At 50.1% G+C, this 142,127-nt stretch overlaps 2 protein-coding genes and 1 non-coding gene across 13 annotated transcripts; all 3 read right to left on the bottom strand.

Moving 5' to 3' along the window:
• Positions 1 to 46,555: 46,555 nt before the first annotated feature.
• Positions 46,556 to 82,772, bottom strand: ARHGAP27 (Rho GTPase activating protein 27). 8 transcript variants are annotated; one of them, XM_025279925.2, is made up of 18 exons: positions 82,345 to 82,758; positions 81,271 to 81,403; positions 79,325 to 79,999; positions 57,081 to 57,488; positions 56,632 to 56,814; positions 56,341 to 56,421; positions 56,179 to 56,268; positions 55,757 to 55,824; positions 55,371 to 55,461; positions 54,775 to 54,879; positions 50,736 to 50,834; positions 49,617 to 49,722; positions 49,348 to 49,470; positions 49,176 to 49,274; positions 48,907 to 48,984; positions 48,666 to 48,800; positions 48,408 to 48,513; positions 46,556 to 48,302 (listed from the first exon to the last, which is right to left on the bottom strand). In XM_025279925.2, the coding sequence occupies exons 3-18, from the start codon at positions 79,979 to 79,981 to the stop codon at positions 48,125 to 48,127; spliced, it is 2,607 nt and encodes an 868-aa protein (XP_025135710.2). In that variant the 5' UTR covers positions 79,982 to 79,999; positions 81,271 to 81,403; positions 82,345 to 82,758; the 3' UTR covers positions 46,556 to 48,124. The 8 variants fall into 8 exon arrangements, with proteins under 8 accessions (XP_025135710.2, XP_025135711.2, XP_044794806.1 ...); XM_025279926.2 differs by having other exon boundaries at positions 57,081 to 57,485; positions 82,345 to 82,751; XM_044938871.1 differs by lacking the exon at positions 82,345 to 82,758 and adding an exon at positions 82,167 to 82,305.
• On the bottom strand, positions 75,128 to 75,234 carry LOC112584057. The gene has a single exon (XR_003108413.1). It is a non-coding gene; the product is annotated as a U6 spliceosomal RNA (small nuclear RNA).
• Positions 82,773 to 84,038: 1,266 nt separating the features above from the next.
• PLEKHM1 (pleckstrin homology and RUN domain containing M1) lies at positions 84,039 to 141,838 on the bottom strand. 4 transcript variants are annotated; one of them, XM_006062241.3, is made up of 13 exons: positions 141,685 to 141,838; positions 138,643 to 138,805; positions 135,044 to 135,132; positions 130,906 to 131,153; positions 128,518 to 129,144; positions 119,703 to 120,108; positions 103,929 to 104,190; positions 99,741 to 100,661; positions 97,152 to 97,297; positions 93,618 to 93,811; positions 87,877 to 87,940; positions 86,980 to 87,137; positions 84,039 to 86,245 (listed from the first exon to the last, which is right to left on the bottom strand). In XM_006062241.3, exons 3-13 carry the CDS (start codon positions 135,089 to 135,091, stop codon positions 86,134 to 86,136), a joined length of 3,186 nt encoding a protein of 1,061 aa, XP_006062303.2. In that variant the 5' UTR covers positions 135,092 to 135,132; positions 138,643 to 138,805; positions 141,685 to 141,838; the 3' UTR covers positions 84,039 to 86,133. The 4 variants fall into 4 exon arrangements, 3 of the variants coding, with proteins under 3 accessions (XP_006062303.2, XP_006062304.2, XP_044794805.1); XM_006062242.3 differs by lacking the exon at positions 138,643 to 138,805 and having other exon boundaries at positions 141,685 to 141,828; XM_044938870.1 differs by lacking the exons at positions 138,643 to 138,805; positions 141,685 to 141,838 and adding an exon at positions 138,859 to 139,031.
• Positions 141,839 to 142,127: the final 289 nt, after the last annotated feature.

The following is a 142,127-nucleotide window of genomic DNA, read 5'->3' as shown; positions in this document are numbered from 1 at the left end:
TTTAGGACTTCTAGAATTTCTTTCAGCGATATGTTTTTTTTTTTTTTTTCCTCAGCCATATTTCATAGACTTCAGTGCTGAGGTCTTACACATAATTTGTGAAATTTTTCCCAAAGTAGTTAATGTTGTTTTAAAAAATTCTATTGCAAGGATTTCCCTGGTTGTCCAGTGATTGGGACTCTGTGCTTCCACTGTAGCGAGCCAGGGTTTGATCCCTGGTTGGGGAACTAAGATCAAAAGGTTAAGGTCGTATGAGGTTAGTCATCCTAAGGAGATACAGCAGCTTGCTGAAGAAGGCATGGTGGAGAAGTAGAAAGAACCAGGTTCCTGATAGATAATATTGTTAAGCTGCTGAATTTACTAACCTAGAACTGTCCTAACTCTGAATTTGTCTTTATGTAAGATAATATATTGCCTGTATTTTAGGGGAAAAAAAAAAGGTTATGATCACAGCCAAAAAAAAAAAAAAAAGCTACTGCAAATGGAAAATTTTCAAATTTCATTTTCCATTGTTGGCAGCAGAGCTGAGTGCCAGAACAGTGACAGAAAAGACAACCCACAGGAGATCCTAGGTGTGGGAAATGGGGGTAGGGCGGTGCTCTTTATTTACAGGGAATTGCAGAGGGTCTGAGAGGGTCAAGAATGCCGTGGCCATGTAATGGGAGGAAAAGAGGCACAACATAGCTTGGAAGACTGATTTCCTTTCTCGGTCCTGTTCCTGAGAAGGGACGTCCTTCCTTATTACCCTCCTGGGAAGGGAAGGCAGGGCAGTGCCAAGCATCCTTGGGAAACTGCTCTTGTGTTCTCCTCCCCAACATCATTCAACTAGCCCTCTAGTGGGGCTGCTGCCTCTATGGCCCGGGCTGAGTGTGGACAGGTAAGTTGGCCTTGGTGGTACAAGTGGCATATTCTGCCCTCTCTATGAGAAAACGGGTCCTTCGCTGGCCCAGCCGGCAGGGAGGAGAGAGAGGCCGAAATACTTGGGATTTAATCTGCTCAAAACTGCCAACCTTCTGGGCTGGCTTTCCCAGGGCAGCCCCCACCCTAATGGCTTCTCTCGCCCCATTTCTTAATGTTGCCCCACCCAATTATAGAGTCAGCTGCCCACACTTCTCACAAGAGCCAAACCTTCCAACTTGTGCCCTGAGGAAAGATCTCAAAGATTTTTTTTTTTCCAAGGAAAAAACTGGACAAGCCCAAGCTCCACCCATCCTGGGTCTTGTCCTTGTTTCATGGGGAAGGGTGTGGGAAGGGCAGGAGGCACGGGAGCTGCCCAGTTGCTGGGCAAAATGGCTGTGGGTGGGGGACAGCGGCAGTGCCAAGGAGGGGAGCCATCACCCCTCTGTACTCCCCACAGTGCTCCCAACTCCCCTTCAAAGGAAGGTATACTTCTTTTAAGGGCTTCCCTGATAGCTCTGTTGGTAAAGAATCCGCCTGCAATGCAGGAGACCCCGGTTTGATTCCTGGGTCAGGAAGATCCGCTGGAGAAGGATTAGGCTACCCACTCCAGAATTCTTGGGCTTCCCTTGGGGCTCAGCTGGTAGAGAATCTGCCTGCAATGTGGAGACCTGGCTTCGATCCTGGATTGGGAAGATCCCCTGGAGAAGAGAAAGGCTACCCACTCCAGTATTCTGGTCTAGAGAATTCCATGGACTTTATAGTCCATAGGGTCCCAAAGAATTGGACACAACTGAGCGACTTTCACTTTCAAGACAGTGCTAGGGGTTCACTGGTGGCTCAGTGGTAAAGAATCTGCCTGCCAATGTAGGAGAGTCAGGTTTGATCCCTGGGTCAGGAAGATCCCCTGGAGAAAGAAGTGACAACCATTCCAGTGTTCTTGCTGGGAAATCCCACGGACGGAGGAGCCTGACTGGCTATAGTCCACGGGGTTGAAAACAACTGGACACTACTTATTGACTAAACAACAGCAAATTGCTGTAACAAGTAACCCCTGCCCCATCCCCACAAATGCAGCGTGTTTCCATCTCACTTGTGTATAGTTTATAGCATTTGGTTTGTAGGTTCTTCCACACAGGAGTTTAGCTACCAGGATTTTTGCATTTTGAGGCTCTACCATCCCCTGGCCTGTCATCCTTGGCACCCCTCTGGTGGGAGGGGAAGAAACCCCACAAAATGCGTAACCATATCTCAAAAGCCTCGGCACATGTGGTACACATACTTCTGCTCACAGTCTATTGGCAGAAATCTGTCTGGAGCCGCACTGAGATGCAAGGGAGCCTGGGAAATGTGGTCCCTGGCTCTGCAACTGTTTCCCAGTGACAGCATGACACTGGAAAGAAGAGCCTGGGTTTTGCTGGCCCTGCCACTGAGTCCTACTACATTTAGAAAATCTATTTATTCAGGGCTGTGCCAGGTCTTAGATGCGGCTTGCAGGATCTTTGATCTTAATTGGGCACTCATGTTCTTTAGTTGGGATCTTGAGTCTCAGCAAGTGAATTCTTATTTGCAGCTTGTGGGCTCTAGTTCTCTGACCAAGGATCAAATCAGGGCCCCCTGCATTGGGAGTGCAGAGTCTTAGCCACTGGACCATCAGAGAAACCCCTGAGTCCCATTACCTTGTCCCACCAGTCTTTCTTTTTAAACTGTAGAGGGCTGTTTGTATGTGAAGGATTATTCCCCACCCCATCCCCAACTCAGGATCCTCATGCCTTCCTCTGTCCCCAACGTCACTTTCCACCTCACTCAGCCACCCCAAGTTCCTCTCCTTCTAAGACACTTGCCTAAATCTGACCTCCTCCACGAAGCTTTTTAGGGACTTTAATACCCATGCTGAAGTCTTCCAATCTCTGAGGATCTCATTTGCTGTAAACTTGAGCAAGAATAATTGGGGGGACATCTCCCCCTTTCTTACCTGGTCTTAATGTTTGGAATTCCTTTAAATAAAGACCAAGACTTTCTGCCCACAACCAACACTGAGGCTTCGGATATGTGTACCCTTGGGAGAGGGGGCAGAAGTATCACACCCTCCGGTCCTTATAGGTTCTTCAAGAGGGTAAGAAAGAGAGCAAGGGGCTCCGCTCAGCCCTCCTAGGCTGAGTGGAGAAGGGGACCAGCTAGAGAAAGGGAGACACCAGGCCTGATGCAAGCTTTGATGGTGTCTCAGCTATATTTTTCTTTTTGAAGATATATTTTTTTGATGTGGACCATTTTATAAGTCTTAATTGAATTTGTTACATATTGTTTCTGTTTTATGTTTTAATTTTTTGGCCACTAGGCATGCAGTGTTTTAGCTCCTCGACAAGGGATTGAACCTGCACTCCTGGTGTTGGAAAGCGAAGTTGTAACCACTGGACTGCCAAGGAAGTCTCCTCAGCTATGTTTTTCAATCATCATATATTGAGGATCTTCCAATTTATAAACAAAATGAGACTAATTAAATAGTCATTTATTTATTTATTTAGGCTGCACTCTGTGGCTTGCAGGATCTCAGTTCCCTGACTGGTGGTGGAATGAGGGCCCATGACCTTGAAAGCGCTGAGTTGTAACCACTGGACCACCAGGGGATTCCCCCAAGTACTGCCATTTATTAGTGCTTACCATGTGCCAGGCATAGCAAAGCACTATGCGTCATCAGTTGATCTTCCCAACAATCTAATGAGCTAAGGACTCTTATTTTGTCCCCATTTTGCAGGCAAGGAAAGCAAAATTCAGAGAAATGAACTTTTCCCAGGTCACATGTTGCTGTTCAGTCATTGAGTTGTGTCTGACTCTTTGCGACCCCATAGACTGCAGCACGCCAGGCTTCTAACCTGTATCTCCCAGGGTTTGCTTTAAACTCATGTCAGTTTATGACATCTCAGTGATGCCATCTCATCCTCTGCCACCCACTTCTCCTCCTGCCCTCAATCTTTCCCAGCGTCAGGATCTTTTTCCAATGAGTTGGCTTTTCACATCAAGTGGCCAAAGTGCTAGAGCTTCAGCTTCAGCATCAGTCCTCCCAATGAATATTCAGGGTTGATTTCCTTTAGGATTGAGTGGTTTGATCTCCTTGTATCCAAGGGACTCTCAAGAGTCTTCTCCAGCATCACAGTTCGAAAGCATCAACTTTTTGGTGCTCAGCCTTCTTTATGGTCCAACTCTCAACATCCATACATGACTACTAGAAAAACCATAGCTTTGACTATATGGACCTTTGTCAGCAAAGTGATATCTTTGCTTTTTAATATTCTGTCTAGGTTTGTCATAGCCAGGTCACATAGCTAGTGAATAGAAGAGTAGGGCTGAAGCCTAGGTAAACAACTTCACAGTCTGTGAATTCCCTTATGCCTCTGTCTCCTGGGACACCTGTGTGGCAGAGGTGCTTCAGGCAAACCAAATAGCCATGTGCTCTCCCTTACTTCCCAGCCTTCCTAGCAGCAGGCTGGGGCCATGTGACTAACTCTGATCAGTGGGTTATGATTGGAAGTGAGGTGTGTCATATCTGGACCAAGGCATTTAGGGTTGGTGTCTGACCCTCCTATTCTCTCTTTTCCTTTAGTGATGACTACAGCAGCCATGCCTTGAAGTGGAGGAGCCACTAGGAGGAAAAAGACTGGGTCTCTGGTCATTATACTAAAGACAGCTGGCCTGGAGAGCTGTCCCACCTGCAGCACCTCTGTGTGAATGGGAAATCCGCCTCTATTGGGTTAAGCCACTGAGATTTGGATATTAATTTGTTACCACAGCATGCCATAGCCTTTCCTCTCTAATACACAAGACAGGACACCAAATATATCACTGTTCACCCCATTGGCTATTGACAACATAGTATTTTATTTATTTATTTATGGCTGCACTCAGATGACCATTATATCTACTACTGCAGGCAGGAATCCCTTAGAAGAAATAGAGTAGCCATCACGGTCAACAAAAGAGTCCGAAATGCAGTTCTTGGATGCAATCTCAAAAACGACAGAATGATCTCTGTTTGTTTCCAAGGCAAACCATTTAATATCACAGTAATCCAAGTCTATGCCCCAACCAGTAACGCTGAAGAAGCTGAAGTTGAACGGTTCTATGAAGACCTACAAGACCTTTTAGAACTAACACCCAAAAAAGATGTCCCTTTCATTATAGGGGACTGGAATGCAAAAGTAGGAAGTCAAGAAACACCTGGAGTAACGGTCAAATTTGGCCTTGGAATACGGAATGAAGCAGGGCAAAGGCTAATAGAGTTTTGCCAAGAGAACGCACTGGTCATAGCAAACACCCTCATCCAACAACACAAGAGAAGACTCTACACATGGATATCACCAGATGGTCAACACCGAAATCAGATTGATTATATTCTTTGCAGCCAAAGATGGAGAAGCTCTATACAGTCACAAAAACAAGACCAGGAGCTGACTGTGGCTCAGACCATGAACTCCTTATTGCCAAATTCAGACTTAAATTGAAGAAAGTAGGGAAAACCACTAGACCATCCAGGTATGACCTAAATCAAATCCCTTATGATTATACAGTGGAAGTGAGAAATAGATTTAAGGGACTAGATCTGATAGATAGAGTGCCTGATGAACTATGGACGGAGGTTCATGACATTGTATAGGAGACAGGGATCAAGACCATCCCCATGGAAAAGAAATGCAAAAAAGCAAAATGGCTGTCTGAGGAGGCCTTACAAATAAATAGCTGTGAAAAGAAGAGAAGTGAAAAGCAAAGGAGAAAAGGAAAGATATAAGCATTCAGATGCTTATCAAAGAATAGCAAGAAGAGATAAGAAAGCCTTCCTCAGTGATCAATGCAAAGAAATAGAGGAAAACAACAGAATGGGAAAGACTAGAGATCTCTTCAAGAAAATTAGAGCTACCAAGGGAACATTTCATGCAAAGATGGACTCAATAAAGGACAGAAATGGTATGGACCTAACAGAAGCAGAAGATGTTAAGAAGAGGTGGCAAGAATACACAGAAGAACTGTACAAAAAAGATCTTCAAGACCAAGATAATCACAATGGTGTGATCACTCACCTAGAGCCAGACATCCTGGAATGTGAAGTCAAGTGGGCCTTAGAAAGCTTCACTATGAACAAAGCTAGTGGAGGTGATGGAATTCCAGTTGAGCTATTTCAAATCCTGAAAGATGATGCTGTGAAAGTGCTGCACTCAATATGCCAGCAAATTTGGAAAACTCAGCAGTGGCTGCAGGACTGGAAAAAGTCAGTTTTCATTCCAATCCCAAAGAAACGCAATGCCAAAGAATGCTCAAACTACTGCACAATTGCACTCATTTCACACGCTAGTATGGAGAAGGAAATGGCAACCCACTCCAATATTCTTGCCTGGAGAATCCCATGGACTGAGGAGCCTGGCGGGCTACAGTCCACAGGGTCACAAAGAGTCGGACACGACTGAGCGACTTCACTTTCACACACTAGTAAAGTAATGTTCAAAATTCTCCAAGCCAGGCTTCAGCAATACGTGAACTGTGAACTTCCAGATGATCAAGCTGGTTTTAGAAAAGGCAGAGGAACCAGAGATCAAATTGCCAACATCTGCTGGATCATCGAAAAAGCAAAAGAGTTCCAGAAAAACATCTATTTCTGCTTTATTGACTATGCCAAAGCCTTTGACTGTGTGGATCACAATAAACTGTGGAAAATTCTGAAAGAGATGGGAATACCAGAGCACCTGACCTGCCTCTTGAGAAACCTATATGCAGGTCAGGAAGCAGCAGTTAGAACTGGACATGGAACAACAGACTGGTTCCAAATAGGAAAAGGAGTACGTCAAGGGTGTATATTGTCACCCTGCTTATTTAACTTATATGCAGAGTACATCATGAGAAATGCTGGGCTGGAAGAAGCACAAGCTGGAATCAAGATTGCCAGGAGAAATATCAATAACCTCAGATATGCAGATGACACTACCCTTATGGCAGAAAGTGGAGAGGAACTAAAAAGCCTCTTGATGAAAGTGAAAGAGGAGAGTGAAAATGTTGGCTTAAAGCTCAACATTCAGAAAACGAAGCTCATGGCATTGGCTCCCATCACTTCATGGCAAATAGATGTGGAAACAGTGGGAACAATGTCAGACTTTATTTTCTGGGGCTCCAAAATCACTGCAGATGGTGACTGCAGCCATGAAATTAAAAGACGCTTACTCCTTGGAAGGAAAGTTATGACCAACCTAGATAGCATATTCAAAAGCAGAGACATTACTTTGCCAACAAAGGTCTGTCTAGTCAAGGCTATGGTTTTTCCAGTGGTCATGTATGGATGTGAGAGTTGGACTGTGAAGAAGGCTGAGTGTTGAAGAATTGATGCTTTTGAGCTGTGGTGTTGGAGAAGACTCTTGAGAGTCCCTTGGACTGCAAGGAGATCCAACCAGTCCATTCTAAAGGACATCAGCCCTGGGTGTTCTTTGGAAGGAATGATGCTAAAGCTGAAACTCCAGTACTTTGGTCACCTCATGCGAAGAGTTGACTCATTGGAAAAGACTCTGATGCTGGGAGGGATTGGGGGCAGGAGGAGAAGGGGACGACAGTGAATGAGTTGGCTGCATGGCATCACTGACTCGATGGACTTGAGTCTGAGTGAACTCCGGGAGTTGGTGATGGACAGGGAGGCCTGGCGTGCTGTGATTCATGGGGTCGCAAAGAGTCGGACACGACTGAGCGACTGAACTGAACTGATGGCTGCTGGGTCTCTGTTGCTGTACATGGGCTTTCGCTAATTGTGGCAAGTGGGGGCTACTCCTCCTTGCAGTGCTAGGGCTTCTCATTTTGGTGGCCTCTCTTGTTGCAGAACACTGGCTCTAGGCAGGCAGGCCTCAGTAGTTGCAACACGTGGGCTCAGTAGCTGTGGCTCCTGGGCTCTAGAACGTGGGCTCAGTAGTTGTGGCTCATGGGTTTAGTTGCCCCACAGCACGTGGAATCTTCCCAGACCAGGGATCGAATGTTGTCCACTGCATCGGCAGGTAGATTCTCAACTAGTGGACCACCAGGGAAGTCCCAGATGTTTTGTTTTGTGAATGGTATTGTGCCCAGAGTAAGAAGTTCTGCCCAAAGACAAGCTCTTGGAAGCAGATGGGAGAATCTAAGGGTCTTCCTGAGCCCCCTGAGCAGCAGGGGCCCCCGGGCATGGCCTCTTGCTCTGGTTTCCTCCTCTGCCCAGCATCAGGCTTCTCTCCCTGTTGCTGGTTTCCAAAGCTGCCTTTGGCACAGCCCCTCGGTCTCCACCCCCAGCAGACGGCTTCCAGAAGCAAAGGCCCAGACACCACTGGCTCCTCTCCAGATGCTGGCCAAAGTGCCTGGAAGTTTCTCTGAGCCTCACATTGTCTTTCAGATGTATCCCTGGGGAGGCAGAGCTCTCGCAATCAGGGCAATCACCGCTTTCTGGCCCCTGCTGACCGGGAACCATGGGCTGGGTGTGGCAGGCAGGAAGCTCAGGGCAGGGCTGCCCACTTTTAGTTCAGACCTGGGGGAGAAGTGGGGGTTTCAGGGCACTGGGCTGGCTCCTGGCTGCAGTGGGAACAGCCAGGACAGTGAGAGAGAGCGTTTACTCCTCATCCAGTTCTCAAACACTCATCTCTGAGCATCTCTGTGGGTCTGGCCCTGTGCTTAATGCTGTGGGAACACAAAGGCCAGAGGTCCTGGCCCCTGGCTTTCAGGAACTTTCATCCTGTAGGCTGAAGTAGGACATTAGCTACTAGAAAACCAGAGCATCAGGGAGTAAATCAGCCTGGGAGTTTTCAGTTGCGAGTAACCTGACCTCTGGAGAGAAAACGTTGCGTGCTTCTCACTTCTGAAAGCAATTCAGTTTCAAATATTATTTTCTGAAATGTTACTTTTTGAAATATATGTGTGGTGTGTGTGTATGCCAAAATTAACACTGACTGTAGATTTTCTGATTGCAAAATTCTAAAGTTTATCAAAGCTGAGATCTTTTCCTTTCGTTCTCTGTTGGTCCCCTGAGTTAGCTAGTGCCTTAAGTCCATGTTTTAAGTTACCCAAACTGAATCAGTATCAAAAAGGAAATATTTTGTCCCCATGTCCAAAGAGATTCCAGCTTCAGGTTTGGTTGGATCCAGGTCCTTATCACATGTCATGTGAACTCTGCATGGTTTTGCTTCCTCTGTTTTGGCTTTATTCTTAGGGATGCTCATACTCCTAGGACCATATTCTGTGATTGTCAGCCCCACTTGAAAGAATGGGCCCATTTCCTGGCCACACCAGAAAAGCCCTTATTTAACTGACTGACTGGGTCTCAGGCCCATCCCTGAACCAGTGTCTGTACTGGTCAGTGGTGGGGATGGGAGTGGTTTGAGAGAAGATGTGACGCTCTGACTCCTCTCTGGATCCTGGGGTGGTTAGCCTCTTCTGAATCACATGATTGAAGCTCAGGGATATGAGATTTCCCATGGAAGACTAGGGTGTTATGATCAGAAGGAAGATAGATGCTGAGCAGGATAACAATACTTACTGCTGGTGGGGTGATGGAATATGCCCTCAGAGATGTATGAACCAAGGGCTGTGAGAATTCAGAGAGTGAGATGTCATCTGCAGTTAAAGACATCAAGGAAGGATGCATGTAGACTGAGGCTTGAAGGATGACCAGAGTTTGAGTGTTGGGTCTGGGGGAATGAGGAAGAAAGGGCATTCTGAACACAGGGAACAATGTGAGCAGAAACCTGGAGGCAAGCACAGAGAGGAACAGGAAGTGAAGCTGGAGGAGGGAAAGGCATTTTGAATGCCAAGCAAAGGAGTGTGGATTGAATTTGGGAGATACTCATGGATGTTCAGGAGCTGAGGCTGGGTCATCAGATCTGAGCTGCTGGGAGTTGATACTAGAAGCCCCAGGGGCCCTGACCCTCTGCTCCACTTCCTGCCCCTTCCCCCTGGGCTGTCTTGGTGTCCACAGATCCCTCTTCCTTTAGTTCAGCTCAGACAGGGCTGGAGTTTTCCAGTAGAAATGCTTCCTCAGGAGGAAAGTGAAAGTGCGAAGTGTGATTACGGAGTAACCCTGCAGATTTTCATGCCCTCCAGCATCCAGTCAAAAGTGGGGTTTGTAATTCTCATCAAACCTGTGTTTGAATTCCTCCTCTCTCCCTGTGGATAAGTCACATAACCTCCCTGAGCCTCCATTTCTTTTTCTGCAAAATGGAATGAGCAGGGACTTCCCTGGTGGTCCAGTGGTTGAGAATACACCTGCCAGTGCAGGGGACATGGGCTCGATCCCTGATCTGAGAATATTCCACATGCTGTGGAGTAACTGAGCCCGCATGTCACAGCTATAGAGCCTGTATTTCAGAGCCCTTGCTCTGCAGCAAGAGACACCACCACAATGAGAAGCCCACACACCGCAACTAGAGAAAGCTGCGCACAGCAACAAAGACCCAAAGCAGCCACAAACTAATTATTAATTAATTAAAAAATAAAGGCAATAAGCTTTAAAAATATATGAAACAAATAAGTTCCATCTCACAAGATTGGTAGGAGGATTAAATGGGATGCTGTATGTCACATATGGGGTACACAGAGTCTGCAATGATGATGATGAAGATGATGAAGGAGATGAAAAGACCAACCAGGGAGGAAGGAAATGACCAGCAGAGTCCAGTCCTTTGGAGAGCTCTTAGCTTGGCGTGTGAGTGAGGCAACATCATCAGGCTGGGCAGATGCAGGTGAAGGGTGGCCAGGACAGCGTGCAGGAGTGAAAAGCAGCCTCAGCCTCAGCCCTTACTCTTGAACTTTGCCCTCTCTTTGTCCTGCTGGGGTCAGGGAACCCCAGTGAGAACACATCATTGGGTCATCCTTCTTGTGTATCCCCAAGTTAAGGAAAGGGCTCTGGTCATGGCAGAGGGCCCTGGAAAGTCAGGTTGTGCTGATACTGCCCCACGTGGGCCTCCTCTGGGCCTCAGTTTACCCCACTGGTTAGGGGATACTGGTCAGTCTCTTTGGGGTCCCAGGGCAGCCAGAGGAGCACGCTTTCAACAGGATTTCTACAAATCTCAGGATGGCTGGAATAGGCCTGAAGGATGAGATCAGGCTAGTGAGGAAGGGCAGGAGGGCTCAAGCCAGGAGTCACCAAGCTTTACTGATTCCCCTCTCAGCAAAATAATTTGAAGATGTATCCCCCAAATATATTTGATTACTTATTTATATCAGTGACATACATTACTATACTAATATATTCTGCCCACTATAAAATATACATAAAATGAAGAACTTAAAGCAATATCAATAGGAAAAAAACAAACTATGACCATTCATACAACAGACTACTACAAGAATGAGGTCTTACAACTCAATACTAAGAAGATAGCTAAGCTGAAAAATGAACACAAGATGTGAATGGACATATTGTCAAAAAAGAGATATGAATGGCTAATGAGCATATGAAAATGTTCAATTTTATTTACCATTAGGGAAGTGCAATTTTGTGGGATCTTAGTTCCCTGACAAGGCATTGAACCCGAGTCCTTGCAGCGAAAGCATGGGGTCCTAACCACTGGACCTCCAGGGAATTCCCAGTGAAATGCAATTGAAAATCACATGAGATAACCTGCACATCTTCTGCCATGAAGAGGTGAAGTGAAAGTTGCTCAGTCACATCCGACTCTTAGCAACCCCATGGACTACACAGTCCATGGAATCCTCCAGGTCAGAATACTGGAGTGGGTAGCTGTTCCCTTCTGCAGTGGATCTTCCCAACCCAGGGATTGAATCCAGGTCTCCCTCATTGCAGGCGGATTCTTTATTAGCTGAGCCACCTGGGAAGCCCCATGGTCTTCTTCAAAAAGACAATGACAGCAAGTGTTGAGGATGTGGAGAAATTGGAATCTTCACCCATCACTGGTGGGAGTGTAAAATGGTGCAGCACTTTGTAAAAACAGCTTAGCAGTTTCTTAAAAAGTTAAACATAAAATTACCACACAACACAGCAATCCTCCTAGGTTATCAAATGAAGAGGAATAAAAATGTATGCCCACACAAAGACTTGTATGTATTTGCAGCAGAATTATTCATAATAGAAAAACCTGGAAACATCCTATTATCCATCAGCTGGTGAATGGATAAACGAAATGTAAAATATCCATACAATGGATATTATTCAGGAACAAACTAATTAAATATAATTCAACATGGATGAACCTCAAGGACATTACATTTAGTGAAAGAAGCTAGACCCAAAAGACTGTGTACCCTATGAGTCCTTTCATATGAAATGTCCAGGGATGACAAATGCATAAAGACAGGAAGCAGATCAGCATTTGGCTGAACTACGGGTGAGAGTAAGGGTTAAACTGTAAAAGACCCAAAGGAACTTCTGGGATGATGGAAATATTCTAAAACTGGATTGTGGTCAAAGTTGCACAACTCCATATAAGCTTACTGGAAATCATTGGGCTTTCCAGGTGGCACAGTGGTAAAAGAATCTGCCTGCCAATGCAAGAGACACAGGAGATGCAGGAGATGCAAGAGACTTGGATTCAGTCCCTGGGATGGGAAGATTCCCTGGAGAAGGAAATGGCAACCCACTCCAGTATTCTTGCCTGGAGACTCCCACGTACAGAGGACCCTGGCGGGCTACAGTCCATGGGGCCGCAAAAAGTCAAACACATGACTAAGCGACTGAGTACACACTCATGCATACAAAACTCACTGAACAGTATACATATAATGGATAGATTTTCATATAAATTATGTCTCAATATAGCTGCTTAAAAAAGAGAGGACGTTCTTTAGGCTTTGGTATATATAGGTCTCCAAGATGTAATTAAAAGAAAAATTTTAATTGAAATATAATTTGTTAATGATGTTGTGTTAATTTCTGTTGTACAGCAAAGTGATTCAGTTATACATACAAATACATACATTCTTTTTTAAATAATCTTCTCCATTATGGTTTATCACAGAATACTAAATATAGTTCCTTGTGCTATACAGTAGGACCTTGTTTTTTATCCATTCTAAATATAACAGTTTGCAAGCAAGCTGTATTTTAAATGGAAAAATCAAGGTACAGAGTATGCTGCTGTTTGCATTTCTTTCTTTTTTTTTTATTTTAAAAAAAGAAAAGGTGTACCACTGTGTAAAACAGTATGGAATCTTCTCAAAAAAACTAAAAATAGAGCTACCATTCAGTTCAGTCACTCAGTCGTGTCCTACTCTTTGCGACCCCATGAATCGCAGCACACCAGGCCTCCCTGTCCATCACCAACTCCTGGAGTTCACTCAAACTCATGTCTATCGAGTTGGTGATGCCATCCAGCCATCTCATCTTCTGTCGTCCCCTTCTCCTCCTGCCCCCAATCCCTCCCAGCATCAGAGTCTTTTCCAAGGAGTCAACTCTTCACATGAGGTGGCCCAAGTATTGGAGTTTCAGCTGCAGCATCATTCCTTCTAATGAACACCCAGGACTGATCTCCTTTAGGATGGACTGGTTAGATCTCCTTGCAGTTCAAGGGACTCTCAAGAGTCTTCTCCAACACCTCAGTTCAGAAGCATCAATTCTTCAGCGCTCAGCTTTCTTCACCGTTCAACTCTCACATCCATACATGACCACTGGAAAAACCATAGCCTTGACTAGACGGACCTTTGTTGGCAAAGTAATATCTCTGCTTTACAATATGCTATCTAGGTTGGTCATAACTTTCCTTCCAAGGAGTAAGCGTCTTTTAATTTCATGGCTGCAGTCACCATCTGCAGTGATTTTGGAGCCCCCAAAAATAAAGTCTGACACTGTTTCCACTGTTTCCCCATCTATTTGCCATGAAGTGATGGGACCAGAGGCCATGATCTTCGTTTTCTGAATGTTGAGCTTTAAGCCCACTTTTTCATGATCCTCTTTGCTACCATATGACCCAGCAATTTCACTCCTGGGTGTACGTGTGCATGCTCAGGCACGTCCAACTCTTTGCAACCCTGTGGACAGTAGCTCACCAGGCTCCTCTGTCCATGGAATTCTTCAGACAAGAATACTGGAGTCTGTTGCCATTTCTTACTCCAGGGGATCTTCCCAACCCAGGGATCAAATCCACATCTCCTGCTTCAGCAGGCAGATTCTTTACCACTGTGTCACCTGGTAAGCCACATTCCAAAAAACTAATTCAAAAAGATACATGCACCCCAATGTTCATAGCAGCACTATTTACAGTTGCCAAGATATGGAAGCAAACTAAGTGTCATCAACAAATGAACGGATAAAGAAGATGTGCTATATATATATACGCAGTGGAATATTATCCATAAAAAAGAATGAAATTCTGCCATTCGCAACAACATCGGTGGACTGGGAGGGTATTATGCTAAGTGATACATCAGACAGAGAAAGACAAACACTGTATGATACCGTTGATATGTGGAATCCAAAAAATAAAAGAAACTAGTGAATATAACAAAAAGAAACAGACTCACGGATATAGAGAACAAACTAGTGGTTACCAGTGGGGAGATGGAAGTGGGGAAGGGCAAGACAGTGGCAGAGGACTAGAGATGCAAACTGTTTTGTATAAAATAAGTAAGCTACAAGAATCTACCATTCGACAAATGGAATATAGCCCATATTTTATAATAACAATAAGTGTAGTATAACCTTCACAAATTATGAAACACTGTGTTATACATCTGTAACCTATATAATGTTGTACATCAGCTATATCTCAATAAAAAAGTTCTTAAAAGAGTGAATATAGATACATATAGTGCATACATATAGTACATCATGAGAAATGCTGGGCTGGATGAAGCACAAACTGGAACCAAGATTGCGGGAGAAATAACTTCAGATATGCAGATGACACCACCCTTATGGCAGAAAACGAAGAACTAAGAGCCTCTTGACGAAAGTGAAAGAGGAGCGTGAAAAAGTTAGCTTAAAACTCAACATTCAGAAAACTAAGATCATGGCATCTGGTCCCATCACTTCATGGCAAATAGATGGGGAAACAGTGGAAACAGTGACAGACTTTATTTTGGGGGGCTCCAAAATCACTGAAGATGGTGACTGCAGCCATGAAATTAAGACACTAATCCTTGGAAGAAAAGTTATGACCAACCTAGACAGCATAATAAAAAGCAGAGACATTACTTTGCCAACAAATGTCCGTGTAGTCAAAGTTATGGTTTTTCCAGTAGTCATGTATGGATGTGAGAGTTGGACCATAAAGAAAGCTGAGCACTGAAGAATTGATGCTTTTGAACTGTGGTGTTGGAGAAGACTCTTGAGAGTCCCTTGGACTACAAGGAGATCCAACCATTCCATCCTAAAGGAAATCAGTCCTGAATATTCATTGGAAGGACTGATGCTGCAGCTGAAACTCCAGTATTTGGCCACCTGATACAAAGAACTGACTCATTTGAAAAGACTCTGATGCTGGGAAAGATTGGAGGCAAGAAAAGGGGGCAACAGAGGATGGGATGGTTGGATGGTATCACTGACTCAATGGACATGATTTTGAGTAAACTCCAGGAGTTCTCGATGGACAGGGAGGCCTGGCATGCTGCAGTCCATGGGGTCACAAAGAGTTGGACACGACTGAGCAACTGAACTGAACCGATATATACTTTTGTACATGTTTTTATTTACCAGTCCATCCTAAAGGAGATCAGTCCTGGGTGTTCGTTGGAAGGACTGATGCTGAGGCTGAAACTCCAATACTTCGGCCACCTCATGTGAAGAGTTGACTCTATGGAAAAGACCCTGACACTGGGAGGGATTGGGGGCAGGACGAGAAGGGGACGACAGAGGATGAAATGGCTGGATGGCATCGCCAACTCGACGGACATGAGTTTGGGTGAACTCCGGGAGTTGGTGATGGACAGGGAGGCCTGGCGTGCTGCGATTCATGGGGTCGCAAAGAGTCAGACATGACTGAGTGACTGAACAGAACTGAACTGATACATATTTTATTTACACATAGACACGTATAAACGGATTAGCTTGTATATGCACAGACTCTCTCTGGAAGAACACCCAAACACTGGGGACCTATAGGTGTTTTGGGTGAAGGAATTGGAGGGCTGCTGGACCAGGAGTGACTTATGTACCTTTACATTTTTCTTCTTTTTTTCTTCATTGTGGCAAAATACACATAACATAAAATTTATCACAACCATTTTTTTTTTTGGCCACACCACACAGTGTGTGGAATCTTAGTTCCCTGACCAGGAATCAAACTCTCACCCCTTGCAATGGAAGTGCAGATTCTTAACTGCTGAACCGCCAGGAAGTACCCATCTTAACCAATTTTTTTTAGATTAAAAAATATGTATTTGCTTGTTTCTGGCTATGCTAGGTCTTCATTGCTGCACAGGCTTTTCTCTGCTTGCAGCAAGTGGGGGGTACTCTCCAGTTGCTGTGCATGAGTTTTTCATTGTGATGGCTTCTCTTGTTGCCATGCACAGGTTGTAGGGTGCACGGGCTTCAGTAGTTGCCGCTCCAGGGCTCCAGAGCTCAGGCCCAGTAGTTGTGGCTTGTGGACTTGGTTGCCCTGAGGCATGTGGGACTTTCCCGGATCAAGGATCGAACCTGTGTCTCCTGCACTGGCAGGTGGATTCTTTCCACTGAGTCATCAAGGAAGCCCCATCTTAGCCATTTTTAAGTGTACAGTTCCATGGCATTAAGTATATTCACATCGTTGTCAAGCCATCACCACCATCCATCTCCAGAAATCTTTTTATCTTGCAATACTGAAGCTCTGTACCCACTAATCAGTAACTCCTCCAGCCCCTGGCAACCAGCCTTCCTCTTTCTGTCTCTGTGAATTTGGCCACTCTTGGTGTTTGTTGTTCAGTCGCTCAGTCGTGTCTGACTCTCTGTAACCCCGTGGATTGCAGCACGCCAGGCTTCCCTGTCCTCCACCATCTCTTGGAGCTTGCGCAAACTCATGTCCATTGAGTCGGTGATGCCATCCAACCATCTCATCCTGTGTCGTCCCCTTCTCCTCCTGGCTTCAATCTTTCCCGGCATCAGGGTCTTTTCCTATGAGTCCACTTTCTAGGCCCCTTATATAAGTGGAATCTTACATCTTTGCCTGTATGTCCTTGGCTTCTATCCATTCCCATAATGCCCTCAAGATTCATCCATGTGGTAGCATGTGTCAGAATCTCCATCCTTTTTAAGACTGAATTCTATTCCATTGTCCGTGTATCCCACATTTTATTTGTCCATTCATTCCTCTTTGGGTGCCTTGGCTTCCATCATTTGACTCTTGTGAATGCTGTTGCTATCAAAGTGAAAGTCGCTCAGACTGTTTGCAACCCCATGGACTAATAGAGTCCATGAAATTCTCTGGGCTAGAATACTGCAGTAGGTAGCCAATCCCTTTTCCAGGGGATCTTCCCAACTCAGGATTGAACCCAGGTCTCCTGCATTGCAGGCAGATTCTTTATCAGCTGAGCCACAGGAAAGCCCGAGAATACTGGAGTGGGTAACCTATCCCTTCTCCAGCCATCTTCCCGGCCCAGGAATTGAACTGGGATCTCCTGCATTGCAGACAGACTCTTTACCAACTGAGCTATCAGGGAAGCCCATTGCTATGAAAACAGGTGTACAAATCTCTCTTGGAGATACTTGTATCTCTACATTTCCAAAGCATATGACTCATACAACTTATTTGAAGAAAAAAAGTAAATTAAAATTAGAAAGGATGCATGCATGTGTTCGTGCTCAGTGAATGCAGTCGTGTGGGGCTCTTTGCGACCCCACGGACTGTAGCTTGCCAGGCTTCTCTGTCCATGGGATTCTCTAGGCAAGAATACTGGAGTGGGTTGCCATGCCCTCCTCTAGGGTATTTTCCCCACCTTCCTCTCCTGCATCTTCTGGACTGTTTTGTTGGACTGTTTTCCCCTCTATCCCCTTCGGAGGCCCCTGCACAACCCTCGACTTCAGCGGACACGTTTGCCTGGAGGGAGGGGTGGAGGGGGCCCGAGCAGCGTCCAAGGGGGCGTGTCCTCCCTTCCCTTGCAGGGGAGCAGCCAGACGCTGGGGGTCCAGCAGGGACCCGCAGGGAGGGTCTTGCTTAGTCACCGGCAGCCTCTCAAGACCGCCGTGCCCTCGCCTGCCCGCCGCCCACCCGCTGCCAGGCGATTGGCTGGGCCGCATTCCTATGAGCCGCCTGCTGCGGGCCCGGTGACTCACGGCGCAGGCAGCCCGGGAACGCCCGGCCTCGTCCTGGGGCCCGGCAGCCGCTGGTTTTCCTATTTGGAAACTGCTCAGCCGCCTCCGCTCGCACCAGCCTGCTCTCCTCCCCGGGCCCCAGCGGAAGGGGTAAGGAGGGCAGGGAAGCTTGGGGACAAGAGCCCTCTCTGTGCAGCGACCCACCGATCCACCGAGAAGAGAACGGATCCACGCTCTCTTATCCCCAATTCCAGACCCAAACTATTGTCCTTCTCGGCAAATGACCTTTCTCCGTTGGGTCCCAATGCCCACCCTTTATGAGCAGTTGTTGAAAATCAGCTGAGTACAGAGACTAAGCAGGCTGACCCGGGGCTCCAGCTCCTCAGGACCTCCCTCTGGTTTGGCCACTTTTCCGCTGTGTGACCTCAGGCAGGTTACTCATCCCTTCTGGGCCTCAGTTCCCTTGGTAAAGGAACATAATAACAATATCCATCCCTTAGGTTTGGTCTGAGGACAGGAGACTGGCCTGGCATAGGGCTGCCTGGTAAAAGGCAGGACACCTGTATTTTGTGGGACATACATATGCTTAAAAAAATAATCATCCACTGGGACTTCCCTGGCAGTCCAGTGGTTAAGATTCTCCACTTCCAGTGCAAGGGGTGTGAGTTCTGTCCCTGGTCAGGGAACCAAGATGCCAGATGCCGCGTGGTGTGGCAAAAAAACCACCAAAAACCATATTAAGAGAATAAAGGTACTCAAATTCAAACAAACAAAAAAATCATTGGCTGTTTACCTGAAATTCAAATGTAACTGGGTGTCCTATATTTGTTTTTGCTAAATCTGGCAACTTTAGCCTGTATGTTAGCTGGTATATTGATAATAAGTGTTGGATAACATGGAAGGCTTTTTAAAAAATTTATTGAAGTATAGTTGATTTACAATGTTAATTACAGCAAAGTGATTCAGTTACATGTATATATACTATGAAAGCCTTTTCATCATAGTATTCGTATGTCCCTAATCTTCCTTACTAGACTAAAAGCTCTTCAAAAGTACTCAATCACTGTATCACTCAGTTATTAAGGGCACCTTGTTGTTCAGTCGCTCAGTTGTGTCCAACTCTTTGCAACCCCATGGACTGCAGTATGCCAGGCTTTCCTGTCCATCACCATCTCCCGGAGCTTGCTCAAACTGTGTCCATTGAGTTCATGATGCCATCCAACCATCTGGTCCTCTGTGGTTCCCTTCTCCTCCTGACTTCCATCTTTCTTAGCATCAAGGTCTTTTCTAAGGAGTCAGTTCTTCGCATCAGGTGGCCAAAGTATTGGAGCTTCACCTTCAGCATCAGTCCCTCCATTGAATATTCAGGATTGATTTCCTAATCACAGTTCCAAGTTTTGGGGATAAAGCATGGAACCAGACCTCATCCTTGCCCTCACGGAGCTTCTAGTCTGGCAAGGAAGAGGACTATTAAACACCAATTATCCAAAATGATTAATAACCATTGTGACAACCTTAGAAGTCCTGGCCTCAGGGACAGTCTGTGTTGGGGGCCTGAACTGGTCAGGGATGGGTGCCCAAGCCTTGCACTTATCCACTTCTTCCTTCAGTGTCCTGCCTGGTGGGCGGCTGGACAGTGGTGCTGATGGAGAAGGACTGGGGGAGGATGCTTCTGATCCCTGGGGAAGGAGGGCTGATGTGTCCATCCATGTCCCTGCAGTGGACCCATGGATGGACACACCCAAAACCATCCACATTCTCCCCATCCTCCCTGTGAATGGAACAGGTTGGGAGGTGGCAGGTTTAGCTAAGGACTCAGTCTGAGATCAAGGTGGATCTGGGCCAAATCCAGGTCCTCATCTTTAGGAAAGTCTCCTTCCTGTGTGTTTGTTCAGTCATCAGGCTCTGGGTTGGAGCTAAAAAAACAGGCTTCGAGTGAATGAGGTCTCTCCAGGCAGGACATCATCTTGAGATGTTCATCAGAGGAGAGTGTCTTAAAGATCAAGTGACCTGACATTTGATGGATGAGGAAACTGGGTGCTTGAGAGTGAAGTGACTTCTGAAGGTCACACAGATCTTCCTGGTGGAACTGCCACCAAAACCCACGCTGATTCTCAGCCAGGCCAGAACCCATGTCCTGCCCCCTGGCTCCCGGCCCCCACCCTCTGCTGTGGTGTCAGAGAAGGGCCCTGTGAGCTTACTGCCCTGCCTCCCCCTGGGAATCCCCGCAGGGGTCACCTGGGTGCCCATGGCTCCCCTTCTCCCACATCCCCCAGGCAAGTTTCGGTGTGTTTCAGGCCTCAGGCCTGCAGCTCCAAGCAGGGGAGCCACAGAAAGCTAACCTCAAACAACAAACGAGAAAGTTGACCTTGAAACAGTTTCACTTCCCAAATTTCATGGTGGTGGCTATAATCTGGGCAGTGGGATCTGATATCCCTAATGTTCCCTCAATAGCTCCTTGCAAAAACCTGGAAGAATTAGGCCCATGACACTTCCAGGTTCACTGGATGCAGGAACCCTCTCTCCTTTCTCCCCAGTGCTGGGTACTGATTCAGGCTCCCTGCCCTGGAGAAGGGGCTCTCCAAGCCCCCAGAACCATCCAGCCAGCACAGGAGTCCTCAGTCCTCTGGGCTGAGATGTCCACAGGTGAACAGAACAGAGCTTTCACCTTCTTAGCATCTCTCTGCTCTGTCTCCTCTCCCAGCCCACATCTACTGCCCTCCGGAAGACCCTTCTCTTTCTTTTTTTTTTTAATATTTATTTGTTTTTGACTGTGTTGGGTCTTAGTTGCAGTGCAAGGGTTTCTCTCTAGTTGTGGCATTATAGACTTAGCTTCCCCATGGCATGTGGGATCTTAGCTCCCCTACCAGGGATTGAACATGTGTCCCCTGTATTGGAAGGCAGATTCTTAACCACCGGACCACCAGGGAAGTCCCAAGATCCTTCTCTTTCTTTCTTGGCAGTTTGATGTCATGTGAGGTCCTATGGCCTCTTGTGCAGAGTCTGCTCTCAGGCATCCCAAATTCACCTTCTGATGTTACCATTGCTAGCTGTGCAGGGCAGTTCTAAAACATGTCCATCTATTCTTTGACCCTCGGCCCATCAAGAAGTGGAGTCTATGTCTCCTCCTCTTGGAGTTGAGACAAACTTAGAGAGCGTGGTGACAATAGAGAATGGCAGAAGTGATATGATGTGACTGCCAAGGCTGGGTCTAAAGGACAATTCCGTTTCCACCAAGTTCTCCAGGGATACTCAGGTTTGGAGCCCAGAGGTGCCATATAAACAGTGCAAGGGCACTGTGTTGTGAGGAAGCCCAGACCACGTACAGGTGTCTGGCCTCCAGTCACAGCCAAGGAAAGTCTGTGCTGACCAGCATCAACTGCACACAGTAATGGGAGCTGCACTTAGAGAAAAATGGATGAGCCAGAGGTGCCTGCCAGGGATGCTGGGAGCTTCTCAATCAGGACCAACTAATTGGCAGAACATTGGCCACGAACCTGGCTTAAGCTCAGGGACTCAATGTCCAGGATCTCCAGAGATGGATGGGCTCAAGGGGCCAGACCTCTGTCCCACTCTGTTGGACTCACAATGAGAGATACTGTCTCTGGGTACTGCTCCTAGCTCTTAAGCCAGCACCCTCCTCCCCATAGGCTCCAGCCCAGGCAAAATGCTCTCCTGGTGAGCAAGTTGGGAGGGATCAGTGATCTGGGTGTCTAAACCACATCAGCTCTCTAACTTATGTTTCCTTCGTTTCTTTGTTTCTTACTTAGCTCTCTTTCCATGAAGGCAGGAGCTCACAAGAGTTTGTCTGTATTGTAATCTCCATCCCTTACAACAATGCCTGGCATATAGTAGGTACTCCATCAACATTCTCTGAGTAAGTAAATGAGTGGACGGATTGATGGTGTGCCTGTCACTGTGAGGCCAGATCAGTGGCAGACTAGGTCCTGCTTGCTTGTCTGTGAAATGGGCACCATGACCTACCCATCCGGGGGTGTTGGGTGACTTGAGAGGATGGACTAGTGCGCTTGCCTGATGTGTCACTAATGCTCGAGGGATGATTGCTGGGTCTGTTACCATTATCAGTTGTCCCCAGGATACTGGTGGGGTTCCCTCTGACCAAAAAGGCAAATTCAGATTTTCTGATGCCATTGGCCTAGACTCCATGAAGCCACCCAACCTCTGAGCGTACTTGGGCTTCTGACACTCCAGTCAGATGAGGCACCTTCTTGGGGCTCCCCAAGCCCCACTTGTATCTCAGTCTTGGTTCTGGAAATCTGCTGGTCTGTGAAATCCCAGGGTTTGGGGACCGGGCACCACCCCTAAAGCCCAGGTCTAGCAGCACTGCTGCCCAAGGCTGGCGAATGGATAATGAGGGGATTGAGCTGGCCACCTCTTCTTAACATCTCCTGCTTCTGTTAGGTCCACACCATTTCTGTCCTTTATTGTGCTCATCTTTGTATGAAATATTCCCTTGGTATCTCTAATTTTCTTGAAGAGATCTCTAATCTTTCCCATTCTATTGTTTTCCTCTATTTCTTTGCATTGATCACTGAGGAAGGCTTTCTTATCTCTCCTTGCTATTCTTTGGAATTCTGCATTCAAATGGGTATATCTTTCCTTTTCTCCTTTGCCTTTCGCTTCTCTTCTTTTCTCAGCTATTTGTAAGGCTTTCTCAGACAACCATTTTGCCTTTTTGCATTTCTTTTTCTTGGGGATGGTCTTGATCACTGCTTCCTGTACAATGTCATGAACCTCCATCCATAGTTCTTCAGGCACTCTGTCAGATCTAATCCCTTTAATCTATTTGTCACTTCCACTGTATAATCATAAGGGATTTGATTTAGGTCATACCTGAATGGTCTAGTGGTTTTCCCTACTTTCTTCAATTTAAGTCTGAATTTGGCAATAAGGAGTTCATGATCTGAGTCACAGGCAGCTCCCAGTCTTGTTTTTGCTGACTGTATAGAGCTTCTCCATCTTTAGCTTCAAAGAATATAATCAATCTGATTTCAGTATTGACCATCTGGTGATGTCCATGTGTAGAATCGTCTCTTGTGTTGTTGGAAGAGGGTATTTGCTATGATCAGTGATTTCTCTTGGCAAAATCCTATTAGCCTTGGATGAAGCACAAGCTGGAATCAAGATTGCCAGGAGAAATATCAATAACCTCAGATATGCAGATGACACCACCCTTATGGCAGAAAGTGAAGAACTAAAGAGCCTCTTGATGAGAGTGAAAGAGAAGAGTGAAAAAGTTGGCTTAAAACTCAACATTCAGAAACTAAGATCATGGCATCTGGTCCCAACACTTCATGGCAAATAGATGGGGAAACAGTGGAAACAGTGACAGACTTTATTTTGAGGGGCTCCAAAATCACTGCAGAAGGTGACTGCAGCCATGAAATTAAAAGACACTTGTTCCTTGGAAGGAAAGTTATGACAAACCTAGACAGCATATTAAAAAGCAGAGACATTACTTTGTCAACAAAGGTCCGCCTAGTCAAGGCTATGGTTTTTCCAGTGGTCATGTATGGATGTGAGAGTTGAACTATAAAGAAAGCTGAGCACCGAAGAATTGATGCTTTTGAACTGTGGTGTTGGAGAAGACTCTTGAGAGTCCCTTGGACTGCAAGGAGATCCAACCATTCCATCCTAAAGGAAAACAGTCCTGAATATTCACTGGAAGGACTGATGTGGAAGCTGAAACTCCAATACTTTGGCCACCTGATGCGAAGAACTGACTCATTGGAAAAGACCCTGATGCTTGGAAAGACTGAAGGCAGGAGGAGAAGGGGACGACAGAGGATGAGATGGCTGGATGGTATCACCAACTCAATGGACATGAGTTTAAGTAAACTCCGGGAGTTGGTGATGGACAGGGAGGCCTGGTGTGCTGCAGTCCATGGGGTTGCAAAGAGTCAGACATGACTGAGCGACCGAACTGAACTGAACTGAACTGAGTTGGTCAGAGTTTTTTTTCTGAGATTGCTTGATACCCTCCCATTCCTCAAATTTGACCTGAAACACTTTAGCCTCACTCCATCAACACAGTAAGGATTACTGTCTTGTAGCAGCCAAGATGGTGGCCCACAGGTCTAGTTTCTTCTCATTTCCCTCCTAGAGCATGAGTTCCATGTGGGCTTGTCAAGATAAAGTGTGAAAGAGTCGCTCAGTCATATCCAACTCTTTCTGGCTCCATGGACCATAGCCCACCAGGCCCCTCTGTCCATGGGCTCTCCAGGCAAGAATACTGCAGTGCATAGCCATTCCCTTCTCCAGGGGATCTTCCCGACCCAGGGACTGAATCCAGGGCTCCTGCATTGCAGACAGGTTCTTTACCATCTGAGCCACCAGATAAGACAAAGGCAGTGGTAGTGTCAGAGAAGTCGCACCTACATGGATGAGGAGGCCGTGACCTCTGAGAGCCACCTGCTTTCTTTACAGCAAACACAGCAGGGAGACCTGGTGGTTGAAGAGAGTGTCTGTGCTGTGAAGCAGTGCTTCTCAGGGAGACGATCTGCCAAGGAGCAGGGGTGAGGGGAGGGGCCTGCCCTCCCTACGTCCCTCGGCTACCTCAGGGCCCCAGGTGGGAGGGCCCCTCCCCCAGAATGAGGGCAGGAGGAAGGGGGCTGGGGAAGACCAGTGCTGCCCGCCTGGAAGACCAGGGGTAGAAGCCACAGTACTGGCAGTTTGGGGGGCGGGGTTCAAGGCAATTCTAGAAAAGAATGGATCATGGACTTCCTTGGTGATCCAGTGCTAAGAATCCACTTGCCAAGGCAGGGGACAGAGGTTCGATCCCTGCTCCGGGAAAAATCCATGTGCCGCATGGCATGTAAGCTGAGCCCTTGTGCCCTAGGGCCTGTGCTCTGCAACAAGAGAAGCCACTGCAATGAGGACCCTGTACATGGCATCTGGAGAAAGCCCAAGCAAGGCAATGAAGATCCAGCACAGCCAAAAACAGACAAGTAAAAATTAAGACTGCATTGTTAACCTACGTTGTGTGTATATGCTCAGTAGCTCGGTCGTGTCTGACTCTTTTTGACCCCATGGACTGTAGCCCACCAGTCTCCTCTGTCCATGGGATTTTCCAGGCAAGGATACTGGAGTGGGTTGTCATTTCCTTCTGTAGAGGATCTTCCTGACCCAGGGATTGAACCCGTGTTTCCTTTGTCTCCTGCATTGGCAGGTGGGTTCTTTACCACTGAGCACCTGAGTTATGAGCTAATTAACTTCTCACCATCTTGGGGACCTTATTCCTCCACAGCTCCCTCTTCTGCCTTCACCCATGGCCACCACCTTCTCTTGCCCCATGAGGCCTGCTGGGTTGGCCCATTTGTTCTTCCACTTCAGCTACTTGGGAAATTGGCCAAGTGTGGCCTCAGCTTGGCCCACCTCCCTGTCCAGGCCCCTCTCTCAACTCCTTTGCAGCCCTTCCTGGGGGCCTTGGGCTTCTCAGTGTGTCCCCCAACCTTCTGAAGGGGATGGGGACCCACAGCAGCCCTTTCAAAAGGAGGAATCTCAGGGCAGGGGGGAGGGGGATGGTGGGGGGCGGTGGTGGCAGGGGCGACCTTCTCATTCCCTGTACAGTTTCCAGATCATTCCTCCTTCAACCCCCTGACCCTTCTGAACACATGTCAACCAGCTGTAGCAGCCACGCCTCTGTTAGTGCTGGTGTCCATCACCTCTCTGCCACCCCCAACACTCTGGGGGCCTGCTGCCTATCATCCACCCTGGCCTGGCTCTCCATGACTCCCACATCCACACAGATGCTCCGCAGCACCCAGACCTCCTGACATTGCTTTCTCCACTCCGCCAGCCGCCCACTCCCAGCGTCACTCCCTGTGTCTCCACCCTGATCACTGTTCTCATCCTCCCAGCTCACATTTTCTTCCATGAGTGCTTTGTCTAAAACCCCCACTCAGGGACTCCCCCATTGGCCATCACCCCTCCCATTTTCCCTTCTGCCTCTCCCACCTTGGAGTTCATGGTCTACCATTTGGATCTGATTATTGTCTTTCCCTTGTAGCTCAGTTGGTAAAGAATATGCCTGCAATATAGGAGACCCGGATTCGATTCCTAGATCAGGAAGATCTGCTGGAGAAGGAAATGGCAACCCATTCCAGTATTCTTGCCTGGAGAATCCCATGGACGGAGGAGCCTGGCAGGCCACAGTCCATGGGGCTGCAAGAATCGGACATGACTTAGCGACTAAACCACCACCACCACCACCACCGTCTTGCAACACCCCCACCTCTTGCTCCCTGCTCCCTTCATCGTCCTCGCCTGTTGGCGGAGCCTCCCTGTGGCTGAAACCTACTCTCCACTTTCTCCCCAGAGAAGCAGGAAGTTGCTGAGACAGTCCCACAGCCCGGCTGCCAGGGTGCACCCCCTGAGCTGGGCGCTGGCCTGGCCTGGAGATGGTCCCCTTTTCCGGATGTGAACATGGACAGAACTGAAGGGGTGTGGAGGGTGAAAGGGAGGAAGGATGTGCCAGAAGGACTTGGGAGTTTTTGGCTGAAGGGAGCAGTCAGGTGTGTTGTGGGGCCATTTTCTGAGATGGGACAGATGGGGAGAAGCAGGTTTGGAAGAGAAACCCAGGCTTCCTGCAGTGGATTCTGCCCGGTTTACCTCCCACACCCACCGTCTGCCACTGCTGGTCTCCTGCTTCATTCCAGCTTAGCCCCATGGTCTTATTAAAGCATCACGCAGAATACATCAGCTAGCTCCCTTAAAACCTTTCAATGGACTCATATCTCACTGCAGAATTAACCCAGTGTCTGCAAACCTCCCCCCTCCCCTTTTTTTTAAAGAAATCTCCAACATCCGTAACAGCAAGAGGTTTTATTTATTTATGGCTATGCTGGGCTTTCATTGCTTTGTGTGGGCTTTCTCTGGTTGCAGCAGCCAGGGGCTACTGTTCATTGCAGTGCTTGGGCTTCTCATCTCATTGCAGTGGCTTCTCTTGTGGAGCACGGGCTCTAGGCTTGTGGACTTTAGTAGCTGTGGGTTGCAAGCTCTAGAGCATGGATTCAATGTGGTTGTGGCGCATGGGTTTAGTTGCTCCGCAGCATGTGGAATTTTCCTGAAGCGGGGATCAAACCAATGTCCCCTGCATTGCAAAGCAGATTCTCATCCACTGTGCCACCAGGGAAGCCCCTACAAACTTTTCTTAATCTGGCTGCTGGCTTCCTCTTCTGTCTCATCCCTTCCACTCTCCACTTCACCCACATCGAATATTCCAGTTCTCCAGCTAGGCAGAACTCCTTCCTTTTGCTCCTCCGATGCCCTGGGGACTGTCCCACCCCAATACCTTTGCATGTGCTGTGCACTGAGTCTGCTGCGCTCCTCCCATGGCTGGTGACTTAGATGTCATCTTCTCAGGGAGCATTCTGTACCATGCGTCCAGCGCATCCCACCAGTCACTCCTGGTCACATCACCCTGTTTGCCATGTCTTTCACAGAACTTATCATCACCTAAGATTACCTTGCTGATTTGTTTGAGTTTACTCTCCCCCACACCGCAATGAGGGGTCTTGCCTGTGATACGTTCCTGGTCTGTGACACATACTAAGCTGTCAATATATGTTTGTTAAATATATGAATGGATGGAAGGGAGGAGGGAGGGAGGGGTCTCTTTCTCCGGCATTGCTGTGAGGATGAGCTGTGATACTGGGTGGGCAATCACTCTGGAGACTGGCTTATGCCACACGTGGTGGGTGTTTTGCTCCAGCCCCACACCTGGCACATAGGTGCTTAGTAAGTGCTGATGAATGAACTCATGCAACACAAGGCAGGATTTAGGGTGTAAAGAAAGTGCAGATAAAGTGCCAGGGGGCAGAGGCACCTCATCAGAGGAAGAAGGTGGGGGAGGTGGGGGGCTCTGGCTGGCCCTCCTGCCCTGCCTGTCTCTCCAGCCTCGTCCCTCGCCAATCTCTGCCCCGCCCCACCGCCACGATGGCATCTCCTTCCACTCTTGCCCTTTCCCACCTCCAGCCCTTTGTTCACAATGTACCTCCCTGCTAAAAAGCCTGCAGAGAGGCTGACTTCCACTCATCCGCCACATCTTAGCTCAGCCCTTCCCCGATTCCTTCACTGATGCTCCTTAAACCCTGCACTATGCCTACCACTGTACCTGACTTTCAGGCATTGCAAAGACAGCTGAGGACAAGGCGTGAGGTCTCTTGCCCTCACGGAGCTTACATTCTAGAGGGTGAGACAGAGAGCAAACTGATCAGCAACCAAAACATCAGCCTCCTCCAGGAAGCCTTCCCTCTCCTCAGCCTCCCCTCCTCACACCTGGGGCTTCTTCTCTGACCCTGGTGCCCCTCCCCCACCTGCACTTGATTTCTGTCTGTCTCTGTTTCCACTTAGGAGATAGGACGGCTGAAATTCCCGCCTTTTCCATCTCTTATCCCGACAGACCTGGCACTGGTGATAACTGTAGCTTTGAGTTGAATTTCAGAGGCTGAAAAGTTGAGGCGTGATGTTCTGGGCAGAGGGGCAGGGCCAGGGCACTGTGCCAGTGCCTGAATGTTTGGGGCAAGGATGGGGTGCAGGTGAGGGGCGGGGTGAAGGCGGCATGACCATTGTCATGGAGAGCTGCTCAGGTTTCAGATGGGGTTCTCTAGCCCTTGCTTTGCAAAGGGAATATTTTTTTACATATTTTACTAAAACATGTTTTAGTAAACTATGTTTTACTAAAGCGCTGAGATGGGCTTAGTCACCTGTGAGGTCACATCTGAATAAGTTGCCCTACTCTCTTCCCTGTCTCTTCCCTGACTTGTAGAAGTGGAAAACTCAGCATCACAGTCTCAGTCAGTGAGTGCCTGGCTTAGGGAACCTGTTAGGTGACCAAGAGGTTAAGTAGAAGTTGGAGTCACTCTCATGAGTGACCTATCCATATAGGGTGGTAAAGGGAACTGGGATGACTTGGGGACATCCCTAACCTTTGAGGCTGACGTCATGGTGATAACCACTCACCCACAACACATCTCGTGGTGCCCATGCTCCACCGAGGTGAATGAGGTCCCTCACACGGGGCTGTGTGTCCGTTGCTCTTACGGGCACGCAAAGGGAACCAGCCTCCGCCCCACCCCACCAGGAAATGGCAGAGACGCTAGAATCATTTGAAAAGCTCTTCATTCTTTAATTCGGCAAGTATTTTCCAGAGTCTTCTCCTATAAGGTGACCACCACTAAAGGAGTAATAAACCATACATAGGTACCTTGGAGATATTACAGATTCAGCTCCAGACCAGCACAATAAAGCAAATATCTCAATAGAAGGGGTCACACAAAATTTTTGGTTTCCCAGTGCCTATAAAAATTATGTTTACACTATACTGTAGTCTATTAAGTGTGCAGTAGCATTATGTCTAAAAAAACAATGTACATCAATTTGTGCTCAATCATATCCAGCTCTCTGTGACCCCATGGACTGCAGCCCACCAGGCTTCACTGTCCATGGGATTCTCCAGGAAAGAATACTGGAATGGGTTGCTATGCCCTCCTCCAGGGGATCTTCCCGACCCTGGAGTCTCCTGCCTTGCAAGTGAATTTCACACCCACTGAGTCACCTGGGAAGCCCCAATTTAAATTTACCTTAATTTAAAAATACCTTATTTTAAAAACGCTAACTCATCTGAGCCTTCAGAGTCCTAATCTTTTTGTAAGCCTCCTGGAGAGTGTGGCATCACACAGGAGGAGGTGCTTGAGATGGGCATTGAAGGATGGGCTGTATGACCACCAGGTAGAAGGGTGTTCCAGAAGAACAGACACTTAGGGATGCAAAGAGGGTGTGAAACAACAGGTCTTATGCAGTGAGCACCAGGCAGCTCTGGGTGTGGTTCCATTTATCATGGCCATCCTGTGTGCCCAGCGCTGGACCACACTGTCTCACTAATCAAGCCCAACTCAAAGGTGGTTTATAGATGAATAAGCTGGTGCCCAGAGAGGCTTGGTAATTTGTCTGAAGTCCTATATAGCCAGTGGCAAAGCTCAGGTTCAAATTCAGGCTCGTCAGGTTCCCAAATCTGTGCTCCTAACCACCACACTGAACTGCCCCATGACTTGATACAGGACCTGAGAAGCCAGGGAGAACCATTCAGACTTGAGGACCAAGGGCAGAATTCCCTGAACACCGGACATTTGAGCTCCATCTTCAGGAGACCTGTCATATCTTCACATTTTCATCGTCTAAATGCTTGTCTTTATTTAAAAATTTTTTTCTTTAGACTTATGGACATGGGGAGAGGGGAGGAGAGGGTGAGATGTATGAAAAGAGTAACTTGGAAACTTACATTACCATATGTAAAATAGATAGCCAATGAGAATTTGCTGTATGGCTCAGAAAACTCAAACAGGGGCTCTGTATCAACCTAAAGGAGTGGGATGGGGACGCAGGTGGGAGGGAGGTTCAAAAGGGAGGGGATAAATGTATACCTATGGCGGATTCATGTTGAGGTTTGACAGAAAACAACAAAATTCTGTAAAGCTATTATCTTTCAATAAAAAATAAATTAAAAAGAAAAAAATTTTTTTCTTTACGTTTTTAAATTGGAGTAAAGGTGACTTATGATGTTGTGTGAGTTTCAGGTATACAGCAAAGTGATTCACAAAGTGATTCACAAACCTGTTCAGTAGGTTCTTGTTGGTTATCTAGTTTATATATAGTAGTGTGTGTATGTTAATCCCAAACTCCTCATTTATCCCTCCTGAAATGCTTGTCTTTGTATGTTTCACTTTTAAAAACTCAAATTTAAGTCATTTCTTCTTGACATACAACACATATGAAGAAGTACACAAATCAACTAACTTTCACTCAAGTAAGAAAAAGCAATTTTTTGCCCAGGTCAATAACATTATGAGCCCTCAGCCGCTGGCCTGGTACCGCCTGCTAGACACAGACTCTCAGGTTACCACTCTCTGAGTTGTAACAGCCCAGATTAGTTTTGTTTGCATTTGAACTTCTCATAAATGGAACTGTAAAGACTGTTCTTTTTCATACGTCTGGCTCAACATTTGTGTAGTTTAATTTATTCATTCTCACTTTTATACAGTATTCCATTATGCGAATATAACAGGATGTATTTCTCCATTCTACTGCTGACATGTAACTTGTTTTCAGTTTTTGGCTATTATGAGTAGAGCTACCATGAGCATTCTTATGCATGATTCTTGGTGAACACACATACTCATTTCTGCTGGGTTTATACCAGGAGTTGAATTCCTAGGTCAGAGAGCAGTATGGAAATGCCCAGGTTCAGTGGATATGGCCAGTTTCCCAAAGTAGTTTTTATAAATTACATCCTCACTACCAATGAGTCAGAGCTCCAATTACTCCACAGTCCTATCAACATTGATATTGAAAGTCTTTTTTTCTTTTTAGTCCTGGTGGGTGTACAGGGATATCAAATTGTAGTTTTAATTCACATTTCTCTGATGACTAATGTGGTTGAGCATTTTTCATCTGTTCATTGGTCCCTTATATATCATCTTTCTTTGAAATGTTTAAGCCTTTTGCTCATTTTTCTATTTGATTTTTCACCTCTATTCATTTTCCTTATTGACAAGAGTTCTTTATTTAATTCTGGATGTTATTCCTTTGATGGATATATGATTTATGTATCTTTTCCCAAATAAATTAATTTTATCGACCATGATTACTATGAATAAAAAATCAATATCAGATCTCATGGGTAGTAGGTAATTGCAAAATACAGAAAATAAAAAGAAGACAATGTTACTATATTCTAGCTAAATATCACACAGCTGGCAGCATGGCTAGAATCCTGTTAAGAGATTAGCAAGTGAAAAAGAGGTGTTAATGACATTCTAGCAGCACGTGGAGACTTTCCCCTTGATATCTTCAGAAGGCTGGAAAGAATTAGAGGTCTTCCCTGGTGGCTTCCTAGGTGGCGCAGCAGTAAAGAATCCACCTGCCAATGCAGGAGATGCAAGAGACTCGGGTTCCATCCCTCCAGGGGGTTTAATCACTGAGTCAGGAAGATCCTTGGGGTAGGAAATGGCAACCCATTCCAGTATTCTTGTTTGGTTCCCCATTTAGGGACGATCCTACACGTTGCATGGTGCACACTACCCCAAAAAAGAGAAGGTTGGAAAGAATTAGAAAAGAAATAACTTTCTCATTTGGCAGCTCCATGTTAATTATCACTTCAGTCTACCCTTTGTCCTGAGTCTCCTATAGTTATACCACCCACTGTGTGAGGTGGGCACAACTGTTAGGAGAGGTGGATGCAATGAGGATTTTAAAAAATTGTAATTAAATTAATACTTTTTTTGGCTGTGCTGGGTCTTTATTGTTGTGCAGGCTTTTGTCTAGTTGCAGTGAACAGGGGTACTCTCTAGTTGCGGTGTGCAGGCTTCTCATTGATGTGGCTTCTCTTGTTGCAGAGCACCAGCTCTAGGGCACTTGGGCTTTGGTTGTGGCTTGCTGACTCAAGACACAGGCTCAGTAATGGTGGTGCATGGGCTTAGTTGCTCCGCAGCATGTGGGAGCTTCCCAGATCAGGGACCGAACCCATATCACCTGCATTGGCAGGTGGGTTCTTTACCACTGAACTGCCCGGAAAGCCCCAATGAGGTGTTTTTTTTTTTTAAACTAAGGGGTTGACATATTGAAGTTGATGTTTTAGAAAAATTGTTTAGATGAAAATGTGAATAAAAAGCAGAAATAGAAGTGAGGGACCCCAGTTAGGAGGAGGTGAAGAAGTCCAGGTGGTAAGTGTCAAGGGTCTAAAGCAGGGGTGAGCCAGGGGCTGGGGTGAATGTGGGGACTGGAAAGAGGTAGAATCGGGACAATGCAGTGGCTGTTGATGTGTTGAGAGAGTAAAAGGAGATGTCTAGGGTGACTGTGGGGTTTTTAAGTTGGAGGACTGGGAGGAGGGAGGTAGCAGAGACTGGAGAAGCAAATAATGTGAGGGAGGAGATGGTGGAATCAATCTGTGATGTGTGGAATCTGAACTGTTTGCAGGACCTCACAGGGAGAGTCTCCCATTTCTTTATTCATTCATTCATTTCACAAATATTCACTGAGCACATATGGGTGCCAGAGGTGCAGCAGTGAATCCAATGAATAAGATTTCTGCTCTGATGGACCTTAACATTCATGAGAAAGATGGGTGGTGGGAAAGATAGATAAGAACAAGCAAAGGATGCACAGGGATCAGGACCATGGGGTGAATTGGGGCCCTGATGGAGTAAGCGCAGCAGTTAAAGCTGTTGGTGTGAGTGAGCTTGCCTAGGGAGAGGGGTAGAGCAAACCAGAGGGGAGGGTGGAATGCCAGTGTTCAGGGGCAGCAGGGGAAGGAACACCCTTTAAGTAAACCACAGAGGAATAATCGGAAGGGGAGGAGGGCAGAAGTGGATCATAGGAAGAGGGTCTCAAAGATCTTTCAACGGATGCATTCATTCATTTATTCGATCAGACTTTACTTAGTGCCTCTGAGTACCAGGCTCTGGGGAACCAGAGATGGATGTGAAGTCTCTGGGGGAGGCAGTCGTGTAAACTACCAATGATTAGGCTACAAGAGAAAATTTCTATTATGGAATACACACAATGTACGGCCTGGGAGCGCAGAGGCTGGGAACTCCCACTTTTTGAACCTACTAAGTGCTGGGCTTCCTAGAGGAGTGGGCACGGAGTTAAGAGAATGGGGGGAGGGGAGGCAAGGGCATTGACAGAGAAGGACCAGCTCGAGCAAGGGCGGGAGGTGGAAAGCTGCTTGGTGAGTTCTGGCAGCCGGGCATCCACAGGCACCAGAAGGGTGGAGCAAGCCAGAGGACCATAAGGCTGGGACAGCCTTAAGATCATGCCAGAAGAGCGGGCTGAATTCAGAAGATGGTGGAGCCGTTGCAGGTTTAGAAGAGAGTGCCTGCCACTCGGCACCATTCCACCAAGCCCACAGGAGCCGGAGCCCCTGGAGACACCCTTCTCTTCCCACCTCCCCACCCCTCTCCACCCCAGCAGTTAGGAGGCGCCGCACAGAGTGAAGCCAGGGCGCACTCTGCAAGCCCCACAGAGCCCAGAGCACCCTGGATGAGCCCCGGGAGAGGGGGTGGGCTCGTGCTAAAAGGCATCTTTCAGAGAGGCATGTGAGAGCCGGGTAGAGTATGGGGCACTCCAGCGTCTTGGGAGCATTCTTGGAAGAGTGGGCTGAGAACTGAGGGCACCTGTCAGGGATGGAGAAGAGTGGATGGGGCGGAAGGTGTCAGGGTCCAGCCTGGTGGCCTGAGCTCTGAGCCACCCCCTGAGCGGGAGCCCTGGGCTGATGAAGAGTCAGAGCCTGCTCCCTCTGCATCTCCTCTCGGTCCACGTCTCACCTTACATCCTCCCCCAGGGCTTCCCTGGGCGCTCAGACAGTAGAGAATCTGCCTGCAATGCAGGAGACCCGGGTTCGATCCCTGGGTTGGGAAGATCCCCTGGAGAAGAGAATGGCTACCCACTCCGGTATTCTTGGCTAGAGAATTCTATGGACAGAAGGGCGACTAACATACACACATGCCTCCTCCCCTTCTACGCATCATCAGCCTCATCTCCCAGCCTTGCAATTTGGGCCTGCGCTGAAACTTGGGGGTTGGGGGCTGTAGGGGACAAGACTCTAGGTTCTCTTGGCCAACGCCCACAGAGGCCTAAAGCTCTGGGCAAACCCTCCCGGGTATTCAGGGTTGGGACTCACCCTTTGGGGAAAAGACCTCTGGCGCCCCCTACTGTCATCTCAGCTTCAGCAATCCCAATCCTATCTCTCCCAGCCCGCCCTAACCCCTGAGGCCAGAACACACTGAGGGCCAGTTTCAGTGGCAGGAAGTAATGTGGAACCTCACAGGGACCCAGGTCTGGCTTGTGATGTTTACCTGGACTCTGGCAGCCTAATTGATCTCCCTCCCTCCTTCCTCCACTCACAGATTAAAGAGAATCTCTTTAAAAGCATAACTGTGGAATCAGTTCAGTTCAGTCGCTCAGTCATGTTCGACTCCTTTCGACACCACGGACTGCAGCACTCCAGGCCTCCCTGTCCATCACCAACTCCCAGAGCTTCCTCAAACTCATGTCCATTGAGTCGGTGATGCCATCCAACCATCTCATCCTCTGTCGTCCCCTTCTCCTGCCTTCAATCTTTCCCAGCATCAGAGTCTTTTCAAATGAGTCAGTTCTTTGTATCAGGTGGCCAAATACTGGAGTTTCAGCTTCAGCATCAGTCCTTCCAATGAATATTCAGGACTGATTTCCTTTAGGATGGAATGGTTGGATCTCCTTGTAGTCCAAGGGACTCTCAAGAGTCTTCTCCAACATCACAGTTCAAAAGCATCAATTCTTCGGTGCTCAGCTTTCTTTATAGTCCAACTCTCACATCCATACATGACTACTGGAAAAACCATAACTTTGACTAAAGGACCTTTGTTGGCAAAGTAATATCTCTGCTTTTTAATGTTGGTCATAACTTTTCTTCCAAGGAACAAGCGTCTTTTAATTTCATGGCTTCAGTCACCATCTGCAGTGATTTTGGAGCCCCCCAAAATAAAGTCTGTCACTGTTTCCACTGTTTCCCCATCTATTTGCCATGAAGTGATGGGATCAGATGCCATGATCTTAGTTTTCAGTGTGCTGAGTTTTAAGGCAACTTTTTCACTCTCCTCTTTCACTCTCATAAAGAGGCTCTTGAGTTCTTCATTTTCTGCCATAAGTGTGGTGTCATCTGCGTATCTGAGGTTATTGATATTTCTCCTGGCGATCTTGATTCCAGCTTGTGCTTCATCTAGTCCAGCATTTCTCATGATGTACTCTGCATATAAGTTAAATAAGCAGAGTGACAATATACAGCCTTGACATACTCCTTTCCTGATTTGGAACCAGTCTCTTGTTCCAAGTCCAGTTCTAACTGTTGCTTCTTGATAACAAGTAGTGAACTACCCAATAGGCAACAACTTAAATGGCTCTTAAGGACATTAAGCTAAGTCACCTCAGTCGTGTCCGACTCTGTGTGACCCTATAGATGGCAGCCCACCAGGCTGCCTTGTCCCTGGGATTCTCCAGGCAAGAACATTGGAGTGGGTTGCCATTTCCTTCTCCAATGCATGAAAGTGAAAAGTGAAAGTGAAGTCGCTCAGTCGTATCAGACTCTTAGCAACCCCATGGACTGCAGCCTACCAGGCTCCTCCGTCCATGGGATTTTCCAGGCAAGAGTACTGGAGTGGGGTGCCATTGCCTTCTCCAATTAAGCTGAGAGCAAAAAGCCAACCTCAAAAGGCTACATACTTTATGATTCCATTATATAACATACTCGAAATGACACAATTATTGCCAGGTTGCCAGTCATCCAGGAAAGGGAGGGAAGGCAAGCCTGTAAAAGGGCATCAGAAGCCATTTCTTTTAAGGTGATAGAACAATTCTGTATCTTGTTTGTGGCGGTGGTTAGATGAATCTAGACATGTAACAAAATGCTATGGAATTATACAGAAAGAAACACAAAAAATAAGCACATGCCCAAAATGGTGAAATTGAGAGAGGTCTGTAGTCTAGTTGTGTCTAATGTCAATCACTTCTCTGGCTTTTGTAACAAGCTGCTGCTGCTGCTGCTAAGTCGCTTCAGTCGTGTCCGACTCTGTGCAACCCCAGAGACAGCAGCCCGCCAGGCTCCCCGTCCCTGGGATTCTCCAGGCAAGAACACTGGAGTGGTTGCCATTTCCTTCTCCAATGCGTGAAAGTGAAAAGTGAAAGTGAAGTCGCTCAGTCGTGTCCGACTCCTAGTGACCCCATGGACTGCAGCCTACCAGGCTTCTCTGTCCATGGGATTTTCCAGGCAAGAGTACTGGGTAGGGTGGCATTGTAACAAGCGACAATTATGTAAATTGTCATTGCTGGGGGAAGCTGGGTGATGTGTACATGTGACTTCTTTGTACTATTCATGTGACTTCTTTTGAGTCAATAATTCTTTCAAAATAAATAGCTTATGCAAAGGGGAAAAAAAGCACAGCTGGCCATATCAGCTACCTGTTTATCTCTACCTTGTGTCACTGGTGGGCTACAGAGGATGAAGTCCGTTGAATGAAAAGTGCTACCTCCTTCAATAAACCAAGCTCTCCTCTGAGGCTGGCAATAGAAGAATACTCCCTCTTGGTGGCCACAGGGGGCTGGGCCCACAACCTGGGGGACTGTTGTTGTTCAGTTGCTTAGTCGTGTTCAACTATTTGTGACCCCATGGACGCCAGCACACCAGTCTTCCCTGTCCTTCACTATCTCCTGGTGTTTGCTCAAACTCATGTCCATCCAATCATCCCATCCTCTGTTGCCTCCTTCTCCTCCTGCCCTCAGTGTTTCCCAGCATCAGGGTCTATTTCAGTGAGTCAGCTCTTTGAATCAGATGGCCAAATTATTGGAGCTTCAGCTTTAGCATCAGTCCTCCCAATGAATATTCAGTGTTGATTTCCTTTACATCCTAAAGATGCCGGATGCCATGATCTTTGTTTTTTGAATGTTGAGTTTTAAGCTAGCTTTTTCACTCTCCTCTTTTGTCTTCATCAAGAGGCTCTTTAGTTCCTTTTCGCTTTCTGCCTGGGGAGACTTGCTTGTTAATTCCAGTGGGTCCTGTCCTGTACTGGCTTGAGGGAGCACTCTCTCATCTCTGATGCTCTGGTCCTCAAGTGGACAAAATGCCCTTCTCTTAACACTGGGGGCTCAGTATTTTTTTTAAAAAAAGTTTTTTTCTCAAAATTTTTAAACGATGACATAAATTTTGTAGTCGGGAAACAAATTTTTTTTAAGTTAAAAAATTTGGAGACACCTCAAGCTTCATATCTAGATACAGTCATGTATGAAAATCATATCTGAGCACTTTTTAAAAAGTTAATTGATTTGCTTTTATTTATTTTTGGCTATGCTGGGCCTTTGTTGCTGTGCTTGGGCTTTCTCTGGTTGCAGCGAGCAGGAGCCACTCTCCAGTTGGAGTGTGCGGGTTTCTCTGGTTGCAGAGCACAGCCTGTAAGTGCACAGGCTCAGGAGTTGCGGCACACGGACTCGAGTGCAGGCTAGTAGGTGGGGCTCATGGGCTTGGTTGCTCCTCGGCATGTGGAATCTTCCAGTACCAGGGACTGAAACCATGTGCCCTGCATTCACAGGTAGATTCTCAACCGCTGGACCACCGGGGAAGTCCTTAGCACTTTTCTGCTAAGTCACTTCAGTCGTGTCCAACTCTGTGCGACCCCATAAACGGCAGCCCACCAGGCTCCCCCATCCCTGGGATTCTCCAGGCACGAACACTGGAGTGGGTTGCCATTTCCTTCTCCAATGCAAGAAAGCGAAAAGTGAAAGTGAAGTCGCTCAGTCGTGTCCGACTCTTAGCGACCCCATGGACTGCAGCCTACCAGGCTCCTCTGCCCATGGGATTTTCCAGGCAAGAGTACTGGAGTGGGTTGCCATTGCCTTCTCCAAGCACTTTTCTATATCACGCTAAATCATTTCAATGGCTGTGTTCCTCTATATGATGTTAGAAGGCTAATTAAGCATCGAAAGGCAAACATTTCACCAGCTAAATATTTAGTCCTATTTCAGTAAGACATTTTATTTAAACATGTCAATAAAATTTCACAAGAATACAGCCTGGGAGTGGTAGAACTATCCACTGACAGAAGCTGCTTACATGTGTAACCCAATAATAAGCCTCTATGAAAATGTTGCAGCCATGAAATTAAAAGACGCTTACTACTTGGAAGGAAAGTCAAGACCAACCTAGACAGCATATTAAGAAGCAGAGACATTACTTTGCCAACAAAGGTCCGTCTAGTCAAGGCTATGGTTTTTCCAGTGGTCATGTATGGATGTGAGAGTTGGACCATGAAGAAAGCTGAGTGCCGAAGAATTAATGCTTTTGAACTGTGGTGTTGGAGAAGACTCCTGAGAGTTCCTTGGACTGCAAGGAGATCCAACCAGTCCATTCTAAAGGAGATCAGTCCTGGGTGTTCTTTGGAAGGACTGATGCTGATGCTGAAACTCCAATACTTTGGCCACCTCATGCAAAGAGTTGACTTATTGGAAAAGACTCTGATGCTGGGAGGAATTGTGGGCAGGAGAAGGGGACGACAGAGGATGAGATGGCTGGATGGCATTACCAACTCGATGGACATGAGTTTGGGTGAACTCCAGGAGTTGGTGATGGACACAGAGGCCTGGCGTGCTGCAATTCATGGGGTTGCAAAGAGTCAGACACTACTGAGTGACTGAACTGAACTGATGAAAATGTTTCTGCAGAATGCTGGTGTCCTCCTGGGTATCATGAATACATTCCTGGGGCTCAGTCTTAGAGAAAAGGCTGCTCTGGACTGCTGGGAAACAAAAAAGCCATAGCCCAGTGTGCTGTCCTGCCCCGTGGCTGCACCCTGGGAGCTCCTCCAGGATGCTTCTACGGGTCCCATCATAGAGACTGTCTTGCCCCAGGACCCAGGACTCTCTTTGGGTCCGAGGAAGGAAGATTAGCAGGACTTCACAATGTTTCTGCATCAGTTTCTGGGCCATGCATGTTGCACGTGTCTCATTTTATAATCATAAGAACTCTCCAAGGTCAGTGTGAATGTCCTGACCATCCATATGAGCACATGGAGCTGTACAACCTGGCCAAGATCCCTTGATGGGAAAAGGCAGAGCTGGGTCTTGAACTCTGACTCTCTACCTTTTCATGTGTTGGTTCATTAATGAGTATCTACTGAATACCTATCACGTGCCAGGCACTGTGCTAGGTGCCAGGCATACTCGGGTGAGCAATAACAGAGTTCTCACCCTCCTGGGGCTTACAGTATCATGGCGGGGGGTGCGTGTAAAGTCACTAAGTCATGTCCAACTCTTTTGTGACCCTATGGACTGTAGCCCTGCAAGGCTCCTCTGTCCAAGGGATTCTCCAGGCAAGAGTACTGGAGTGGGTTGCCATGCCCCCGTCCAGGGGATCATCCCAACCCAGGGATCGGAGCTGCCTCTCTTTTTATCTCCTGTACTGGCAGGCAGGTTCTTTACCACTAGTGCTACCGGGCGTAGATAACAATAAATAATCATGATATGTGATTGTAAAATGCCGAGCTGAGATAAGAGAGGCACATGGGTCTCCAGTGGTATATAACCAAGAAAACTGACTGAGCTGGGCATGGAGAGGGGCTGCCTGAGGAAGGGTTGCCTAAGCGGAATACGAAAAGATGACTGAGGAAGGGGAGAACAGAACTGCACTCAGACGACTCCGACTCCTCATGACCCCATGGACTCTAGCCCTCCAGGCTCCTCTGTCCATGGGATTCTCCAGGCAAGAATACTGGAGTGGATTACCATTCCCTTCTCCAGGGGATCTTCCTTGACCCAGGGATCGAACCCGGGTCTCTGGCCTTGCAGGCAGATTCTTTACCTTCTGAGCTGCCAGGGAAGCCTGGAAGAGTGAGCAAGGGCTGCAAATGGTCAGAGGAAGGAGCCACCTGGATGTTGTGGTGGTCACCCTGGGTACCACCCAGTTACCCATCCAGGACTGAAGCACTAATTGCCCCAGCTTCGGGAAGGTTGGCAGCTGAGAGCTCTCATCTGAGCCTCTCTCCTGGATGAGCCCTGGGCTATAGAGAGTCTCTTTGCTCAAATTCATGCACCCCACCACCAGCCCCACCTCCCCCAATTGTCCAAAGCAGCCTTGATTCAATGACTGGTAGATAAGGCCTTTTACAGTCCTGGCCTCATTGCCGCAATGTGGGGCCATACTGAGCGTGTCCCAGCCTCAGAGTTTCCTGCGGGGCTGGCTGAGGCCTGAGATGGGCCTGCATCACAGGTCAGCTTTTCCCTTGGTCCAGCCCTGCCACTGCCTTTATGCCACACAATCCTTGAACACCCCCCAGTTAACTGCCTACAGGCTTCTCTCCATATCCTGCAGAACTCAACCCAAGACAGCAATTAAAAGCAGAAGACAGGAAATGGCCTGTGATCGGGGATACTTTCTGAAACAAAGGCAAGAGATGAGCTGTGCCCTGGAGAAAGGTCTGCTCTGAGGTATCAGGGACAAGGAGGTGAGGGGGGCTGTGGTGAGGGAGCTCCGAGCTTGATGGTGGGATGTACAAGGGTTCCCATATTTTCTGTGACGTAGTGAGGTCACCTGTTGAGAGAGAGAGAGAGAGTGGGGGAGGGGCCTGGGGAGAACGAAGGCCTCAAACAGATGTCAGAGCAGGCAATAGAGAACAGAAACCTCACACGTTGCAGGCTGGGAATGTACAATGATGCAATCAGTGGAGAAAACCAGAGTTTGACCAAAACTGTAGTTTGACAGTTCCTCAAAAAGCTAAACATAGTTACTGTATGAACTAGCAATTCCACTCCTAAGTATATATGGAAGAGAGTGAGACATATTCCTATGAACTGACTGTGTCCCTCCCTAAGTCATGTGTTGAAGTTCAAACTCCTAATGTGATGGTGTTTGGAGGCGGGGCCTTTGAGAGGTAATTAGGTTAGATGGATCATGAGGGTGGGGCCTCAGGGTGGGATTAGTGTCTTTATAAGAAGAGGAAGAGATGAGCACACTTGAAACTAACCCAAGAGCATAAATCAACTAGAATCCAATATAAAATAATTAAAAAAAGAAAGCCATTAGAGAATCATTTTTAAAATAAACAAACTGGTAAATTTGGCCCTGTGCTGTGCTCAGCTGTGTCCCACTCTCTGTGACCCTATGGACTGTAGCCCACCGGGCTCCTCTGTCCATGGGGAGTCTCCAGGCAAGAACAGTGGAGTGGGTTGCCATGCCCTCCTCCAGGGGATCTTCCTAACCTATGGATTGAATCCAGGTCTCCCACATTGCAGGTGGATTTTTTACCATCTGAGTCACCAGGGAAGCCCAAGAATACTGGAGTGGGTAGCCTATCCCTTCTCCAGTGGAACTTCCTAACTTAGGAATAGAACCAGGGTCTCCTGCATTGCAGGCAGATTCTTTAACAACTGAGCTACCTGGGAAGCCAAATTTGGCCCTAAAATGCATTAATTTTCTTTACTATGAACTATGCCACAAAAAGCTTGATTATAACTTTTAGATTGAATCACATGTACTACAATTAATCGGTTGATTCCTATTATAGATAGATTCATAAAACTGAAGCTGAATAAATTATGTTTTCAGACAATGCAATGTAAGTTTTTAAGGATATTGAGTGAGGCATTATAGTGAGTTGGCTGGTTCCCATTTTACAGTGCAGCAGAAGATAACCAGAATGAATTCTCAAGACTTCGTATTTACTTTCCCTTGAAAATGAAACTGGCCAATGGTAGTCAGTGCTTGGCTGTTGTTAAGTTTACCCCTCAAAATATTTGATAAATGAATGAATATTTTTTACTTTTGATTTTTAAATGTTTTGACTCAAGAAAAAGCAAAGAGGAAGAGATGGACTTTCTCTCTCCCTGCCTCCCTCTCCCTCTCTCTGCTGTATAAGAACACAGCAAGAAGGCAGCCATCTGCAAGCCAGAAAGAGAGCCCTCACCACAACCCCACTGTGCTCGCACCCTGATCTCAGAATTCTGGTCTCCAAAACTGAGAGAAATGATTTCTGTTTTCGAAGCTACCCAGTCTATGTTATTTTGTTATAGAAGCCCAAGCTGACTAAGACAGTATTTCCACATTAGAAACTCATGCCTGAATGTTCCCAGCAGTATTATTCATAACAGCCCCCAAATGGAAACAATCCAAATGTCCATCAGTTAGTGAATGGATGAAAAAAAATGTTACATATATGTTTTTTTCAGTAGTCATGTACGGATGTGAGAGTTGGACCATAAAGAAGGCTGAGCACCAAAGAATTGATGCTTTCGAACTGTGATATTGGAGGACTCTTGAGAGTCCTTTGGACTGCAAAGAGATCAAACCAGTCAATCCTAAGGGAAATAAACCCTGAATATTCATTGGAAGGACTGTTGCTGAAACTCCAACACTTTGGCCACCTGATGTGAAAAGCCAATTCATTGGAAAAGACCCTGACGGTGGGAAGGACAACAGAGGATGAGATGGTTGGATAGCATCATCAATTCAATGGATGTGAGTTTGAGCAAACTCCAGGAGATGGTGAAGGACAGGGGAGCCTGGAGTGCTGCAGTCCATAGGGTCCCAAAGAGTTGGACGTGACCTAGCAACTGAACAACTACAAAATCTGTACAGTGGAATGTTATTTGGCCATAAGAGTGAATGAGGTACATGGATGAAACTTGAAGACAGGTAGCCCATAGCCTGGTGGTGACAACATGGATGTGGAGGCACAGTTACATCACAGGGAGGCAAGTGTGACGGCAGAGAAAGGCCTGTCTGCTATGAGAGGAGACCTGAGGTCTGGGGGCAGGTGTGAGCTGAGGCTGAGAAGAAGAGGAGGCCAGGGGAAGGGGAGGAAGACGGGAGACTGTGGGCCCAAAGGCAGGGAGGCAAGGAACATTGTGGAGTGGGCTGGGAGCCACACCCATGGGCACAGAGGTGTGCAGAGATGGGAGGTGTGGCTGGGAAGGGCCTCAGGGGTCTTGGTCAAATGGCTGCTAAGGGGAGGATGGAACAGGGAGGGAAGGAGCCCGTCCAGATGACAGGCTGAGTGGAGGTGGGAGAGGCCGAGCTGGGAAGTATTTAGGAGGAAGAAGATAGGGACTTGGTGGCTGACTGGTTGCGGAGGGAGAGGCGCCTCGGGTGCTTGGAGGTGCTGTGCCCTGAAAAGGGGGAGGGGCTGGTTTCAGTTTTGTTGCAGGCAGGCTGCACTTGGGGTGCTTGGCGGCCCCCCGTGTGGGTGGACATTTGCACTTGGAACTCCAAAAAGAGCCGTTTGGCCTGCTGACAGAGATCTGGGTGACGCACATGCTGGCTTGGTGACTGAGTCCCCAGAATGGATTGGATTAGGATTGTCAGGGAGGGTGGAGGGAGAGAACAGTGGGCCGGGGACATTTACAGGCTGGGCAAAGACTCTTGTTGCTGTGAGCGAAGGATGGTGTGTCTCTAGGATGACAGGCAGTTCAGAAGTCCACTCACATGAGGGCTGGGCGTGACCACCGGACTTAGCATCCAGACAGGCACCAGAGGCTTGTTTCTAGGGCAGTATCCGGACAGACGCCCAGATGTCAGAGGACCTGGGGCTTCTGCTGAGAGGGAGAGAGACGGGGAGAGGGCCCCCTGTGACAGCCCTTATCAGCTGTGCTACCCCCACTTATTTTTGTCTGCCCCCCAACCAGATGGCACTTCAAGACAGCAGATACTATTTCTATGTATCTTTGTGTCTTCAGACAAAATCCAACTCATCTCAAATGTATTCACTGTACACCTTCTGGCTTGCAGTGGAGGGTTTATGACTGAGCAAGGGCTTCCCTTGTGGCTCAGACAGTAAAGCAGCTGCCTACAATGTGAGAGACCCGGGTTCGATCCCTGGGTCGGGAAGTTCCCCTGGAGAAGGAAATGGCAAACCACTCCAGTATTTTTGCCTGGAAAATCCCATAGGCGGAGGAGCCTGGTAGGCTACAGTCCATGGGGTCGCAAAGAGTCGGACACGACTGAGCGACTTCACTTCTTCAGATTTCTGGTGGGCTCACAGTAGATGCTCAGACCGCATAGAATAAGCTCTGCCACCAACCTGCCCTGTGACTTCAGGTGAGTTATGACATCTCTCCAGGAGCTTGCTCATTGGTAGTAGGTCATTTCTTTCCTGGTTTCTCTTTTAAAAAATACTAATTTATTTGGCACCGAGTCTTAGTTGCAGCATGTGGGATCTTTTAGTTGAAGTACACAGGATCTAGTTCCCTGACTAAAGATGGAACCCGGGCCTCCTGCATTGGGAGCTTGAAGTCTTAACCACTGGACCACCAGGGAAGTCCCACAGTAGGTGCTTTCTGAAGCCCCGCCTGGTGATAGAATGTGATGATTTCGGGACTTCCGTGTCTGTGACTACATTACTGAACATCCGCCAAACTCTTGGCAGGGTCAAAAACCTGGGGTGCGCTGGGGTGGGGAGCTGACACTTCCCAAGACCTTCCTGCCCCAGGATCCTCCTGCCACTGTCCTGCCACAGGCCCCCCTTCATTGTGGTCTCAAGGCCCTGAGCACTCTGCCTTCTGCCAGCCTCTCCAGCCTCACCTCCCACCCATGCCCACTGGCTTTGTGGGCTTCGGTCACCACGGTCTTTGCTCAGATTTGTTCTCCCCACAAGCCTCCCTGCTTCAGAGCCTTTGCTCATGCTGTTCCCTCTGATTAGACACCCCTTCCCTTACTTCTTCATCCTGTTGATTCCTCTTCGTTCTCTAGTGCTTGGCTCAAATGTGACTTCCGCAGAGGCATCTCAGGCCCCTGGGGGACAGTTACACCCCAGTGACACACCTTCAGAGCACCCTGCACTTTTCCCAGCTTCCATACAAACATGGTTAGTCAAGTAGTTGGCTGTTTAATATCCATCTAGTTCTGCCCTTAGACCTGTGAGAGGGGTCCCTGACGTGTCATGGGTCTCACTTTAGAAGGTTCTACTGTGGTATTGGAAAAGACTCCTGAGAGTCCCTTGGACAGCAAGATCAACCAGTCAATCTTAAAGGAAATCAACCCTGAATACTCATTGGAAGGACTAATGCTGAAGCTGACGTTCCAATACTTTGGTTACCTGATGCAAACAGGCAACTCGCTGGAAAAGATACGGATGCTGGGAAGGACAAAGGGTAGGAGGAGAAAGGGGTAAGAAAAGTTGAGATGGTGGGATGGCATCGCAGATTCAATGGACATGAACTTGGGCAAACTCTGGGAGATGGTGAGGGACAGGGAAGACTGGCATGCTGTAGTCCATGGGGTTGCAGAGTTGGACACGACTTGGCGAATGAACAACTCTGGACATTCTCTGCACCTCTCCCCCCAGAATGAGGACTCTGTGGGGTCCCCTTAGAGCCCAGGCCCATCCCTTTAGACCATGCTCCTGACATGTGGGACCCCATGTCCCTTCCCTCAGAGGGTGGGCTGTGCGGGGCGACCAGGGACAGCAGTTGGCACTAATGGCTGGAATGTTCACATGTGTCCCTCTCCTTGGGCCAGGATGCTCTGAAGGTGGGAAGATTAGGGGTGGGGCTGGGTTGAGAGCAGAGACAAAGAAGTTAATGTTAGAACCTGGCTTTCCAGGTCATTGTAAAAGCATATTTGTCAGAGGAGGAGAATTACAACATCCCTGGTGGTCCAGTGGTTAAGAGACTGCCTGCCAATGCAGGGACATGGGTTCAATCCCAGGTCTGGGAAGATGCCATCGGGCAACTAAGCCTGAGGGCCACAACTACTGAGTCTGCGTGCTGTAGAGCCTGTGCTCGGCCGCAAGAGCAGACACTGCAATGAGAAGCCTGTGCACCGCAACTAGAGAGTAGGCCCCGCTCTCCGCAACCAGAGAAAGCCCGAGCACAGCAATGAAGATCCAGAACGGCCAAAATAAATAATTAAATAATAACAGTAACAAACAGGAGAATATTTTTTTAAAAAGTCAGACAACAAAGTAGGAGAATAGAACACATTTTATCAATTCAGCTTGATTGATAACTTTACAACATGTTGACGTATGTATGGTATGAAGCCTTCATTTGTACTCTTGCCCCAGGCCTGCTGGCATCAGGGGTGGGCTTGGGTCAGTCCCACCCACCAGGCCAGAAGCTCCACCAGGGAGGCAGTGTGCGGTACCCCTGCCCCAGAGCACGGTGCCGGGCACAGAAAAGCAGATAATAAATATTGGCTGCGAGAAATGAGTGAGATAATCCAAGTAAGATGCTTGGCGTGGTGCAAATGTCAATAAATATTAGCTTCTGTTGTTTGAACGCATGAACGGGTGGGTGGGGGAAGGAGGCTGAGGCCCATAAACTGAGGTGGTTTGTGTCTGAGAAGGGAAGGGGGGCCGATGACGCCGGGGTTGGGCTCGCACTTCCTTTCCTGAGGTCAAGCCTGCCTTCCCCCTACCCTGCAGTCTCTTTTCCAGTTCTTCACAGCAAGGTGGGCACTAGGGAGGTACACGTGACAGCAAGGGCACTGAGAGGGGCCAGGATAACTCCTGCCAGTGCTATTAGTCCTCCCCCCAGAGAAGAACAGCTGCAGCAGACTCCCTCTTTGCCCTCAGGGACGTCCTCAGACAGAACCCACCAGCTTAGCTTCACTGCTTTACCCATAAGGCCGTGCTGTTGAGCGGGGTAGCTGAAAGGACTGATGGCACCTTCACAGGAAGCTGTGCTCTGGTGTGACAGAAGGCTGAGCTGGGGAGTCCAATCACCCACCAGACCCTGAAGTCACTTTGCCTCTGTAAGCCTCAGTTTCCTCATCTGTCAAATGGGATTGTGAGTAGAAATGGTGTGTGTCAAGTAGCAGGTGCAGGGTACACATTTAGTGACCAGGAAGAACCCTCGCACAGAGCACAAAATGGATCAAGGGAGGGCAGAGACCCAGAACTCCAACTGGGAAAGTGGATGGAAATGGTGCACAGCCAGCCAGTGGCTGAGCCTGGCAGGAGCTTCAGCCCAGAGGCCTGGGGAAAAGCAAGTTCAGCCGCCCACTGGATCAGTCCTATTTCCGCAGCAGGGAAGCTGTCACTTGCTGCTTCATGATGGCACAGTGCCACGCACAGGGCCGGGGACCCGCAGGGTCTCCGTGAAGGCCTCCACCAGGTGCAGGCCTGACGAAACCAGGAATGCCCTCGGCCACGTCCCCGTCCCCGGGACATCAGCGGCTGTCCCAGAAAACTCGCCCCCACCCTGCATCCTCGCACGTGCCCAGTAGGTGGCGCTGTGGTAAAGAACAGACCCCAATTAACCTCCGAACAGGCCAACTCGCGCGCGGGGTGAGGGGTTGGAGGGGGGGAACCCCCACAGTTTGAGAACTGCCCACAAGGGGTCACCATACCCTCAGAACCGAGGGGGTGCAGAACTCGCAGCCGCCTACTGTCTGAAGGGAGGGGAGGTCTCAGAGATAGTCTAGCCAGAGATAAACAGTCTAGCCGCGTGGCCTCCAGCTGCCCATGCAGGACCACTGTCGCCGCCCCCACTCCCAGGTCCAGCAGCTGGGGTGGGGCTGGGGGCCCGCGGTCAGTGCGGCGGGAAGATGTCCGAGCACTGCTGTAGGATGAGCTCCACCACCTGATTCTGGAACACCATGGTCATGGGCATGCTGGCTTCCTCCGTCTCGGGCCGCAGCAGCGTGGGCCCGAAGACTATGGCCACGTTCTGCACTGACATGCGGTTCCGTTCTCCGTGCTCAATCACCCTGCAGCGAGGGTGGGGGGTTGGAATCAATGCCCAGAGCTGGGGGGAAAGGGGTGGGGTCCCCTCAGGCCCGCCTCCCCATTCCCGCGCAGCTCCCCGTGCTCACCGGCACAGATGCTGGAAGAGCACCCGCAGCGTGTCGTGGTTAGGGGCGGGCAGCGAGCGCACCAGGTCCCGCACACAGCGGAAACGCGTGGCCGGATCCTGTAGCTCTGGGTAAGGGTCGGGTCAGAGCGAGGAGAGAGGGGAAACAGAGAGAGGGGGCTGACTTCGATATCTGGGGGGCCTGGTCATCGCAGGAGCGTGCGTGAGGCAGCCCAGCCCCACCCGTACCCTATCCGCACCACCTCCCCCAGGAGCTCACTGATGGCCGCGAGGAACTGGCGGAAGTGTGAGAAGGGGAAGAGGGGCTCGGGCAGCTCTCGAAAGAAGAGCTTCAGGGCGCCGGTGATCACATGAACGTCCTCCCAGTGCCCGTCTTCCAGGTCCAGACGTTCATCTGCGGCGGGAGGTCGAGGGAGGGAGTAGGGGGGGGAGGAAGAAGAGGTCAGCTCGTTCCTTCAAGCGCCTTCAGGCGTGGGGCAGGGCCAGGGGGCGGGCCTCACCGTGGTCCACCTTATAGCGCAGCTTCTGGATGGTGGCCAGGTTTCCACTGATGCGGTACAGACCGTCGATGTCCAGCCCTGGAGCGGAGGGAGGCGCTGACCCCGGGTTCAGTGGGCTGGCGCTAAAGCCCTTGCTCTGATTCCTGCTCGGAAGCTCTCCTTCTTTCCCCCTCGACCCTGCGCCCCACCCCCTCCCTGGAGGTCTCCGTCTGGGGTCCTGGAAGGAGGCCTTCAGGCTCCGGGAATGCAGGCCCGGCGCGGTTACATACCCCGGGCCTCGACGGCGCGGATACTCTGCTGCACGAAGCGCGGCACTGAGCTCTTCTCGCGCTCACACAGCTCGGCCAGCGGACAGCCGAACACCTGGTCTGGGGGAGAGGCTCGTCAGCGCCGCCTGGGCCCTGGGCCACTGGCGCCCCGCTCTTCGGGCCCCTCGGGTACCTTTGATGTAGCCCTTCTCCCGCAGCGACTGCAGCGTGGGCCGCCTCAGCAGGAACCTGAGGAGCTTCTGCCGGACCTTGCTGACGTCACCCTCCAGGCCTCCGGGCCCCGGGGTGGGCGGTGCTGCCCAATGCCAATGGGAACACGAGGGCTGGGTCAGTCGTTGCCACCATGGTTGGGCGGCCCGGCGGCCCTAGCCCGGTGGTCACCACTCCCCTTAAGGATGTCTGCCATCCACCTCCACCCGCCTCACCCCGACCCAAGCACACCTGCACCAGGCCGTGGCTCATCCTCCTGCCAGCTTCCTAGGCGCTCACTGGACCTAAAGTCCACGCCGCTGTTCTCACTTTCCTCCTCGGGAGGCAGGTCTGCGGACTAGAATCACACCATCTCAGAGAGGAAGAGCTTGGGGCCAACTGGCGGGGGTGGGGCGTGGGGGATCTTCTGGGATGGGGTGAGGGACTGAAATGCCCTCCCAGCAGGCCTGGACTGAAGACCCCTTGGCAGAGAATTCTCTGTTCCCTTACCCAGGTCAACTCAGCTTTACTTCCATCAGGGAACCCCATTCACGCCCCCTCTTAGCTACATGGAGCCCTCCAGGTGTTGGACAGGCATCCTGTTCTCCCCGACCTTTTCTCATCCTGACTACCCTACCCACCTCCTGGTTCCTGGTCCCCTTTCACCACCATTTTCCTTAGCTCTTCTGTACACACTCCACTAGGTCAGCATTTCGCAATACGTGGCTCCCAGTTCAATTTTGCAGTGTGAGCTGGGACCAGAGCACTGCCAACCACCTCACCAGTATCACCTTTCTGGATCTGGATTCCTACCATTATTAATACAGCCAAGCAGGGCATCCAGTGTTGCCTATTTCCTTAATAGGGAATTAAGGATCAAAAAGCCCCAAGCTATTTCCAGGTGAAGAACTGTCAGAGGGGGCCTGCCCCATCTCTACTTATGCAATTGATATATTGAACTTAAAAAAATGGTAGACCCATCAATTCAGTTCTTTTAAATGATGTCTTCTGGTTTCAGCCTTTCTCTCCAGCCTGAGGTTGTTTACCAGAGTATTTACTTTTCTCCTGTCTCAGTGTGGAATGGGTCACTACTCTAGGATATGTTCACCTGGACAGGCGTCCCGTAGGGCCAACCCTAGGGGCCCTTACTTACTTAAGAAAAGCTTCACTTCTTTTTTTTACTTCACTTACTTAAGAAAAGCTGTTTCTTCAGCAGCCCATCTGCATCTGCAGAGAGGACTACTTACCTACCAGTGTCATGGAGCTCCCAGTACCCAAGTGGAGGGTCCCCCTCACAGTGGGCACAGCTTCCTTGCATAATGGCTGGCCAACCCCTCCCCACCAGCCCTGGCAGCCCCTAGCTCTGCCTACCATCTCCTGGATGCCCTGGGTGATGGCACTGTGCCAGGTGCTGATGATGGCCTCCGAGTCATGCTGGATCAGGTATTCTGAGCCATCTCGGCTCCGAAGCTGGTGGGACACAAGTCACTCAGTCATCTCTGGTTCCCTGGGTCTGCCCCAGGGCTAAGCCCCAAGGGGGATACAGGGGTAGAGGTGATCTATTGCTGTCTCCAGGAACTCAAAGACTAATAGAGCCAGGGCCTCTCCCCAAGCCAAGGTATTCCACCTCTTTAAAGAAGTAGGTAGCAGCATCTCTGTGTTACAGATGGGCAAACTGAGGCTCAGTGAGTTTAAGCAAATTCCTTGAGGACACACAGCTAGTGACTGATGGAGCGAGGATCTGCGTGGAGCAGAACTGCATGGCTTAGCCATCTGGTGTGCCTTCCCTTACCCCATCCTGCCTCCCCATGTGAGGCCTACCCAGAGCACCAGCCAGCAAAAAATCAATGAAAGGAACTCCATGTGGGAGGCCCCAAAGCCACTACTCTATACTATTGAGTTGCAAGCAGATATTAACAGCCTGGGTTCTTTATCAGTTGACTGCTGTTTCTGTAACGAGGTCTACAAAAAACAAGGCTAACTTGGATGGATCTCTCCTCGGCCTCTGGCTCTGAGAACCAAGCCTTCAAGGTGGATGGGAATGGTTGGTGGCTGCAGCTCATACCAGCTCTGCCTTTGGGTCCTGTGAGAGAGTCAGAGTCAGCAAAAACTGTCTGAGGGTCTTCCCTGGTGGTCCAGTTAAGAATCTGCCTTGCAATGCAGCAGACACTAGTTGGATCCCTGGTCTGGGTACTAAGATCCCCCATGCAGCAGAGCAACTAAGCCCATGCACCCCAAGTAGAGAGTCCATGCTCCTCAATGAAAGATCTGATATGACACAACGAAGAACCTGTGTGCTGTAACTAAGAGTCGACACAGCTGAATAAATAAATAAGTAGATAAAACTGTCTCAGACAGGTTATAGCTTCCGGACTCAGTGCAGTGCTTTGGCTGTCTAATTATTTAACTTAGACTTGAATGGGGAGAAGGCAATGGCAACCCACTCCAGTGTTCTTGCCTGGAGAATCCCAGGGACAGGGGAGCCTAGTGGGCTGCCGTCTATGGGGTCTTGCACAGAGTCGGATACGACTGAAGTGACTTAGCAGCAGCAGCAGCAGACTTGAATGGAATTTAAAATGCTTTCAAAGGCAAAACAAAACAAACCTGCATGTTCTACTCCATCCTCCTCCCTGCAAAGACCAGAGAACCTTCAGTGGGCAGAGAGCACAACCTCATTCTAATCTAAACTGAGAGGGGCCCTATCTGTTATTCCAAAGAACAAATGGCCTAACAATGCTTCTAAAACAATTGCCATTCTTTTCGGCAGCTGTCTCAAAAGTGGTAATCAGTTCACATTCGAGTTTCATATGGAAGGCAAATCTGTCTAGTTATGTATCAATATATTGTACAAGACATCCATTCTGCTGAATGCATAGGCAGGCAGAACTCAAGCCAGCTATTGTCAGGGGCCACCAGGACAACTAGGAAGACTGGCCATCCTCGATGATACAGTATTTAGGGCAGTCTCCTATAAAAGGGCTTCCCAGGAGCCACTAGTGGTAAAGAACCTGCCTGTTAATGCAAGTGAGATGAAAGAGTTCTATATCTGGGTCGGGAAGATCCCGTGGAAGAAGGCATGGGAACCCAGCCCAGTATTCTTGCCTGAAGAATCCCATGGACAGAGAAGCCTGATAGGCTACAGTCCATAGGATCGAAAAGAGTTGGACATGACTGAAGTGACTTAGCACGCGTGCATGCTTGAGAAAAATCTGAAGTTGCCTACAGGTGGCAGGCTTCCCTGATAGCTCAGTTGGTAAAGAATCTGCCTGCAATGCAGGAGACCCCGGTTCAATTCCTGGATTGGGAAGATTCCCCAGGAGAAGGGTTAGGCTACCCACTCCAGTATTCTTGGGCTTCTCTTGTGGCTCAGCTGGTAAAGAATCCACCTGCAATGAGGGAGACCTGGGTTCGATCCCTGGGTTGGGAAGATCCCGTGGGGAAGGGAAAGGCTACCCACTCCAGTATTCTGGCCTAGAGAATTCCATGGACTGTATACCCATGGGGTCACAAAGAGTTAGACATGACTGAATGACTTTCACTTTCACTTTTTTCCCACCCCAGTGGAGGGAAGATGACTGCCAGCCAGTGGGAAGCGGGGGACTCCAGGATTTCCATTCCAGACTGTCAGCCTTCCTGTCAGCTTGAGGCGCTTCCAAGAGCACCATCTGCCTTCTGGTCTTTGCCAGAAAAGACAACTCAGAAGCATTCTACTCTGAAACTTTCATCAAAAACCCAGTCAGAGAGGTGACATTCAGAGAGCACTGTTTGAAGACTTTCCCTCCAGTTCAAATATGATGTCCCTCCTCAATCTGATGTTCACAACAGACATAGCTAGTCGATCATAGAGCTCTACTCGGTGGAGTCTGGGGAAGGCTTCAGACCTACTGATCAGAGCTCAGGAGATACAACTGGTTTCCAGCTCTGCTCTGTGGATTGTTGTTGTTTACTTCCTAAGTCATGTCACACCCCATGGACTGTGTCTGCCAGGTCTGCCAGGATCCTCTGTCCATGGAATTCTCCAGGCAAGAATACTGGAGCGGGTAGCCATGCCCTCCTCCAGGGGATCTTCCTGACTCAGGGATTGAACCCGCGCCTCCCGCATTGGCAGGCAGATTCTTTGCCACTGAGCCATCAGGGAAGCCCCTGCTCTGTGGATACTCTGGTTCTAAAACTGAGTGAAGGTGGGTGAACCATCATTAAACAACACACTCAAGCTCCTTGCAGAATTGCTTTTTCTGAGCTGAAATGGAAGGTCATGCATTTTTTGGCTTTCAGCAAATGTTACCTGAAGCAACCCCAAGAGTCCCTTACTAAACTAGAAGAGCTGCACACTAAAAATTTCTTCTAGAGCCAAGGGTTAGGAAAAAGCTTTGATTTCCCTCAAAATCTAGAATGGTTTTCCCCTCACTCCCCTGACTCAATAATGAGAGCCATGTTTCACTTTGGCTGCCAGGAAACCAGGAGCTGACTTTTTCCCCCGCAACAATAACCTTAGTATCTGTACATCCCCTGTTTCCTAATCCCACTCCACACTGCCCTCTTCCTCTAACTTGTCTTTTCTGCTCCTGGCTTTTCAGTAGCTTTTACCACCTCACCTATATGCATTTTCATTGTGAGCTGCCTCAAAACACTTGGAGAGTGAGGTGAGGGTGCTTGCCTGTTTAATTTCTCAGTCACATCTGACTCTTTGCGACCCCATGGACTGTGTAGCCCACCAGGCTCCTCTGTCCCTGGAATTTTCCAGGCAAGAATACTGGAGTGGGTTGACACTTCCTGTTCTAGGGGATCTTCCCAATCCAGGGATCGAAACCACATTTCTTACGTCTCCTGCATTGGCAGGCAGATTCTTTACCACTGTGCCACCTGGAGAAGCCCAGGTGAGGATAAGAGTAGTTTAAAAACAAGACAACACATGGACAGTGACGGGTGTGGCCTGAGAGGGAATTGCCTGGGCCCCATCTGGCCTCTCTTCCTGAGGGGGAGCCTGAGAAATGTGTCCACTGCCCTGACCTGGTTTATTCACTTCCGATTGGAAGCTGGGCTCTAACAAGCCAGAGGAGGTGTCCCAGCCTATCAGTCTGAGTAGGGGGGACCCAGCATCTCCTGTCTGTCTCAGGCCAAAGCAGTGGGATGAGGACTGCCCTTCCAGATGTGACAGTGTTATTCCCCAGGGACCTCTACTCGGGGACAAAGGGCTCCAGGGAGCTCCGCTCCTGGAGAAGGAGCTGCAGAATCCTGATGCCAGAAAACACTGTGGACAGATCCCCAAGGTGGGGACAGCTTTGGTTTTGAGCCCTGAGAATTCCAGCCTTAGCTCTGCCAGGGTCCCCCTGCTCAGGGGGGACCTGCTTAGTGAGGGCCCTAAGCCATCAGTAGGCTCCCTCTCCTTCTCCTCACTCCCACCACTCACCTCCAGCACATTCTTCTTGCTGGATTTGTCTTTGGGGGCCCAGGTGAGAGAGGCCCCCTTCAGGTCCACTGTGAACTCAGGGGTGGAGAGCTTGGAAGGCTGCCTCTGCGAAGGGAAAAAGGGTTGGGTTTCAGGATGCCTGCAGCTCAGCTCTGGCCTGTCACAGCATCCTGGCTCCAATCCACCAGGCTCCCTTGGCTCTAGGCACAGTGAGGGTCATGGCTCTGGAGGCAAGAGACCCAAGAGTTCCTAGAACCATGGAGCCTGAGGGCTGGCTGCTTGTTTGCTATCTGCCACCTAGGAGAAGAAAGAAAAAAGGAGTGCAGTCCCATCTCTGTGAGCAGGTGTATCTGGTTTCCAGTCTCCCTGCCCACCAGGCTGGAGCTGTCCATCCTCAAGGACTGGTTCCCACACCCGACGTGACTGGACGTGCTTGTCCTGGGGTGATCTGCTCTCATTGCCCCTGCCAAGGCCCAGCTTCCTGGACCCTCACATTCCATGGTCTCAGACCTAGCCTTCGGGAAACTTGATTAAGCAAAGCCCCTCGGGAGTCAGAACAGATGGGGTGGCCCCTGCCCTGGAGGTCCAGGCCTTACCAAGCCACCGGCAGCTGAGTTTTTCGAGTCTTTGAAGAAAGTCAGGATTCCACCCTCCAGCACTGTCCAGGAGGCACTCCAATGCTTCTTCCTGGGTAGGGGCAGTGGTGGCAAGGCTTGGGTTGGTCCTGGGTTGAGGTGCCCCCCTTCCACCCCCAGGATCAGGGCACAGAGTTTAAGAACACAGCTTGGGGCACCCAATCATGAGAGGTGGACTCCCAGGGCTAACACCTGGCAGTCAAGGGGCCTTGGGCAATCATCTCTCTGTGCCTCAGGGTCCTCGCAGGACCTCATAAAGGGTTAATAAGAGTTTGACAGATAGGAGGTGCTCAGTGAACATCATCATTAAGGCCCACCGCGGGGTCTGGAGGCAGCTGAACTCTCACCGGAGCCGCTTTCCTTTGTCCACTATCTTGGTGCGATGGAGCACGCCTGCCTTGTCCAGGGTCTTGATCTTAGAGAAAGAGGGCGAAGGAGGAGGTAGTTAAGGGGAGGAGCCACTCTCCCTCTCAGCCAGCAGCTCCCCACAGGTTGGGCCTGAGTCTCCACTGAACCCTCTTTGCTGGCACCTGGCCAGTGGTGGGGGGTGCCTGCTCCCACAGCAGCCGCAGCAGCAGGAGAGACATCCTACCAGCCCCCAGCCTGTCCAGCTCTGAGTCTGGGATAACCCAGCACCCAGGTTCCTTTAGCCCAGGCTGGTGCTTGGGCCTATGGTGGAGATGTGCCTCCAGACCTAATCGCAGAACCTCCAGAAACACCCCAGTTTTTCTGTGGGGTCCTGCCAGGTCCTACATGCCCCCTCCCTTACCTTCTCCTCCGGGGGGGTGGCCTGGGCTGGGGTCTCACTGTTCTGGTTGGATTTGTGGCTGTTTCGAGGGGCAGGGACAGGGACTGGGACCTGGAAAGAAAGACACTGTCATATTGAGCCCCCTCCTCTCTCCCAGGCACTCTCCTTTCCCCAGTTGGTTACCTGGGGCAGGGCCCACTGAACAGAGGCGTCATCTGGATTGTAGAAGTACGTCTTCCCGTGTTGGTTCTCCAGCCTCACCCACTGTGGGGAAAGGGATGGTCAGGCCGCTTAGTTCACAGGATAGGGGAACAAAAGTTTCCCTCCAGAGCCCAACACCGCCCCAAGGAGTTTAGGGGCGGGCGTGGGAGATACAGTCTTGGGCTGGCATGGAGCCCGTGCGGGAACTTCAGTATAGAGTGGTAAGAGAAGCGACCTCACGACAGTCTGCGCCCATCTGCCCGCTGCCCCTACCTGTTCTTCGGTGATGTTGTTGGTGTATACCGTCTGCCCATCTGGGCTCACATGGCAAGACCAGCCTGGGGGTGTGACAAAGGGAGAGGAGGGGCCAGGCTCACTGAAGGAGCCCACGGGGGAATAGTCTTCCTCTGGGTAACTGGTCAGCAAATCAGGGTAGTCCGTCTCAGGGGTAGGGGGCTGCAGGGAGCAGAAGAGCCAGAAATTCTCAGAGCCAGAATTTCTGGCGCCCCGCCCTTTCGGCCACGCCCCCACCCTAGTTCCCCCGAGCTGAGAGGGGCGGGGTCAAAGGCCCTCAGTGATAGCCTCACCCACCCACGACCAAGACCCCTCCCTCTCAGTCCCCAGGGCTGTGCGGGGCAGGAGGCGGGGTCAGAGGCCCTGAAAGTCAGCCCCGCCCATCCTGACAAGGTCCCGCCCACTTCGAACGAGGCCCCGCCCCTCACCCTCTGGTTGCTGGGGCCCAGGCCCGGCTGCATCTCCTGCTCGTCCTCCAGCTGGTCCTCGAATTCGTCCTCCCAAGCCGTCTCTCCCGTCAGCGGGTTGTAGAAGAACACCCTGCGGCTCTCCTCATCCCAGTACTGGCCCCACTCGGTCTCGAGGCTCTCGTGGCTGCCCACCGAGGCCGGGGACGTGGCCGGGCTGGCGGGGCCCTCAGCAGCCTCGAAGGGCGACTCCCAGGTGGTCACGCCCGTGTCCGGGTTGTAGTAGTAGGGGCGTCCCGTGCCCGCGTCCGTGTGTGTCTCCCACACCGAGTCTCCCACACTGCGAGGGGCCGCGGAAGCGCGGGGCGATGTGGCCGGAGGCTGCCTCTCTACGTTCGCGTACACGGGCTCCGGGGGCTCGTCCACCTGCTCGAGGAGGAAGGAGACGTGACCTTCGGGGCTGCTCAGCGGTCACATTGTCCCCACTGGCACACTCGCCACTCGGGCGACTTTCAGCAAGTCTCAGCACCTCTCGGCCTCAGTTCCCCCAAATGCAAAATGTGTGCCTTGCCCTCGCTCCGGAAATCGTAGTGAAGAGAGAAAGAGGACTTGTTCTGGAAAGTGCTTTGTAAAATATGAAGTGCCCCAGAAGCGTGGGGCAGCTACATTAATTATTAACAATAGTAAAATACTAACAGCTAAATTCTCCCAGCTGCACACTCACAGGTGTGAGTTAAAGACTGCGCAGGAACAGAGAAATGGCCTCAGGATACTTGAGGGCGGGGCCCTGCTGCCTTCTACAACCCCCACCAAGAACACCCAGTCCTCCCTCCTCCTTCTCCAAAAAAGCTCCGGAACTGGAACCCACACTGCCTCTGGTTTTGGATTTGGAGCTGACACTTCCCCAGTACAGGAATTGCAGACCTCAGAATCTATTCCAGACAAGAGAAAGAGAAGGAAGGGCCAAAAAAAAGGGTATGCGTCTCTCTCCCCACCCCACCAAAGCAAAGTGAAGTGGGAGAGAGAGGCGGGGTCAAGAGCCAGATCCTCCCACTCTGGCTAGGCACGCTCCCCCGCCGCCCCCCCCCCCCCCCGCCCCCACCTCGCCCCGCAACCCTTACCCTCTGCAGGGTCCAGTTACACAGAGTATAAACCTGGTCATGCTTGACGGCCTCAGGGCGCCCTGCTGCCTGCTGGGCAAAGTCTAGGCCCTTACCAGGGCACCAGAGGCTGTCCATCACCGGACTGTCTTCCCCTCTGTATTTCCTGCCACTCCTGGCCCTTACCTTGAACTTTAAGCTCCAGCAGCACCCAGTTGCTAGAGGCCCCCACCCTCTCTGCTGTGTCTGCTACAGACCTCAGCTCATTCACACCCTGAACCTCTCCCTACCCCCTTTCTCACCTGGCTAACTCCTATTCCTCCTTTAGGACTCAGCTCAGGTGTCAGGTTTAAGATCTTTCCTGAGATTTCTCCTGTGTGACCACCACACCCAGCCTAGTACCCATTAGAAAGAAAAATAATGACACTATCAAACTCCAGACAGCAGAATAGCATGAGATTAATACTGTGTTCTAAGAATGCAAAATGTTACAAGGGAAAAGCATATTTCAAAATGGTAAACTCGGGGACTTCCCTGGTGGTCTAGTGATTAAGAATCTACCTTCTCACGCAGGGAACAAAGATTTGAACCCTGTTCAGGGAACTAAGATCCCGCATGCCAAGGGGCAACTAAGCCCATGTGCCACAACTGCTGTGCTCAGGAGCTTTAAAGCCCATGAGCCCCAACTAGAGAGAAGCCTGTGCACCCACATGCCATAATGGAGATTCTGTGTCCTTGCTGCAACTAAGACCTGATGCAAACAAATTAAAAAAAAAAATTTTTTTTAATAGTAAACTTAGCACAATTTCCATTTTGCATTTTTAAAGTAACTCTCCAAAATGTTAACAGAGGTTATCTCTGGGTTGCGTAATTATAGGAATTGGGTTTGGTTTTGTTTCATTTTTTCTTTTTTGCAACAACAATTTTTTTTTTTTTTTGGACAATAAATCTCTTTAAAACAACAAATCGTAGAAGTTCCTCCATTTCTGTAACACCTTCATTCAGCTATAAACTACTCAAGAGGGGAAATGCATCCTGCTCAATGCAACCTCACTGGGCCTGCAAAAGTATCCATTTGGCCAGCAAAGATCTGCCTGCTCTGTGCCAGGCACAGGTCTGGGCACTGGGAATGCAGCTGTGGACAATCAGACACAAATCTGCCCTGGTGGGGCTGCTACACTAGGGCACACGCGTGTGAATGGTGTGTGGGGTGGGGAGGGAACCCAGCAGAGTGGTAAGGAAATGCACTGCACCTCGGTGATGACTGCTGCTGACAAGAAAGCAAAAATAGAAGGGGGTGTTACCAGTTTACATAGTGTGATGGGTCCCAGGCCTGGAGGTGGCAAGAAGACTTGAGCATTCCTCCCAGTCCACTCTGCTCCCTTGCCCCACGAACTCCTGTCTGGCTGAAATGGGACCTTCCACACCACTTCTTTTTTCTCTGTCCACAACAGCTCTCCTGTGGCATCCTGTATTCCAACCACACCAGCCTGCTGACCCTCCCCCAGACACAAAAGGCATCTTCTTAACCAGTGTTCCCCCCGTCACCCCTGACCTGTGCCTTTGCTCCAGATGTTCCCACACTCTGGAACCTGCCCCCCCACCCTGCCCTCCATCTCAATTCCCTGTCTGTCCAAGTCCTGATGCTCTGCTGGTGCTCAGCTCACAAATCTCACCTGGGGGAAGTGTGTTCCCTCCAGTGAGAAGTCTAACCAGCTGGCACTCTGGTTAGTCATTCTGTTGGGCCCAATGGCATTCTGCCTTGGTGGTCCGTTCATTGTCCACCCATCTGCCTACCTTCTCTGTCCCCTCAAAGGCAGGAGATTCTTGAGATCTAGACCCAGGATGATGTAACTGACCACAGCTGACCACCCAGCAGACAGTCCAATGTCCCGAGGCACACAGCCAATCCACCAGAAACTCCATGGACTGTAGCCCACCAGGCTCCTCTGACTATGCGATTCCTCAGGCAAGCATACTGGAGTGGGTTGCCATTCCCTTCTCCAGGGGATCTTCCCGACCCAAAGATTGAACCTAGGTCTCCTGCATTACAGGCAGATTCTTTACAGTCTAAGCCACCAGGGAATGCAAGTCAATTCCATGCCAAACTTAGCAACAAACAAAAACCAAGCATACCTAGAACTTACATGCCAAAACTAGAGAGTCTGTGAGCTGCAAAGAAAGATTCTGCATGCTGCAACTAAGACCTGACACAGCTAAATAAATATTAAAAAAAAAAAAAAAGAAACCCAAACACACCTGACACTACAGGAGAGACTAGGTTTAGCTCTGAGCAAGAACTTCCTGAAAATGAGCATTCAGGCACAGAAACCAGGAAAATCCTTGGGAGGACAGGATGGAGGCAGTAGGTGGAGGCAGGTGGATAATCAGACATACCTCCTACCCACCCCAGCTGGACCCACTGAGGCAGTGACCTTGCTTGTCCCTGGGACAGGAGCTGGAAGGGAACCAATGAAGGAGACAGGCTTCTGGACACGGGGATTTCCACATGACCAGGCTGCTGGCCTTGGCTGAGTCCACGGGGAGTCCCAGGCTGGTTGGGCTGATGGGAATCTTGTACAAGGAACATCCCCAGCTAGTATAGAGGAGATTTGGGAGGTAGACACTTAGCCCCCGCCTCCCCCCACCACCACCCATGTTACAGGGCTGTCAGCAGGAAGAGAAGACACAGAATTACTCCGTGGGGCTCCAGACTGCAATCAGAGGCCAAACGGGGGCCAGGCAATGCCCCTTAGAGGGAAGTGCAGTCTAAGGATTGGCACTGCCCCAGAGACACAGGCTGCCTGGGCAGGTTGTGAGGGGCCTTCTTGTGAGGTAGGGGAGTGGAGTTCAACCCCTGCTAGGGTTGCCGCAGCCCTGCAGAAAGAGCTGGACTGAAGTAGCCCTGAGGCCCCTTCAAACTCTAGAACTCTCTGTACAGCCCCCACAGTGCTACTAATAAAACAGAGGTGGCTTCCTCTCCTGGCACAGTCTCAGCCAGGTGCAGACTGGCTCTTGGAAGCCAGGCAGAACCAAGCTCTCCAGGCCCTCAGGCCTTCCAGGGGGGAGCTCGGCCAGATTGGAGCGGGGCTGCCTCCCCGCCCCCAACTCCTGGAGGCCCAGGCCAGATACAGACACAGCCCATCCACAGGGCCTGCCTGGGGCACCAGGGGCTCTGGGGGTCCACACCCCAGGCAGGTGAGAGACACAGGGGACACTGAATGGAAAAGAAGAAGTGGTCTCCCACCTCAGAACCAAGAACAGAGCCAAGAGGGGCCCGGCTGTCACCACATCCAGCTATCCAGTTCCCCTAGCCCTCCAGCTGCTCTCATCACCAGTCTCCTCCCTTTGCCCACAAGCAGGTGACAGGCTTGCCCCTTTCTCCATACCCCCCACCCCGTTCACCATCCCCAAGCGGATCACTGCCTCTCAGCATCCCTATGCTACCCCTAGGGAGACAGGTGGGGCCTCGGAGAAGGAAAGAGGAGAGAAGGGAGGAGTCCCAACCTCCGTGAGGCTCCCAGCTCCTGACTCTGCTCCCTGAGCTTGACTGGCAGCCCCTGGACCGCATAGGCCCCTCTGCCATCCCCATCAGAGGCTGAGCTCACCCCCAGTGCCAGGGTCCCCTACCTGTCCCCGCAGGTCCCGACTCTGCCTCTTGGTCAGTTTGGCGGTGATGTCCACCATCCTGTCCCCTCTGAGCTGCTGGGATGCAGCCCTGGGAAGGCTTTGTGGGTGGAGTTAAGGGGCACAACCCCAGGACTGGCACAGGGCAACAGGGAAACAAGAAGTTGCCTTGAGATGGCGGGAGGCTGAGCCTCCAGCCCATTTCCTGTCAGGGCTGCGGAAGTGCTGCCTGAGACACAGGCTGCCTGAGACAGGGTGGGGGTGCCTCCGGTCGGGGGTATTTTTATGTCCAGGGAAACCACAGACCACCCCACTCAGCGCTCTGATTACCAGTGAGTTCTGAATCCCAGGCCCAGACACAGGCATGGGGCAGGCTTCACGGAGGATGGCATTAGGCCCGCTGGTGGGGGAAGGGTGGGCTGCACAGATGGGGGCTGCCAGAGGGGGCAGCTGGAGCCTGAGCTGCAGGAGACTGGACAATGAATGGCCACCGACTCCCCTAAGGCCCAGGGAGAATGTGATGGAAAAGAGGAAGCTTGCATGTGGAGGGGCGGGGGAGGGGGGTGGGTGGGATATCTCAAAGAGGAAGGCGTTTGGGCAGATATGGTCTCAGAGGGAGCTGGGTCTGGATCCCTCCAGCCACGTGGAAGACCGGAGGGGTTCTGACCACATCGCCATCTACCCGCCTGACCGCCTGGGTCTGCCTCCTGCAACCTTGGTCACCAGATGCATGTGTCCACCCCCACCGGCGTGCCCACACACATGCACAAGTATTCCCAGACCCCTTCCCCACTCTCCATGGACCAGAGAAAGGGGGCATGGACTAGCTCTCCCATCCTACCCTGAGAGCTTCCTTCTAGCCTCTTGTCTCTTCACCCCTCAGCAGGTGGGTGCTCACAGAGGACACAGCCTGTCCTGGGTGAGAAACTGTGGTCTGTCCTTTCTTCATTAACCCCCTCAGAGGTGCTCCCTCCTCAGCCCCAAGTGCCCACCACCCGCCAGCCCGAAGGCGCTCCGGCAGTGGCTAAATAGGAAGCTCTGACCTTTACCCTTCCACCAGGATCCCAGGGCCCTCATCTCATGTACCAATCATCCTCTAGCCCAGAGCCCTGGTTCCTTCCTCCCCGGCCCACATCCCCCGGGCTGTCCTGCCCTGCACCCACTGTGGGCTCAGCATGGGGACACCCAAGTAGAGCCAGGCCTGGCATGGATTCGGGGTGTGGGACACTTGGGGAGACCCCATCCAGAGCAAGTCTGGGGCCTGTGCCCTACTCTGCCCTCAGAGTTCCAGTACCGCCTCTCTACCATCCCCTGTGCCCCAACCTAGAAGCCAGTGGCCCAGAGACACACTAATCCCCCCCGAGAGACCTGGAGTCCTCACACTTGTAACACATACGACACGTCACTTTGTCTCCACCTGGAGGGCTAGGGGACACACACACACACACACAGCCACCTAGAGAGGTGCAGTCAAGCCGGAAGACAGATGGGAAGAGCCACTGTAAATTCCAAGGCAGCTGAGCCACTAGGGAGGAGATGGGGTGGGGAAGGAAAAGAGGAGGACTGGGGTGGGAACCCAGGCCCTCGGCACTGCCCTGCAGGTGCAACTGGGGAGCAGCGTCTGCTTGCAGCAGGAACCAGGAGCGACAGGGTCTCCCCGAGGCAAAGGCCATGAGTGACAGTGGCGGGAGGGGACTGGGACCACAGGAGAGGCAGCCAGCACCCGGCCCGCTGCCCCTCCTCTGTAAGAGGCCTGGCTCTCACACCTGAGCTCTCCCCCTGGGCTCTGGCCCCACCCTTCAGGGATGGAGCCACCCCCACACAGATCCGGCCAGTCTGGGTTACCGAGGAGGCTGCCCCTCCCCCAGTGAGAGGAGGTGGTAACCACGGCGGCTCCCCTTGGGGTCCTCCTCGCTCACCACACCCTCATGCCTCCAGAGGCACACGCTGGGGGAGGAACAGAAGAAGCCAGCAGCACCTCACCCATCTTCCCAAAACCCTCACTGAAGTGTCAGGAGCAGGTGCCACCAGAAAATCCCTTCCGCTCTCTGGAGCCAGAGGCAAGGGAAATGCCTGCAGACCAGTGACTTAGCCCAGGGACTGGCTAGAGGGGCTGGATGGAAGAGCGGGGACAGGTCCTCCTTGGCTGACTCTGGGCCTGAGAGCCTGCTTTCTGCCATCCAGCTGGGGTGGGGGTGGGGTGGGGCGGAAATGAATGGTGATCTTTGCCCCCAGGGACTTAGCCGTGTACAGAACCGCCCCAGGTCTGGCGTCTGCCCCTCCTCTGAGCACGCCTTCTCCAGGACAGAGTCCAGGTCTCACTCCATACCCACCCCTAACCCAGAGCCACGCTGTCACCAACGTGCTGTGGGGAGGCTGGGGCTCAGCCAAAAGGGGTTCTCAAACCGTAGCCATGCCTGGCCCCGCCCCCCCAGAGGCATCTAGTGTGATGAGATTCCAATCGTAAATGACCTGGGGTGAGGTTCTTCTCCTGGAATTGGGGCAGAAGCTCCATTCAGTTAAAGGGAAAAAAGAATAGAGCTGGAGTCCAGACTCCAGTCTTGTGTAGACTCTGCCTCAGTTTCTCTCTGGGAGACCCCTGGGATCTCTGGGCCTCAGTCTCTTTATTCACTAGGTTGTCATTCTCTTCTCTCTCATAGGGTTGGTTGGTGTAAAGGAGCCAAGCTGATGCCCTAGTTCCCACACCCACTTGCAGTCTTGGGGAAGAGAGCCGGGTTACATTTCTGCTTTTCTTGACTTCGGGTTTTGATTGAGTGCCCTTGGTTTTGGACTCTGCCCCTAGCCTCTTGGTGACCGGGAGAAGCTGTCTGGTTGGCCTGCTCCTCCCGGGTGAGGCCTGGGGTGGAGCCCCTTCACCACTCACCACCCCCTGGGCTCTGAGTAAGGCTGGCAGACACCCAGGAGGTCTCCTGCCGCTGGGCCGGGAGGAATCAGAAGGGGTCTGTCGGACTTCCCTGGTGGTCCAGCGGTTAAGAATCCAGCTGCCAGTGCAGAGGACATGGGCTCGATCTCTGGTCTGGGAAGATTCCACGTGCCACGGGGCAACCAAGCCCACGTGCCCCAACTACTGTAGCCTGCGAGAGAAGCCACCGCAAAGAGAAGCCCGAGCCGGGGATTAGAGAGCGGACCCAGCCACCGCAACTGGCGCAAGCCTGCGCTCAGCAGTGAAGACCCAGTGCAGCCCAAACAACTGATGAGTTAAGAAGAAACGGTCTGTCAAGGACCCTCCTGAGCCAACCTCAGGAGGCGGGACAATGTAACAGGGTGGTCATCTTCTGCCGCCCCCTCCAGCCAATCTGCCCCTGTGCTTGCCTTTCCTTCTCCCTCCCCTGATGGGGGCTCAGGGTCCGCCTGTCCAAGCCGACCTCCCCAACCTGAGCCCTGGGAATCCAAGTGACTCTCATCTGCTCAGGAGTTGCCTCATCTCAAATCTCCAGCCCCATCCACCTGACTGCCTTTGTCCCTTTGGCATTTCAACAAACTCAAGGTCTCTCCACCTTGGGAAAAAAAAAAAGTGTGCCCCTGGTGAAGGAGGAAACAGAACAGGCTCTATCTTGAAAGCAGGACTCCATCTTGGGCCAGACTGTGGACTTTGAGCCACAGTCTCTGTGGTATGCCCAGTATCTATGGAAACAACATACCAACTGGAAAACCAGGCCCCCCGGAAGGAATCATACATTCTATTAAGCTTATTGGGGTATGACCACAAACCTATTGATAATTGTCCACTGTTAACTATCTAGGCTTAAGGCATATGAATCACAGGTTAACTCTAATTGTATCTTTCTTTTTCCTTTGTTCAGACTAGGTTCAGGGAATTTGGGGAAGTGGGTTTGGGCACGTACGCTTAGGGTATATAAGGTTTTCACAAAAACTGGTCGGGATCCTTGGCTAAGAGAAGACTCTGCCTTGGGCCCGCTGGTGTAATAAACTGCACGCCACTATCTGCATTGTCCTTCTGAGTGAGTTTGTTTCCCGGAATGCGTGGCTACAACACTGGAACCAGCCCTCCCCTCCTGTTCAGAGCCAACTTCTCAAAGGAGTCTGTTCACCTAGCATCTCGCCATCTGCTCTCTCAGATCTCCAGCCCCTCGCTCAGGTCTCCTACAACCTCCTCAAGGGCAAGTTTGGTCCTGGTCTGGCCTGGCTCCTCTCCTATGTAGTCTTTATCATCCTCCCACTCCTGGATGCCTCAGGCTATGGCCTCTTGGTCTGCTTCCTTCCTCTGCCCGTCTCCTGGGTGCTTGCTATCTCATCTCTGCTTCTCACCCGACTGTCCTGGGAAAACTCAACCCCCTTTATTGGGTTAACAACTTTCAACTGTATCTCAAGGTTGAGCAATCCAACTGCCCGGGGATGTCCTTGATACACTGAAAAGATACACAAACTGAGTTCATCTTCCTCCTCCTCCCCATCTCAGCATCACCTCTGGTGCTGAGGAGGAATCACCTGCTTCTCTTGTCTCATCTGTCTCAGAGTCTTGGCGACCCTACTTAGGGAAACCTCTCAGACTCACCAGTCCCCAGGTAACACCAGGGTTAGAGGAACATAGGAACATCACCACAAGAAGTCAACATTCAAATCTAAAACAGACATTCTGGGATGTCTCTGGTGGTCCAGTGGCTGAAACTTCGAATTCCCGATGCAGGGGGCCTGAGTTCGATCCCTGGTCAGGAAACTAGATTCCACATGCCACAACTAAGAGTTCACGTGCTGCAACTAAAGATTTCATGGGCTTCAGCTAAATATTCCACATGTCACAACTAAAAAAGATCTCGAATGCGGCAAGGCAGATTGAAGATGCCATGCACCCACTACTACTGGAGCAGCCAAATAAATAAATATTTTAAGAATAAATAAAACAGACATTCGACACAACAACTGGTCTGTCTCTTTGTCCATGTCAGGGCAGAAGGAAAAGGAAGGGGTTGTCTAGGGAGAGTTCAACCAAATGCAATGAATGCATAGGATTGGATCCTGGTTTGAACGGGCTATGAGAGACTTGTTTAGGATAATGGGGAAAATTTGACTATGGCCTGAATCTTAGACTACATTAAGGCATTAATGTAATGGTATCAATGTTACAGAGAAAAAGATCATTTTTAGGAGATGCATGCTGAAGTTTTCAAGTGAAGTGAAGTGAAAGTCACTCAGTCGTGTCCGACTCTTTGTGAGTCCATGGAATTCTCCAGGCCAGAATACTGGAGTTGGGGAGCCATTCCCTCTTCCAGGGGATCTTCCCAACCCAGGGATCGAACCCAGGTCTCGCTCATTGCAGGTGGATTCTTTACCAGCTGAGCCACAAGAGAAGCCCAAGAATACTGGAGTGGGTAGCCTATCCCCTCTCCAGGGGATCTTCCCGACCCAGGAATCAAACCATGGGCTCCTGCATTGCAGGCAGATTCTTTACCCAACTGAGCTATCAGGGAAGCCCTGATATCAGGGAAGTTTTCAAGGGTGAAATATAATGAAGCCTGGAATTTACAACGTTTATAATTTTATTCTTGGCAAAAAAGATAGAACAAAAAGACAGAACAACAATGACAAAATAGTCATTGTTGAATCTAGGTAATAGGTATAATTATATTCATGTCAGTATTCTTTTTTACTTTTTCATGATTGAAAAATTTCATAATAAAAGGCAAGGAAAAAACCTTCAAATTTCTTTTTTAACTCTTCTGCATCCTCAGTGTTACTACTCCGCAAGGTATTCATTATTTCTTATCTGAAAACAGACCAGCCCTTCCAGCTCCCCCCTACTCCCAATCTATCACAGACAAAGGAAATTCTCTCCCTTTAAGATACAGTTCTGGGGCCAAGGATTCTGGAAATAAGGCAGCTTAAACATGCCCTGCTTCTCTTCCCCTCCTAACTGCTACCCTCTACTGCCCAAACCAAGTGGGGGCTGAGGAAGATGAATGGGCGGGACCTGGCTGGCACAGGCGAGAGGCCCTGAGACAGGCTGGGACCTGGGAAATCCTGGGGCAAACTGTGCCTGCCATGGGACCCTGGAGTGAAGTCAGGGTGAGCCTTGTCCAGACCCCTTGCCCCCAGGAGCTGATGGGGAGCCAAGTAGGTGGGCCAAGTAGCCTCTGTGCTTAAGGCTGGTCTTGCTAAGGAGGCAAGAGACCACTACTGCTCTAGGGACCCCCACAAAGTGGGGCGTTCTAGTATCTCACCTCCAGTCCTGATGAGCAAAGATATATAATCAACATCACTCCTCTGATGGGGCTGGAGAGAGGTGGAGAAAACAGAGCTACCAAACAGGCCACTGCTATCAGATGCCAGCATGACTAGGACTCAGGACACACTAAAGATACCACCACAAATCATGGCGGGAAGAACTTGTCAGTAGTAAAGGGGGATGGGACAACTGGGTGACCATCCAGAAAAAAAAAAGATAATTAAAGATGAGTTAAAGTGGACTTACTCGTCCACTCAGACATACCCCCAAAGTATCAAAGATTCAGATGTTAAAAGTGAAGACATAACAATACTCAGGGAGGAAAATATGAGCAAAATTTTCTACTTAAAAAAAAAAAAAGGCTTTGTAACAAAGGCTCTAAATCTAAACGCCATAAGATAAGTGGTTTATACACTTGGTTACACAAACGCATTTCAAGAAAACTTGAGTGGCGAAAAAGTTTCATTAGCAAAGCCAAAAGATGAACTTTGACAAGATTACAACTCATGTAATAGACAAAGGGCTATTTTCCTTATAGAAGGACCACCTAGACATCAATTTTAAAAAAAGACCAATAACTTAATATATAAATGGGCCAAGGACAGGAACAGACCATTCACGGAAAAATAGAAACAAATAGTCCTCAGATACATAAAAAGATGCTCATTCTCACTGGAAAGAGAAATGCAAACCGAAGCTACCTTAAGATAATGTATTTTAGGATCAGATTGGCAGAAAACAAAATTTTGATGACACTCAGTTGGCAAGGCTGAGGGGAGAAAGGTGTGTTCATTTGTGTTGGTGGGAGAGCAAATTGATATAAGCCCTGAATGCAGCAATTTGTCAACATCTAAAAAATACCTACTGTTTACCCCTTGCCCCAGCAATTGGACTTTTGGGATTTCACTGTGATTTATCTGTACAGGTTTACAAGATTATTTATTATAATGTTGTTTGTAATAGCAAAATATAGGACACAATCCAAGTATCCATCAACAGTGGACTGGTTAAATGATTTATGCTACATCCCTACAACGGGAAAGCATGTAGCTATAAGGAAGGATACTTTCTATGTACAAGCTCCAAGGCACATGGTTAAATCAAAAAGGCAAAAAAATAAATAAATAAAAAACAAGATGTCCTGCATGCTATCTTTGTGTAAGACAGACAGAAAATAATCAATATATTCATACTAGTCCGTGTTTGCAGAAAGCAACTCTGGGAGAATAGAGAAAGAATTGATTCAAATGGTAACTTTTAAGCTGATAAAGAACAGGGCAAGGAAAATTATATGTATGAGAATTATTGTTATATACTTTTTAATGCTTTGATTAAAAAAAAACACATAAGTATATAACCTAGTTTAAAAGAAAAAACGCATACCTTGAGGCTATTCACAAGATAGAGGGCCGGAAAATATAATTATAATGTAAACAACAAGAAGAAAAAACTCTCTGAGATTCAAGTAAGGCACAAAAGAAGAAGAAAGGGACTGCTTTAGAACTTTAAAATATATTGTTTTACTATTAATTGGAGGAGAAGATAGTTACTCTTGATATTCAAATGTGTGGCCTGGGAGATCAAGCAGAAAAAAAATCTCAAACCTCAGAGCAAAAGCACACAGAGATGGAAGTAAAGAGGGAAAAGATAAGAAACTGGGAGATCCACCCAGGAGAGCCAACATGCAACAGAAAAAGGAAAAGAAACAATAGTCATGTTAACAAGCAGATTTCCCTAAGCTGGAAAGCAGACCCAAGTCTACAGACTGGCAGGGCTCTGTGAGTTCCAGATGGGTCGCTGAGAAAAAGAATCGTCATCACACACATGCTCTAGAACACATTGGATTAGGAACTGGAGGGAAAAGCAGAAGCCACTAAAGATGAGGAAAGTACAGAAGGACAAGAGAGTAACAGAAGGAGAAAAAAAGGGAATCAATAGCAACCTCATTGAAGGGGAAAAGAATAAGGTAACAAGGTAAACCAATAAATGTAACACAAACCACTGGTAATAAAATCAAGGACAGTGTATCAATTGTTAAATGAAATGTGAACAGACTGAATTACCCCATTAAGACACAGCTTGGGTTTAAAAATCAGTAATACGATACACACAAGAAATATGCTTTTTTTTTTAATAAAAAAATGATAATGGTTGAAAATAAAAGGACACAGAGAGATACAAGCAAGTATCTGAAATATACAACCTGAAATTCTACCTTTCTGTTATTAATATGGTCATGCTTCCTTTTTATTTCATTTTATTTTAACCTTTTCACTTGCTGGTATCTCTCTGTGTCCTTTTATTTTCAACCATTATTATTATTATTATTTTAAAGAAGGCTGAGTGTTGAAGAATTGATTCTTTTGAACTGTGGTATTAGAGAAGACTTTTGAGAGTCCCTTGGACTGCAAGAAGATCAAATCAGTCAATCCTAAAGGAAATCAATCCTGAATATTCATTGGAAGGACTGATGCTGAAGCTCAAGTTCAAATACTTTGGCCAGCTGATGCGAAGATCTGACTCATTAGAAAAGAGCCTGATGCTGGGAAAGACTGAAGACAGGAGGAGAAGGGGATGACAGAGGATGAGATGTTTGGATGGCATCACCGACTCAGTGGGCATGAGTTTGAGCAAGCTCTGGGAGATGGTGATGGACTGGCAAGACTGGTGTGCTGCGTCCATGGGGCCGCAAAGAGTCAGACACAGCTGAGCTACTGAGCAACAGGCACTAAGCAGGATAAACAGGGAATGACATACTGATACAAAGGCACAATCTGTGATGACAGGACAGTCAAAATCTGTATGCTCCCAATAGCATTATAGTTAAATAGAAAAAGCAAAAAACTATTACTAGTACGAGAAAAGGGCTTCCCTGGTGGTCCAGTGGTTAAGAATCCATCTCCCAATGCAGGGGACATGTGTTTGATCCCTGGTCTGGGAAGATTCCACATGCCGCGGAGCAACTAAGCCCACTCGCCATAACTACTGAGCCCACTCTCATGTGCCCCATAACTACTGAGCCCACTCTCTATGGCCCATGTGCCCCAAACAAGAGAAGCCCCCACTGTGAGAAGCTGGTGGACCGCAATGAAGAGTAGCCTCCACTCATCACTGCTAGAGAAAGCCTGTGCACAGCAATGAAGATCCAGTACAACCAAAAATAAAAATAAATGAATAAATCTTTTTTTCAAAAGTACATGAAGTACTTTATAGAGAGAATTTGAGATGGAGATTTAATACACCTCTATCAGAATCAGAACAAAAGAAGCATATAAAGAAAATGTATTTGAATAATCAATACACTTGATTTGGTACATAAGGAACCTTACATCCTTTAAGTATACAAAAACATTTGTATAGAAAACATACAGGGACTTCTCTGGTGGCCCAATGGTTAAGAATCCATCTGTCAATGGAGGGGACACAGGTTTGATCCCTGGTCCAGGAAGATCCCACAGGCAGTGAGCAACTAAGCCCGCAAGGCACAACTAGAGAGTCTGTGTACCGCCAAGATCCTACAGGACGCAATGAAGATCTGATGCAACCAAAGAAAGCAAGAAAATGTACAGGTTTCCTCTGTCTTTGAAAACTTAAAAAAAAAAAAAATTATTTACTAGGCCAGAAGGAAATCCATGACAAAACTGGAGCTTTTACAAATCTAGAAAAAAGGAATACTTCCCCGGTAAAATAAAAAACTGCCAAAAATAAATAAAATAAAAAATAACATGGCCAAAATCAACTAGCGAACCAGTGGAAAACCTAAAAAGACTAATTACCATTGATGAGCAAAATTAATAAATAAAATCTGCCACGGACAGAGCACCAGGTCCAGAAGGTTTCTCAGGAGGCTGAATTGCAGATGCCGTTAGAATTCACCTCTGAGATCACCTCCTTGGACAGCATTGTAGATCTCCCTCTCGCCTGAGAGATGTGGGATGGAGGCAGGGGTGCTTCTTGGACGTGTCCCCCATAGAACCCTGCATTGGAATTCACCACAGAATACTGTAACTGTCATTTACTCGTCAGTCACTCCTTCTGGAATGGAAGCTACCTTCAGGCAGGCACCATCTCTGATTTTTCATCGTCTCCAGTGCCTGGTAGCATTACCTGCTTTTTACTGAATCAAGAGATGTGGAAGCGAAAAAGTGCATCATAAATGTCAGAGTATGCTGGGACAACCCTATGTCTGTAAAACTCCCCAACATGTAAGCCTAGGAAAGCAGAATGGATGGAGAGAAACCAAAACCCTGAATCATTAGATTGAAATCCCCCCCATTAGCCAAATATTTGTAATGGGGTTAAACTATCTTTCATCCCTCTCCAGTACTCTTGCCTGGAAAATCCCATGGATGGAGGAGCCTGGTAGGCTGCAGTCCACGGGGTCGCTAAGAGTCGGACATGACTGAGCAACTTCACTTTCACTTTTCACTTTCATGCATTGGAGAAGGAAATGGCAACCCACTCCAGTATTCTTGCCTGGAGAATCCCAGGGATGGGGGAGCCTGGTGGGCTGCCGTCTATGGGGTCGCACAGAGTCAGACATGACTGAAGCGACTTAGCAGCAGCAGCAGCGAACTATCTTTATGGGCTTTCCTGGTGGCTCAGATGGTAAAGAATCCGCCTACAATGCGGGAGTCCTGGGTTCTATCCCTGGGTGGGGAAGATCCCCTGGAGGCGGGTATGGCAACCCACCCTAGTATTCTTGCCTAGAGAAACTCCACGGACAGAGGAGCCTGGTGGGCTATAGTCCATGGGTCAGAAAGAGTTGGACATGACTGAGCAACTAAACACACACACACAAATTATCTTTATAGGGGGAATGTGCGTGCTCACTCGCTTCAGTCGTGTCTGACTCTGCAATCCCATGGACTGTAGCCCTCCAGAGTCCTCTGTCCATGGGATTCTCCAGGCAGAATGTGAAGGGAAAGTGAAAGTTGCTCAGTCGTGTCCGACTCTTTGTGACCCCATGGACTATGGCATTCTCCAGGCCAGAATACTGGAGTGGGTAGCCTTTCCCTTCTCCAGGGGATCCTCCCAACCCAGGGATCGAACCCAGGTATCCCGCATTGCAGGCAGATTCTTTACCATCTGAGCCATCAGGGAAGCCCCACCCAGATCCAGCTCCAAATCGCCCCAACACTCTGCTGTGGAACAGTGACTGTGTTCTGATCATCGGGTACTCCCAGTCATGATCATGGGCTTTCCTGTGCCGAGGACGTGACAGTGACCAGCCATCAGGGCTGGCATTTGGTACCAACTGCCAATCCTCTCCCACTATTGGATCAACAGCTCCAGGAAGAACAGAGCAAATAGAAATAGGGTGAAGCAAGCTGCAGAGCTCAGGGAGGAAGTGGGGAGGCAGGTGGGCTTGCCAGGAGATTGTCTCAGGAGGCCTGGGGGCTGAAGGGAGCCAGGTGAGACCCGGGCTGGGGGTGGGGGGACCACCCAGTGACAATAGCCTGCAGGGCTGGAGGCTGTGCCTTTCCACCTTGGGAACAGTGGGCAGGGAGGGGTCTCAGTGGCCAGCAATGTGGGTAAGCATGGCGGGGGGCTGGTCCCTAGGACCTACTCTTTCACAAACCAGGTCATAGGCTGGGCAGTGGGGCTCTCGGGTTAGCTTGGGGCTGCAGGTGAGTCACGGGGAGGGTGAGTTCAGGCCAGGTGTAAAGAAACCAGCTGGGCCACTCTAGGACAGCTATCCTAACTGGGCAGTGGGGAGAGCTGTTAGAAGGGAGGGTGGACAAGCAGACCCATGAGTCCCTCCACTTGGCCTCTGCTCCTCTGTTCTGACCACCCCTTCCTTTTCAGAAGCCCCCCTCCCTCCAGCTGGTCCCAAAGGGGGATCCAGCTGGGTCTGCCCAAGGCCAGTTCCCTCATCTCGGTCACAGCTTCCTGGGGCTGCCCTTGGAGTCTGTCCCACGGAGTGCGGGGCCGGGATCCAGAGAGGAGGGCAGGGCACGTGGCAGCAGGGGTCACCAGGTGGGTTCTCTTCTGGGGTGGGCTCACAGAATGATCGGGAGGGGACGCAGAAGGGTGTGGGAAAACCGCCGTGGCTCGTCCCTCCTCCCCCAGGGTCCTGACTCCAGGGCACATTTCCTGGTCACTCACCGGTCTGGCTGAGGAGGAGAAAGGAGAGTCCTGGGGCTCCTAGCCGTCTGGAAGTTGCTCCTAGCTGTCTGGAAGCTGCCTAGGTGCGGCGCCTCCTGGGCTGTTTGCCTAAGACACTGCGGAGGCCGGGGCTGTGACCCCTTCCTCCCAGTGGCTAATGCCCGGCGGCAGGGGCGGGCTCCAGTCCAGGTGGCCGGCCTGGCCCTTCCCACCTCTGAGTTGTTCTAGGGCGCAGTGGTGACCACGCCCTGAAATCCTCGGGGCAGAACGGCCCCTGGCCCAGGGGTGGGCCCTGCAGTCTCTGGGGAGGAGTCACAGAGGCCCCTTCCTGGGTTCCCAGACTGCCTCCTGGCAGCATGTGTGTGGGGGGGGGGGCCGGGAGGACCGGTGGACCACTTTCCTCCCCCTCCTCCCTCTCTCCCTGCTCGGAAGGGGTGCTTCTACCTCTCTCCTGTTATTATTGTTCAGTTACCGATTGTGTCCGACCCCATGGACTGTAGCCCGCCAGGCTCCTCTGTCCATGGGATTTCCCAGGCAAGAACACTGGAACAGGTTGCCATTGCCTTCTCCAGGGAATCTTCCTGGACCAGGGATTGAGTGTCTCCTGCATTGGCAGGCGGGTCCCTTATCACTGAGGCCTTCTACCCTCTCCTGGGACATCTCATTCTCCCACCTCACCATCAGGCACAGAAAATTCCTGCCTCCTCCCTGCCCCGGTGCCCATGACACGGCTGGGCACATACCGGGCACTCTGAAAGGTGAATACCTGTTTGCCTTGGGCTTGTACTGTCCTTGCTGAGGGGAATGGGGCGGCCAAGCTTGAAAGCCGCCTGGCCGAGACTCAGCCTGGGAGTCAGAGTGGGGTTTGGGGCCTGGAGGAGTGCATCTGGTCTTAACGCTGCCTCCTCCTGGCTGTGTGACCTTTGGTCAGTCACTAAACCCCTTTGAACCTCTGTCTGTACTCTGGGCAAATGTGGGGTGTGCCCAGGCCTGCCTTCCGAGCCACTGGGAATATGAGTTGTTTTTTTTTAAATATGGAACACTTCACGAACTTCCGTGTCATCTTTGCTCAGGGGCCATGCTAATCTCCTCTGTATTGTTCCAGTTTGAATTTATGCGCTGCCAAAGTGAGCACTGGGAGGGTGAGCGCTCACAGGATGAGTGAGAGCTCATGGAACTGTTAGCCCCTTTGAGATGGGCTGTCGCGTCTTCCCAGGCTGTTTCTCCCAGTGGCCAACACACAGCACGCGCTTACTACATGCTAGCCTAGCTGGGTGACTGGTGAAATGCCCCATGTGGCAGAGGCTTCTCGCTTCTCGGGGCACCAGTCCCTGCCTCTGCCGATCATCCTGCCCTCCTCACCACCCTCTCCCCTTGTCCGATGGTCCACTCACTGGACACTGTCCCCACCTGCTCTGATGACCCCACGTCACCTCCAGCCACACATGCCTCTCCCTCCTCTCCTCCCCCTCCTCCTCCCCCTCCTCCCCTCCCTCTCTCTCTTCTCTGCTTCCTCCCTTTCTCCTCCCCTTCCTCCTCCCTCCCCTCCCCCTTCTCCTCCCCTCCCTTCCCCCTCCTCCTCCTCCCCCTCTCCTCTCCCCTTGCTCCCAGCCTCTGCTCCTCACTCCTTTCTCCTGGGGTGGAATCTCTTCAACTACCTCCTCGCCATCCTCTGCCTCCCTGTTTTCCTGCCCCTCTCAGGAGATTCTGGGGAGCCTCCACCCAAGATTTACACCCACACCTGGCCACATAGCGTCTCCCCTCTCTGCCTAGCTTCTGAGAATTGTCTATACTCTGCACCTGTGTCCTCAACCTTCATTCCTCTGACCCTTTGCTCTCTGCCTTCAGCAACCCCTGGACCAGCTCCTGTTAAGATAGCCGCTGACCTTCTGGTGGCCACTTCCAATAAAGCCCAATGACCTTTATCTCACTTTCTCTTTTCTTCTGGACGCTCCTTGGCTTTTGGGCCAGTGCTCTGCTGCTTTCCCTTCTTGTTCCCTGACTGTTCTTTCCTCTTTCGCTCTTCTCTCCTCCCTCTATTGCCCAAACGCTGTGGCCCCGGGGCTGTCTCGAATGCGGTGGCCCCAGGACTGTCTCAGGCGCTCTTGTCCACCCCTATCGCTCCACTATCACATGCCGAGGGCCTCCTCCTGGGCAGCAGTCCTAGCTGTCCCGGACTGGAGCCAGGCAAGGACAGAGTGAGCATCGCCTCCTTCCTCCACCACCTCCTCCCCGGTTCTCCAGGCCGCAAACAGCACCATTGCCAGTGCCAGAGTGCACACTGGGAGACGGGAGCTCCTCCTGATAGCACTCACCCTCGCAGCCCATTGGCCACCAGGTCCCACCCAGCCTACCTCCCAAATCTCCCGCCACCACTGCATGCCTGGGAGACCGCAAAGGTCCTCGTCATTCCTCAAGGCCCATCCGCAGGGGTCTTCCCTCAATCCCCTTCTCCTCTCTGCTGAGAGCCTTCCAATGGCTGCAGAATAAAGTCCAAATTCCTGCCTAGAGCCCATGAGTCCCTGCTCAGCAAGACACCATCCACTCCCGACCCCACACTCTCATCCCTGAGCCCCACCTGTGAGGTCTTGGACAAGTCTGCCCAAGGGGCATCACAGCAGAGCCCAGGACCACAGTGGGAGAAGACCTCCCGCTCAGATCCCAGTGCCTCCTGAGCTCAAAGAAAAATCATCCCAGCAGCCAGTGTCTCCGCCTCGAGCCTCCGGCACCTCCAGCTGCAGTGGTGTGTTAGGAGTAGGTGGACATATAGATGATCAGGGTAGCGGGTAGGGCTTGTACAGGGAGGAACTGAGGTGTCTGCCGGAGACCTGGGCTTCCACCGAGATGCTCTGCTCAGTCTCAGCTCTGGCCCTAATTCACTGTGTGACCTGAACAAATCACTTAGCATCTCTGGTCCTGTTTCCTCCCCGGTGTAATGGGAATAAGACCACGCTCCCCGTGGCCATGTTTTATTTGAGTGTCAGCTGTCGGCCTCCCTTGACACTCCATCCAGGACAAACTCCAGAGGAGGGGAGTTGGTTCCTTCCTGGGAAGGAAGTCCCACCCTGCTGTGTGTTCACAGCAGCACTTAGAGAAGGAGTTTCCTGAAACGTGAGCCTGCCTGTAATCTCCTTGGAGGAGAAAGTTCCCAGCTTTCCCCTCCATTCACTAAGTGAACTGATGGAACACCTGCCAAGCACCAGGTGAGCCTTTGGCTCTAAAGGCGGCCGAGGCACAGCTCCAGCTCTGGGGGGCTCACTGTCTGGGTTGGGAGACTGGCAGGAGGGGACAGATCTTCAGTGTGGGGCACAGGCCGTCTGTGATAGAGCTACACTCGAGGTGCTGAGGTGCGTGGGCAGAGGTGAGGTGCGAGAAGATGTGGCACCTTTGGGACCTTACAGGTCCCGGGTTTATGGTTAAGGGAGCTGCCTCTCCTTGTCCCTCCTCAGCACATTCCGTAAGGCTCTGGCCCAGGCTCGATGCCAGGAGCTGGGATTCAGAGAGCAAGGCCAGTGCCCCACCTCCAGAAGGGAGGAGTGCACCTCCAAGAGCCAAATAGATATTCCCACCATCACAAGGACAGAGAGTGTGGAGAGGCGCGAGAGCCTGCCGAAGAAACGGAGCGGCGCCGGGGGGCAAGGAGAGCAGGCGTGCAGCCATATATTCCAGAGAAGATAGAATAGATAGATGGTGGGCTGGCAGAGGCGTTTGGCGCAAGGGTTTGGCTCCATCACCCTCCACCTCCTCAGCTCCTCCCCTCAGGGTCCTTGATCTCTTTCCTTGCAGCCGCACGTTGTTCCCCATTCTGGCCACCAGAGGGCGGGCTGCCCCTTGCAAAAACTGTAGCAAAGGTGGAGCCGGCCCGGAGGAAAAGATACCCAGTGGGACCTCAGCCAGTCTTCGCAGACCGCCTACTACGTGTCAAGCACTTCCACGCTTCACCTCTTTTAAGACTCTCAACAACTCGAATCCTTTGATATTGTTCTGCGTGTACACAAGAGGGCATCGTGGCGGGGGGAGTGAAGTGACTCGTTTAGCAGCTGGCAGGTGATCCAGCAGAGTCAAATTCGAGTCTGTGTAGCCTCAAATCCTGAACACTGCATCATAAGACCAGGAGGAGGGAAGACCCGGGGCCTTGCAGATGGGGACGGTGCGTCCTTCCTCTGGGCATCCCAGACTCATTCTCCGCAGGTGGCAGGCATCAATATTTATTATAATCATATTGGGTCCAAAAAAGGAAATCAGAGACTCACAAGTTTCAGGAGTATTCTCTCCACCGTCCCCTAGCCTCTTGGTCTAAACGCAAACTGAGACTCTGAGTGAGGAAGTGGATTGCCCATAATTACACAGCTGCGGCAGATGTCAGAAGGGGGCCTGTGCACCGCCCCCCCCCCCCCCATCTTGCCCGGAAAAGTCCCTAAACTTGAAGAAGTCCGGGCCAGCAAAGGATTTTGAGGTTGTAAGAGTTTTAAAAACGTGCCCCTATTTTAAAAATAATATTTAAATATTATTTCAGAAATCCCCAAATTTACATAACCAGATTCTGAGGCAAAAAGAACATCCTCACTATAACTGGACTTATTTCTGAAACAAACCCATCGAAATTAAAAAAAAAAAAAAAAAAAAGAGGAACTAAAATGTTGGAACCAGCCAAAAAAGGAAAGCAGACCCCTGACTTTCACATCCATTATCTCCTCCGAAGCCCAAGCTCATGTGAGAAACGCGAGGCAGGTAGAGCCGGCGGCGGCACTCCGCCACCATCCCTTATTTCATTCCAGATGTGTTTTGGATTTTAGAAAGGTAACGGGCCCGCACCTACTACAGGGGACATAACGCTCCCAGCAAGGCTTGGGCGGCACCTTATGATCGGGTTTACTTGCTCTTCTACAGCAAAACTTGAATATTCACACTATTAAGGCTGCCCACGGCAGCACATGGGCTCAAGTTAAATTCTACCATTAACTGAGTTACAGAAGCCCTTTGAGCTCCAGGGAGCTTTGGCATTTGGGAGCTGCAGATAAGAAATCTTGAGTGAGCCTGTTCCCCTCTGGTTTTGTGGTTGAGCAAGTTAGGCTCGGCGTGAGAGAGTTGGTCCAAAGCCGGCAGACACAGCTGCTCCGTCGAGCCGGGACTTAAGGCTCAGGGGGTCTCCCAGTGTCCGGGCTCTTGGAGGGTGGGAGTAACCCCCGCCCCGGTCTCCCTGCTCCCGGCTCCCTGTAGCGTACCTGCTCCGGCCGCTGCTCCGTCGGCGGGTCGCGCACGTCCTGGATGGCCTCGTAGACGTTCTCGGAGTCGCTGCGCGCCAGGGGCCGCGGGCACACCCATGAGCCGGCCACGCTGCAGGCCTTGAAGCCTCCTCCGCTCCCGAGGAGGCCGGCAGGGAGCGCGGCGGTGCGGGCCAGGTCGTCCAAGGACTGCGCGGGCCGCACGGGCGCCGCGGGCCGCGTGTACAGGCAGGCGGGCGAGCCAGGCGCCAGGCTTCGACGCTGGGTGGCCGCGCCCGGTCGAGCTCGGCCGCACAGGGAGCCCGCGCGGCCCCGGGGCTCGGCGGGGGCGCCGTCGGGTCCGGAGGGCGCCGACGCGCTCACGAAGCGGTAGTCATAGGCGAGCGGTTCGGGAACTGCGGGGCCCTGGAGGGGCTCGGGCGGCGGCGGGGCGGGCGCGGGGTGGCCGAGGGCCGGCAGCTCGCGCACGTACTGCGCCGGCAGGTAGAAGGGGCGGCCGCCCGGCTCGCTCCGCACGTGCCACCAGTGCTCCGTGCTGCGGCGCAGCAGTCGGTAGCGCTCGTTGGGCTGGATGGCGACGCGGCGCCCGTCCTTGCCCGTGTACTCAAAGGGATGCTCCACCAGCACGTAGACGTCCCCCTCGACGTCCGCCGACATCGCGGCCGCCGCGTGTCCCTGTGGGCGACGAGGAGGAGGGGCGCGGAGGTCAGGACCGCCGAGAGGGCCGCGCTCTGCACAGGGGAGCCCGAAGACTTCGAGTCCCGAAGCTTCAATCGTGTACGTTCGGGCCTCGGTTTACCTATCTCGAAAACGCGGGGCTTGGACGAAATAATCTCTACGGTTTTAATTCTTACACGCAGCGATGGAATTAAGACAGCCATTTCATTCTGCGGCCTGGAGTATAAAATTCTATCCCTCGGTGGGGAGATGGTGGTTAACACCGGTCCGGCTTTAAAGCCAAGGAAGCTTTAAGGCTGGTTGGGGGGGACATCACGTGTGTATAAAAATTGGGCCTCAGTTTCCGCATTTGTAAATAGCCCATACCTCCATTCCGCCCTGTCCGGATACTTCCAGGAGCCCTCAGGGAATCGCGTCCTTGGCAGCTCCTATCGCCCCAGCCACCCACCAAGGCGCGTGAGCCCCAGGCCCGAGGGGGACAGAGTTGGGGCGCAGGTTCTGGGAGCGGCCCCCGCTTCTCTGTACTCTGGGAGTGTCCCTGCCCTGCTTAGTCCAAGGGCCTTGGCATAAGGGGCCGCGACTGCCAAGGCCGGGGAAACCGGTTCTCTTGGTTTCTCTTTCCTTCCCCAGCGGCTTAGCCACAGACGTGACCCCGGAGCCCCGCCCGCCCAGACCGACCAGCACCTCCCCCTGCGCTGCGGCTCCCACCTCCACGTCCAGAGAGAGGCTTGGCCCTTGCGGCCTGCCCTCTGCCCTGCGGTCTCTATATTGCCCCACGAGAGTGGTCCCTAGAGAATCCACTCTTTGATAGTGACTATCCGTGCGGTGTACCCAAGGGACCCCCAAAGTTATCCCGGAGTGAACATCACAACCCACTCTCCCTCTCGCAGGCTCAGCCTGGACCCTGGTGTGTCGGGGGAGCGGCGTCACAGCTCAACTGGAAGTCCGTCTGTGAGGCTGGTCCCTCCAAACCTTTACATTGGCCACATCGACTGCCCCACGATGGTGACCTGGGACCAAGCAGGTGCAGGTGGAAGCTCGGCCTCTAGTTGAGTCTGAGCGACCCAAGGCACAGGGTCTGGCCGCGGGGCGCCTAGCGCTCCTTCTCTACTTTCTCAAACTTTCCTCGACGGGGAAGGAGTGTAAAACGAGCCACTGAGCACACTGGGCCCTGGACGCGGGGTCCTTGAGCTGACTGCAGCTAAGCCAACCAAGCTTAAGGACACCCTTCTCTCCGCCTTCCCCCGGACCCCCTGCCTCTCACTTACGTCGGCAGGGCGGGCCTCGCGGAGCCCATGGGCGGGCTGGGTGGAGCCGGAGGATGGATGCAGGTTAGGGCCCTGCCATCTCCTTGGGCGGGGCTTCAGACGGCTTGGCAGGAGAGACTTCAGGGAGCTGGAGCTGGTAAGGAGAGCAAAGAAGGTGAGTGACGCTTGGAAGCACCGCCTTCAATTCCCGAAGCGGCGGTGTCTGGGAGGGGCGGGGCGGAGCCTGAAGAAATCCGCCTAGGCCGGTGGGGCCTTGGAGGCGCGACCCGAGCAGAAAAAGGCCTGAGGGAGGGGCAAGGGCAGGGAGGGCTGCGGCCGAAGGGGCACGGAAGGTTCACGAGTGGAGCCAAGGGAGGGTAGGGTCCGGCCCCTGCCGCGCCCCACCCCCACACGCGGGATACGGCTTCCAAGAGGCTCTGCGTCCCGCGGACGCGATGCTTCGGGACTGCTCCACCCGGCTTGCCATCTAGCCCGAGCGTCCCCAGTCCTAGCAAGGCTATTTGCATCCTGAACCATCCGGATTGCAGGCACTGCCGCTCCGGTCCCATCCTCGTCCTCCCCAGGCCCTTTTCGAACTCAGCTCGGTCAGGCCTGGAAAAACTTGGAGTGGGGTTCCCACTGCAGAGACGCTCCCCGGAGCGCGGGGTCACTGGTTGGGTGGGGAGGGGACCCGGTTCTCGTCTCCTTCCCCGATCCTGGGGGGAGCGAAGAGAGGGATCAGGGGAGCGGGGAGGGTCCCTGGAGCGCGAAGACCGACCCTTCACCAGGAGGTGCCCTGCGTCCACGGCTTGGGAGACAGACAAGAGTCACAGCAGCGCCCACGCCTGGGTCGGCGCAGGGGACCTGGACCTGGGCCCCTCCTGCCCCAGGACGGCGAGCAGCCCTTCGCCTCCCACCTCCTTCTGAGCAACGGCAAGATCCGTCCCGAGCCGCGCTCCTCCCAAGACCGCTCAGCTCCGGCTCCTGCGCCTTGCGCGAAGGGTGCTTGGTGCTGCCGGGTGAGGACCCCGCCACCTGCAGTCCCCCTCCCCACCCCAGATCAGCACTCCCGCCCATCAGGCCCGGCCCTGGCACCTCGGTGTCCGCTCGCTGGCCTCGCCTCCACTTGTCCTGGCAGGCGCGCGGGGGGCTCGGCGTCCGGTGCTCCCTCCTCCACCGCCCAGCTCCCGCTCTGCCCTGTTTCCTGTTCAACAATATAGCGAGGGAGGCACCGGCGGAGAGCACCCGGCAGAACTTCCTCCCGGGGCTGGGGCTGCGGCTGCGAGAGACAATCCCCGGTGTCCTGGCTTCCTGTCCTCTCTGGGACGGGCCAGCGCCCGAGGAGGGCAGACGCCACCCCCTTCCCCTGCACCTCCCGGGGATCCTGGGCCACACCTGGCTGTCTCCTGGAGGAAGGCAGCAGAGCCAGGACGGTGGGTTGAGCGGGGAGGAAGGCGGGCCAGATTTCCCTCCACCGCTGCTCTACTCCATCCCCTTTCCCCTACCTCCTGGCCTGGATCCTTGTCGGGGAGGAGCCCCCCCCCTCCCCGACCCCCAGCCAATCCGTCAAAGCTCAGAGCAACCTCCTGGGGTTGAACTCCAGATGCTCACCTTATCTCTGCATCTCAGTTTGCTTTCCTGTAAACTGGGGACAGTAACACCTACTTCATAGGATTGTTGTTGTTCAGTCACTAAGTTGTGACTCTCTGTGACCTCATGGACTGCAGCAGGTCAGGCTAATGTATTGTTATCATCACATTGTAAGAACACACATCTGATGAATTATTATTATCACTAATTTTATTATGAGATGAGCCCTCCTCTTTGGGGTTGAATTGGGGTCTCCAAACCTCCCATCTGCTATCCTCCTTTAGGCAGGAGGGGGAAGGGAGAAACAAGTATTCTCAGAAACACCTTGCTAAGGATGGACGACTGAGTCCAAAGGCAGCACATTGGCTGTGTACTCTTCTGGGTCCCGCCTCTTCACACCAGGTCCCTCAAGGCTCCTCCAAGCCCACCACCTCCTGCCCTCAAGGGAAGTGGGGCTCATGCGATGGGCAGAGGGTGCTCCCTCAAAGGCCGAAAGGCTGCTTCCAGGACAGGAAACTGCAGACATGAACCTTTCAGTCCCAAGTTCCTGCACCCTGATTTCCCTGGGAATTAGCCTGTTTCCTTCTTCTGTCTTTACAAGAGCAGCAGTGGGCTTCCTCCTGCAGGCCCTCCCCGCCCCCCAGACTTCTGCTGGAACTTCAGAGGAAAGCTGGCAGCCAAGACCAGCTGGAGCCCTAAAACCATGAGCCCTGAATCTGGCCCTGCTCACAAGCCTTTCCTTCCTGAGCCTCTTTCTCACCTTGGATGACCAGTGGGAAATGGTTTCACATGTTCCAGTGTCAGGGGTCTGTGCTTTGACATTTAAGGAACAGGAAAGAAGCATCACAGTGGGATTCCAGGCATTAGCTTCAGTTACATGAGTGTATGTGAATAAACCTTCCCAAAGGCCCTGAAATCCTACCCCATGGCGGGGGGGGTAGGGGGGGTGGTGGGGAAGGGCTGACTCGGAGGAGAGGCAAGGGTGGGGGACAGACTGAAGAATTACTTCTACTATTCTCCATGCTCACTCCTGGCACACAAACCCCCTGCTTGCAATGTTTACCTATAACCACCCCACTCCAGCCCTCCCCTGTGCCCAGGGACTGACTGAGAACAGTGGAGGCTATCAGACAGTATCTGAGGGCCTGTGGTCTCCCCCAGCCAGTGGAAGCTTTCAGATTCAGAAACCAGACCACAGATTAGAAACAGCAGGTCTTTACTGCAAAATCACTCAAAAGTCACATGGCCGCAGTTCCTTCTGTACATGGCAAAGCACTTCTCAGGGCCAGGGCCCTGCACTAGAAACAGTTTATTGCATAAAACAAAATTTTAAAAATAGTGTGGGCACTACTGAGGTTCATACCAGCTTTCCACTGGAGGTGAGGAGGGTGAATCAACTCATCTGAAAGCATCAGCAGCTTTTTGGTGGTGGGGAGGGAGGCGGTCAGCTTTAATGCTACTGGTCTCGGAGAAGGTGTGGAGTGTGGTATGCCAGGCCCCGCTGAACCAAAGTGGGCTTCTCCAGGGCCTCACTCCCGCTGCCACCTAGGGATCTTCTGGGATACAGAATACACTCACTGGGCTGGGCTCAGGCAGTGCTGCCCACCCCAGGACCACCAATTCTGGCTCTGATCAGGCTGTGTTTCTGGTGGAGCATTAATGCTGGCTGGGGGTGGGGTGGGGCTAAGGATCCACTTTCTGGTTTAGGAGGCGTTGGTACGCTGAGCACAGGTGTGCACTATCTTCTGTGATGGGGACAAAGAAGCTGTGTGACAGCCCCTTCCCTGACCTGCCCACCACCTCCTCCACTCTATTGCACAATTTATCCAGCTCCACAGGGCTGGGCAGGTGACTCAGCAGCCGAATCACCCCAAGGGAAAGGTGGAAGTGGGTTCGTCTCTTGACAGTGAAGGTGGGTATCTACCTGAGGCCTCCTATCTCAGCTGAGCACAGATAAGATGGTCAGGGGGGTCCCAGGGCTGAGAGGGGCCTGCTGGGTCCAGGAGAAGTGGGGGGGAGGCAACAGAGAAATCATGCGCCCCAAAGCCCCAGGGTCTAAATATCGCTTTGAAAACAATTTCAGGCTCCACCTGAAGATCCCCTCCAAAGGCAGTCGTGCTCCAATGAAATGTTCCAATCTCTTGGCAGCGGCCCTCCTGGGCTAGTCCAACAAAACTTTGTGAACTCATGGCTTCATAAACTGGCTGACCATCCTTCCACAGGTGGCTTCTCCTGCGTGTCCTTGCGCATCTCTGCAGCAGGGCTGGCACTCTTCGTGGAAGGATGGTGGGGGGCAGTGTGGATCCAGCCTACCTCGGTCCCGGCAGGTCCGGCAGGCGGGGGTGTGTTCCTGAAATGCGTCTGCAGCAGCCCCCTGCCCATCTGGCTGCCAGTCGGGGGTAGGGGTGAGGAGGGCAGAGGGCTGAGGGGTGGGCCAGATGACGACCCTTCCCTGGACCAAGGAAGGCTCAAAGTGCAGACAGTGCTGGTTCCGAGTCATGGCCTCCTCCTCCAGGACCAAGATCCCGGGCTATAGGAGAGCCGCAGCAGGGGTGGGGGGTGGGTTTTGACACAGAGAAATTGAAGGGCTTTTCAGGTGGAGGGGGACCAGGGAGCAGACGGGGCCGAGGAGGGGAGAGAGCGTGGCCCTCAGGACTGAGCCCGCCTGGCCCACGCAGTTTGGCACGTTGTACAGGAGCTGTAAGCAGCAAGCGCCCGGTGAGGGCGAAGGAAAGGCGCCTGCCAGCTGCTGGGCTCTGTCCCGGGGGCCTGTCCACCCAGCCACCACCCACCTCCAGGCTGGGCCTGAGCGGTTTCTACACATTTGCTCAGGGTGAGAATGCCTGGATTTCTTGGGTGACTTGTGGAGGGTCAAGAATAAAAAAATATTTTCTGTCAAAATATGAAGGGGAAAAAACCCACCTTAAAAAAACTAGACCTTTTAATCAGGAATGTGGAATTGAAAATGTTCCCCAAGTCTTGTTTCCACAGTGCTGAGCAGCCCTCATGGGGATGGGGTGTCAGTGAGGGGTGCTGGGCTGATTAGTGCAAAGGCCCCCTCCTCCCACACCAACAGACAGGGGGCACCTGCTGGTGTCCGTGCCTCCTGGAGCAGATAGGTGGGGGATAAGAGGTGTCATCAGGGGCTCCTGGGGCTCCCTCTAGTAGGCCAGTCCTCTGGTCTCATCTGAGAGTCTTCCTGGCTCTGTGACACCTTGAGAGTGTGGCCAGGCTGGTGGCCAACCCGGCTGGGATGGCTGACCCCAGGGTCCCGGGTTGGGACAAGAGGTGGGATTAGGTGAGATTGCTCTGCTCCTGGTATTTGCGCCGGCGGGCACAGCGGGGGCAGCCCTTCTTGACCACGGCCTGGCAGGTCTGGTGGAAGACGGTCTTGCATTCGCCGCACCTGGGAGAAAGCCGCAAGTGCTGCTGGGACCTCGAGCCTCCGGGGCTCGAGGCTGGTCGGTGCTCCTGACCAGAGCCGGCCACCCAAGGCACTGCCTCTCCATCCTGGGACAAAAGGTTCTTGCCGCAGTGCTGATCTCTAAGCCCCACGATGCACACTGATGCCCTCTATTGTATTTCCCTTCTTATAAATACTACTGAGACTCACTGATTCCTTGCCTGTGTTCCAAACACTCTACGGTTTAAAAAAACTCAGCCCCAGGTCTGTTCGGGGGGGGTCGAGTTTGGGTCTGGGGACACCTGCTGAAAATGAACGGATGCTCCCACTGGCTCAGTTTTCCACTCCCACATGGGTTGGAATGGAAGTTTGATGGAGGCCTCTTTCCATTTAGAGGCTTCTGATAATGAGTGATGACTGGGGACGATCGTTACGGGGCAGAGGCAGTGGCAGGTACTGCCCACCAGGTGCCCACTTTGTGCCCGGCCTTGTGCCAGCACTCCAGGCCAGTAACTCACCCAGCCCCTCCTCCACCTGTTTGCAGAGGACAAAAGTGAGGTCCTCCCCACGCAACTCAAAGGGCAGCAGCTACCTCTTCCCTAGGAAGACGGGTGGCTCGGGGGAGGCAGGGAGTCCTGTGCGGGCTTGGCCTGTCCCCCTCGCAGTGGCACCTGGGACTTGCCCCCACCCAGGGGTGGGGGTGGTGGGGCAGGGTGGCCGGCATGGCGTCTGCATACCTGACTGTGGTGTCAAACTCAAAGGGAAAGATGATGTCATGGTGGTGGCAGATCTGGCAAATGAAGCCGCGCTGGGTGCACAGGTCACAGTGGTAGACGTGCTGGGAGGCAAACTCGATCAGGGCCTTGAGGAAGCCTTCGTACACCCCATCCGCGATCTGTGGAGGGCAAGTGCCGGCCGCCAGGCCTTCTGAGAGGCCGTGCCATGCCCGAGGCCGTCTGCAGAACGTGGCCTGCTGCTCCTCCTGGCACCCTGCCTGGAGCATTCCTACCCCAAGAGGAGTTTCCTTCCACTTGGGCAAGCAAACCTCTCCGAGTGAGGCCGAGCCATGCAGGCGTGCAGTCCCTGCGCACAGAGGAATCCACTGTCCCCTCCCTCGAGGAAGGGAATGTCCCAAACCCTCACCCTCCCTACGCCCTCGCAGCCTGGAAGGCAGCTGAGCCCTGTGATCCTGGGCTTGGCTGTGGTGCCTGCCTGTCCCAGCGGGACGGAGGGCTCAGTTACTGCCCCAGGAAGCGTGGATGGCCGGACATCCATTCTGAGCTGCTGAAAGGCTGAAGATGGGACGTCTTGCCTCAGTAAACTGCAGCCAGCAGCCCCTGCCCCAACATCTCCCTTTCTGATTTCTCCAGGAATAAGTTTCTAGGAATTAGGTTCCTCTGGGCTTCCCTGGTGACTCAGACGGTAAAGAATCTGCTTGCAATGCAGGAGACACGGGTCCCATCCCTGTGTCGGGAAGATCCCCTGGAGAAGGGAATGGCAACCCACTCTCGTATTCTTGCCTGGACTCTTTGCGACCCTATGGACAGAGAGCCTGGCAGGCTACAGTCCACAGGGTCGCAAAGAGTCGGACCTGACTGAGTGACTAACACACACCTCAGGGGTGGCATTCTCACCTGCTGGAGGTCGGCGACACTGTACTTGTGAGGCGACTCCAAGAGATAATTCCTGTGGTTGAGCCTTCAAAGACAAGACAAGAGGCTCCTCAGAAGGAATCTGGGCCCACCTGTGTTTGCGTTCATTCCCTCAGCACCGCTAAGCAGGGAGAAACAGCTCCAGCCTGGGCTCGGGACCCGGACTCCAGGTGCCCAGCTGCCAGGACCTTGGGCAAGTTCCTTAACCTCTGAACCTCGGGTTTCCTCACCTGAGCAAGAGAACTCTTTTCGGGATTAAATAATTTATTTAAAGCATTTGGCACAGTGCCTTGTACATAGTAAATGAATAATTATTAACCATAGTTGATAGCATTGTATTGTATAATTGAAATTTAAGAGCAGAACTCAAATGTTTTCTCTCTCTCACACACACACACTATACAGGTTGCTCAGATGGTACAGAATCTGCCTGCAATGCAGGAGATGCAAGTTCAATCCCTGGGTCGGGAAGAACCCCGGGAGGAGGAAATGGCAACCCACTCCAGTATTCCTGCCTGGAGAATTCCATGGACAGAGGAGTCTGGTGGGTTACAGTCCTTAAGGACACAAAGAGTTGGGCACGACTGAGTGACTAACACTTTCACTGTTCATATATACATATATATATATATATAATATATATAAAATATGTGAGGATGATGGATGTGTGAATTAATAAGATGGGAGGAAGTCTTTCACAGAATTGCTATTGCTAAGTCACTTCAGTCGTGTCCGACTCTGTGTGACCCCATAGACGGCAGCCCACCAGTCTTCCCCGTCCCTGGGATTCTCCAGGCAAGAACACTGGAGTGGGTTGCCATTTCCTTATCCAGTGCATGAAAGTGAAAAGTGAAAGTGAAGTCGCTCAGTCGTGTCTGACCCTCAGCGACCCCATGGACTGCAGCCTTCCAGGCTCCTCCATCCATGGGATTTTCCAGGCAAGAGTACTGGAGTGGGGTGCCATTGCCTTCTCTATTCACAGAATAATCAATCATATATCAAATCATTACAAAAATACTATAAATATCTTACAACTTTGTAAATTATACTCAATAAAGTTGAAAAAAATTTTTAAGATATTTTAAAAAGTCTATTTAAAAAATAATGATGAGGAGGATGATGAAAGCTAATGCTTGGAGCCAGGAACTGGACTAAAAGCTTGATATATATTAATTCATTTAATTCTCACAAGAATCCTGTGAGGTTGACGCTATTATAACCCTCATTTTGAGAAGAGGAAATGGAGGCACAGAGAAGTTAAAGAACTTGCCTGTGGTCACACAGCTAGAAAGAGGCACAGCTGGAGTCTGAAAGCAGCAGTCTGGCTCCAGAGCCTGCGTCCTTCTCTCCCAGGCGAGTCTACAGGCTGCTAATAGCTATTGTCATTACTGCCGCCATCGCGCACCAGGGGCGGTGCTGGGGACAGAAGTGCACCAGGCGTGGCTTCTGCCTTCCTATTGTAGCCCCTGGTCTAGCTTAGGACAGACATTTAAGCATCTGGTTTTGGCGCTCTGGGAGAGGAGGTGAGGCTCCTGAGTGCACAGATCCCATTTCAGAGGTGGGGGTGGGGGGCAGAGGACCAGGGCTCAGCTGCCACCAGCCTGGCTCTAGTGTCCACCTCACCAATGGCAGAGATCCCAAGGGTTACATCCTGAGAGATGGACAGGAAACACCTGCAAAAAATTCCCGCCTGGCCTTGCTGTGTGTCTGTGTGGTAGTGGGGCTGGGGTGAGAATTCCCCGGTCTGAGGATGCGCGGGAGCCTGCCCCAGGGTGCTCCGGACATCTGGAGGCAGGAAGGTGCCCAGCCCCACAGCATCTGGAGCGGGTGCTTGACTGTGCCCACCCCAGGGCACGGCCCCAGTTCTAGGAGGAACCCCACCCAGGGCCGAGATGGCGAGCTCCACCAGGCAGCCCACGCTGTGCTGCCAAGTGGCCACTCAGTGCAACATGCCGGTCTCCCCGGTAAACTTCCAGCTTTCTGGGAACAGGAAGCTGCCGTTTATCACCAGGAAAATGCAGGGGGAGGGGCAGAGGGGGCGCACAGGCTGTTCCTGAGCCGGCAGGAAGGGTGGGGCCTGTTTGGATGGAGAGTCTTCTCTGTCATCTACTCTCTGCTCAGAGTCGTGGAAGCTCAAGGAGCCAGCCAGGCCACCTACCCTGGGCTTGTGAGGCCCTCAGTGAGGCCCTCCAGTTGCTGTGGAGGGGAGGTCAGCGCAGCCCCCTGAGAGAAAGATCCCAAGATCTGCCGGTTTCTCCTCAACCCTTCCTGTCCTCTCAGCCTCCACCCCAACCACCTGAGTCCAGGCCTCCTCATCTCCTGTGCCAGTTACCACACCAGCCCCCACGCCCCACTGCTGCCAAACTGGTCTTCATGGGAGTGTGACCATCCCATGCTCAAAACTCCTCAACAGCTTCGGCTGCCAGCAGAATAAAATCCTAGGCCTTTGTGGTGGCACAGAGGGTCTTCGAGGTCTAGCCCCTGTACCCAGTCTGGCTGCGCTGAGCCCTGCAAAGGTCCTGGCAAGCCACGCTCCCCCTCTACTCCCCCTCTACTCCCCAACCCCCCACAGCCATGGGTTCCCTCCGGAAAATCCAGTCCAGGCTTCCTCTGGTTTTTTCACTAAACCCTGGTTCACCACATGGGCGATGCCGTTTGTGTTGGGGCAACTCCGCTCTCCAGTGAGTGAGGACAGAGTGGGATCTGGAAGCTCTTACAGTGTACTGATGACAGCCAGACTGGAGAAGGGCGACCCCAGGTTTCTGCTTGGCTCCCTTTAATACTATTTGAATACTACCTTTGTAAAGAAGAAAAGCATTTTTTTTCTTTTTAAAAGGAGAAAGAAAACTCCACCAATCTTCAGCTGATGCCACCTCCTCCAAGAAGCTCCCTGGCTCTCTGCACCCTGCCTCCTTCCCTCACAGCACACGCCTCCCTGACCCAGGGCCATCTGTTCCCCTGTCTCTGTCCCTCCCTAGACACTGGGCCCCTCATGTGGCCCTCACCACAACTCTGGCAGGCCACATGAACATGGGGATCACTGGCCCATTTTACAGACAAGAAAACCGAGGCTCGGAGAAGTGAAGCCACTTCCTTGAGTCACACAGCAAGTCTGGGGGCAGGTGAAGGCTGCTCCTGAGCTCTTTCTTCACCCTATGCTGCTTCTGAAAATGGGACTTCTGCAGGCCTGGCCCTGCTTTCATGAAGGCTGGAAACAGCAACCAGAGAGAAAGAGGCAAGACTGCTCCCAGTTTCCAGACAGGGCAACCTGGACAGGCCAGTAAGGCTGCTGACCAATCTCAGCAGGGTAGGGATGGGCAAGTGAGGCTGGCACTCAGGACCTGCCCTACAGGCAGCTGGTCTACTCAGGTCTGCAGACATCCCTGAACCGGAGAGGGTCACAAGTTCCCACCTGACCTGAGATTTCACCACCCTGGACGGGGGCAGGAGGGCAGACTCTGGGGCCCTGGGTCCTGGAATCTCAGAAAGGATGGGAGTGAGGACCCACTGATGATGGAGACAGCAATAGCCTCCCCAGAAGCAGCCATCTGGGTCCCTCATGGTGGCCCCCAGAAGGCTTTCTGCTCTTCCAGGCCCTGCAGAGACCAGGGATCAGCCAGCTGCTCTGAGAGCCTGTGAGGGGCCAGCCTCTGTGCTTTGCCTAAGAGAGGGCTCCCCACAGCATCTCCCCAGTGCAGAGCAGCCCTGGGAGGGCAGGGACCAGGGCTGAGCAGGGGAGCCCAGCAGACAGGGTGTCTGCGCCAGCCCTGTCGGGAGGAGTGGCTGCACGGGGAACATGGAGGGGCTTGTGAGCTGCTCCAAGTCCCCAGAAACCAGCAAGGAAGCCTAGCTGGGCAGCAGGCACAGGCTCGTCCATCCGAGGTCTGTCCTCCCAGGGCCCCAGGACAGCATAGGACAGAAGGTGTCACCCCCTACCCCCAGCTGAGCACTGAAAGTCCCCCAGGCACTGGGCACCAAGAAGCTCTGTGCAGGGCATCCTGAGAGTCCTGGCCCAACCTTGTCCTCTTGCAAGGATTTGGGAAGAGCTGCTGCCAGGGTGGCAGAGCCAAGCCGCTGTGGGGCGGAGGGCTGGTGGGGCCCTGGGGAGCCAGGAGACCAGCCCCTCTCGCGTCTTGGGCCTCCTCTCACACATCCCCACTTTCCTTCTCACTGCCCGGAAATTTCTCCCTGTTCTGTCCGCACACGGGGCCTTCATCCACAGCCCATGCACATCACTACTTCTGTCTGGAACACTCTTTCCTGCAAATCCCCTCTTTCCCACTCATTTCGAAGGTCTCACACTGGAGGCCAGTTCCTCTAGGAAGCCCCCTCCCCCATCAGTGCCCTCCAATATGGGTCAGACCCCCGATTCCGCTGTACTTCCAGGGCGTCCTGCTCTCTCCTCCGCCCTCACTCCTGGGGGTAGCCGCTGCCCTGCTCCCTGCCGTGCCCTCCAGAGGGCAGGATCCAAGTCCACTGTGCTCAGTCCTGGGCCCCACACCCCTCGCCGGGCACTGAGCGCATTTTCAATAAGCACTTGTCAAATGAATGAAGGCATTACACGCACAAATAAAAGCCACTCCTAAATGCAGAGAGGGAGTCCTCCACCCAGCCCTGGCATTTCTCCCAAGAAGTTGCTTGTGCACTGACCCTGTGTGTAGTATATGTGTGTGCGTGTGTGTGTCCCTGTGTCCAGGCACTGAACAAGCCACTCTTAGATGTGTGTATGTGTCTGGGTCCCTGTGTGTGTGTGTATGTGTGTATCTGTATCTCTGTGTGTGTATCTGTGTATGTGTATGTGTGTCTCTGTGTGTGTGTGTCTCTGTGTATCTGTGTGTGTGTGTTTCTCTCTCTGTCTCTGTGTGTGTGTCCCTGTGTTCATGTGTGTATCTGTATCTGTATGTGTGTCTGTGTGTCTGTGTGTGTGTGTGTGTTTCTCTCTGTGTCTCTTTGTATGTGTGTGTGTCTGTCTGTCTGTGGTGTGTGTGTGTCTCTCTGTCTGTCTGTCTGTCTGTGTATCTCTCTCTGTCTCTGTGTCTGTGTGTGTGTCTCTCTTTGTGTGTGTGTCTCTATCTCTGTGTATGTCTATCTGTGTGTGTGTGTGTCTCTGTGTGTGTCTGTGTGTGGGTCTGTGTGTCTCTGTGTATGTGTGTGTGTCTCTCTCTGTCTGTGTATATGTGTATCTCTGTGTCTCTGTGTGTGTGTGTCTCTGTGTGTGTGTCTCTCTCAGTGTCTGTGTGTGTCTCTCTCTGTGTATGTGTGTGTCTGTGTGTGTCTTTGTGTCTGTGTGTGTGTGTGTCTCTGTGTGTGTGTTTCTGTCTCTGTCTGTGTATGTGTGTGTCTCTGTGTGTCTCTTTGTGTCTGTGTCTCTGTGTGTGTGTCTCTCTCTCTGTCTGTGTATGTGTGTGTCTCTGTGTGTGTGTGTGTCTCTGTGTGTCTCTTTGTGTCTGTCTATCTCTGTGTGTGTGTGTGTGTGTCTCTCTCTCTGTCTGTGTGTCTGTGTGTCTCTGTCTGTGTGTGTGTCTCTGTGTCTGTGTGTGTGTGTGTGTCTCTCTCTCTGTCTGTGTATGTGTGTGTCTCTGTGTGTCTCTTTGTGTCTGTGTGTCTCTGTGTGTGTGTGTCTGTGTCTGTCTGTCTGTGTGTGTGTCTCTCTCTGTCTCTCTGTCTGTGTATGTGTGTGTCTCTGTGTGTCTGTGTGTCTGTCCCCGGGTCTGGGCGCTCACCTCTTGCTCAGCTCCTTCAGGGCTCCGCTCCGGCACAGGCCCAGATAGTCCCCCAGCAGCTTCAGCTGCTCCCGGCTCCTCCCGATGAGGCGCATCTGCTCCACGTGCTCGTACAGCGACGCATTCACCAGCTGCAGGTTGATGAGGGGCTGGGCCCGGATCTGTGTCAGGAACTTCAGGGCCTGCCTGCAGACCTGAGGACACCACCGGGCGGTGAGGGTGAGACAGGAGGGCCATTTTGTGAGCGCCTGAGGTCGCCAGGCACTGGGCCACCTACTCCCTCACTCACCCCTCCAGCCACCTGCCAAGGGAAGCGGCACCATCTTCATTTTACAGATGAGGAAACTGAGGTTCAGAGAGAGGAAGTGACTTGGCCAAGGCCCACGGCTCAGATAAGTCAGGATTTGAACCCAGTTGATCTGGCTTCCAAACCTGCTCTTTCCCCTTTGGCACCAGTGGCTGCCCCTCCCTGACCACGCGGGGACAGGAAGGAGGGTCCACACGCCTCTCCCCCTGGGCCTCACAGATCCTTCCCACTATTTCCTGGCCTCCCTGCCCCTGCCCCCACTTTTCTGCCGAAAGGAAACAGACACTACCCTGGGCCGACTCAGGAACCAGGTGACCGATCTGAGTCAGGCTCCAACCACAGGAAACCATGGATCAGATACAGCTTAACCAGGGGTTTCCCGAGCTTCTTCCGTCCTCACTAACAGCACCAACCAGGGCAGGGCCTCCCTCCAAGTCTCCACGTGGAGCTGAGTGCTCGATCTGGGTTTCTCCCACTTGATAGACGTGGAAGGTTCTACTCAGCCCTGACCCTAACACCAACTACTGAGCGCCTATTATTTGCCAGACACTGGGCTAAGGACCTTGACCGCATCCTTTCTTCATCCTCACAACAACCCAGAGGGGAAGGTGTCATCATCCCCATTTTACAGATATGGAAACTGAGACTCAGAGGAGCTAAAGTGACTGATCCAAGCCAACAGAAAGAAAGCAGAGCCCAGGTGTGAACTGAGTGCTGTCTCTGCACCCTTGGCCGCCTCACTTACAAAGAGAAGCCCCTTCCCCTGCAGTCTCTTTGGGGAGGATAAGGATGGAGGAGCTGAGGTGTTCTCCACCATCAACCACCCTGCAGTGCTTAGTCCGACTTTGGATCCTGGCTCCACCCCTTCTCAACTGTATGACCTCAAGAAACTTACTTAACCTCTCTGTGATTCAGTTTCCTCATCTGTAAAATGGGGGAAATACAAGCACCTACTGCATGGGATTGAGTTTAGATTAAAAGAAAATCCAGGTAAGCAGCTTCTCAGTGAATGGGAGTTGCCATCAGATTCTGTGGGTGCCTGTGTGGTCCAGGCGTCTGTCCGCTGGCCCCAGGGGATGGGCCAGGGCCAGAGGAGACTGTTAGGCCAGGGCTGCTCTTCCGGCTTCAACCAGCATTTCTCACCTCACTGGTATCTCCACCTTTCCCCATTTCCCAGAGCCCCGAGGAACCAGCCCCCAGCCGACAGGCATCCCACTGGCAAAGGCCTGGTGAGTCAGTGACTCAGGTCAGACTGCTGTTGCCCAGCCCATCCCACAACTCAGCCCCAGGCTTAGGGTGAGGCCCAGATGAAATAACATGCAGGAATGCGTGCTGAAAACTGCCAAGTACACAGACAGGCATGAGCTTTGAGCTCTCCTGGGACTGTTTCTCCCCCACGGGTGTGGAGGAGACAGACAAAGGGAGAAGCCCCAGGCTCGGGCTGACATCCTGCCAAGTGCCAGACAGGCCTTGCACAAGTGGGTCAGCCAGACAGTGGACAAGGGGCCCCTAACCTGCCAGCCTGCCACTTCCTATTCTGAACCTTCCTCTCTTTCCCAGGTCTGGCATCTTTGAGAGAGCTGGATGCTTCCTGACCTTAGGTATGCTGAGGGAATTGTTAGAATTTTCTAGTTGGAAAAAGGAAGTGGCACCAAAATTACAGCAGTGAATAGGGAGATGGCTCAACAGGGGCATCCGGATGTTGTAAATGGTGAGGGTGTTTTATGACCAGAGGGTTCTTTGTATTTGTGGTCATCTTGAGGTTTAATTTTCTCCATGTAGTTAATTAAATACATAACACCGAGGGCAGGGGTGAGAATGAGGTAACCAGTAAAAAAGCAAAAGTGAAGCTAATATTGGGACTTCTCTAAGCTAATGTGGTCCAGTGGTGAAGATTCTGTGCTTCCAATGCAGGGGGTGCCGGTTTGATCCCTGGTGGGGAAACTAAGATCCCATATGCAACATGGCCAAAAAAAGAGAAAGAGAACCAAAGTGAAGGTAACAGATGTTTTTCATCCCCAGGGGGTGGAGGCCAGGGTGGTACAGGTTCCGAGAATTACGTTCTCTCGGCTCTGATGGGGACATATGAGGAGACAGCATGGCTGCCAGGCCTGGGTCTTGAGAGAAGTAAACAGCTACTTCCTCTGTGTCTGTGTCTTGTCTTAACAGAAATCTGTGCCTTTGGGAGAAAGCCGAGTCCACACCTCTTGAGGCAGACCCTGACCGAATGAATTAGGGGCAGAAGGTGAGGCCTTAGGAAAGGGAAGGGGCACCATCTAAGCGACTGGTGGGTTCTGTTTCCTTTAGTCCTCACTGCCCGGAGACAGACACTGTAATTAACCCCCCTTCACGGACACGGAGCCTGGTGGGCTGCTGTCTATGGGGTCGCACAGAGTCAGACACGACTGAAGCGACTTAGCAGCAGCAGCATGGACAAGGAAACGGGAAGCAGAAGAGTTTGCTCAGGGTAACACAGCTATGTAAGTAGATAAGCTCAGCTGAAGAAGAGGAAAATCTGAAAGACTGCAGAATACATCATATTTAAAAGCATTTGGTGAACATCAAAAAGTATCTAAGATGTAATACTAACTGAACAAACATGTTATAAAGCATATAAGCCCAGAATGATTCCAAAAGTAACAAAAAGTAGACGCTTGTATGCCTGGAAAAGGTTGACTGCTCCCAGGGGGAAGTGTACCAGCTGGCTGGCCCATTCATCCATCCATTATCCATCCATCCATCATCCATCCATCCATCATCTACCCATCTACATTCATCCATCCACCCATCTATACATCCATCCACATATCTACCATCCATCCATTCATATCCATCCACCAAGCCACCCCTCAACCCATGCATGCAACTACCCACCTAACCCATCCATCCATCCTCTATATCTAACCTATTCTATCATTTCTGCCTATCTATCTATGCTGGCGCTCTAAGCAGTTTTATCTGTGCCCATGGGGAGCTGCAGTGAACCATCCTGATTCCCACCTGAGGACCAAGGCAGGCATGGACAGAGCTCTGCCCAGGGGCTGTAGACCAGCACCAAATTACTTTCTTGGTCAGCTCCCCCACATCATGGAGCCTAAACTAGTGACCCTGGCTTCTCTAGAGCCAAACTCCCCCAAACATATGAATGGCAGCAGCAAAGAGGAGCGACCCCTTCTCTGTCACTCAGCAGCGCTGTATGGCTATGACAGGCTGGGCTCAAGACTTACCAGGCGCTTGGTGAGGTCCCAGTTGTGGATGATCCTGGCCGGGATCACTGAGACATCGTCTTGATGGCAGATGTCACAGTAATAGAGGCCAGAGAAGGCACAGAGCTTGGGTCGCACAAATGAGAAGCCGATCTGCCGCGAGCAGCCTGCGGAGAGGAACAGGGGGAGGGTGAGCAGCAGTGGGGCCACAGTCAGCTCCTGAGCAACACAGGAGCCGCCGAGGCAAAGGGCCTGCTAGCTAGGGAATGCAGCCAGATTAGAAAGGAGAGCATGAAGATAAAAACAACCGCCATTCATATTCCCACCAATCAGAATCAACTCTGGTAATTAATCTATACGACAAAACACTGTAAGAATTATTGTCACTGTTTCCCAGCTGAAGAAACTGATGCACAGAGAGGTTAGGAAACCTGCCCACTCACACCACGAATGGGTGCACAGCTGGAGTCAAGTTTGGGTCAGGTTGGAGCAGAGCCTGAGTTCTCTTATTCCTAACTGCCTCTGTTCAATGTTTCCATGGCTTGTCCACCAATCACAGCCTCCGCTAAGCTCACCCCTCCACCGGGGCCCAGAAATGGAAGCAGGGAGTCAAAGTCTTGGCAAGGAGCTGGGGACATGGGGCTGGACATAGAGGTGGTGGACATGGCCTGAAGCCAGGGCCTGTTACCTTGGGATGGGGCACAGGGCCCAGCTTCAGTCCCTCTGCTGGAGCCCCCCAAAGCAGGGTGCAGAGGGGATCAAAGTAGGGTGTGCCCAGGGCACCAGAGGCAGGGCTCAAATCCTGAGCACAGGCCCTGCCTCCTACAGGGCTAGGGGGTATCCCTTCAGCCTCTTGGAGACTAGAAGGGCTGATTCTTTGGTGTATGCGCTGTCTCATTCTGACCCTCACTGAATTTTTGCAAGGCTCCAATTCAGCTACTATTTGCTACTTTGTGGGGTTATTACAAAGTTTAAGTGAGGTTTTGAAAGTAAACTATGAGATACAAGCCAGATGTCAGAGGCTGGTGGCCTGGCCACAGAGCTCTGTGGGCAGAAAGAAGGCCCAAGCTCCCCAGTTTCAGTCTGGCTGGCTCGGGGCTGGCGGGGGTAGGAGGGATAATGGTGGCAGGTGTGGGGAAAGCTGCCTGCTAGCATCCACAGCCCCAGTGCGGAAGCCCTCCTCCTAGCCCTGGGGGCCTGGCCTCCTCTCTGAACCTGGAGCCCGTGGGTTAAAGGGCAAAGTGTGCGTGTTAGGAGCTGGCAGGTGGGGGAGGAGGGCAAAGGGTGAACAGGGGCTTGAAGACTTTTTTCTGCAAGAAGCTCTGCTCTGCATAGCTTCTCCATCCTCCGGGGGTGGAAGGAGGAGGGGGACCAACCACAGACCACTTCCTTCAGATGCTTGAAGCAGGCTTTCCCCTCCAGTCCCACATGCTCCACCCCAACGGGACGGCTCCTAGACGGCGCACAGCTGCGTCTCCCCGTGCAGCAGGGCCACCTCCTCACAGTTCAGCTGAAGGGCCCAGGCTGAAGGAAATGGGTGTCTGGATTGAGGAGAAGACCTAGAAATGGGATGTGAGCAAGGGAGTATCATGCAGCCTTGAAAGCACGGGACTGGAGAGGCCGTGTGTGTGCCTGGCTAAGAGCACAGGTTCTGGGGCCACTGAGTCCTCTTCCGGCTCCACCATCGCTCGCTGTGTGAACCTGGGACAGGTACTCACCAGTCCTGTGACTCAGTTTCCTCAGCTATAAATAGAGACAAATCCCAACGGGGTTGTTGTCAGGATTAAATGAGACAATCCAAAGAAAGCATCTGGCCCAGTGCCTGGCATGGGAGGACTGGATCTGATCATGCTAATGACAGAGCAGATGTACTGACGTAGAAGAGTGTGCATAACATATTCCTAACTGGATTAAAGCCAAGCTGCAGAACAACAGATATAGCTGAGCTGTCTAAAATCGTGGCCACAAGCCACAGGTGCCCATTTAAATATATTATTAAAAAGGATTTCCCAGGTGGCTCAGTGGTAAAGAATCTGCCTGCCAATGCGGGAGACCCAGGAGCCATGGGGTCGAAGAAGCCCCTGGGTCGAGAAGATGCCCTGGAGGAGGAAATGGCACCCCACTCCAATATTCTTGCCTGGAAAATTCCATGGACAGAGGAGCCTGGCGGGTTGCAGTCCACGGGACTGCAAAGAGTCAGACACGACTGAGCATGCACACACACACATTATTAAAGCCAAATGAAAATTCAGTTCCTTCCACACCAGGAAGCCACACGAAATATGCAGTAGCCACACGTGGCTTGTAGCTACGCTACTGGATGGCACAGAGTCTAGAACATTGTCATCGTCACAGAAAGTTCTGTTGGCCAGCAAGTAGTATGAGCCTATTTTTGTAATTAAATACCTGTGCACACTTGTAAAAGCTTGCAAAAATATTTGAAGCCCTGGCTCCAGAAGAATATAATATGATCATGGAACAGCCTAATTTGCTGCAACATCCCCAAGGCAGTATGGGGGTGCCTGTGGGGAGCAGGAAGGAGTGCAGAGCCTAGAGCAGGAGGAACCCCAGTGCGGGCAGGCTGGAGGTGGGGGGACAGGGAGTCAGCACCTGCACAGAAGCAGCCCTGGGAGTCGAGGCCTTTCTCTGTGGGGATGGCCACCAGGTACTGCAGCAGGAAGCCGTTCTCCCGCGTGGCGAACTTCAGCACCTCCTGACAGCTTTCATCCAGACTGCCGCCGAGGGTCACCGCCTCCTCAGCCGTCTCCAGGTAGGACGCCAGGACCTTGCGTAGCACCTCCCTCCACAGGGCGGCCTCCTCGGCATTCCCGGCCTGCAGCTTCAGGATGGCCTTGGCCGTAATGATTTTGAAGAAGGCTGGGCCCCCGAGGCTCGTGTCAGGCAGGATATCGCGGATGGTCTCGACCCCGTGGCTGTCACTTAACATCTTCTCGTTGTTTCTCACGCGGAAGCACTTGAGGGACTCCAAGGACAGGGAGAAGATGTAGGGCATCCACGTGCGGTCCGTGTACAGGTAGAGAAGGGACTCTTTGATAGCGTCGGGCTCAGGCACCTGGGAGAAGGACCAGTTGAACTGCGGGCCCTGGGGGGTTTCAGCCTCTATGTGCAGGTCCGAGGGGGCTGGGTGGCCACCCTGGGGGACCTCTGGGGGGTCCTCGGGCTCCTCCGGGTACTGGATGGTCACCCAGTCGTCCTCCTGTAGCGGCCGGCACTTCTGCAGCACCTCGCGCACCCGGTCCAGCCAGTCCTCGGCTTCATCCCGGGACGAGGCGCGCAGGGTCAGCTTCTTGCCGGAGAAGAGCAGCTCGAAGCGGCCGTCGCTGTGGGCCGGCCCCACGGACTCACAGCGCAGCAGTGAGCAGGTCTCCACGCAGGTGCGCTCCTTGCCGCTCAGGAAGAGGCGCAACTCCAGCGGGGAGAGCTCGCAGAAGTATTCCTTCCAGATTCCCATGGCCCCCCGCCGCTCCACTGTGCCCAGCTTCAGGAGTCCCCGGAATGGGTTGGACAGCCCTGCAGGCAGAAAGAGGCATTTTAGATGATAGGCCTGCCCCTTCGCCACCCTGGATAATCTCTGGGGCCCGAGTCCTGTCGTGGGTGTGGACTCCGTGACCACCCGGAGAACATAGGCCACCGCCGGCTGGATAGGAACGTATTTTGAGAGCCTCCCTCCTACCCTCACCCCAGCTGATGACTGTGTTCTTGAATTTCACTGAGAAAAGAAAAGCACTTCAACAATCACCTCCGTGTGCGTGTCACTACACCCTCCCCTTCCAGCATCTGCACCCACACTCTGAGTCCCGTCGCTGGGGATGAACTGACTGTGCTTCTGTCTGAGGCCAGCCTCCCATCTGTGCAATTGTGCAGGGGTCCCCCCAGCACCACCCCGCCTACTCAAGGACAAGGACGTCTCTCCAGCAATCTTTTCTGCCCCTTCTGCGTCACTGTCTTCTCCCTCTCTCCTGGATCATTCCCATCAGCTCACAAACTCGCTGTTATTTCTCCCAGCATTAAAAATATCTCTCGACTCTACTCGCATCTCTAATTACCACCCTGGGTCTCTGTCCCCTTTACAGAAACCCCCCTGAGGAGGTGTGGGAATGTCTCTGGGACCCCCTCCTTCTATTCTTTCTTGAACGTCCTCCGAGCAGCCTTCTGTCCCGAGTCCACAGAATCTGCCCTTGGCAAGGCTACCAGGCCCTCATTGTTGCCAAGTCCTAAGGCTAGTCGTTGGTCCCCATCTGGCCTGGCCCATCAGCATCACTGCACACAGCAGAGCCCCCCTTTCCTGGGGTCTTCTCTGCCATCACTGGCCCCCCTCTCCTGTCTCCTGGATGCTCCCTCCTCTCACTGGCCTCTTCATGGAGGCCCTGGGCTTGGCCCTGGTTCTCTTCTCTACTAATACCCACTTTTCCTAGCTGATCTTCCCTGGTCTTGGGGCTTTATGCCAACAACTCCTCAGTTTTCATCTCCAGCCTGGACCTCGCCCTTGAGCTTTAGATTCTGATCTCCATCTGCTCCGTGTATGTCTAATAGGCTTCTCAAAGTTGACACGTCCAAAAATGTGTTCCTGATTCTCCCACTCCAAACCCACTTCTCTCCTGATGTTCTTCGTCTAGTAAAATGGCAAACTTCATCCTCCCAGATGCTTGGGCTAAAAACTTGGGAGCTATCCTTGATTTTTTTTTTTTCCTTTCACACCCCACATCTAATCTATCAGCAAATCCTCTTGGTATATCCAGAGCCTTTCTCCACTTCTCACCGCCTCCACCACTATCACAGGGGCTTGGTCCACCATCATTTCTGGCCGGGCTTATGGCTGTGGCCTCCTGACTGGTCTATGCCCCCCTGAAGCCCCTCAAGAAATGAGCCAGGATGACTCCCCTGGAGAGTCCCCCAAGTCAGATCACGTCTCTCTCAGAGCAAAAGCCAACGTCCTTACTGTGGCCCACGAGGCCCCCCATCACTCTGACCTCATCTCTAGCCACCCCCTTCCCTACAACGATCGCCTTGTGCCTCTCTCCCCACCTTTCCAGTCTCCTCAAATGTCACCTAATTTGTGAGGCCTTCCTTGGCCAGCCTTTATTTATTTATTTACTTTCTGGCCGTGCTGTGCAGCTTGCAGGATCTTCATTCCCTGAACAGGGATTAAATGTGGGCCCCAGCAGTGAAAGTGTGGCGTCCTAACCATTGGACCATGAGGGAAGTCCCTGCCCTGGCCATCCTTTATGACATAGTACCCTGCCCACCTCCCCAGTTTACTATTCCCCACAGGAATGATCACCCGCCCCACTATATGTTTACTTGTTCATCTGCTTATTTCCTGTCTCTCACACTAGAATACAACTCCTATGAAGATAAGGACCTGGCCTGGTTTCCTGTTGTGTCCCCAGCACCTAGAATAGTACCTGGCACATCGCAGGTGCCCAATAAGTATCTGTTGAGTAGGAAGTGTGTCTACCACACACAGCCCAAGGCTCCCTGATCCCTGGGGGCTAGCCATCTTCCTGAACAAGGGGGTCCAAAGGACACACAATTCTCTCTCCCAGCTTGAACTAGCCTTAGAGATTTCAAATCATTGTGTAGGGTCTTCCTATCCTTCCGGGTACCTGATGATGCAGGCATAAAGCACACCTTCTCTGGTATGGTTGTAACCATCACATGTGCTGAAAGAAAAACCTAACAGGAGGTGGCATGGAAACCAGGGCTGTGCCCAGACTCCCTGAACCAGGGCCCCAGAAACCCAGCCAGCATCCTCCGCTGCTGCTGCTGCTGCTAAGTCGCTTCAGTCGTGTCTGACTCTGTGCGACCCCATAGACGGCAGCCCACCAGGCTCCCCCTTCCCTGGGATTCTCCAGGCAAGAACACTGGAGTGGGTTGCCATTTCCTTCTCCAATGCATGAAAGTGAAAAGTGAAAGTGAAGTTGCTCAGTCCGACTCTTAGTGTCCGACTCCTAGCGGCCCCATGGACCGCAGCCTACCGGGCTCCTCCGTCCGTGGAATTTTCCAGGCAAGAGCACTGGAGTGGGGTGCCATTGCTGCTGGGTCACTGCAAACAGAGAATGAGGCGACAAACAGATTGACCCTAGCACACACTTGCACATTTGTTTGTTTCTGAGGGTTACAGAAAAATTAGGTTATGGTTGTTTAATGCTTTACGGAATTTCATAGGGTGTGGAGGTCGAGCTGGCCTCCTTGTGAACTGCACACAGAGGACACTGAACAAACTACAGATCTGAAAAACCCCACCAGAGCTGCTAAATAAACCATCTGCGAGAAGGGCCTTAGGGAGGAGCAGCTGAAACATCTGAGCCTTCTTTCCTTCTGGGGTCATACTCCTAAGATTATCTTATGTATCTCACATATAATCTTATGGATAATCATTAAGATTTATAGGAGAGTTTCAGGAAAGCTATTTTCCATTCTCGTGTATGAAACAGTATTCGTGTACTCTGCAGGCAGTTTTGAGCATTACTTTCTTAAGATTTTGAGAGTGGATGTATCTGTGTGGCTGATTCACTTTGCGGTACATCTGAAACTAACACGGCATAGTAAATCAACTATATTCCAATAAAAATAAAAAAAAAGATTTTATGAGAAAATACAGCACTCTTCCCGAAATGCCTTCCTGAATTACTCTGCAAGGGTGCTCCTTATTACATTTTGGGATGAGGTTTTTCTTGGGAGAAGATACCACCCAATCAGTAACGCAAAAGAACTGCTCTTCGAAAGGCACTGCTCATGCGCAGCGCGGCACCGGAAGCCCGCGGAGCCGCCTACCCATCTGCCGGCGATGCACCACCCTGAAGCTCCTGTGCTCCGGCGCCGGCGCGTCCCTGCTTCTCCCGCTTCCTGGGGAAGGCGCGCAAGCTTTGTCTAAGGCCTCCATGGAGCAGCTTCGTCGTGGTTCTTGCAGGAGGAGGCCAGGCCTTGACTCGGGAATCCCTCTGGGAGAAGCTGTGGCGGCATCAGAAGGACTGTCTCTGGGCTGTTCCCGGGGAGGCCGGTAGAAGTCATCTTCTGAGATCCAACTCTTGCTTTTCTATTGGGAAAGAAGGAAAGGCAGGTTTGTTTGTTTTTAAAAACACCTTTATTGAGACACTATTCACACCATAAAATTAAACCATTTAAAGTGTATAATTCAGGGACTTCCCTGGCAGTCCAGTGCTTACGACTCCTGCCCAGGGGGAGTGGGTTCCATCCCTGATTGGGGAACTAAGATCTAGCATGATGTGAACAACAACAAAAAAAAGTGTGTAATTCGGTAGTTTTAGCATATTCATGGAGTTGTGCAACCATCAGCACAATCTATGTTTAGAACATTTTCATTGTTCCATAAGGAAGCCCCATCAGCAGCCACTCCCGGTTTCCCCTCAACCACTCCAGTTCTAGGCAATCAATAATCTACTTTCTGTTTCCATGTGTGAGGACTCAGTCGGGTCCAGCTCTTTGTGACCCTATGGACTGTAGCCTGGCAGGCTCCTCTGTCCATGGGATTCTCCAGGCAAGAACACTGGAGTGGCTTGCCATTTCCTCCTCCAGGGGATCTTCCTAACCCAGGGATCAAACTCACCTTTCTTATGTCTCTGCATTGCAGACAGATTCTTTACCCCTGCACCACTTGGGAAACCCCCTCTGTTTCCTTAGGTTCGCCCATTTTGAATATGTATAAATGAAATTTTATGACATGTGGTCTTTTGAAACTGGTTTCTTTCCCTTAGCATGATGTTTTCAAGGTTTATCCATGTCCCGGCATGTATCATTACTTTATTCCTTTTTATTACCAAGTAATATTCCAATTATGGATTTATCATGTTTTATATATCCACTCCTCAGAAGATGGACATATGAGTAGTTTTCTACTTTTTGGCAATTATGAATAATGCTGCAGAGAACCTTGATGGAAAAGTTTTTCTGTGGACGCATGTTTTCTATTCTCTTGGTACACACCTAGGAGTGGAATGGATGGATAATATGATAACAAAAAAGATCTTAATGACCCAGATGACCACGATGGTGTGATCACTCACCTAGAGCCAGACATCCTGGAATACGAAGTCAACTGGGCCTTAGGAAGCATCACTACAAACAAAGCTAGTGGAGGTGATGGAACTCCAGCTGAGTTATTTTAAATCCTAAAAGATGATGCTGTGAAAGTGCTGCACTCAATATGCCAGCAAATTTGGAAAACTCAGCAGTGGCCCAGGATTGGAAAAGGTCAGTTTTCATTCCAATCTCAAAGAAAGGCAATGTCAAAGAATGCTCAAAGTACTACACGATTGTACTCATCTCACACACTAGCAAAGTGATGCTCAAAATTCTCCAAGCCAGGCTCCAACAGTACGTGAACTGAGAACTTCCAGGTGTTCGAGCTGGATTTAGAAAAGGCAGAGGAACCAGAGATCAAATTGCCAACATCTGTTGGATCATAGAAAAAGCAAAAGGATTCCAGAAAAAATCTGCTTCATTGACTATGCTAAAGCCTTTGACTGTGTGCATTACAACAAATTGTGAAAAATTCTTCAAGACACGGGAATACCAGACCATCTTACCTGCCTCCTGAGAAACCTGTATACAGGTCAAGAAGCAACAGTTAGAACCAGATATAGAACAACAGACTGGTTCCAAATCGGGAAAGGAGTACATCAAGACTACATATTGTCATTCTGCTTATTTAACTTATATGCAGAGTACATCATGAGAAACGCTGGGCTGAATGAAGCACAAACTGGAATCAAGATTGCCGGGAGAAATATCAATAGCCTCAGATATGCAGATGATACCACCCTTATGGCAGAAAGCTAAGAGGAACTAAAGAACCTCTTTTTGATAGTGAAAGAGAGTGAAAAAGCTGACTTAAAACTCAACATTCAAAAAATGAAGATCATGGCATCTGGTCCCATCATTTCCTAGCAAATAGATGCGGAAACAGTGGAAACAGTGACAGACTTTATTTTCTTGGGCTGCAAAATCACTGCAGATGATGACTGCAGCCATGAAATAAAAAGACGCTTGGTCCTTGAAAGAAAAGCTATGACCAACCTAGACAGCATATTAAAAAGCAGAGACATTACTTTGCCAACAAAGGTCCGTCTAGTCAAAGCTATGGTTTTTCCAGTAGCCATGTATGGATGTGAGAGTTGGACCATAAAGAAAGCTGAGTGCCGAAGAATTAATGCTTCTGAACTGTGGTGTTGGAGGAGACTCTTGAGAGTCCTTTGGACTGCAAGGAGATACAGCCAGTCAATCCTAAAGGAAATCAATCCTGAATATTCATTGGAAGGATTGATGCTGAAGCTGAAGCTCCAATACTTTGGCCATCTGATGCAAAGAACTAACTCATTAGAAAAGACCCTGATGCTAGGAAAGATTGAAGGTGGGAGGAGAAGGGGACGACAGAAGATGGGATGTTGGATGGCATCACAGATGCCATTCAAACTCAATGGACATGAGTTTGAGCAAGCTCTGGGAGTTGGTGATGGACAGGGAAGCCTGGCATGCTGCAGTCCATGAGGTCACAAAGAGTTGGACACAACTAAGCAATTGAACTCAACTGATACCTACGTCTAACATTTGAGGAATTTCCAAACTGTTTTCCTAAGTGGCTGTACCATTTTACCTTCCCACCAGCAATGTATGAGGGTTCCAGTTTTTCCACATCCTCTCCATCATTATTATTTGTACTTTTGATTATAGTCAGATGAATGTATGGCTACAATATGCAATGCACACTTATGCTTTTGGTTTGCATTTCTCTGATGTCTAAAAACACTGGGCATGTTTTCATATGCTTTTTGGTCATTTGTATATTTTCTCTGGAGAAAGGTCTATTCAAATCCTTTGCTGATTTTCAAATTGGTTTATTTGTTCTTTTGTCGTGTTATGGGTTGAATTGTGTGTGTCTCCCCCACAACCCTGCAAAAGATACGCTGGAATCCTCCCCGCCCCAGTACCTTAGAATGTGACCTTATCTGGAAAGTAGAGTTGTTGCAAATGTGTTAAGATGAGGTCATACTGGGGTACGGTGGGCCCTTCACCCAGTGTGACCGATCTACTTATAAGAGGAGAAAAGAGAACACACAGAGAACACCGAGCGAAGCCAGAGATCCAGAGGGAGAGCCCCACGTGGTGACAGAGGCGGGGGCTGCAGTGATGTGTCTACAAGCCGGGGAGTGCCCAGGGCTCCTGGCGACACTACAGGCTGAGAGAAAGGCGTGGAGCAGATTCTTCCTCAGAACCTCCCGAAGGAACCAACCCTGCCAGCATCTGGACTGTGCACTTCTGGCCTCCAGAACCATCAGATACACCAGTTGCCCCTTATCTATGGTTTCAGTTACCCACAGCCAACTATATTTTCCACAAAAACATTAAGTGGCAAATTCCAGAAATACATCATTCACAAGTTTTGCACTGTGACCCTTCTGAGTAGTGTGATGAAACCTCTCATCGTCCTTCTCCATCCTGCCTGGGTCATGAATCACCCCTTTGTCCCGCCATTAGTCACTTTGTGAGTAGCCCTCTTGGTTATCAGATCGTCCACCGTGGTATCGCAGTGCTTGTGTTCATGGAACCCTGATTTACTTAATAAGGGCCCCAAGCACAAGACGAGTGATGCTGGCAATTCGGATCTGCCAGAGAAGCCGTAAAGTGCTTTCTTTAAGTAACACAGTAAAAGTTCTCGACTAAATAAGGAAAGAAAGAAAGGATATTCAAAAGTTGTTAAGATCTACAGTAAGAAAGGGTCTTCTATCTGTGAGATTATGAAGAAAGAAAAATAAATTTGTGCCAGCTTTGTTGCTGCACCTCAAACTACAGAAGCTATACCCATAGCACGTGAATAAGTGCCTAAAGTTAAGATGGAAAAGGCATTACATTGGTACAGTAAGATATTCGGGGGGCTGAGAGGTCACATTCACGTAACTTTTGTTACAGAACACTGTTATACTTGCTCTATTTTATTATTGTTAATCTTTTACTGTGCCTAATTTTTTTAATAGATTTTTTTGATGTGGACCATTTTCAGAGTTTTTATTGAGTTTGTTACAATATTGCTTCTGTTTTCTGTTTTGATTTTTTGGTCACCAGGCATGTGGGACCTTAGCCGCCCAACCAGGGATTGAACCTGCACCCGCTGTGTTGGAAGGTGAAATCCTAAGCGCTGGACCACTAGGGATGGCCCTCACTGTGCCTAATTTATAAATTAAACTTTTTCACTGGTATGTGTGTATGGGAAAAAATATAGTATATATAGGGTTTGGTACTATCCAATTTCAGGCATCCACTGTGGATCTTAGAACATGTCCCTGTGGATAAGGGGTAACCACTCTAATACATTTCTGTGTTTGCAAGCCATCCAGTGTATAGTCCTTTGTTACAGAAGCTGCTGCTGCTGCTAAGTTGCTTCAGTCGTGTCCGACTCTGTGCGACCCCATAGATGGCAGCCCACCAGGCTCCCCCGTCCCTGGGATTCTCCAGGCAAGAACACTGGAGTGGGTTGCCATTTCCTTCTCCAGTGCATGAAAGTGAAGAGTGAAAGTGAAGTCGCTCAGTCGTGCCTGACTCTTAGCGACCCCACGGACTGCAGCCTACCAGGCTCCTCTGTCCATGGATTATCCAGGCAAGAGTACTGGAGTGGGGTGCCATTGCCTTCTCCGTTCACAGAATAATCAATCATATATCAAATCATCACAAAAATACTATAAATATCTTACAACTTTGTAAATTATACTCAATAAAGTTGAAAAAAAATTTTTAAGATATTTTAAAAAGTCTATTTAAAAAATAATGATGAGGAGGAGGATGAAAGCTAATGCTTGGAGCCAGGAACTGGACTAAAAGCTTGATATGTATTAATTCATTTAATTCTCACAAGAAGCCCTAGGAAGCAAATACAAGTTGCAAGGTTTCTTTCTAAGTTCAGGGTACTAGGCCCATATAAGATACATGATCTGCAAATAATTTCTCCAGTTCTGTGAGTTACCTTTTAACTTTTTTGATAGTGCCCTTTAAGGCTTCCCTGGCAACTCAGAGGTTAAAGCGTCTGCCTGCAATGTGGGAGACCCGGGTTCAATCCCTGGGTCAGGAAGATCCCCTGGAGAAGAGAATGGCAACCCACTCCAGTATTCTTCCCTGGAGAATCCCATGGACAGAGGAGCCGGTAGGCTACAGTCCACGGGGTCGAAAAGAGACACGACTGAGTGACTTCACTTTCACTTTTCACTTTGTTTAAGGCAGAAAATTTTTAAATTTTGATGAAGTCCAGTTTATCTGTTTTTTCTTTTGTCTCTATGCTTTTGGTATCACACTTAAGAACCCACTGCCTGGGCCTTCCCTGGTGGACCAGTGGTTAAGAATCCACCTTCCAATGCAGGTGACGCAGGTTCAACCCTTGGTCAGGGAACTAAGCTCTCATGTGCCACAGGGCAACTAAGGCAGCATGCCACAACTAGAGATCCCCCATGCTGCAATGAACAGCCTGCATGTGGCAATGAAAGGGTTCCACGTGCTGTGGCTAGGACTTGATGCAGCCAAATACATAAATACATAAACATTAAAAAAAAAAATGATTGCCTAAGCCGAGGTTACAAAGATTGACTCCTATGTTTTCTGCAAAGAGGTTTACAGTTTTAGCTTTTATGCCTAGATCTGTGATCAGTTTTGAGTAAATTTTTGTATATGGTGTGAAGAAAGGATCCACCTTTAGCACGTGGATATCCAGTTGTCCCAGCACCATTTGTTAAAGGATGTTGAATTTTTCAGTGCTGCTTGTAGGGTTTGAGATGGAGGAGGCATGGGCAGGCAAGACCCAGAGATATCACTAGCTCCTCTGCATCTACTTCCCATTTCTGAGCAGGTCCCCAAGGCTCCAGGCAGCCAGGCCATGCCCCTTCCCTTCTGCTGCTATCTCCCCGAATCTGATGTTGCTCACTGGGCTGACAGAAGTGCGATGGGGGTCAGGAGGCTCGTGGGAATGAATTCTGGCTCTTTTTCTTCACTATTTCAAGTGTTCCCTGTCTTTTTGTGCCTAAGCGTCATGGGAGAGCAGAGGCAGGGAAGCTGGCTGGATGCCCTCAGTGGCTGTCTACACAGAGGAAGTGAGTCACCCAAGGGCTGCAACCAGCCCGGCTGTTGTGTTAAGTGCCAAAAACCTCACCCTGATGTTGCTATTTCCAACCCCTAAATTAAGACTGCCCTCCCCACTCCCACAGACAGGGAAGGGGAGCAGGGCTGGAGCTGCCCAGAACGTCAGAAGCATTGGTTTGAACAGCTTAATCCATTCAGATGCTGTTGAGTTCCTTAAGCCAAGAGTGGTGAGTTCTGAGTCAGGAGCTTGGTGGCAGGGAGGCTCACAGAGCTTGGCTTCCAAAGCTTCTTCCAAAACCCTCAGAACCAGCAGGTGCTTCCTTCTGCCAGTGACAGGACAATGTGTCAATCAGGGTGACTGCCAGGGACCACTCACAACTCAGGATCCTGAACAAAGCCTGTCTAAGTCATCAAGACGCAGGGGAACTCCCTAAGGAAAATGGGCTGCAGGAGCAATCCCATGGCCATCCAGGGAAATTCCTGGAGCCTGGCGCATACAACCAGGGAAACCCTTATGGGAGAGACCACTCTTCCTTAACTCAGCTCAGAGGTCATTCATCACCTCCTCCTGGAAGCTGTCCTTACTCATCCTCAGCCTACACCCCCTCCAACCCACCCCCAGGTAGGTTTGAGATCCCTTCTGGGCTCCTATGGCATTTTACGCTTACCTCCATCCTAGCACCTACAAAGCTGTTTGGAATGGTCATTCTTTGTGCCTGGCACAGAGTTATAAAAGATGAGGGGGGGTACTTCCCTAGTGGTCCAGTGGCTAAGACTCTGCACTCGCTAAGCAGGGGACCTGGGTTCGATCCTCGGTCAGGGAACTAGATTCCACATGCCACAACTAAAGATCCCACATGCTGAGACTAAGACCTGATGCAGTACTAAGACCCAACACAGTACAAAAATAAATAAATATATATTTTTAAAAAAGATAAGGTGGGAATTCCCTGGTGGTCCAGTGGTTGGGACCTGGTGCTTTTCACTGCTGAGGGCCCAGGGTTCAGTCCCTAGTTGAGGAATTAAGATCCCACAAGTCACAGGCATAGCATGGTCCCCCCAAAACTCAAAAAGATGAGGGAATAAATCTTGACTATCCAAATGTTTTCAATGTAAGATAACAAAGGTGGGGTGAGGAAACAAGGAAGGAGACAGATGTGGATTCTGTGATGCTGTACGCTGCTGTACCATAACTGTGCTTATTTCACATGCTAGCAAGGTTATGTTCAAAATCTTTCAACGTAGCTGCATGGACCGAGAACTTCCAGATGTACAAGCTGGGTTTCAAAGAGGCAGAGGAACCAGAGAGCAAATTGCCAACACTTACTGGATCGAAAAACATCTACTTCTGCTTTACTGACTATGCTAAAGCTTTTGAATGTGTGGATCACAGCAAACTGTGGAAAATTCTTAAAGAGACTGGAGTACGAGACCTGCCTCCCAAGAAACTTGTATGCAGGTCAGGAAGCAGCAGTTAGAACTGGATATACAACTGATTGGTTCAAAATTGGGAAAGGAGTGAGTCAAGGCTGTATATTGTCACCCTGCTTATTTAACTTAGAGTACATCATGCAAAATGCTGGACTGGATGAATCACAAATTGGAATCAAGACTGCTAGGAGAAATATCATCAACCTTACATATGCAGACAATACCACTCTAGTGGAAGAACATGAAGAGGAACTAAAGAGCCTCTTGAAGAGGATGAAAGAGGAGAGTAAAAAAGCTGGCTTGAAATTCAACATTCAAAAAACTAAGATCGTGGCACCGGGTCCCATCACTTCATGGCAAATAGAAGGGGAAAAAGTGGAAGCAGTGACAGATTTTATTTTCTTGGGCTCCAAAATCACTTTGGACAGCGATTGCAGCCATGAAATTAAAAGACGTTTGCTCCTTGGCAGGAAAGCTATGACAAACCTAGACAGCATATTAAAAAACACAGACAGCACTTTGCCAACAAAGGTCTGTATAGTCAAAGCTACTGTTTTTCCAGTAGTTATGTATGGATGTGAGAGCTGGACCATAAAGAAGGCTGAGTGCCAAAGAACTGATGCTTTCAAATAGTGGTGCTGGAGAAAATTCTTGAGACTTCCTTGGACTATATGGAAATCAAACCAGTCAATCCTAAAGGAATCCAGCCCTGAACATTCATTGGAAGGACTGCTGCTGAAACTGAAGCTCCAGTACTTTGACCACCTGATGTGAAAAGCCAACTCATTGGAAAAGATCCTGATGCTGGGCAAGAGTAAAGGCAAAAGGAGAAGGGGGCAGCAGAGGATGAAGTGGTTGGAGAGCATCACGACACAATGGACTTGAATCTGAGCAAATTCCCAGAGACGGTGGAGGACAGAGGAGCCTGGCATGCTGCAGTCCATGACTTAGCGACTGAACAACAACATGCTCACTGGTGAGGGCCTCTCTCTCCAAGGAGGAGAGGGAGACTGCTGGGAAGTGTCCACACGTGGCCCAGTGACCACAGGCCACCCACCAGGAAATAAGACTCTGGGGAAAACCGTTTGTTCTCTTAAGCAATAGAGAAAAACAGTGGGAACGCTGGGTCCTTGGAGCTTCTGCACATGAGCCTGGACTGAGCTCTATAGCTGTGCCCCACTCCAGGATCCCGAGTTATTACAGGGAGGGGGAAGCACACCACTGTGCCCCCTCCCCACCTTCCTGCCTCCTGCTCACTCAGGGGCCCCCATCTGGCCTGTTCCCTGTGGGGGGAGATCACCATTGACCCAGGATCTAAGCCAGAGCAGCACCTGCCACTAGCACCCAAGACGGAAGAATGCCACATGGAGTTACTACAGGTACCGGGATGCTATGCACAACAGCTGAATCCCTGAGAGGGGTCTGGCAGAGGGGTGAGATGTCAGGTCTCTAGACCACTTTCGAAACATCCCTTTTGTTCAGTCTGTCCTCATCACTTCAGGTGAAAGGACTGCCTGTGGCCTGACTTGGCGGAGCGACCACATTCCAGAGGTCAGTGGTCCCTGAAGGGAGTGATTAGAGCCAAGTCTCAGAAGTCAGACTGTCCTCTGGGAGTCAATCTGAGAAACCAGCTCACGACTTTCCAGATGCCACATACGCAGAGTCACTCCAGTCCTTCCCAGCACTTAACACAAGTGTAATTGTGATGCAGATGGCCTTTGTCTAACCCAGTGTCTGTCTCCAGAGAGCAGGGCCTCTGTCCTGCTCCATCACTCTACCAAGCGTAGTGCTGGGCCCATAGCTGGGGTTCTGAATAAAATTAATTAAAAACAAAGTTTTAAAGCAAGGCTGAATGGCTCTCAGATAAACAGCAATGACTAAGTGACAGCAGCATAGAAAGAGTTGAATCCCAGGGGCAGCATAGGGACTGTCTCCTGGGCAAGGGGGATGGATGGGCACACAGCTGCCCCCTGGGGACAGGCCCCGGGAGGGACCAGCATCTTACACTGGGCTCGGCATCTGGTGCCCTGATGCCATGTTCCCCAAGCAACCCTCCAGCAACCAGACTCCCCTGAGGCTGGCCAGGAGGCAGTGGGTGACCTGGTTGGACTGACCTGCCTGCCCCATGCACCCAGTGGAGCATTCCTCCATGTAAACTTACAAGCTGGCATCTTGAGAGTCTTTGGAGAACTTAAGGACTTCACTGATACCTACTGTCCCTCAGGTACAGTGCTCAGAGCTAAGGGACCAGGCATGGTCTTTTGTATAATGCAGATAATATTCTAGACAGAAATAAGGCAATAAACAAGTAGACAAAGATATAACAGAATCTAACCAAGTGAGGAGTGTCATAAAGTGAAGCAGGTGAGAGGGAAAGAGAGTCACTGGGGAGGGTGTTTTTGAAACAGGGTGGTCAGGGAAGGTTGAACGGACACTGAGGAAAAGCAGCGAGATGGGAAACAGTTCAAGCAGAGGGAACAGCAAGTGTAAAAGCTGGGGGGACTTCCCTGGTGGGCCACTGGTTAAGAATCCACCTGCCAATGCATGGGACACAGGTTCGGTCTCTGGTCCAGGAACCAAGATCCCACATGTCACAGGGCAACTAAGCCTGCAAACCACAACTACTGAAGCCTGACAGCCTAGGGCCCATGTTCCACAAGAGAAGCCACCGCAATGAGAGGCCCATGCACCGCAACAGAGTAGCCCCCGCTCACCGCAACTAGAGAAAGTCTGTGTACAGCAACGAAGACCTAATACAGTCAAAAATAAACAAATAAGTAACCTTATTTTAAAAAATGTAAAAGCCAGGGCTGGAAGGTGCTGGGTTTGTGAGCAGCTGCATGGAGGCTGGGGTGGGGTCGGGGGAGGTGTCAAAACTTGGTTAGCAGAGGAAGATTTTTGTTGACAAAACAAGCTGTCCCGTCCACCAGCTTTGGGACCCCGGCAAGATAGGATGTCTGAGCCTGTAAAGCAGAAGCCAGCCCTGGACAGGAGTGAAGGCACCCCAATCAAGGTCACTCGGGGCAACCCTGTTTGGGGCCCACAGCCGCTGACCCCAGGGGACATCCCTCGCCTTTAGTGGGGGCCACAGAGCCTTTCTCTTCAACCTCAGCGTGTGCTGCTGTTTCCATAGTCACAGCCTTCAGGGCCTTGTGACTTCTGGGCTTGCAGTCACCTTTGGGATAGCAAAAGAGGACAGTCTGATCCACATGTACACGGCTCCATGATTTATAGTTGTATTCAATAAACAGCGCGAGGTCAACCTGACATCCATGTGGAAAACACCGACCTCATACCAGATCTAAATAAGCTCAGGTGGATCATATACCTAATTGTAAAAGGTAAAATAAAAAAGCTTGTAGAAGAAAATACAGGGATTTCCACAGCCTTCATAGCCTTGGGATAGAAAGAGATTTTAAAAATAGACACAAAACACATTGGTTGAAAAACAGAAAGACTGATAGGACTTCCCTGGTGGCCCAGTGGCTGAGACTCCACACTCCCAATGCAGGGGGTCCCAGGTCTGATCCTGGCCAGGGAACCAGACCCCACATGCTGAAACTATTTAAAAAAAAAAAAAAAAAAAGACTCCACATGCCACAATCAAAGCCCAGCATAGCTAAATAATTAATACTAAAAAGATACCATTGAGAGGTTGCAAAGAGTCGGATATGACTAAGCAACTGAAGTGAACTGAACTGGAAGGCCAGCCATAGATTATATGAACATATTTGCTATTATATATATATGTATTTTTTTCTCCAATAAAAGACACATCCATAGTATATAAAGAGCTGCTACAAATCAATAAGGAAAACACAACTCAATTCAATAATGGGACAATGACTTTAAAGAATGCTTCCAAAAAGCAGATGAAAAGGCATCAGTATCATTAGTCATCAGGGAAATGCAAATTAAAACCACACGAGACCCCACTATACACCTACCAGAGTAGCCAGAATGTAAAAGATTGCCAATACCACTGACTATGACGAAGGACAATGAAAATGCTCACATTGCTAATGTGAGTATAAGTTAGTACAAGCCCTTTGAAAACTGTTTGGCAGTATCTCAGTTCAGTCCAGTTCAGTTCAATCTCAGTCACGTCCGCCTCTTTGCGACCCCAAGGACTGCAGCACGCCAGGATTCCCTGTCTAGAGCTCACCACATGGCTACCTAGTGACTTAGCAATTCCATTCTTAGATGCACACCCAGAAACGAATGGAGAAGGCAATGGCACCCCACTCCAGTACTCTTGCCTGGAAAATCCCATGGATGGAGGAGCCTGGTAGGCTGCAGTCCATGGAGTCGCTAAGAGTCAGGCATGACTGAGCGACTTCACTGTCACTTTTCACTTTCATGCGTTGGAGAAGGAAATGGCAACCCACTCCAGTATTCTTGCCTGGAGGATCCCAGGGACAGAGGAGCCTGGTGGGCTGCCGTCTATGGGGTCGCACAGAGTCGGACACGACTGAAGCTACTTAGCAGCAGCAGCAGCAGCAGAAAGAAATACATGGGTTCACTGAAAGGCAAGTATAGGAATGCTCATATCTCCTTTCTTCAAAATAGCCCAAGCCTGAAAATAACTCAAGCGTCTATTACGGGACAGTGAATACATTACGGGAATTGACTCTACGGGACATTGTGATATATTCTATGGGCATCCCAGGTGGCGCCAGTGGTAAAGAATCTGTATTCTTATGGTGGCATACTACAGAACAATGGAAAAGAATCTCAGGCTATAGATGAGGCTCACATATATAACGTTCAGTGAAAGAACTAAAAGAACATATACTATATGATTCTATCTATATAAAGTTCAACAACAGGAAAGACTTTATGGGATACAAGTCAGAACTGTGGTTTCCTTTGGAGTGGGGGTGACAGTGAGTGGAAGAGGGCAGAAGCGAAACTTCTGGTGGCTGGAAATGTTCTATATCTCAATCTGGATGGTGGTTACAGAGTGTATGTGATATATAAGTATCCACTGAGGTGTACATTGAGGATCTGGGTGCTTTAAATACATCATTCCTCAAAAAAATGTTTAAAGGGGAAAGTGGGACAATTCAACAGGTAAATAGCAGTCTTACCAGGGACTTCCCTCGTGGTCCAGTGGTAAAGAATCTGCCTCCTAATGCAAGGGATGTGCGTTTGAGCCCTAGTTGGGGCACCAAGATCCCACATGCCGCTGGGCAACCATGCTTGTGTGCTACAACTAGAGAAGCTCTTGAGCCACAATGAAGACCCAGCACAGCCAATAAATAAATACAAATGTGGGAAAAGTCTTTCCAACAAATGGTGCTCGTATAACTGTATAAGCACACGTTAAAAAATGAAGTCAGGCACCATTCTTTTACCAAATACAAAAATTAACTCTTAAGTGGATCATAGATTTAAAAGTAAGAGATGAAACTATAACATTTAGAACACATGGGAGTAACTTTCCATGACCTTGGATTAGAAAAGGAGTACTTAGAGATGAAACCGAAAGTACAAGCAACAAAAAAGAGACTATATCAAAATTCAAAACGTTTATGCTTTATATGATACCATCAAGAAAGTGAAAAGATAATGCACAGAATGGGAGAAAAATCTGCAAATCATTTATCTAGGAAAGGTCTAGCATCTAGAATACAGAAAAAAACTGTAATTTATTACATAACCCTATTTAAGTCTGGGCAATCTTTTTTGGCCATGGCATGTGGCATGTGGAAATCTTAGTTCCCTGACCAGAGAACCTGTGCCCCCAGCATTGGAAGCAGAGTCTTAACCACTGGACCACTAGGGAATTCCCCAAGAATAAGCAAATGTTTTGAATAGACATTTCTTCAAAGAAAAACACAAATGATAATGAGCACATGAAAAGATGCTCAACATCATTAGTCATCAGGGAAATGTAAATCAAAACCATAATGAGATACCACTTGTATAATAAAAAAACAAAACAGTAAGAACTGTTGGTGATGATGTAGAGAAATACACTGCTGGCTGAAATATAAAACAAGACAACTGCTTTTGGAAAACAGTTTGGCAGTTTCTCAAAAGATTAAATATAGAGATGCAATATGATCCCAAAATTGTACTTTAAGCTATGCACCCAAAAAAGTTAAAAATATATGTCCGAGCAAAAAATTATACATGAATGTTCATAGTAGCATTACTCACAACAGTTAAAAAGTAGGAAAAATGCCAATGTTTATTAACTCATGAATGGATAAATAAAATGTGATACATCCATGTGACGGAATTTACAATGGGATATTAAAAAAAAAAGACAAAGTGCTAATACATGCGACAACATGGATGAACTTTAAAAACATTTTGCTAATTGAAACTAAGCCAATCACAAATGTGATTATATGATTCTATATATGTAACATGTCCAGAACAGGCAAATCTATAGACAGAGTAGATTAGTGGTTGCTTGGGGTTGAGCAAGGTGAGGAGAGGCAGGAGAGCGGGAGGAAAGGACAGGAGTCATTGCTAATGGGTAGGGGGATTCTTTCATGGAAGATGGAAATATTTAAACTTAGACTGTGGTGATGGTTGTACAACTGTGAATAAAAAAAACTTGAATTATACACTTAATTAGGTGAATAGTATGGTATGTGAATTATATCACAATAAAGCTGTTAAAAGAGGGGGTGGGGGTGCCTCCTGTAGTCTATTTCATGGCCCTGGCCCATCCTGAGTTATAGAATCTGGAAGCTACAGGCCAAAGGAGGGATGTTTGTGGATGGAGCTGAAAGAGTAAGACTGTATGCCCAACATGAGCCCCAGACACAGCTGGGATGAGCTCTGGGTTTTGTGCACTCCAGTTCCTACTTCTGCTTTTCATGACCCAAGAACAAATGTGAAATGGCATAAAAACTCGAGTTCACAGTTTGACTACTGCTTCGCTGGGCCCCCCAGTTCCAGCCTCTACCCTCAGGGCTGTTTCCAGGACAGTCCCAGGGCTGGCTTCTTCGGGTCATCAACACACTGGAATAGCTTATTCTAGAACAGTGTCGTCCCACAGAAACACAATGCAAGTCACATAGGTCATCTTAGATGCTCTAGGACCCACATTAAAGAAAGTTAAAAAAAAAAAGGTGAAGTTAATTTTAATAACTTTAATTTTAATTAAAGTTAATTAAAACTTTAATTTTATATTTTATTTAAAATACGTATTTAAAATGCTTTCATTTTAATGTGATCAATAAACACACTTATGGTTGCCAAGAGGAAGGGAAGAGATAGGGAGTTTGGGATGCTATATTTAAAATGGATAACCAACAAGGACCTACATATAGCACATGGAACTCTACTCAATTTTATGTGGCAGCCTATATGGGAGGGGAGTTATGGTGAGAATAAATACATGTATATGTATGGCTGAACCCCTTTGCTGTTCACCTGAAACTATCACAACATTGTTAATCAGCTATACCCCAACACCAAAAAAAAGTTCAAAAATTAAAAAAAAAACACACAGTGGCAAAAAAAAAAAAAAAAAAAAAAAAATCTGCCTTGCAATGTAGGGAACTCGGGTTTGATTCCTGGTTGGGGAACTAAGATCCCACATGCTGTGGAGCAAGCAAGCCCATAAGCCAAAACTAGAGAATCCCTGCACCACAACAAAAGATCCCGCGTGCCGCAACTGAGCCCTGACGCAGCTAAGTAAATAAATAATAACGAGCACCAAGGAGGAAACCAAAGCTCAGCGAGGCATAAGCTGGTGAGTGTCCGTGGTGAAGAGCAGAGCCTGTGGTCGGGAGAGAACTACCTTCTCCATGGCGTGGGTGTGCTGGTGATAGGAGACACCCGTGGGAGGGGATGGGCAAAGAGCCCGGCTCCCATCCACTACTCACACCCCACAGAACATTAGCTCCATCACCACGTTGTGTTAATACCGAACCATGCAAGGCAAGGGGGCTCAGAGGGAGAAGGCAGAGGCCACTTGGGTCACTAGCTGGGGAAACCCTACACTGGCTCTGAGACATGCACCAACACCCCCTCTCCTCCCGTCCCTTCCCCCCAAACTCAGCTTATACCACTCACCGGACTGGTGGGGGACGGAACCGCAAGGCTGAGCCGAGGTCCGCCATCCTCCGGGGGCTTCTGCTGGCAGCTTTCCTGGCTGGCTGCTCTGGTGGCGTCTCTCACGGGACGAGGAGGCTGCTGGCCTGAAGCACTCCCCGAAAGGACAGCTTGGGCAGGGCCCGGCTGCGGCCAGCCCAGGGGGCCGGGCGCCTGGGCAAGCGGCTCCTGCTTGTGGGCCCCATCTCCAGTCCCAGGGGAGGCCTGGGCATGGCAGGGCTCTGCTGTTTCCTCCGAGTGCAGGGACGTGCTGGTGTCGAGGCCAGGGAAGGGCAGCGGGGCCTGCAGCGTGGGAACCTCCGTTTCTCGGCTCAGTCCATTGGCTGGCACAGAGTTTACCTGGGCTTTGCTGAATTCCGACAACACCCTAGAAGTTTTTAAACAAAGAAACCCGTGTGATGGGGCTGTCAGCTGGAATGCCCAAGGCTAAGTGGAAAACTGCCGTTTTGTGATTGAACAAAATAACCCCCTTAGTCATGGCGGTGCTCCCAGCTCCCACACACAGACCCTCCCACCAAAGTTTTTCTCCAGCTGGGACTTGGGCAGGTTCGGTGGCCAGGTGAGTTGTGTGGCCCAGGGTTTCAGGTGACAGAGCTCATAAAGCAGAGAAAAGGACTCGAGGCAAATGGGAACTGCCTGTCTTTTACCCTCTGAGCAGGCTAACTGTGGGTCTGGTGAGTCTGCTCAGCCAAATGGCCGTGTGGCCTGTCCCGCCCCTCACCGACCTTGGCAGAGCCTCAGTGAATGGTGCCTCCGGGCTGGGCTCCAGCACGCTACTCCCTGGGATGTGGGCTGGGGTGAAGTGAGGATCCTTTTTGTCCCCGGAACAGTAACTGGGCAGCAGGGTTGGGGTGACGGGCTGGGCGTGGAGCCAGAGAAGCCTCACAGTTCCAGAAGCTGCTGCTGGAGAACAGTGCACACAAGCGATGTGGTATGCGTGCCCACATCCATGGGGGGTGTGCCTGATGGGGCTGGCGCTTCCTGCCTCTCAGTGGCAACGTCTGGGGCCAAGGGGGCCAATGTCACTGCCTTTGTGTGCGCATGCGCGTGCACACACACACACACACACACACACACACACACACTGCTATACCTTCTGGAATGTGCACTGGCTAGTGGCTGCTCCTCCCTCCCTCCCTCTCATGAGGCTTCAGAGAATCCGAGTTCTGTTTCTGAAGTAAACCTATTTGCTGTCTCCACCTCTGCTTATGAATCCAGTGAGGATGCCATAGACAAATGCAGGGTCTGGTGTCAAAAGAGCTGTCTGGAGCCCAAGACATTGCATACATCTGCCTTAAAGGCTTAGAGTGGGTGCAGAAGACACATCAAGCTCCCCTGCGTGTGGGCTCATGGAAACAAGGATTTCAGATTTCAAGTTTTCATCTGACTGCCTTCTAGGTGAGCTCTGCTTTTATTTATACCATCATGACCCCAAACAACATTTTAAAGCATTCTAGTCAAGAAGAGGTGACCAACCCATGCATTTCTGGGCAACTGATTTTCAGCATAGGTGCTGAGACATTTCAGTGGGGCAAAAACAGTCTTTTCAACAAATGGTGCTGGGATAAGTGAATAGTTCCATGCAAAAGAATGAAGTTGGACCCCTATCTCACACCACATAAAAAAAAATTAACCCCAGGGAATTTCCCTGTTGGTCCAGTGGTAAGGAATGCACCTTGCAATGCAGGGAACATGGGTTCAACCCTTGGCTGGGGAACTAAGATCCCATATGTCACAGAGCAACTAAGCCCACAAACCATAACTTGAGAGTCCGTGTACCGCAACTACTGAGCCCATGGGCCACAACTAGAGAATCTGTGTGTTGCAATGAAGATCCCACATGCCACAACTAAGACCTGATGAAGCTAAATAAATGAATGAATAGTAAAAAAAAAAAAAAAAAAATTAACCTAGGTAATTCCCTGGCGATCCAGGGGTTAGAATTTGGCCCTTTCATTGCCTTGGCCCGGGTTCAATGTCTGGTCTGGAAACTAAGATCCCACAAGCTGTGTGGCACAGCCAAAAAAGAAAAATTTAACCCCAAATGGATCAAAGACCTAAAGGTAAGAACTAAAACTATAAAACTCTTAGAAGGAAACAAGCATAAAGCTTCATATCTTTGGATCAGGCAATGGTTTCTTAGATATGACATCTAATGCATAAGCAACTAATAAAAAATATATCTAATAGAAATATTTGCATACAAAATGTGCAAATATTACCATATATCTAAGGGTCTCAGTTCAGTTCAATCGCTTAGTCGTGTCCGACTCTTTGCGACCCCATGAATCGCAGCACACCAGGCCTCCCTGTCCATCACCAACTCCTGGAGTTCATTCAGACTCACGTCCATTGAGTCAGTGATGCCATCCAGCCGTCTCATTCTCTGTCATCCCCTTCTCCTCCTGCCCCCAATCCCTCCCAGCATCAGAGTCTTTTCCAATGAGTATCTAAGGGTCTAGTACCCAGAATATGGAGCTCTTACAACTTAATAATAAATAACGCAATTTAAAGCCACTTAAAAAATAGGCAAAGGGTTTGAATAGATATAACTCCAAAGAAAGCATACAGATGGCCAACAAAGACAAGAAAAAGTGTTCAAAATCATTAGATAATAGTGAAATACAAATCAAAACCACAATGAGATACTACTCTATGCCCAGTAGGATGGCTATAATAAAAAAGGTAGAGAATAACAAGCATCAGCAAAGATGTAGAGAAACTGGAACTCTTACACGTTGGTGGTGGAAATGTAAAATGGTCTAGCTTCTGTGGAAAATGATTTGATAGTTCCTCAGGATATTAAACATAGAGTTACTACTGGACTCAGCTGTTCTCTGCTTAGGTACATACCCAAGAGAATTAAAAACATGTCCACACAGAACACTTGTACATGAATACATGTAGCAACATGATAGCTAAAAAGCAGAAAGAAAACAAATGCCCATTAACTGATGGATAAATAAACAAACTGTAGTGTATCCACACAATGGACAATGGACGATTATTTGGCCATGACAGGTGCTATAACGTGGAACCTTGAAAACATGGTACTGAGTGAAAGGAGACAGTCGCAAAAAGCCATATATTGCATGACTTGATTGATATTAAATGTCCAGAATAGGGAAATTTATAACCAATGGGTAAGGGATGAAAATATTCTTGAATTAGATAGCAGCAGATGCTGGGGACTCTCCTGGTGGTCCAGTGGCTAAGACTCTGCACTCTCAATGTGGGGGGATTGGGTTCGGTCCTTGGTCAGGGAACTAGATCCTATATGCTGCAACTAAAGATCACGCAGGCTGCAACAAAGATACAAGATCCTGTGTGGCTCAACTAATACCTAATGCAGCCAAATAAATATTTTTTTAAAAAAGATAGTATAGATGTTGAATTCACAACCTTGAGACTCTAGTGAAAACCACTGAAAACTACACTTTAAAATGGTGAATTTTATGGTATGTGAATTCTGTCTCAATAAGTAACGCGGAAGACCTGGATTCAATCCCTGGGTTGGGAAGATCCTCTGGAAGAGGGCATGGCAACCCACTCCAGTATTCGTGCCAGGAGAATCCTGATGGACAAAGAAATCCATGGGGTCGCAAAGAGTCGGACATGACTAAGCAACTAAGCACAGCACAGCAAATAAATGGATGACCTGTCAGAGAAAGGTACAGTTGTATTTGTGGGAGAGTTATGGGGGAAGGCAGGTGGGGGCTCATTCCTGCTCTAAAGCTGCACTCTAAAAACAGACCCATGAGAAATCCAAGAGTGCAGCTTGTAGGGAGAAGGCAACGACGAGTTCTGGAGAGAAAAGGGGAGTTTCCACCAGCAAGGGAAGAAGGAACATTTGCTAACCAATTGTATGTGTCCAAACCGCTGGGACAGAATGGGACCTCATCTGAAATGAACTAGCGAGGCAGATTTTTGACAAGGTCCTCTGTGAGGTCTCGACTCCTTGTGGGCTCCCAGGAGGTGGTGTGGTGAGTGATGAAGAGCAGGGCCCCTGAGTTCACCTGGTCTTGGGTAGCATGTGGCTGTGGGCCCCACAATATGAACATGAAGTTCATGGACACAATTCCCTTATCTGAAAAACAGATGTGGTAACAGCATCCATCTTTTATGACTCTGACAAAGATTAAATGAGATAATACAGGTAAAGTGCTTAGTACAGGGTTTGGCACAAAGTAAGTACTCGATAAATACTAACCTCATTATCACTGATAAGGCTGCTTAGCCTCCCTGTACACAAACATAAAAATGTAAGCAAAGGAGAAGATTTACTGAAACACTCACTAGCATTGCCAAAATGGTTATCAAATAGACATGAATCCTGATCTAGAAGAAAGATTTTTAATGACAAGAATGGATGGGGTGTTAGAATAAGTTAGTGATTTAATGCCTAGAGAAATGCCACCAAATGGCAAGAAGCCTGTGTGATCAATTAGAGGTTCTGTCAAATCAAAACTAAAGGCAAGGTGAAATGAAGTTCACAGAGCTTCACCAGAACTGGTACCAGTCTTCAGGACCCAGTGAGAATAAGAGACATGTACATCAAGTGGGATAAAGGGATAGAGAGGAGATTGTGAAGCAAAGGCAAAGAAAGAAAACTGTCAAACGTTTTGACAGTTTTATATTTGTATTTATAAAATACAACATAGAAATGAAACAGTGAAAAAAAGAAAAACCAAGAAATCAAACTGTGAAACTGCTACAGTCCTTCCACTGGGGTCTGGTGCAAGGCCCTGTTTACCCAAAACTTTCTATTTGAAAAGTTTCTAACTTTGTGCTTTCACTTAGAGAGCAGTCTGGTGGGAAAAGATATGTATTATGAGTACTTATATGTGTAAAGTAAATAAAAAGCATGGCCTGAAAAAAAGATTCACGAATCTGAATGGTCACCTTATAAAGGACCCCTGATAAGCAGTTCTGAGCCTGTGGTTCTCTTGAACGTGCCACCTGTGGTGGTGATACACGGCACTATTTGGCGTCAAGAGCCACTAATAAAAGCACAGAGGTGGGCTGCATATGCTAAGAATCATTTCTCCCCCAAGGGAAGGCCTCGTGACGGTGACCTCTGACAAATACTACCAAGCAAGGTTTTTCAGCAGTGGATATGGGGACAAGCAGAGCTGATGTCACAGGTACCCAAAGTAAGATGACACCACCACGTGGCCGGGATGCATGCTGAGTCAGACACTGTTCCAAGCACTTGAAGATCTCTATTCGCTGCACCGCCCCAGCATTCCTTTGAAGCATTCTCACCCCCATTTTACAGATGAGGACATCAAGGTCAGAAAGGTTTACTAACTTGCCTGAGTTGGCAAAGCTGGCTGATGCAGGACTCAGGCAGTCTGGCTCCTGAGTCCACACTCTTTACCACTAGACTACCTGTGCTTCTCAGCGATAATTATAACTCAGACCTAACGAATGCAAAAGAAGCTGTGAGAGCCAGTTAATCCTCTCTGCACAAGGTAAACTGCAAACTGGTTTCTGCCAAACATGAATAAATTTCATTTGAAATGGGCTTTGCATTTCATGTCTGATTTGTAGTTTTGGTTTTTTTTTTCCTATACAGCCCAGCTTGCTGGATCTTAGTTCCCCTACCAGGGCTTGAACTTTGGGCCCAGAGCAGTGAAAGCATGGAAGTCTAATCACTGGACCACCAGGGAATTCCCAATTTGCAGATGTTCTGATTTTATAGTTGTAAGAGTTTAAGCACAATGTGCTTATGCCCAATTTTAAGTTACATACATTTAAGTAACACATTAACTTAAGTAAACTCTTTAAGTGTTGGTGAGAATCTCCCTTAAAATGTACACTCCAAGAAACGCTGGTCTCTGTGGATGCTCTGAGAACGGTGGTGCTGGCTGCGTGTGGTGTGCTGTGTGTGATATCTGGTCCCCACATCACTGTCCAGCCTGGGTCTATACTTCCTGACCTCATCTTCCCTTTCGTTCCCCCAGAATACCCAGGACAATACTTCCCCTGAAGGAGGGTGGACGGTCACTGATTCAACAACCTTAAGCTGGAATTTTCCAATCACAAGACACATGAAAGATAAAGGCAAGACACATGACAGAGAGAAGCCTGGCTGGTCTGCGGGGGGAGAAGCACCAAAGGCCAGGACAGGTGGCTGACATGCACGCCTCAGGCCCTGCCATCTCTGGGGCAGGGGTTGCTCCTTCTCAGAACATTATATCTAATCCTTCCATTTGGACACATGAAAATTCCACCTGATGTGCTCAAAGTTCAGAAGCCATTTCTGGGAACTACCACACATTCTTACATGTGCAACTGATTGATGGGCATCTCATTTGACTTTTAAATGGCCCTGTGAGGGAATTTCCATTTTAAAGATAAAGAAACAATGAAACAGTAACTACAGTAACAATAAGGACCTACTATATAGCACAGGAAAATCTACTCAATACTCTAATGACCTATATGGGAAAAGAATATAAAAATGAGTGGGTGGATGTATATGTACAACTGAATCCCTTTGCTGTACGGAGGAAACTAACACAACATTGTAAATCAGCTATACTCTGGAAAAAAAAGAAAAAGATAAACAGAACCTCCAAAAGAGTTAGTAATATGCAGGACACCACTGAGCTTGTAAGTGGTGGAACTGGCTTGAAACTGGATCTGCTTCCGGGCCAGTCCAAGACACCCAGTCCTGGTGTGATTCCCACAAGCCCTGTAAAGACCTGAACCAAGGTGGGGGTGAGGGTGGGGACAGCAGTTGTGGAAAGAAGGTCCTAACACAGTTGATGGAAAAATGAGTCCTACCTGGAGGGAATGCTTCATAAACAGCTACCGTTTTTACCTATCAGATGAGCCAACATCCAAAAGTTTGCTAATACCTTCTGTTGTCAAGGCTGAGAGGACACAGGCATACCCCTGATGAAGTGTAGATAGGCAACATCTATAAAAATTATTAATCTACCCCTTGGTTCAGTAATTTTCTTCTGGGAATTTACTGAACAGAGAGAACTTGCATAGAGCTAAAGGACCACATTCACAGGTTATTTGTAGAAACCCTGAACTCCAATGTCCATTAAACCCAGGGATGGTTCAATAAACTAAGGTACATTCATACAGTGGACAAATATGTAATAGAAAAAGAAGCTCCGATATGACAAGATCTTCCAAATAAGGTATGTGTGTGTGTGTTAATCACTCAGTCGTGTCTGACTCTTTGTGATCCCATGAGCTGTAGCCTACCAGGTTCCTCTGTCCATGGAATTCTCCAGGCCAGAATACTGGAGTGGGTTGCCATTTCCTTCTCCAGGGGATCTTCCCAACCCAGGGATCGAACCTGGGTCTCCTACATTGCAGGCAGATTCTTTACCACTGAGCCACAGGGAAGCCCTGGTAAGGTATAGAGTGGTATATTTATAATTTATACTAGCTTTTGTGGAAAGAAGTGGGAAAATAAGAAACAAGAGATAAAGGACTTCTCCTGTGGTCCAGTGGTAAAGAATCTGACTTCAATGTAGGGGACGTGGGTTTAATCCCTAGTTGGGGAACTAGGATCCCACATGCCACGAGGTAACCAAGCCCGTGTACCCCAACTGCTAAGCCTGTGCTCTAGAGCCCATGAGCCACATGTGCCACAACCAGATAAGCTGTGTGTCACAGCTAGAGAAAGCCCATGTGCAGCAACGAAGACTAGCATAGCCAAAATAAGAAATAAGTTAATAAGAATCTATAAAACGATACATATGTGTGTGTGTGTGTGTATATATATATATATATATATATATATATATATATCTGAAGCTAACACAACACTGTAAATCATCTATACTTCGATTAAAAAAAGAAATAAGGAAGAAAAAGTTCAAATCTATATATTCACACATGGTATAGCTGGATTTAGAGACACTGGAAAAATATGTAAGAAATTAATATTTATGGTTACAGGGGTGGGAGAGATTTTTCACTGTACACATTTTAGATTTTTTTTAACTATAAAAATAGATGATCAAAAATCAATGTTAAAAAGCCTGAATGAAGGAAGGCTCTGCCCAGGCTCCTGTCTCCAGTCAAGTTTGTCCCTCCATGTCCTCCTCCTCCACATACTCGCTCATCCCCATTTGCCTGCCGCTCCCGTGCAGGCATCACCCAGGTTTTATGTCCTCCAGAAGACCTTCCATGATGTCCCAGAAGATCACTCTGTGCACTGTGCTTCACTGTATTTTTTGGAAGTTGTACACAGAGCTCTGAACTATTGGTTTCCTTCTCTCTAGACGAAGATGACAATGATATTTGACACTGAAACTCAGACTAACTAACTTGTCACAGGTCACCTAGGACAGAGCTGGGGCTGGAACCAGCTCTAAGCCCCATCTAAAGGCATTCCAGGGATTTCCCTGCTGGACCATGCTAAGACTCCATGCTCCCAATGCAGGGGGCCGGGGTTTGATCCCTGATCAGGGAACTAGATCTGACATGCCACAACTAAAGATCCTGCGTACCACAACGAAGATGGAAGAACTCAAGTGTTGCAACTAACTTGGCACAGCCAATAAATAAATAAATATTTTTAAAAAATGCATTCTATGCATTCTCCCCACTAGCCCCAGTTTGCCTCCAGGTACAGCTCCCAGTAACTCTGGTCCCTGAGGGAGAGTTTATGACCTCTGTCTGTCTTTCTGCCCTAACAGAGTCCTGAGCTCAGTGACAGGCAATCACGTGCTCCACGAAGGGTGGGAGGACAAGAGGAAGAGAAGCAGGAAGGAAGGGGAAGGGGTGGGGGAGGAGAACTCACTCTTGCAGAGACATGTCCGAGTCATCGGCATTGGCCATCCCCAGGTCTGAGTCATAGGACATGGGCTCCTCGGAATGGTCTGGACTCTTGGAGCCATTCTCTTGGAGGAGGCAGCTGTCAGAGTTGAGGCTGCAGGAGAGCTGGGATGAACTGGCCGTGTCCAGGCTGAGGGAGGAGGCGGTGAGCTGCCGGTTCCGTCGGATCTTGTGGCCCGAATGCTGGACCTCGATGTCCTCTGAGCCCGAGGAATGGGAGATGGAGTCTAGAGACTCCTTTCGCTGCAGTTCAGCTCCAGGGCTAGTGAGGGGGTCGAGCTCTGAGAGCGGGCAGAGCCCCGAGAGGGCCAGCGGGGTGAGCGTCCACTCGTTGAGGATGGCAGACTTGTAGGAGAGCTCAAAGGACAGGGACGTCAGGCCCTGAAGGAAGCTCAGGAGGAACTCGCCCTCCTCGGCGTCGCGGAGCAGGGCCGTGGGCTGGTAGTACTCGCACAGGCGGGCCTGCTCCTGTAGCAGCAGCTTCAGGTAGCACTCCATCAGGCCGTCGTTGAGGGCCAGCCGCAGCCAGGCCCGGCAGCGGCCCACGTCCGTGCTCACAAAGATCAGGTGCTCCAACTCCGAGATGATGTGTCTGGGAAGATGGAGAACAGACACGTTTCAAGAAACGACTGCCAGTCACAGAGATGTCATTTTATCCACTGGCTAGCAAGAGCCGAGAACAAGGACTGCAAGTATACACAGGCATGAAAAATTCTTGGATAACAGCATTTGAAGGGGAATTCAGAAAGACTCAGCTATCAACCCCAATGTTCTTAGGTTGGTATCATGAAGGATCATTGCCATTTTCATGACAACTATCTGTCTGGCCCGACAACATCTGCTCATCTGGGACACGTCTGTTGAGCCCCCAGGGCAAGGTCTTTGGAGCTGTGAAGGCACGGGGTCAAGACATGGTCCCTACCCTCAGTCCAGGTAATGACTTTTCAAGGGCATACTGAGGTGAGCCCTATTGTTAGCAGCACTGTGGTGGGGGCCAGGCAATCATTTCTGGGTTGGAGTAAGAAAAATGCCATAGAAAGGGGGTCTCTGCGCTGGGCCTTGAGGGATTTCAAGAGGCAAAGATGGAAGGAGAACTTTCAAGGCGTAAGAGACTGATAGAGAAAAAGGCATAAAGGGGAGAAAAGCAACAGACTATAACAGGAGTGGGGAGTGCTCTGGTTACAGCTTGGGGAGGAGGAGTGGAAGATCAGGTTGCAAGGCGAGGTAGTAACACAGAGTCTTGAGTATCAAATGGGGGAAGCAGAGTGGGGCAATGGTACCCACACCTGGCTGTGCATTAGAACTCTGTAGAGAATGAGACCAGGATACAGGTTCTGGGGCCCCAGGCAAGTGAATCAGACCCAAGCCTGACAAATGGCAGCCCAAGCCTGACAAATGGCAGCCTATGGCTACAGGGTTTTGCTCAGGAAAGCTACACACCCACAGCTATGCAGACTTCAGGGTAGGGTGTTCCATCCGGGCCCCATGTGTACCAAACTCAGCTCCTAAAATGTTTCCGTCTGCTGTAAATGCCCCTCCTCTGACTGCACCATCTCCGGTGCATGGCTCCTCCACGGGAGCACTGACCATACTCTGCAGAACCCAGGGATGGAGCTCTGGTCAGCTTAAGCTCACTAAAGGCTGGCTGACTGACCCAAGAAAAGACAGAAGGAGATAAGGGGGACACTTAGAAAGGCACTTCCACCCAGAATTAAGGTCAGAGCCTGAGACAGGGCAGCAGCAGTAGGCACAAAAAGGAAGATTCGAGACTGACATGCCACCTTGGGGCAGGACTGACAAGACACCAGGGGCATTTAATAGACCAGAGAGGCTCCATCCAGCTGCCTGCTCCAAAGCCCAGGCGGTTCAGGGCAGGGCAGACAAGACAAATGTCTCAGGGCACACATTCAGATGCTCTGGCCAGAGGCTGCTCTTCTTAAATTAAAAAAAAAAAGCCCTACCTCCTTACAAGTATGATACTTAGCACACAAATACGCAAACATCCTCAGGCAGGGTCAGCAAATTTCTGGAAAGGGACAGACAGTAAAGATTTTAGGCTTTGCAGCCCACACAGCTTCTGTTGCAACTACAGAATTTGCCAGAGGATGGAAAAAAGCCGGCTCCTGCTTCCACTCAGGGTGCCCAGCCCAGGGGCTCGACACTGCGCCGGGCCACTGCCTGAGGGGCCCACTGAGTCCTGGTCGATCACCACCCTCCTCTGGGCCATCTCCTTCCTCTCCACGACACGGGGCTCCCTGTGGCTTTCCACAGAAAAGCCCTGGAAGGAAGAGCCCGGAGCCCCACATTCTGAAGCTCCACCCTGACGTGAACCCCCCCACCCAGCAGCTCTCACTTGTGGGTGACAGCTTTCAGGAGAGGCCAGAAGACGGGCTGAGGCAGAGGCTTCTGGTGGGCGCCTTTCTTCCTCTTCCCTCCGGCCTCGGCGCGGATGTGCTTGGCGTGCAGGCCGTGGATGAAGACGGCCTCCAGGGCGCTGCACATGCTGTTGGCATCTCCGTCTTCGCTCGTGACCACCGCGTCTGAGGACACGTATTGCTTCTGCAGCGCCTTCACGGAGCCCACTAGCTTCTTCTTGATGACCTGGGCAGTGCCAGACACAACACAGGTCTTTAGAGGCTCCTGCGGCGACCCCTGCAATCTCACTCTGCTTGTCGCCAAACACGTGGGTCCCCATGCAAGCACAAATCCGTGTATCTATGTAACAAGACTAGGACAGGCCGGGACGTCCCTGATGGTTCAATGGCTAAGACTGTGCGCTCTCAATGCAGGGGTCCCTGGTCAGGGAGCTAGAGCCCACATGCCCCAACTAAATATACTGCATGCAGCAACAAAGACCCAGTGCAGCCAAATAAATAAATTAAAAATTTTTCTTTTAAAAAATTTTTTAAAAAGAAAATCAAAAATTTTTAATTAAAAAAAAAAGAAAAAATTTAGTACAGGCTAATGGTAGAAAATAAAGAGAAAGAAGAAAAAGAAAAAAATCACACTGAGAAGTGTTGTTATTATTGCAAAGATATTTGTGGGGTTTTTTTGCTTGGTTTTCAGTTTTTTAATTTATTTACTTATTTATTGGCCATGCTGCGAGGCTTACAGGATCTTAGTTCCCCAACCAGGGATTGAACCTGGGCCACAGCAGGGAAAGCACCAGGTCCTAACCACTGGACGGCCAGGAAACTGCCTGTTTGCTTGTTTTTTAAACCAAACTTCAGTGAGCCGTATAAAACTTGTGTTTAAGTTCTGACTCCACCATAGTTACAGATATGGGAGCTGAAGTAATTCATCTAGGGCAGGACTGAGATTTTTCCATCTTAATCATATGACCAACATTCCACAGAGAGTCAATAAGTTAAGAGGCAAAAAGTGCTGTGTTAGAACAATAAAAACACCCAGAAAGCGTGGTTTATAGGAAGACAGATCCTAGACCTGACAGTCAGAGCCTGGGTTTAGTCTCAGTTCTGGTAGTCACCAGCTGGGTCACCTCAGATATTCCACTTAACCTCTCTGAGCCTCAATTTCCTATCTGTTATACAGAAATAATACCTTGTGATTTACAGCACTGGAGCGGGGGTACTCTTTGAGGGCAGGACTAGCTTTTTATTCATCCCGTGCCCTCAACAATGGTCCTGGTTCTCGGCATGTGTACTAGTAAATGTTTGCTAAATGAATAAATCATAAAACATACATAGGAGCCTTCGCTGGTGGTCCAGTGATTAAGAAACCACCTTTGGATTCAGGGGAAGAAGCCAGGGTTTGATCCCTGGTCAGGGAATTAAGATCCCATATGCCTTGGGGCAACTAAGCCCAAACGCTGTAACTAAAGAGCCTGTGAGCCACAACTAGAGACGCCCACGCACGCTGCAACTAGAGAAAGCCTGTATTTTAAAATACATAAAGTCCTTTGGAAATACAGAGTTAAGAGTGTTCTAGCATAAGAGAAGTACATATGTCAAAATTACCTAAGGGTTTGGAAAAGGACTGGAAGGGATTACAGAAAAACTGGTTTGAATTATTAGGTGACAGGATTATGGACAAATATCTCACTGGTTTTTATTTTAGAGAACACAATCCATGTTAATGGTCTTTGAAAAGTTAAATGTTCTTTTGTTAGAACAGCTTTAATGAGACATAATTTACATATCATAAAATCCACTCACTAAAACACACAGCTCGGTGGTTTTTAGTACATTCACAGAACTGTGCAACCATTTCTACTATCTAATTTTAGAACATTTCATTGCCCTCAAAAGAAACCCTGTACCCATTAGCAATCACTCACTATTCTCTTCTTCCCCCAACCTCTGGCAACCACGGATCTACTTTCTGTCTCTATGAATTTGCCTATTTTCTGGACATTCATATAAACGGAATCATACAACATGCAGCCTTTTGTGTCTGACTTCTTTCACTTTAGTATGTTTTCAAGTTTGTCAGTGTTGCAGCATGGATCAGTAGTTCATTCCTTTTTATTGCTAAATAATATTCCATCGCATGGATATATCCATTTTATTTATGCATTTGTCAATTAATAGATATTTGGGTTGTTTCCACTTTTTTGGCTGCAATGTTCCTATGAACATTCACGTACAAGTTTTTGTGTAGACATGTTTTCAGTTCTCTTGGGTACACACCTAGGAATGGAATTGCTGGGTTGTATTTAACACTGTTTCACTTTTTGAGGAACTATCAAAGTGTTTTCCACAATGGCTATACCATTTTACATTCCCACCAGCAAGGGATGCGGATTCCAACTTCTCTACAACCTCACCAACACTTACTATTGTCTGCCATTTTCATTACAGCCATCCTAGTAGGTATGAAGAAGTATCTCAATATGGTTTTTTTTCCCCCCACACTGCTCAGCATGTGGGATTTTAGTTCCCTTACCAGAGAGTTAACCCACACCCCCTGCAATGGAAACTCAGAGTCTTAACCACTGGACCACCTGGCAAGTCCTTCATTATGGCTTTTTTTTCCATTTTATTTTTAAAATTTTTGTTGGAATATAGTTGATTTATAATGTTGTGTTAGTTTCAGGAGCACAGCAAAGTGAATCAGTTATATATATATAAATAACTATATATATATATATATATATATCTCGGAGAAGGCAATGGCTCCCCACTCCAGTGCTCCTCTTGCCTGGAAAATCCCATGGATGGAGGAGCCTGGTAGGCTGCAGTCCATGGGGTCGCTGAGAGTCGGACACAACTGAGCGACTTCACTTACACTTTTCACTTTCATGCATTGGAGAAGGACATGGCAACCCACTCCAGTGTTCTTGCCTGGAGAATCCCAGGGACGGGAGAGCCTGGTGGGCTGCCGTCTATGGGGTCACACAGAGTCGGACATGACTGAAGTGACTTAGCAAAAAAAAAAAAAAAAAAAAAGTGTATATATATATATATATATGTATATATGAAGATTATTTTCCCATATAGGGTATTACAGAGTATTGAGTTGACCTGTGCTACACAGCAGGTGCTTATTGTTGTTGTTGTCGTTCCGTTGCTAAGTCATGTCCAACTCTTTGCAACCCCATGGACTGTAGCACGCCAGGCTTCCCTGTCCTTCACTATCTCCTGGAGTTTGTGAAGGAGAGGGAGACATGTCCCCAGTGCATGTCCATTGATTCCGTGATGCCATCCAACCACCTCGTCCTCTGTTGCCTGCTTCTCCTCCAGCCTGTAATCTTTCTCAGCATCAGGGTCTTTTCCAATGAGTCAGTTCTTTGCATCAGGTGGCCAAAGCATTGGTCCTTATTAGTTATCTATTTTATATAAGGCAATGGCACCCCACTCCAGTACTTTTGCCTGGAAAATCCCATGGACGGAGGAGCCTGGTGGCTGCAGTCCATGGCGTCACTAAGAGTCGGGAACGACTGAGCGACTTCACTTTCACTTTTCACTTTCATGCATTGGAAGAGGACATGGCAACCCACTCCAGTGTTCTTGCCTGGAGAATCCCAGGGATGGGGGAGCCTGGTGGGCTGCCGTCTATGGGGTCGCACAGAGTCGGACACGACTGAAGCGTCTTAGCAGCAGCAGCAGCCGTGTGTATATCAGTCCCAATCTCCCAATTTATCCCTCCCCGACCCTTATCCCCCGATAACCATAAGTTTGTTTCCTACACTAGTGACTTTACTTCTCTTTTCCTCATTATGGTTTTGATTTGTCTTTGTCTAACATCTAATGATATTGAGCATCTTCTTATGTATTTATTGGTCATCTGTATATCTTCTTCGGAGAAATCCTTGGTCTTCAGGTAACCTATATTCAATCCCCATTGTTTTATGTAAATCCCCATTTTATCATCAATAAGATGATTCTGGGCAGGATCTTTTGGGCGCAACTTTTTCTCAACCCAAGGCTTCTCTTTCTAAACAGTGCTAATTCATTTCAAAGTGAGAAAAAACAAAGACATGGCTGTCCCAGGCACCCCTTCCCCCACCCTGATCTTCCTTTGTTGCCTACCGGGATGGCAGCCCGGGGGTCCAGTCCATTCTCCACCCCTGAGAGCATTTCCACTCCAGCAGCAGCTCCCCAGGAGAATCACATGACACCTGCAGAGAAGACATGGCCATAGGAATAATCGCTGCACCAGCCCGCCTCTTCACCACACCGCACCCCCATCTTATGCAAACTGCAACTGAAAGGACTTTGAATACAAACGTGAAAACTGAGCATGGATTTTAAGGAAGGAAATAAGGAAGGAAAAAAAGGCTGATGGATTGGACCTCATGAGGAGAGGAGCCCTGGGTGCCAAGGGTGGGTCTGTCCCAAAAGGTGGGTAGAGAGGGCCCTTTGTGCTTAGTTGCTCAGTCATGTCTGACTCTTTGTGACCCCATGGACTGTAGCCCGCCAAGCTACTCTGTCCATGGGGATTCTCCAGGCAAGAATACTGGAGTGGGTTGCCCTGCACTCCTCCAGGGGATCTTCCCAACCCAGGGACTGAACCCAGGTCTCCCACACTGCAGGTGGATTCTTTACTGTCTGAGCACCAGTGAAGCCCAAGAATACTGGAGTGGGTAGCCTATTCCTTCTCTGGGGGATGTTCCCGACCCGGGAATCGAACCGGGGTCTCCTGTACTGCTGGTGGATTCTTTACCAGCTGAGCTACCAGGGAAGTCCAGAAAGGGCCCTTCATGCCACACCAAACATTGGCACAAAAAGGCAGGGGACGAAAGGCAGATCTGATACAGAGCTGAGGGTGCAAGGGGACTGCTGCAGCTGAAGGCGCCAAGAACCCACAGGGGCTGAGAAACAGGAGCTCACAATTCACATTCAGGGCCTGGGCCTTGCAACTGTCCCCTGACTCCTCTCCTAGCCCAGGCTCGGCCAGCTCAGCGGGGAAAAGTACAACTGACATGGCTTCAGACGGAATGGCACTCCTGCCACGCTGCTGCTTCTCCTTTGGGCCACGAGGGTCCAGCCTGAACAGCACAGGCACATGTCTAAAGGGTAACAACATGGGTTCTAATCCTAATTTGCCACTAACCAACTTGGCACACTGAGGCATGTATCAGACCTCTCGGATGGAGACTATGAGTGTGGACAGCGCCAAGCACAGGGCTTGATATTTACCAAGGATAAGTGGTATCTCTAACCCTAGTGGATGTGGCCGTCCAAATTTACAGGCAAAGAATGCCACTGCCTAAGTAAGCGTGTGCGGCAGCTCAAGTCAGTACGCAGAGACATCTCTTGGGGTAGCTGGCTTTCTCCTGAGGCAACTAGGCCCAGGGTGGCATGGTGGGGGATGGTGGGGACTTTGGCCTGAACCTGAGGGGGCTGCTGCCTGGTCCCACCGCAGCAACTTGTACAGACCAGGCCCGGACAGGCACACTCACATCTAAACAAATCTCGAGTGGCCACACAGCTGAGCATGAGGGGACACCAAAAAAAGAAAAGAAAAAAGGGTTATTGCTGTCTCTGCTCTCAAAAACTCATGGCCCATGGGAGTCCCATGGCAGTCCAGTGGTTAAGACTCCATGTTTCCATTGCAGGGGCTGTGAGTTCAATCCCTGGTTGGGAAACCGAGATCCCACATGCCATGTGGCGCAGCCAAAAAAAACAATCAACCGAAACTCACGGTCCAAAGACATTACTAAAACCAAGGCACGCTCAATGGGGTTTTGTACCTTTTACATTTATCACCTCATTCACTTCTCATAACCACCCTGGGAGTGTTTTATTATCTTAGTCTGACAGATAAGAAACAGAAGCTGATGTGGGTCAAGGAAATTCCCAAGATTCCAAGGCGGGTAAGTGGCCAACTCTACCACCCACTGCCAGCACAAGGGTCACCCCTGCTCAAGGGAAACCCTCAGACTGATGGAGTGTGATCAGCTCCCTTCTGGAAGAGGTGGGTGTGGGCAAGGGCTGAGGCAGGGAGGGACAAGGGGGCAGGGAGGCCTGGGGGTCCAGGTGAGGGGCTGCAGTGGGACACTGAGGCCAGCCTGGTGGGAAAGGTTTACAGGAGGACAGGAGCGCGACACTTGGAAGTGACAGAGGCAGTGTGGCCTTAACAGTGGGAGATGGTCTGATTCAGTCCCTGGTCCCTGGAGCTGGCAGAGGGTAAACAGGACCCAGAGCTGACCTCCCCCAGTAAAGACACACGGGGTGAGGGGGGTGTTTGGAAGGTGGCCCTTGCAGAGCCAGCCCTGGTCAGGGCGTGACGGACCACAGGATGCAACCCTTGACCTCAGGCCCTGTCTTACTACCTCACCCTCACTTCATTCCCCCTCCCACCTACAGGGATTCTCGGGCCCTCGTCCAGTCTCCGGCCACCAGCACCCCAGGCGGAAGGACCGGTGTTACAGACAGTCCCTCTGGACAACGTTCCTTCCAGGCCACCTTGTGTGGCTCAGGAGGCCAAATCCAGGTGTTCTGGCTCCAAGACCCTGGGCACCAATCCCCTTCAGTAATTCCAGCGGCCACAGGCCTCCCCTCAGGCCACAGGCCTCCCCTCGGGCCTGCCTCTTCTGGAAGGAGCCTCAAGCCCCACAGCTGCCCTTCCCTCAACCAGCCACAGGTCAGGACAGGAAAGGATTAGGCCTCAGCAACCCGAACAATAGCCTGGGTTCATTAAGGCCTCATAATGAATTAACTGAAAGTAATGTTCATGGGCGGGGAGGGGGGCTGGTAGCCTTGTTAATAAGCAGGTGCTCCAGGCCAGAAAGGGTCTCTTCACAAGTGGACTGACGCTGAGAGGTCAGAGCAGGGCCAGACAAGTACCTGTCGCTTTTAAAACCAAGTGTCAGAAAAGCTACAGAATGACCGCACAGAGGAGTTTAGAAGGCAATGGCTACTTGACAATTCACAAAACAGGACTGAGGCTATGGGGTTCATGCCACACTTTAGGGCACACCTTTCTTTACAAGAAGCCACAGCACCCCGCCTATGTGGGTCTGCCCCGGCATGCCTCAGGGAGGCAGGAATCAGCACAGAGGCAGGAATGTGATGGTTGATGACATAAGAACTTGCTGATGGAACCAGAATGGGGCTCGGTCTCCTGACTGCTGGGTCAGCACTCCATCATTCTCCAGGCCCCCCCAGTCTACCTTCCCATGGGACGGGTTTCACTTCCTGTCCTCAGAACACTCTTCACTGACACCAAAAACCAAACCAAAGGGCGGGGGCGGGGCTGCAAAGAGACCTAGGCTAAAAAGAGTAAGGGGATAATGTGGGGAACACTGCTAAAAGGTTCTTCAAACACCACTGGTGGAGTTTGGCAGAACAGATGACTTCTGTCTGCCCCTTAGGCAAATCCTAACCTTGAAAAGTCTACGTCTCCCCCTAAGTATCAATTCACCCAGGCTCAACGCTTCAAGCTTCTCTAATCTCATGTAATTCTTAAATCAATCCTGTGAGAGAAGGGTGATTATCCCCATTTTACAGAGGAGAAAACAGAGGCTCAGTAGGGATAGAACTCTTTGGTTTCCTCATTCTAAGTCTTGTATCTTTTGCCAGATCAAAGTGTTTCAGGTCTTTGATTTCAAGAGCTTCAGGCAAAACTTATTACTTTCGAATGAAGTAATAATTAACTTTGCACTCAGAAACTCAAACAATCTTACCCATCAAGTCTGTATTCCCAACCAGCTGAGGCCAAGTCCTTTCCATGGTACCCAGGTTTCACAGTTGTCTTTTCTTAAATGTTCCAACACACAGGAAGGAATTGTTCTGGTTGCTTTTCCTTCTTATGCTGCCTGGCCTTCTATGTATGTCCAATATCACTTCCTCCAGAGACCAAGGAAGAAAGAAAAGAAAAGAATGACTTAGATGAGACTTACTCTAAAGGAAGAAAAGAACTGCTGGGCTTCTTCAGTTCTGAAACATTCCATCCATCAGTAAACAGCAGCCCCCTCTCCTTAGAGATTTCTCAGCTATTCCCAACAGCCTGCTCTCTACGGCCTGAATCCAACCCTGTACCGGGCTATTGAGAACAGTCTGGCATTTAAGCCATCCAGCTGCTGTATGAACTGATGAGTCATGGTTTACAGTTGGAAAAGAAGGACAAAGTTATCTTCTGATTCAGAAGGGCAGCTGATCTTTCAGACATGTGAGTGCTGGGTGAGTAAAGTATACCTCTTTCCACCTGAAGACAGCTGCATTTCTGGACAAGTGTCTTGAGGCAGGAGAAGGGAGTGGGGAGAGTGTGGAACAGGCTTTGAAGTCATCAGATGCCAGCTAGAGGGAGAGAAATTTCTAGCCCTGTGATTCCCAAACCAAAGGCTAGTGAGTAAGGCCAGAAATGTGAAGTCAGTGAAGACAGAGCAGTGTTCTTTCCTCCTTCCTTCCTTTCATCAATAACACCCATCTCCCCCATATTCTTGTCCCATCCTTAGGATTCCAGCAAGGACCAACTCTGAACGAATGATAACAGGAACTTTGTCTGACTCATTCACTATTGCATTTCTGGTGCCTAGAGCAACACAGGAGCACACAGTCGTGCTCAAAAAATATCTACTGGATGAACCGAAGAATAAAACAAAAATAAGGCTCAGGGCAAGAATCTCCATTTCACAGGCTAAGGGAAGCTGAGGTATACAGTTCTCAGCCAGGATGGAACACCTTCCATTAAACCACCCTGCCAGCTGGCTAAAACTATTTCAATGTATCCCACCTTAATAGGGTGGGGGGTGGACACTGAAGGGAGAAGAGCATTCAACTTTTCAAAGGAACAAGACTATAAATGGCAAGAGGGCTTCCCTGGTGGTCCAGTGGCTAACATTCCATGCTCCCAATGCAGGGGACCTAGGTTTGATCCCTGGTCAGGGCACTAGATCCTGCATACCACAATTAAAAAGATTCTGCGTGCTACAACTAGAACTCAGTGCACCCAATAAGTAAATAAATATGAAAAAAAGAGACCATGAATGGCAAACAAAGACAACAGGTCCTACTGGGGACCCTTTAAAATTGCTACCAAATGGCCTCTAAAGCCAGGTCATCAGAATTGGAAGAGAATGTGTACCCCCAAAGCCCAGGCAATGATAAATGCTGAAAGTGGGGCCTCAGGAATGTCCCTCTGCCTCAGCTACTCAGATATCTGGGCTCCTCATGTTCATGGGTAACCAAACAGCCCAAACTCAAAGATCCAGCACCTGCAGAAAGAGGAAGTGATTCAACAGCCGCTATATCCGCCTGAGCCTTAGCCTCCTGGGAGCCCTCTCACCTACGCTCTTCACAACGTGTAACATCATCTCTGGCATCCACTGCATGCCCTGCGTTCAGTGTCAGGACAGGCCTGCTCTCAGCTCTAGCTGGCAGGAGCACCAGGCGAGGGTCCATAACAAGTGACCACACACATGGACACGGCTCTGTGAACACTGCCACACAGTGGTACTCCCTGAGCTTATTCCCGGCCAGGAAACCAACCAACAGGAAGTGAAGGCTTCCACTGCCCCAGGCTATGTGGGAGCCAGGTGGGTGGCCATTCTTCACCTTCTAGGTATCTGGTGACACCTACCATTCCAGCAGCAGCACAAGTCATTTACTATGAATGTTAGACATACAATTTCAGGGGGCAAGTCCAGGGGACCAGACACCTGGGAAAAAATCCCTGACCCTGACCCAAGGCAGGGAGCTCTACTTCTCCACACTTAGCTACCACCTGAGGCCCTGCCTGCACCCATCAAGCCCCTCAGTGTCTAACTGCTGGACTCCCAGCAAGCAGTGACATTTGGCTGTTGAGGGGCAGCTAGTGAGGTTGGCGGGGCGGGGGGGGGGGGGGGAGACTCTTCACTAATTCTCAGACTGAGTGGGGACTGGGTTAAGGGAAAAACGGGTGTAGAACTGAGATGGGGACAGCAGAGGTGAGAGGGCAGGAGACCTCATTTTTAATAAGATTGGGTGAGAATGCTAAGAACTGAGCACCAAGAGTCTGGGGCAGTTTAGCAAAGACTTAGGGACAGGAGTGTCCTCTGATGATTGGAGATGGATAGGAAGTCTATGGTGGGCTAAGAAGTGAGGGGTTGAGTCTGTGAAGACAAGAGGCATATAAAACTTGAGAAAGGGCTGAGATCAGAGTTATCAAAAAGAAAAGCGTGTGCTCAACAGGGCGTCTACTTTGGTGGTGGGCCTTAAACGAGAGTGGGACAGAGATGGGGTGTTCAGGATGGGCATACCTTGGGGAGCTGAGCAGAGGGTGTGGAAGATTAGGATAAGAAGGCTGATCAGGAAAAGGGCGAACCGAACCAGAATCGAGGCCAGTGTGCAGTATGAGGATCGCCAAAGGGGTTGAGAGTTAAAGACGACATGTGTTGGGGGGAAGCAGAGGCATGTGGTCAAGGTCGGGGGTGGAACTGGGCTACAGTGAGGTCAAGGATAAGGCTGCATTTACGCGAGACCGGTGGTGGTGGGGTGGGGTGGTAAGCCCTAGGGTCAGGTCACGAGTGGCAAATGGAGGGGAAAGGCCAGCAGCGGCAGTGCGGCCGAAGGCTAGGGTCGGAGTGGGGCGCGGAGCTTGGGCTGGGAAGGGTGAGGGCTCAGAAGCAAGGCAGTCTCAAGGCAACCAGGGGTCTGGGCTCACGGAGAGGGCTGGTGTCCCCTTGCCCAAATGCGTCCCGGCCTCGCCGCCCCTCTGCTGCCCGCCTCGCCCCGGATCCTCAACTCACCGAAGGGAGAAGCGAGGGGGCGGGGGCGCTGCCAGCCGCTGCAGCCCCTAAGCCTCGGATGGGACGCCGCGGCCTCCCGGCCACTGACAACAGGAAGCGGCTCCCGCGGCGCCTGACGCCGTCACGTCAGCTCTGCGTCCGGTCCCGCCCCTGCCCGTGGAGCCAATCGTGGGGCCCGGAGGGGCCTCGGGGCGGGGCCAGCGCTCTCCGGTGCAGGAGGATTCCCAGCCCTGGTGTAGGTAGATACGTGGTCTGGGAGGCTCATGGTCACCGTACCCTAGCGGGGTGCGGAGAAGCAAGGCCGCCGGCGCCCGGCGGAATGCGTCCTCACTGCCCGCCTTCCGCTGGATCTGTGTTGGACGAGATCCTCGCTTCTGAGTTCCCGACCTCATCTGCGTAGAACTGGGGCCGTCACTTGGCCTCCAGCGAAGGTTCCCCGCTTG

Source organism: Bubalus bubalis, chromosome 3, assembly GCF_019923935.1.
Source record: "Bubalus bubalis isolate 160015118507 breed Murrah chromosome 3, NDDB_SH_1, whole genome shotgun sequence".
NCBI classification, from domain to species: domain Eukaryota; kingdom Metazoa; phylum Chordata; class Mammalia; order Artiodactyla; family Bovidae; genus Bubalus; species Bubalus bubalis.
Note: the sequence above shows the minus strand (reverse complement) of the source record. Positions and strands in the feature narration are given on the sequence as shown.

Excerpts from the sequence above, each read along its gene's own strand:
- PLEKHM1 (XM_006062241.3), bottom strand. The coding sequence starts at position 135,091 with ATGCTCTCAGGGGTGGAGAATGGACTGGACCCCCGGGCTGCCATCCCG. Across the intron at positions 100,662-103,928 it reads GGTGCATCGCCGGCAGATGG|GGCTGTCCAACCCATTCCGG; the intron begins GTAGGCGGCTCC and ends TTCTGCCTGCAG. Across the intron at positions 87,138-87,876 it reads GTGTCGCCGACCTCCAGCAG|ATCGCGGATGGGGTGTACGA; the intron begins GTGAGAATGCCA and ends TGCCCTCCACAG.
- ARHGAP27 (XM_025279925.2), bottom strand. The coding sequence starts at position 79,981 with ATGTCGGCGGACGTCGAGGGGGACGTCTACGTGCTGGTGGAGCATCCC. Across the intron at positions 56,815-57,080 it reads TGGGCCCCAGCAACCAGAGG|CCCCCTACCCCTGAGACGGA; the intron begins GTGAGGGGCGGG and ends TGCTCCCTGCAG. Across the intron at positions 48,303-48,407 it reads CTCTTCCAGCATCTGTGCCG|GGTGATTGAGCACGGAGAAC; the intron begins GTGAGCACGGGG and ends CCCTCGCTGCAG.